Source organism: Erinaceus europaeus, chromosome 3 (genome assembly GCF_950295315.1).
Source record: "Erinaceus europaeus chromosome 3, mEriEur2.1, whole genome shotgun sequence".
NCBI lineage: Eukaryota > Metazoa > Chordata > Mammalia > Eulipotyphla > Erinaceidae > Erinaceus > Erinaceus europaeus.
In genome coordinates this window covers 87,372,410-87,516,588 of record NC_080164.1, presented here as the reverse complement: position 1 = coordinate 87,516,588, position 144,179 = coordinate 87,372,410, and the positions used below count along the sequence as shown (strand labels likewise).

The 144,179-nt window shown below is 42.2% G+C and overlaps 4 protein-coding genes across 8 annotated transcripts in view; 2 read left to right on the top strand and 2 right to left on the bottom strand.

The window, feature by feature from the left end:
• Positions 1–7,967, bottom strand: part of CLHC1 (clathrin heavy chain linker domain containing 1) — a 60,406-nt gene extending 52,439 nt beyond the window's left edge. The window contains exon 1 of the mRNA XM_060187632.1: positions 7,847–7,967. The gene's annotated coding sequence lies outside the window, so the exon portion shown is untranslated. The remainder of the gene's footprint in view (positions 1–7,846) is intronic.
• Positions 7,968–8,266: 299 nt separating this feature from the next.
• RPS27A (ribosomal protein S27a) lies at positions 8,267–10,678 on the top strand. Its single transcript, XM_007532155.3, has 6 exons — positions 8,267–8,413; positions 8,516–8,580; positions 8,955–9,009; positions 9,219–9,304; positions 9,698–9,829; positions 10,498–10,678. Exons 2-6 carry the CDS (start codon positions 8,533–8,535, stop codon positions 10,645–10,647), a joined length of 471 nt encoding a protein of 156 aa, XP_007532217.1. The 5' UTR covers positions 8,267–8,413; positions 8,516–8,532; the 3' UTR covers positions 10,648–10,678.
• Positions 10,679–11,566: 888 nt separating this feature from the next.
• On the bottom strand, positions 11,567–57,172 carry MTIF2 (mitochondrial translational initiation factor 2). Of its 5 annotated transcripts, none has more exons than XM_060187636.1 (14): positions 57,054–57,163; positions 52,514–52,736; positions 51,665–51,776; positions 39,618–39,789; positions 35,868–36,028; positions 32,741–32,917; positions 28,440–28,579; positions 24,457–24,581; positions 21,149–21,353; positions 18,709–18,958; positions 16,866–17,006; positions 15,030–15,194; positions 12,825–12,965; positions 11,567–12,238 (listed from the first exon to the last, which is right to left on the bottom strand). In XM_060187636.1, exons 2-14 carry the CDS (start codon positions 52,727–52,729, stop codon positions 12,066–12,068), a joined length of 2,178 nt encoding a protein of 725 aa, XP_060043619.1. In that variant the 5' UTR covers positions 52,730–52,736; positions 57,054–57,163; the 3' UTR covers positions 11,567–12,065. The 5 variants fall into 5 exon arrangements, with proteins under 5 accessions (XP_060043619.1, XP_060043617.1, XP_060043620.1 ...); XM_060187634.1 differs by having other exon boundaries at positions 52,514–52,753; positions 57,054–57,157; XM_060187637.1 differs by lacking the exon at positions 52,514–52,736 and having other exon boundaries at positions 57,054–57,172.
• A 30,885-nt stretch (positions 57,173–88,057) lies between these two features.
• On the top strand, positions 88,058–129,904 carry IL18RAP (interleukin 18 receptor accessory protein). The gene is made up of 11 exons (XM_060188594.1): positions 88,058–88,508; positions 88,651–88,811; positions 88,917–89,172; positions 89,267–89,450; positions 108,472–108,622; positions 111,458–111,523; positions 114,429–114,549; positions 115,552–115,703; positions 120,029–120,166; positions 127,191–127,364; positions 128,926–129,904. Exons 2-11 carry the CDS (start codon positions 88,742–88,744, stop codon positions 129,243–129,245), a joined length of 1,632 nt encoding a protein of 543 aa, XP_060044577.1. The 5' UTR covers positions 88,058–88,508; positions 88,651–88,741; the 3' UTR covers positions 129,246–129,904.
• The last annotated feature ends 14,275 nt before the right edge of the window (positions 129,905–144,179 follow it).

Genomic DNA, 144,179 nt, shown 5'->3' with positions numbered 1-144,179 from the left:
CTCTCTTTAAATTTTATCTATTTATTTATTTATTTATTTATTTCCCTCCAGGGTTATTGCTGGGCTCGGTGCCTGCACCATGAATCCACTGCTCCTGGAGGCCATTTTTCCCCCTTTTTGTTGCCTTTGTCGTTGTAGCCTCGTTGTGGTTATTATTATTGCCATTGTTGATGTTGTTCGCTGTTGGATAGGACAGAGAGAAATGGAGAGAGGAGGGGAAGACAGAGGGGGAGAGAAAGATAGACACCTGCAGACCTGCTTCACCGCCTGTGAAGCGACTCCTCTGCAGGTGGGGAGCCGGGATCTTTACGCCGGTCCCTGTGCTTTGTGCCACATGCGCTTAACCCACTGCGCCACTGCCCGACCCTCTTTATCTATTTATTATTGGATAGAGACAGAGAGAAATTGAGAGTTGAAGAGGAGATAGAGAGGGAGACAGACACCTGCAGCTTTGCTTCACTTGTAAAGCTTTTCCTCTGCAGGTGGGGACTGGAGGCTTTGAACCTTAACCAGGTGCACCACTCCCTGGTCCTTTTCTTTCTCTCTGGTAAATAAGTAAATAAATCTTAAACAAAGAGAGACAAAAAAGTGTTTCAAGAGAGTGACTATGTCAAAGTATGAAATAAGATGAAATAAGCAACTTGGAAGTGACTAGTGATAGGAAAGTTATTCAACCAATGGGAAAGAAACACTGGAGACAGTAAGTATAGACAACTCTTTCAAGTTTTGTTGAGAAGGTAGAAACTAGTTGGCAGAATATGAGATGAAGAATGTCCCAGTCAGGGGCAGGAGTAGAGATAGCTTAATGGTTATGCAAATTGGGTGGCTCCAAATTCCGGGTTCCATCAAGAGCTGAGCAGTGCTCTGGTTAAAAAAAAAAAGGCAGAGCATGAGAGGGTCAAAGTCAGGCACCTCAATTAGCTCAATATTCTTAAAGTGTTGGGCCAGGTGGTGGCACTCCTCGTTATGTTACAGTTATACATGTTACTATGTTACAGTGCGAAAGGACCCAGGTTCAAGCCCCTGGTCCCCAACTGTGGACCACCTGTGCTTAACCCGCTGCACTATCACCTGACTCCCAATAAAAAAAGTATTAAAGTGTCAAAGTAATGGCTTTTGAATTAGACTTAAAAGGAGGCACAGCAGAGTGGAAGCAGCCTAAATGTTCCACAGATGGGCTGGCTGCTGGCTGAAGAAGTTACGGCACATTGAACTGAGCACACATATTAACCTGACCTGGGTTTAAACCCCCACTCCCCACATGCAGAGGGGAAGCTTCACAAGCAGTGAAGAAGCTTGCAGATGTCTTCTTTTTTTATCAGAGCACTGATCAGTTCTGACTTATGGTAGTGCAAAGGATTCAACCTGGGACTTCGGAGACTCAGGTGTGAGAGTCTCTTTGCATAACCATTATGCTATCAATCCCTGCTAGATTTGCAGACTTTTTTTTTTCTCTCTTCCTCTCTGTTTCCCCAATCCCTTCTCAATTTCTCTCTGTCCTATGTAGTAAAATAAAAAGAAAAAAGTGGCTGCTGGGAGAAATGAATTCATAGTGCTAGGACTGAGCCTAAGTGATAAATCTGGTGGCCAAAAAAAAAAAAAAAAGTTATGGGACATATATTCCATGGACCAGTACTCTACAATCAAAAGATGATACTGTGTTCTTTGAGACAAAAAAATGGATGGATTTAGAGGTGGTTATGCTAAGCGAAATAAGTAGAGATAAAAGACAACCTACAAATGGCTTCACTCATATGTGGCCTCCTGAGATCTAATACACTTGAAATTGAAAAAACAAACAGAACCAAGCAAACTGTTTCTAAGACTTTGTGCGAACTCTGGTGGTTATATATATTTGGGAGGTGGGAGGGTGGGGGTATGGAACATTGGTGGTGGGGGATGACACACTGATCCTACAATATTGTAACCTACTGTTAATTACAAATGAAAAAATTTAAAAAATGAAAAAAGTAATGGTGGCACAGGCTGAATGACAGGATGGCATTTAGATCTTACCCTAAAGGTGAAGCAGAACAACATCATAGTTCTTTCTTTCTTTATTTATTTAGCCTCCAGGGTTATCGCTGGGGCTCAGTGCCTGAACCATGAATCCACTGCTCCTGGAGGCCATTTCCCCCACTTTGCTGCCCTTGTTGTTGTAGCATTATTATGGTTATTATTGTTGTTGATGTCGTTCATTGTTGGATAGGACAGAGAGAAATGGAGAGAGGAGGGGAAGACAAAGAGGGGGAGAGAAAGACAGACACCTGCAGACCTGCTTTACCGCCTGTGAAGTGACTCCCCTGCAGGTGGAGAGCCAGGGGATCGAACTGGGATTCTTCCACTGGTCCTACTGACCGAGCCCCTCTTTTTAAAAAATGTTTATTTATTTCCTTTTGTCGCCCTTGTTGTTTTATTGTTGTAGTTATGATTGATGTCATTGTTGGATAGGACAGAGAGAAATGGAGAGAGGAGGGGAAGACAGAGAGGGGGAGAGAAAGATAAGACACCTACAGACCTGCTTCACCGCTTGTGAAACGACTCCCCTGCAGGTGGGGAGCCAGGGGCTCAAACTGGGATCCTTATGCCGGTCCTTGCGCTTTGCACCACCTGTGCTTAACCTGCTGTGCTACCACCCGACTCCCTTTTTTAAAATTTTTTTTTAATTTTTATTTTCTAGGACATCTTGGAGACAATAGTAGGTGCTGGAGAGATAGCTCCATGTATTAGATCACAGGATTTGCATGACTAATGCCCCAAATTCAATCACTGATACCACTGTAAACTAGTTGAGTGGTGATCTGTAGTCTTTCATAAAAAGAAACAAATACCCCTTTGGAGGTCCCCATAGGTCTCTGCCCTCAATGTGGATCAACAATGGTAGAGAATGTTCCATCCTCCAAAGGGGCTGAATAACATACTCTATCTACCGCCTGAGGAAGATGGGTCCTGAAATTAATGCGAATGTTATTAATGAAATTAATGCGGAATGTTCCTACTCATGACCACAGAATGCGAGTTCAGACCTACAGGGATGTAGAATATGGGCCCCAGATCAAATCGACAGGGCTTACAGTCAACAATATTTATATACCTTTCCCATATTTGGGAGCTACTCTCTTCCCTGATCCAGCTTTCTAGCCCTTTTTCTAGCCATGACATCATCATCATCTCCCCAGACAATAACCTGGGTGCACCTGCATATCAGATGTCAGGCTCAGGCAAAAACTAATAAAGTCATGGGCCCTCTGGAATATACCTACTAGCTATTTCCAAAACGGAGACCCCAAATCTTCATCTGCAATATTCCAGCCTTTAAGTTTATGATTAGTCAACAATTTGTATGGATTTATATGTGAACTCCTTTTCAGCCACGAGGTTCCAGATGCTACCATGATACCAACCAGAATTCCCTGGACAGATGACCCCACCAATGCGTCCTGGAGCCCTGCTTCCCCAGAGCCCTGCTCCACTAGGGAAAGAGCCCATGTTCAGCAGGAAAGCAACTGCAGAAGCCAGACCTTCCACCTTCTGCATCCCACAATGACCTTGGGTTCATACTCCCAGAGGGATAAAGAAGAGGAAAGCTATCAGGGGAGGGGCTGGGATACGGAGCTCTGGTGGTGAGAATTGTGTGGAGTTGTACCCCTCCTATCCTATGGTCTCGTCAGTGTTTCCATTTTATAAATAAATTAATTGAAAAGAAACAGGGGCCGGGTAGTGGCACACCTGGTTAAGTGCACATGTCGCAATGTACAGGGACCCAGGTTCGAGCCCCTGGTCCCCACTTGCAAGGGGAAAGCTTTTTGCAAGTGATGAAGTAGGGTTGCAGGTGTCTTTCTGTCTCTTTCCCTCTCTGTCTCCCCTATCCTCTCGATTTCTGACTGTCTCTATTCAATAAATAAAGATAATAAAAAAAAGAAAAGAAACAAATAAATTGGGAGGTGGGGGGTTGATGGGAGGGCACAGGGGTGCTAGAGTAAGATGGTGGAGGAAGCCTTCCATTGGTGGTGGGTGTGGTGTGCAGATACCTCTCATGGGGACAATAAACTATTTGACCACTGTCTTATAAATCATCATTTCTCCCAATACTGTGATTTGAATATTAAAAAAAAGAGGGGGTGGGGGGCCAGGCGGTAGTGCAGCAGGTTAAGTGCACGTGGCGCAAAGCGCAAGGACCTGCGTAAGGATCCTGGTTCGAGCCCCTGCCTCCCCACCTGCACGAGAGTTGCTTCACAGGTGGTGAAGCAGGTCTGCAGTGTCTCTTTCTCTCCCTTTCTCTCTTTTATTTATTTATTTGTTTATTTATTGTTTTTAAGTTTTTATTTATAAAATTGAAACACTGACAATACCGTAAGATAAGAGAGGTATAATTCCACACAATTCCCGCCATTAAAACTCCATCGCCCATCCCTTCCCTGATAGCTTTCCTATTCTTTAACCTTCTGGGAGCATGGGGCCAGGGACATTACGGGGTTCAGAAGGTGGAAGATCTGGCTTCTGTAATTGCTTCCCTGCTGAACATGGATGGGTGTTGACAGGTCGATCCATACTCCCAGCTTGTCTCTCTCTTTCCCTGGGGCGGGGATCTGTGGAAGCAGGGCTCCAGGACACATCGGTGGAGCTGTCTGCCCTGGGAAATCCAGTTGGCATCAAGGTAGCATCTGGAACCTGGTGGTGATGTAGCAGCAAGTCAGTTTACCACCCTTTGCTTTAACTTTCCCATCCGAAAACCAGGGAAAACAATAGTGCCCTCCCCTTCTCTCTTGATTTCTCTCTGTCCTATCCAACAAGGGGGAGACAGAGAGGGAAAGAGACAGAAAGACACCTACAACCCTGCTTCACCACTCGCAAAGCTTTCCCCTTTCAGGTGGGGACCAGGGGCTTGAACCTGGGTCCTTGAGCTTTGTGACATGTGCGCTCAATCAGATGTGCCACCACCCGGCCCGTTTCTTTTCTTTTAATTAACCACAACAAGGTTACAAAAAGAGCAACAAAAGGGGGGGGGGGATGGCCTTCAGGAGCAGCGGATTCATGATGCAGGCACTGAGCCCCAGCAATAATCCTGGAGGCAAAAAAAAAGGGGTGAATTAAAAAAGCAGAAAATCAGGTGTGTGTGTGGGATAGCATAATGATTATGTGCAAGACTCATGCCTGAGCCTCTGATGTCACAGGTTCTTTCCCCTACATGAACTTAGGGCAGACCTGAGCAGTGCTCTGGTCAAACAAAACACAACACTACACTCTGGAGACAGGTTAGGAATTAGATAGATACTAGTGTGTGTGCACAGGAATGTGTATCCCAGGAATGAACCAAGGACTTTGTATAGGGTAAGAGAGTAAGAGGGGTCAGTGAGACAGTTCACATGGAGAGTGTACTGCTTTGCACATAGACCCAGGTTTGAGCCTGGGCCCCACTCCACTGAAGGAAGTCTCAGTGCTATTGTCTTTCAGTCTTTCTTTCTCTAGTTAAAGCAAACAGAGGAGTGGTGGTGTGGGGGCAGGCAGTGGTGGACCTGGTTAATGCACAAGGACCTGGATTTGAGCCCCAACTTCTCACCTATGGGATACTCTGAGTGGTGAAACAGGTCTGTGGGGGTCTATTTTTTTCTTGCTCTATCTCTACCTCCCCCTTTCAATTTTTTTCTGTCCTATCAAAGAAAATGCAAAGAAAGGGGGAAAAAGTGGCTACTGGGAGCAGAAGATGTGTCATGTCTGCAACAAACTACAACTAATCCTGATGGCAATAAAAAGTAGAGGAGTGGGAGTTGAGTGGTAGTGCAGTGGGTTAAGCACAGGTGGCGCGAAGTGCAAGGACTGGCATAAGGGTCCTGGCTCGAGCCCCTGGCTCCCCACCTGCGGGGGGGGGGTCGCTTCACAGGCAATGTAGCAGGTCTGCAAGTGTCTATCTTTTTCTCCCCCTCCTCTCTCCATTTTTCTCTGTCCTATCCAACAATGACATCAATAACAACAATTAATAACTACAGTAATAAAACAAGGGCAACAAAAGGGAATAAATTAATAAATATTTTTAAAAAGTAGGGGTCCAGAAGGTGGCACAGTGGATAAAGCACTGGACTCTCAAATGTGAGGTCCTGAGTTCAACCCCCAGCAGCACATGTACCAGGTGATGTCTGGTTCTTTCTCTCTCTCCTATCATTCTTTAAAAATAAAATCTTTAAAAAAGTAAATAGAGGACCACTCCATCATCCATGGAACTATCCCAGTGCCACTCATGGCGTTCCTATGTAGTTCTGAGGTCTGAACCCCTGGTCTCAGGTATGATAAGAAGTATATTTCCCAGGCTCAACTATCTCAGAGTCCCTAGATACTAAGTTTCTCCAGGATAAAATTAAGGGGAGGTTGGCTGGGGGTATAACTCAGTGGCAGAGCACATGCTTTGCATGCTGAGGTCCTGGGTGCTATCCCTTACAAATAACACATACATTCATTTGGGGGGTGGGCTACAGAGGAACGGTTGTAGAAATTAGAACAGATACTAGGTGGGTACATTAGAAAAGATTCCATGTTTGTACAGGGACAAAAGCCAGGTGAAGGGTGTAACTGTCTTCTAATCGTCTTACTCCACCAAGACTTAATACAGAAATTTCCCCTTAGGACTTTCACCAACACTCCCAAGGCCCCAAATTGGAAATTCTACAAGAACCATTCTCACAGCTGGGAGATGGTACTGTGGCCAGAAGGGTGGACTTGGAAGCAGGAGGTGCTGAGTTTGATCCCCTGTATCAGATGTGTCAGCATGCTGCTCTGGTTCTGGTTTCTCTCCACATCATAAAGAAATCTTTTTATTTATTTATTTATTTATTTAAACCAGGGCACTGCTCAGCTTTGGCATTTGGTAGTGCAGGGGACTGACCAGGCATGAGGCTCTTTACAAGATCATTATGCTAGTCCCCTCCCCATAAATAAATCTTAGCAAGCAAACAATTCAGTCTGCAGTTATTTCCCATATGCCTCCACTAAAACAAAACAAAACACCTCGAAGGGCCTGCAAGATAGCTCACTGGGACAGTATGTTTGCTTTGTCATGAGCACAATCCAGGCTCAAGCTAGGCCCCTTACCACGCTGAGGGAAATTCCTGTACTGTGGTTGGTGTCTTTCACATATATAGTATTGGAGAGAGACAGAAAGATTTTGAAGGGGGAGAGGGAGACAGACACCTGCAGGCCTGCTTCACCACTGGGGAGGCTTCCCTCCTGCAGGTGGGGACCATGGGCTTGAACCCTGGATCTTTGTGCACTGTAGTGTGTGCACTTAACCAGGTGTGCCACCTCCTGACCCCTGGTTGGTGTCTACCTGGGGGGAAAAAAAAATCAAAAACCACGGCAATAAAAACCCTTCTGGAGTGGTGAAACCCTAGTGCCGACCACAAGAGTCAAGAAAATAAAAACTCTTTAGCTGGTGATCCATTTCCAGCGCCTCCACAGTATTCGGATCTGAGGCCTCAAAATTAATAAATCTAATTTGGGGGCCAAGGAGAGGGTGGAGACAGCGTATGATTATGTAAAGAGTCTCTCCTGCCGGAGGCTCCGAAGCTCCAGGTTCAATCCCCTGCAGCACCATCAGCCACAGCTGAATAGTGCTCTGGTAAAAAAAATTAAAAAAAAAAATCCAACACATCAAACAGCTTCACATAAAGGGGGGGGGGGGGACACTGCAGCCCCCGAGTGCTCCCGAGGCCGGGAGAAGCCGGGCAGAGGGCGGAAGGGGCGCGGGGTCCGGAAGCCGGTTTCCCTGGGTGCCCGGAGCGCCCTTGGGTGTGGGGTGGAGCTGGCTGCTGCATCACCCTCCCTCGCCGCCTCTAAGCACCCGTCCTTCCCTCACCTGTCCTTTCACCTTCAGCAATTTCAAAGCCTTCTCGTCCCTGAAGCCCTGTCCCGCTCCCCACTTCTGTCCTCGCCGCCCCCCCCCCCCAACTGCAGGCTACAAAGTTGACGACAGTAACCACGGAGCCCGTGCTTGCGGAACTGCATCTTGGGACAAGTAGTTTTAAGTAAAAGGAAGCAGTGGGGGAACTACAACTCCCAGAAGACACCGCCACTTCCTCCATTTCCCCCCCAAAAGAGTCCCCTCTTAGCCACAACCCTCTTTTAAAGACCCACTTTAGCCACGTCGCCGGCATGTGGAGCGCCTGCTTAAAAGTCTTCAGTTGTTGTTTCAATCTACTACTTCGGGAGCGTTCTCAGGGTTAAGGCGAGGGAAAAGGCCCAGCTGGAGAGAGAGAGAGAAAGACTTGTAAACCACGCGCTGCGCGGGCAGGGGGCGGAGTAAGCGCTGCGAGGCCAGTCTGGCGTTTGTGTAGCCGCCTAAGAGGCGGGGCCTTGGGCGGAGGTCCCCGGGACACCCCGTGCACCGGCGCCGAGCCTCTTCCTTTCCGAGCCGCCATCTGCGGTGAGTGTGTGCTTGGGGGCTGCGCTCCTGCCGGCGGGCCCGTGCGCCTCGCTTTCGCGGTCGCGGCGCTAACCCGTGTCTTCTCTCTTTTCTGCGTCTCAGGTGGAGCCGCCGCCAAGATGCAGATTTTCGTGAAGACCCTCACTGGGAAGACCATCACGCTCGAGGTGCGGCGCGGCGCGGCGCGTGGGGAGGCCGAGGCCTGGGCGGGTGTGCGGAGGGGCTCGAGGGCGGGCACCGCCCGGGATGGGGGGCCAAGCCCCGAGGGGAGGGGGCGAGCACGGACCGACTCCCGGGCGGAAGCACGTGTGGCCGGGTCCCCGCCCGGCTCCGGGTGCCCCATCTGCGCGCGCTGAGCCCCGATTCCGCGACTGTTTTCTCCAACTTTGTTTTATTTACCAGAGCACTGCTCACCTCTAGTTTGTGGTGGTGCTTGGGGGCCTTTGGACCCTCAGGGTCTTCGCATCACCATCATGCTGACTATCCTCCCGTGCCCACCGGGACTGTGTTAACTTGCGTGTCTGCACCCTAAATCCCGCAGGTCGAGCCCTCAGATACTATAGAGAATGTGAAAGCCAAGATCCAGGATAAAGAAGGTAAGTGACTGTTCCCCCGCCTTCCTCGCGGGGCTACACCCGCTGCCAGTGTTAAACACACGGGGTGGGGGGAAGTGGCTGCATGTCGACCGAAGGCCGCACACGCCCGGCTTGTACTGGAGGCTTTCAGGGCACCGCCTGCCCGACTCCAGGCCTCAGATCCCATCCTGTGTGTGCGTGAGGCTCACGAGGATTTCGTTTCCCACCAGGCATTCCTCCTGACCAGCAACGTCTGATTTTTGCTGGCAAGCAGCTGGAAGATGGGCGTACTCTGTCGGACTACAACATCCAAAAGGTTTGTTTGGAAAAATATTAGTGAGTACGAAAGTGGGGAGAGGATGGCCCTGGGTGGCTGCTACACTGGCATCTATAATCTGTGGATTGTGCTCATCACCTCGTATTTGGGAGTCGGATCTCTACCCATACTTGACTTTGGTATTCCTCTAAGGCAACTCCACTTAGAAGGTGCTTCCCCCTTAAAAGATTAATCTTAATTTTATTACTTGTGGGAGTTTCACATGAGGGAGGAGGCAGAATAACCATTCAGGTGCTGGAGCCGGAACAGGGAAACACAGCCACTTGCTCTACAAGTTCATCCCCCCAATTGGCCCAACTGCTGCTGGCCGTCCATTCTCTAATGGAGTACCAGCATTAATGCGATTTTTGTTTAACCTGGTTTACTTTATAGGAGTCCACACTTCATCTTGTTTTGAGACTTCGTGGTGGTGCTAAGAAAAGGAAGAAGAAGTCTTACACCACTCCGAAGAAAAATAAGCATAAGAGGAAGAAGGTTAAACTGGCAGTCCTGAAATACTACAAGGTGAGCTAGCTTGTTTGGGCTGGGATATGCAGTAAATGCATATGGTTTATTTGGAAACTTGATCTAGGAGCTTGCCAACTCTTTGCTGTGAAGTGGTTGAACTGTTGACTCTGTTAGTCTTGCAAGGAGGATTTTTTTTGGTCTTAGTAAGTTAACATGATAGCCCACGTCAAGTTCTCATGCCACAACATAATTTAACTCCTTGTACTTGATTTTTCTGGCCTCTCAAGTTCCGTATGAGGATTTTTTAAAGTTCCATCTACTAACAAACAGCATCACTTAGCTGCTTTGACCACTGCTCCACCTTCCTTGCAGTTCCAGTTTTACTCATTTCCCAAACACAATGTGCATATACATTTGAGCACCACTGAAAGTCAAGCTTTTCTCCTCTCATGCTTGGTAGTAGACTGGGTGTTAGTAAGATTCATTTAACCTTGCTTGTCCCCAACTAAGTTTTTGATAATTGAAGGTCATAACCCTGCCTGTTGGCCATGTATAAGGATGGACTTCTATGAGCAAAGTAGTTTGCTTACACTGAGACCTTCTGCTGTAGTTTGCTTACATTGAAACCTTCTTAAAACTGTTAACTGTTGGTTAACATGTAAGTCACTTAAGTTAGACTTAAGAACATGTTTATCTAACAGAAGGCTTGCTTTTTTTTTTTTTAGGTGGATGAGAATGGCAAAATCAGCCGCCTTCGTCGGGAATGCCCTTCAGATGAGTGCGGTGCTGGAGTTTTTATGGCCAGCCACTTTGACAGACATTATTGTGGCAAATGTTGTCTGACTTACTGTTTCAACAAACCTGAAGACAAGTAATTGTATGAGTTAATAAAAGGCCATGTGCTGATTTTTGAGTGTTGGCTTTTATTTTACTGATTACAGAATTTTTTTTTAAGAGACATCCAGAAAGGGAAAAAGGTAATAGGGAGAGAGACAGCTGCAATGCTACTTAAAGAACTTATGAAACTTTTCCCCCTGCAGGTGTGGACCTCAGACTCAAACCTGGGTCCTTGTACATTGTAAACATGTGCTCAACCAAGTGGCACCCTGTGGTCCTGTACTAGAGTATTACACAGCTCTAACAGGGGACTGAAGATGTTCACATTGACCATTATGCTATCCCCCTCATCCTTTTTTTTTTTTTAATAATTTCTTTCTTTATTGGGGAATTAATGTTTTACATTCAACAGTAAATACAATAGTTTGTACATGCATAACATTCCCCAGATTCCCATTTAACAATACAACCCCCACTATGTCCTTAATGGTTCTAATTATCACATCAATTACAACTTCCTTTGAAACTCCATTGTGTAGGGGTAGATAGCATAATGTTTATGCAAACAGACTCATACCTGAGGCTTAAATCCTAGGTTCAGTCCCATGTACCACCATAAGCTAGAGCTGATCAGTGCTCTGGTAAGAAGGAAAATACATCACCAGAATTATTTCTTGGTCTTTAATTCAGCACGTGCTTTTGGGGTTGTAGGACTTGAAAAAGTATCCCAAGTGGTCCTAGTAGTATGCTATGTATGAAATTAAGTATGCCACTTAATTTCACTAAATATATTGAAAATACATTGCCTTGATTGCAAGGGGTGAAACTAGCCCCCTAGATTTAGAACTTTCTGGTGGGTCTTGCTTAGGATATGATAGAGAATACATAAACCACTTGATACCATAACAGAATGTGTATTCCAGTTTCATGGGATGAATGACTGAAAATGTCAAATGGTTCTAGTTTATTCATTTAGCTCCTTTATTAATTTTCTGTCTCGAGTAAAGTTGAGAGTGGGGTGTTAAAATCCCCTATTACTGTGTTGCTGTTAATACATTGCTGTAGCTTTCCGTAAATGTTTGATTTAGATGATCTCTCATTGGGTACATAGACGTTAATAATTAAGTCCTCTTGATTGATCCTCTGAGCATTAATGTCCACCCCATCTTTAAATATTTATTCTAAGGTCTAGTCAGGAGAACAGATGTTCTAATACCACTCTTCAAATAGGTTTATTAGACTTGAAATTCTCATTCAGTGATAGCATACCCTTTTGTTTTTCTTAAGCTTGGATTTCTTGCTGGAGACAGACTTAAGGTTTGTCATTTCTGTAGTTGCTTGAAATTAAAAGCACTTAGTAGAGTAGCTTTTTTTTTTTAAAAAAGTGAATTATTAAATCTTAATAAAGTAAAACCAGTTGCTTTGCAATAAAGCAAAATATTAGTCATTTGCTACTTTAAAATCCTGGATTCCAAGAAGTTTTGGTTACAACTTTCTTCTCTTCATAACAAATAATTTCATCTCCTATTTTGAATTCTATGTTTTCTTCATCCAAACTGAGACCACAATCCATTCCAGTTCTGATGACTGCAACATCATCTTTATGGTGTTTCAGTGAGGTTAGTGAACCTTAAAAAAGAAATTGGTAATTTAAATACTCATTAGAAACTTTCCAGTCTGTCGTGTTATGTTGGTGGAACTATTTAATAGGAAGACTTAAGGCAGAAACTACAATCTAAAGAATGGAAGTAACTAAGCATTGATGCAACACTAGGCAAGAGGTGGACAGGTAATTAGGGACCACTGGGCTATAGAGAGATGGGGAGGGCACTGGCATTACTATGCATGCAGCCCAGGTTTCAACTCGCCAAAGTAGGAGGTACGATGGCAATGGCTTCTCTTGACAGTAAAGTCTCTTGGGGCCCTTGTTCAAAGAAAAACCACACTAAAATTTTACAATTGGAGATGCCGTTAACACAAGGAAGGAGGGTGGAGGGTAGATAGCATAATGGTTATGCAAACAGACTCTCATGCCTGAGGCTCCAAAGTCCCAGGTTCAATCCCCCACACCACCATAAGCCAGAGCTGAATAGTGCTCTGGTTAAGAAAAATAACACGAAAGAAAGCCAGTTATAATCTAAGTGAATGCAAGTGACATAACATTTCAGAATGATTAGGCTTTGGTGAATAGATGTACTAAGTTAATTCTGCTTACCCTTCCAAATAACATGTCCATTACGAAGTAATTTAAATTTCTTTTGTTTTTCTAGTTGTCCCTTTTGGACTCTGCAGCCAGCCACAGGAAGTTTTTTCTTTCCTTCAGTTACAGAGAAGGTAGCTAGAACAGAGGCCTCACCTTTAGGAAGAAGAGAACATGAAGAATAATGAGAAGTGGAAAAACTGGAGACAGTATTCCTAAAAGTGCAGAGCATAAATGAAAAGTATGAGAAAATTACAAACTTGTAAGTCCTGGTTTTCCTTTACTCCGCAACTATTTTCCTGACAAATGTTAGGAATCAAAACAGATGAAAATCCCTGGGTGGGAGTCGGGCAGTAGCACAGCAGGATAAGCACACGTGGTGTAAAGCATAAGGACCGGCGTAAGGATCCTGGTTCAACCCCCCGGCTCCCCACCTGCAGGGGAATCGCTTCACAGATGGCGAAGCAGGTCTGCAGGTGTCTATCTTTCTCTCCCCCTCTCTGTCTTCCCCTCTCTCCATTTCTCTGTCCTATCCAACAACGACATCAATAACAACAATAATAACTACAACAACAATAAAAAAAAAAGGGCAAAAGGGAAAATAAATTAAAAAAAAAGAAAATCCCTGGGTATGCTTAGAAAACAAAACAATTACAAAATATACATGTACTCTCTTCTTGAAAAGGGAAAAAATGTGTGGCCTTAGGAAGGAGGTAGCTAATTGGATAGGGTTCAGGATCTACATACGAGAATTCCTGGGTCTGATTTGCAGCACCATGTTTGCAAAATCAGTGCTGTCTTGTCTCTTCTCATAAAATAAATAAATATGAACATATATATATATATGAAATAGCATAATGGTTATGCAAAAGACTTTCATGCCTGAGGCTCTGCTCCAAGGTCTTAGGTTCAGCAGAGCTGTAAAGTGTTTTTGATAAAAACAAAATTTAAAAGAATTAACAGAGAAATATAACTCTTTTTTGGACTGAATAGCAACAGATAGGGTTGACAGTTGATAAGATTGGTATGATTCCTCTCTCCATGAAAATATAGTTTTGAATTATTCCAACAAAATATGTTCTGGGTTAATCATCTGTTGCTACTTGATCTATTAAAATCACCTCTACAAAAGTAAAAAAAAATATGAACTAGCACAAAATATAATACTAATTCTATGACTCAATTTTTTTCACTGAACTAGAAATTAAATTACAGGCCACTGATGAGAAAGCTCACTTGGACACATGACCTAGGTTTGAGTCTGGCCCCCACCACACTGGGAGAAGTGTGTGTGCTCTCTCCCTGCCACCATCCCCCTAAAAAACAAACAAACAAACAAAAAACCATAGCAGTTAACCTGCAGTAAGAAAAACATTCCAGGGAGTCGGGCGGTAGCGCAGTGGGTTAAGCACACGCCACGCAAAGCTACAAGGACCGGCATAAGGATACCAGTTCGAGCCCCAGCTCCTCACATGCAGGGGAGTCGCTTCACAGGTGGTGAGGCAGGTCTGCAGGTGTCTATCTTTCTCTCCCCCCTCTCTGTCTTTCCCTCCTCTTCACTTCTCTCTGTCCTATCCAGCAACAACATCAATAACAGCAATAACTACAACAATAAAACAACAAGGGCAACAAAAGGAAATAAATATTTAAAAAAATTATTAAAAAAAAAGAAAAACATTCCAGTAATACAGTGGCATCACACATAACGTATTAAGTTTTACTTTGTTACTTGACTAGCTGCTTAGCCCTAGAAAACACAAAAAGCTTTGCAGTTTTCTAAATTAGCACAGGAACATACAAATCTCTGAACAATCATATTTAACACATCCGGAATGTATAAAAGATGAAAATCCATGGCTCAAAAAACCACAAGACTAGTAAACTCTATGCCTTCTACCCCATTCAAATCTGCATTGCAATTCACTGTGTCTAAACTTGAAGGCAAATTCTTACTGTTTTATACCTTTGAAGTCTTGGCCTAAGCACAATTTATTTCAGAGGGCAGGTGTTTAGAAGACATATTAAGTAGGCTAGGGAAAGAGCATAGTGGATATGCAAACAACCTGAGGTTCTGAGCTCCTAGGTTCAATTCCCAGCACCGCCATAGAGCTCTGGTAAAACCAAACGAGACATAGATAGGAAGTTACACTAAGGTCTTCTCTATAAGACATCGTTTTTAGAATATTGTACGTATTGGAGTAACATTCATTGTGAAGTCACCTATTGGGTATTCGTCCACAGAGCACGGCAATTTGCTGCTTATTTCCTCTTGCAAGTCTTCCACAAGACGGTAAATGATCTTGTGCAGTTTAATTTTCACTCCTCTTTTTGTAGCTGACTGCTGGATAACTTTGCCTACATTCACATTGAAGCCATATATAAGACCTGGAAAGCAGGAATTCAGTCAGGAAGGCAGCACAAATATTTAACAGTTTCTTTTTCAAGCAGAAATTCAGGTCTAAACAGCACTAAGGTGGAGAAAAATAGCATTAAGTTGGAGAAAAAGCCCACCAGGCAGGGTGCATGCCTTGCCATGTGCATATATGGCAAAGGAGGAAGCTCCAGTGCCATAGGGTGTCTCCCTCTTTTACTATCTCTTTCTTTCTCAGAATGAACCCCAGTGATAACTCTGGTAGTAATAATTACATAACAATGAAATAAAATGGCCACAAGGAATGCTGCAGTAGTACAGACACAGTGGCAGCAATAACCCTCATGAAGTCGGGTGGTAGTACAGTGGGTTAAGCGCACATGGCGCAAAGCGCAAGGACTGGCATAAGGATCTCGGTTCCAGCCCCCGGCTCCCCACCTGCAGGGGAGTCGCTTCACAGGTGGTGAAGCAGGTCTGCAGGTGTCTTATCTTTCTCTTCCCCTCTCTGTCTTCCCTTCCTCTCTCCATTTCTCTCTGTCCTATCTGACAATTGACTACAACAATAAAAAACAAGGGCAATAAAAGAGAATAAATAAATAAACATTTTAAAAAAGGGTGCTAAAAAAAGCATCAAAATATAGAAAATGTCCTTTTAATCAAAAATAAAATAGGCCCAGTGAGACAACTCACTTGCCATGTACATAAGGTCCAGGTTTGATCCCTGATTCACCACGCACATGGAGTACAACAATCCTGGGGGAAGTTCTGGTGCTGTGGTATCTTTTCCCTTTCTTTGAAAAAGTTGCTTAGGAGCAGTGAAAGGTGCACATACAAGGAAGGCCCTGAGAATACCAAAAAGAACGTAAGGAGAATCACTGGGCTGAGCTGAGAATTGGGAGGGAAGTGAAGGGCCAATAAAGTTATCTTAAGAAACAATGCCAGAAGGGGTCAGGCGGTGGCGCAGTGGGTTAAGCGCACGTGGCGCAAAGCGCAGGGACCGGCTAAGGATCCCGGTTCGAGCCCCCGGCTCCCCACCTGCAGGGGAGTCGCTTCACGGGCGGTGAAGCAGGTCTGCAGGTGTCTATCTTTCTCTCCCCCTCTCTCTCTGTCTTCCCCTCCTCTCTCCATTTCTCTCTGTCCTATCCAAGAACAACAACAATAACTACAACAATAAAAAAAAACAGCAAGGGCAACAAAAGGGAATAAATAAAATAAATATTAAAAAAAAAGAAACAATGCCAGAGGGAGTCGGGCGGCAGTGCAGTGGGTTAAGCGCACTTGGCGCAAAGCGCAAGGACTGGCGTTAAGGATCCCGGTTCGAGCCCCTGGCTCCCCACCTTCAGAGGAGTTGCTTCACAGGCGGTAAAAGTGTCTGTCTTCCCTTCCTCTCTCCATTTCTCTCTGTCCTATCTGACAACTATGACATAAATAACTACAACAATAAAACAACAAGGTCAACAAAAAGGAATAAATATTTAAAATAAAAAAAAAAGAAACAATGTCGGAGCTTGTAGTCAAGGAGCAGTGTTATGACTGCAATCATGAGAGTTCACTGCCTTGTACAAGAAGGGAGGCAGGACCTGGGTAAGTGACAGGTGGTGCTCAAGCAACAAACCATGGAGGCAAATGGCTCATGGTGTGTTTTAGGGGACAAGAGCTAAACAAACAGGACATGGAATCCTTACCATGGAAGGTTTCAGCAAGGCTCACATCATTTTCACTAATATCACCCACACCAAAATGCACTAATTCTAGTTCGCACTCATGTGACGCATCGTAGGTGTCCATAATATCCAGAATGGCCTCAACAGAACCGTCCACATCACCTAGAGGCAGCAAACATTCAAAATGACTGATGTAAAGAGCCAAGTGTTAACAGATGCAAACATGACGATGTATTTAAAGCTATAATGGGAAAGACACATCACTAAATTCACTTTTATTTGGTTTAGTATTATTAGTTTTTTAAAAAATTTAATTTAATTTAATTTATTCCCTTTTGTTGCCCTTGTTTTATTGTTGTAGTTATTATTGTTGTCGTTGTTGGATAGGACAGAGAGAAATGGAGAGAGGAGGGGAAGACAGAGGGGGAGAGAAAGATAGACACCTGCAGACCTGCTTCACCACTTGTGAAGTGACTCCCCTACAGGTGGGGAGACAGGGGCTTGAACCGGGATCCTTATGCCGGTCCTTGTGCTTTGCGCCACCTGTGCTTAACCTGCTGTGCTACCGCCTGACTCCCAGTATTATTAGTTTTTTAAAAGAAATTTTATTTTATTTCATAGGACAGAGAGAAATCGAGAGGAAAGGGCAAGACAGAGAAGGAAGGAGACAGAGAGACATCCGCAGCCCTGCTTCACTGCCTGTGGTGGGGCATCTGGTTTAGCAATATTGCTCTCACTTAAAAGTCTTAGTGACTGCAACATAACTAGCAACAAAAAGGTTCCAAAGTAGTGACACCAATTTTTGGCTTTAATAGCCCAAGTTAAATGTGAGAGTGAAGAAACATATATATTACAAAATCACATTATAGAGTAAAACCTTTTTTATTTTTTAGTTTTTTTTTTTGCCTCCAAGTTTATCGCTGGGGCTCAGTGCTTGCACCACGAATCCACTGCTCCATTTTCCCATTTTATTGCCCTTGTTGTTATTGTTGCCATTGCTGTTGTTGTTGAATAGGATAGAGAGAAACCAAGAGAGGAGGAGAAGACAGAGGGGGAGAGAAGACAACCACCTGCAGACCTGTTGCACTGCCTGTGAGGTGACCCCCTGTAGGTAGGGGGTTGGGGGCTTGAACCCAGATCCTTGAGCTGGTCCTTGTGCTTTATGCCATGTGCACTTAACCTGCTGAGCTACTGTCTGACCCCCTATAGAGTAAAATCTTTAACAGGTCACCTCAGGTGGCATAGTGGATAAAGCATTGGACTCTCAGGCATGAGGTCCATTCCCCTCCCCACTTTCCCTCACTTCAGGTACATATGTCAGAGTGATGCTCTGGTTCTCTTTCCCTTTCCTTCTCAATTTTTTTAAAAAGATTTTATTTATTTATTAATGAGAAAGATAGGAGGAGAGAGAGAAAGAACCAGACATCACTCTAGTATATGTGTTGCCGGGGATTAAACTCAGGACCTCATACTTGAGAGTCCGATGCTTTATCCATTGCGCCACCTCCCAGACCACTCTTTTTTTTAAGAGAGGTAATTTTTAGAAATATTTATTTATTCCCTTTTGTTGCCCTTTTTTTTTTATTGTTGTAGTTATTATTGTTGTTATTGATGTCATCGTTGTTGGATAGGACAGAGAGAAATGGAGAGAGGGGAAGACAGAGGGGGGAGAGAAAGAGAGACACCTGCAGACCTGCTTCACCATCTGTGAAGCGAACCCACTGCAGGTGGGGAGCCGGGGGCTCGAAGTGGGATCCTTACACTGGTACTTGCACTTTGCGCCACCTGCGCTTAACCCGCTGTGCTACAGTCTGTCTCCCCCTTCTCAATCTTATAAATAAATAAATGTTAAAAAAAAAGTCACCTTTAATAATTACAGGTAGTACGTTTGACTCTCCTCCTTTTCCTTCTGGCTGTAGGAGCTGCTGCTTTTTCCATTCTCTGTGCTTTACAAGCGCCCTCTGCTTCCAGGACAGATTGCTAAGCTTCTCACGGTCTTTCTGATATGCCTCCTGGTGCTCCTTTCGCTTTTCTTCTATGATTTTCAGATCCTCTTTGCTTCTCTCCTGCCCTTGTTCATATTTCCGCCATTCAACAATTTCTCGTGCTCTAGACTTTATGTGGAGGAAAAGACAGGGTACTATTTAGCTAGTTAGAATCTGATGTCTGTTGAATTAAGAGCTTTGTTTTTTTCTTTTCTAATTATTTATTTTCCCTTTTGTTGCCCTTATTTTTTTATTGTTGTAGTTATTATTGTTGTTGTTATTGATGTCATAGTTGTCAGATAGGACAGAGAGAAATGGAGAGAGGAGGGGAAGACAGAGAGGGGGAGAGAAAGACAGACACCTGCAGACCTCCTTCACCACCTGTGAAGCGACTCCCCTGCAGGTGGGGAGCCGGGGGCTCGAACCAGGATCCTTTCGCTGGTCTTTGTGCCATGTGTGCTTAACCCGCTGGGCTACCACCTGACTCCCAAGAGCTTTGTTTTTTCTTCACTGTGGAAGTTCCTTAATTATGTATAAAATGCTTAATTTTAGAAGCTCGAAGAAACTTGATTTGGGAATTTTTTTTTTCTGTGTATAACTGAATTATTTTACATTTTTTCTCTTTGGGGCTGGGAAGTAGCTCACCTAGTCCAGCACACTCTTTACTGTTCACAGTCCATAGGCTTGACCCCTGCACCATGTAGGAGCACTGAGGGAAGCCCCAAGAATGGTGGGATAATACTGTGTTCTCTTCCTCACTCCCAATCCCCCATCTGAAGTTTAAAAAATGAGTCAGTTAGTAGCGCTGTGGGTTCAGTGGACATGGCGCAAAGCACAAGGACTGGCATGGCGTTAAGGATTCCGGTTTGAGCCCCCGGCTCCTTACCTATAGACAGTGAAGCAGGTCTGCAGGTGTCTATCTTTCTCTCCCCCTCTGTCTTCCCCTCCTCTCTCCATTTCTGTCTGTTCTATTCAACAACAATAATAACTACAACAATAAAATAACCAGGGCAACAAAAGGAAACAAATAAATATTAAAAAAAAAAAGAAAAAGTCAGGGGGGCCTAGGTGGTGGCTAACCTGGTTAAGCACACACATTACAGTGAGCAAGGACCCAGGTTCAAGCCCCAGGTCCCCACCTGCAGGGAGAAAGATTCATGAGTGGTGAAGCAGGGCTGCAGGTGTCTTTGTCTCTTTCCCTTTTCTTTCTGCTTCTCCCCTCTCAATTTCTTTCTGTATCTAATAAATAAAATGAGATCTTTAAAAAGTGAAAATGTTAGGGAGGAGTGGGACTCACATGTGTAAGGAATTGGTGCCATATTATAAGTAAAATTATTTTTAAAAACATACTCTTTCCTTTCTTTTGATAGAAACAGTGAGAATCTGAGGAGAAAGGGGGAAATGCCTGCAGCACAGGTCCGCTGCTCACTCCTGAAGTTTCACCCTGCGGGGGGGGGGGGGTGGGGTGGGGTGGAGTGGGGGGTGGGGGACCTGAGGATTGAGCCTGGGTCTTGGTACACTCTACTGGGTGCGCCATTGCCTTGAACAACATTTTTTTTTTTTTTAATTTACTTCCTAATTTCCTTTTTGTTGCTCTTGTTGTTTTATGGTTGTAGTTATTATTGTTGTTGTTGGATAGGACAGAGAAAAATGGAGAGAGGAGGGGAAGACAGAGGGGGAGAGAAAGAGACACCTGCAGACCTGCTTCACTGCCTGTAAAATGACTCCCCTGCAGGTGGGGAGCCAGGGGCTCAAACCCCGGTCCTTACTCTAGTCCTTGCGCTTTGCGCCACGTGTGCTTAACCTGCTGCGCTACCACTCGACTCCCATGAACAACATTTTTATCTCTATTTTTTTTTATTTTTGTAGTGCTAGGGGCTCCTGCACATATGATTGTATCACTGCTAAGTTAACCATTTTCACTTTTGTTTTAAAATTGTGATTTAATTTTATTTCCCCCCCTTGACTGGGATCACTTTCACTTTTAGTTTCAGGTATAGTGAGAGAAACAGCACTGGAGCTTCCTCTGGTGCAGTGGCACTCCCATATGGTGCTGGGTAGGGACTGAATCCAAGTTGTGAGTATGTTCCAAGCCATGAGAACACCTGTTTAGCAGGTGAGACAGTTTTCAGGCCCCTTTATCTCAGTTTAAGAAAATGCTACAGCCAAATTAAAAATGGGACCATTGCCCCCCAAGAAGCCCTTGTAGTCCAGAATTATTTGTTAATATTTAATGTGTTAACTTTTGGTGTGATATTGTAGACTGATATTGTAGATTATCATGCTTTATCAAATATGTAGGAATTAAGTTTGCTATACCTCAGATTCTACTTCAAGAATTTCATCTCCTGCAGAAGGGAGATCTCGCCAGCCTATGATTCCCACTGGCATGCTAGGGCCGGCCTCACTGATTGTTTTCCCATTTTCATCAAACATCAGTCGTACTTTTGCCCAACTCTTTCCAGCAACCAGAATTGAACCTTTCCTCAAAGTTCCTCTTTGAATTATCGCTGTTGTAATAGGCCTAATAATAATAAAAAAAATGTTGTCATAATCATGAGTCATAATCATTGTCTTAAGTCAAGCCTACAAAGATATCCTTATGAGGTTTAAATATACACTTTAGACACAGAGCGGAATATTATGAAGCTTTAAAAAACATTTATTCTGGGATTGGCAAAATAGCTCCCTTGGGTGTATGATGTTTAGTCATTCATGTGACCCAGGCTTGAGACTGGTCCCCAGCGCCCTGGAGGAGGGTTCAGTGCTGTAGTCTCTGTATGTATTCACGCATTCATTTATTAATGAGACAGGGCAAGAGAAACAACATTACTTTGCACATGCAATGCAGGGGATAGGACTCAGGACCACATGCCCTATAGTCCAATACACCATCCACTGTATCACCTGCTGGGCTACTCTCTCTCTCTCTCTCTCTCTATCTGAAAAAGAGCCTGGAGTGGTAAAGTCTTGATCCTAAAAAAAATTTTTTTTAACTTAATTTCTTTTAAACTTTGCTTTATCCACTGCGCCACCTCCCGGACCACTAAACTTATTTTCATGAAAGAGAACAGAACATGGCTCAATTTTGGCAATACAGTGGTACTGGGGATTAAATTTGGGGCCTCAGGCATACAAATCCAGTGCTCCTCACTGCACTATCTTCCTGGCCACATATTACACAATCTCAAAAAACAAGGAAATGTGGGGGAGATAGCATAATGCTAATGCAGAAAGACTTTTATGCCTAAAGTTCCAAGATTCCAGGTTCAGTCTCCCTGCACCACCATAAGCCAGAGCTGAGCAGAGCTCTTGCCTTTTTCTCTGTATCTCTCAATAAATTAAAATGATTAAAACAAAACAAGAAAGACAACAAGGACATCCGGTTATGTGCTACAACATGGATGAGCCGCAAAGACATTATAATTGTGGTATAAGTGCCAGGTAAGTAAAATGAGTCAGTTAAAGAGGGCAAATATTGTACGATTACAGTAATCTGAAGTACCTACAGTAGTCCAAATCCCAAAAGCAGAATATAGAAGCAGCAGTGGTCCAGTGGGTAAAATGCAGGACTTGCATGTGTGTGGGGGGTCCTGGGTTTCGACTCTGGCACAGACCAGAGCAGAGTGGTGCTCCATTCTCTCTCTCTTTTTTAAATTTTTTATATTTATTTATTTCCCCTTTTGTTGCCTTTTTAAAAATATTTTATTTATTTATTAATGAGAGGGATAAGAAAGAGAGAAAGAACCAGATATTACTCTGGTACATGTGCTGCCAGGGATTGAACTCAGGACCTCATGCTTGAGAGACCAAGGTTTTATCCATTGCACCACCTCCCGGACCACCCAATTCTCTCTTTGATTAAATAAATAAATCAATAAATAAATAGTTGCCAAGGTCTGAGCAGAGGAGGGAAGCAAAATGAATGGGTATAATTTCTATTACGCAAGATGAAAATATTTTAGAGACCTGTTGCACAATGTGAAAATACTTAATACTACTACTGAACTATACACTTAAAAATGATTAAGGGCAGGGGTAGTTAGCATAATGGCTACGCAAAGAGACTCTCATGCCTGAGGCTTCAAAGTCCCAGGTTCAATATCCTGTACCACCACAAGCCAGAGCCAAGCAGTGCTCTGGTAAAAAAAAATCAACATAGCAAGTTTAATGTTATACTTCTTTTTTTTTTTTTTAAACATTGCTTTGAACTTTTTTTTTTTAAATTTATTTATTCATTCCCTTTTGTTGCCCTTGCTGTTTTATTGTTGTAGTTATTGTTGTTGTCGTTGTTGGATAGGACAGAGAGAAATGGAGAGAGGAGGGGAAGACAGAGGGGGAGAGAAAGATAGATACCTGAAGATCTGCTTCACCGCCTGTGAAATAACTCCCCTGCAGGTGGGGAGCCGGGGTCTCGAACCGGGATCCTTACACCGGTCCTTGTGCTTTGCGCCACCTGCGCTTAACCCACTGCGCTACTGCCCGACTCCCAATGTTATACTTCTTCTACCATAACGGAAAAAAAAAAAAAGACAAAAATAATTTCTTTCAGGATTATGGTAGTGGTAGTGGCAGAGAGATAGGTGTCCCACAAACTCATAATCCCTTTAAAAAAATTTAAAAAATACTTTATAAATTTATTTATTAATGAAAGGGATAGTAGGGAAGAGAGAGAAAGAAAGAAAAAGAATCAGGGAGTCAGGTGGTAGCGCAGCAGGTTAAGCGCAGATGGCGCAAAGTGCAAGCACCAGCGTAAGGATTCCACTTCGAGCCCCCGGCTCCCCACCTGTAGGGGAATGGCTTCACAGGCGGTGAAGCAGGTCTGCAGGTGTCTCTCTTTCTCTCCCCCTTTCTGTCTTTCCCTCCTCTCTCCATTTCTCTCTGTCCTGTCTAACAACAACGACATCAATCAATAATAACTGCAGCAATAAAACAACAATGGCAACAAAAGGGAATAAATAATAATAAATAAATATTTAAAAAGAAAAAAAAAGAAAGAAAAAGTATCAGACATCACTCTGGTACATGTGCTACCGGGGATCAAACTCAGGATCTTATGCTTGAGAGTCCAATGCTTTATCTACTGCACCACCTCTGAGACTCTAACCCCTTTTCTATTACTAATTTGTTAATCAGACACAAAAATTTTTATGCTGATAAGAAAAAAATCATTATAAACAACCATTTCAAAGACCTTTCTACATATTATGTTTAGTATGGACATAAAAGAACATAGAAACCATGACAACAATCCTGTATATCAACATTTCCTTGATAAAGTGACATAGTAACGCGAATTTAGAAACCCTCTAATGCAACCACTGCTACTTCATGACAATTCATGTTCGTTCACAAGACTTTTAGCTAAGTCAGTGAGAAATAAAATCAAGTGGGACTGTGCAAGCCACTGAAGTACACCCGCGTGTATACGATTGCTAGGGTCCACCGGTCACTCCATGTTTGTGCTCTGTGTGCAAGTCAATAAAAGGTTTTTTAAAACAAATGCTTTGAAGATCCTGTTCATCACAAACAAGAGCAATACAGTAAAAAATAATACATTTTAGATAACCAAGTCACAAAAACCATGGAACAAAATTACTGAAAATCAAAAACTTGAACATTCCTACCCTTTTCCTTTGTCTGTGGAAGATTCTATTACTGTTCCTTCCACGAGACCAGTGGGATCTGCTTTCAACTCTAAGATTTCTGCAAGAGCAATTACAGCCTCTGCCAAAGCCATCAGATTGTCACCCTTTAACAACAAACAAACAATTAACACACACTTGTAAATATTATCTGTAAAGATATCACAGCCAGGAGGCCAAATAGTCTTTGACATACTTTTTTCTTTGAGCATTAAACACATGAATTATCTAACAGGAAGGAAGGAAGAGAAGCAGGAAGGAAGGGAAAGGGGGAATCTTACAGTGGTTATAGATTTTTAAAGGATGGTTCATGTTACTATCATTTCACAAACCTAACATTCATTCTTGCCTACCTCCATAGCTATGCTTTCTTCCTTTCACTTTCTTTACAGTGCTATTTTACATATGAAGCTCCAGCCCACTGAACAAGCTGTCATATTAATTACTTCATTTGATTCACTCCCAAATCCTGTAAAATAAGTAAATCAGGTATTACTTGTTCTTAAGGAGAGAGCACTAACTAAACCCAGGTTCCCTTTTTTTATTATTAATTTAACTAGAGCCTTACTCAGCTCTGGAAGATGGTGGTGGTCGGCGGTCAGGATTGAGCCTGGGACCTCAGAGCCTCAGGCATGAGTATCTTTTGCAGAAACACTGTGTGTGTGTGTGTGTGTGTCCGTGGCCCTCCCCCCACCCCCAAAAACCCAGCTATACTTTGTAACTACATTGCTGTGAAACCTTAAAAATATTTTATCTTCCTGGTGTTTCTCTCCTCAATCCTAAAATGAAGGAGCAAGACTGGATGAATCTTCTACTTCTTCTCCACCACTTATTTTTGTTTGTTTTCTTTTTACCAGAGCACTGATCAGTTCTGGTTTATGGTGGTGCAGGGGACTGAACCAGGGATTTCTGAGGCTCAGGCATGACAGTCTGTTTGCATATCTATCATGCTATCTAACCCTGCTGTGAATCTTCTACTTCTAATGATCTGTGCTAACTATGCTTTCCAAGGCTTCATGATCACACAGCTAAGAAACTGGTAATGGAACTGGAGCTAAGGGGCACAGGGTTTTCCTATTCTCCATGTCAGCAAAGAGATTGCTTGTATTTGTTACTGTATGTAAAGTAACAGAGGCAACTGTAAACAAAAGCCTAAATATTTGGCTTACCTACCTACTTACCCTTTTTTAGTTCCTTTCAGTGCAGTGGGGTCTAGGCTCAAACTTGGGTCCCATATATGGCAAAGCAGCACACAATACAAGTGAGCTGTTTCGCTGGCCCTGCTGATCTCTATTATTTATTCCTATGTACAAAATGCTGCTCTGAGGGGAGTTGGGTGATAGAGCCGTGGGTTAAGCACATGTGACACAGCAAAGTGCAAGAACTGGCATAAGGATTCCAGTTAGAGGCCCCGGCTCCCTACCTGCAGGGGAGTCGCTTCACAAGCGGTGAAACAGGTCTGCAGGTGTCTATCTTTCTCTCCCCCTCTGTCTTCCACTCCTCTCTCCATTTCTCTCTATCTTATCCAATAACGACATCAATAACAACTATAATAACCACAACAATAAAAAACAAGGGCAACAAAAGGGAATAAATAAATATAAAAAAATTTTAAAAAGGAGGCTGGGCGGTAGTGCAGCGGGTTAAGCGCACGTGGTGCAAAGTGCAAGGACTGGCGCTAAGACCCGGTTAGAGCCCCCAGCTCCCCACCTGCAGTGGAGTCGCTTGACAGGCAGTGAAGCAGGTCTGCAGCTGTCTTTCTCTCCCCGTCTTCCCCTCCTCTCTCCATTTCTTTCTGTCCTATCCAACAACGAATGACATCAACAACAACGATAACCACAACAAGGCTACAACAAGGACAACAAAAGGGGAAAAAAAAAATAAAATAAAAAAAATGCTGCTCTGAGAAGCAGTGCATGCAGTTCTCTACCTTTACCTTGGAAAAGAAGCTCTCACCTTTACTTTCTTGTCTACTCTCTCCCAGTTACTTGCATTCCTCAGGAGCCCTCTTAAAAATTTTTTTAAATAATTTTTATTTTAAAGACTTATTTATCTATTAATGAAAGAGAGAAAAGGAGAGGAATATATATATATGTAAATACGAACCAGAACATTACTCTGGCATGTGCAATGCTGGGGATTGAACATAGGACCTCATATTTGAGACTGTAAGGCTTTACCCACTGTGCTACCTCCTGGGCAGCTTCTCAGGAATCTTGTCTGCCATGAGTCTAGATCTTCACATCTACCTATTCATGTCGTGCTGAGTATAAGATGGGGTCATGGGTCATGTCTTCAAATGTCTTACTTCTGTCATATGACTTTCATAGTGTAAGGGCAGCTGGGATATCGTGGAAAACTAAAGAAAAGATAAAGTGAGTGTGGTCCAGGAGGTGGCACAGTGGATAAAGCACTGGATTCTCAACCATGAGATCCGAGTTCGATCCCCGGCAGCACATGCACCAGAATGATGTCTGGTTCTTTCTCTCCTCCTATCTTTCTCATGAATAATAATAATAAAAAAAGATAAAGTGAGACTTTACTGGAAGAGAAGATGGCCAATGAATGAGCAGGGAAGAAAGTCCTTACTCTCAATACAGCATGGACTAGGATAAGAATGGGACTGGGGAGATAGAGTGGTTGTTATGCAAAAGTCTTTTAGGCCTGAGGCCCAGAAGTCCCAAATTCAATCCCTAGACCACCATAAGCCAGAGCTGAGCAGTGCTTTGATGTGTCTCTCTCTACATGTATAAATAATAAATTTATTGAAAAGGGTAAGAATAGACAAATAGTAGTAACGCATCTGTATAAGAGAGTTGGAAAATGCTATCACAAATCATTTACTGAGCTTCTTTAATGTTTTCCAATGGAGGGGGGGATATAGTAGCCTGGGAGGCAGGGCAGCGCAGTTGATAAAGCACTGAACTGCCTCTCACGTGAGAGGTCTCAAATTTAAGCCTCAGTACTGGATATGCCAGAGAGGTACCCTGGTTTTATAACCAGATCCCTTCTCAGGAATAAATAAATCTTTTTTTTTTTTTTTTTTTAAATGACACGAAGGAAAATGAAATTAAGCAAAAAGAAGAATATAAAATTACAAAAATCTGGGGCCAAGTGGTGGCACACCTGGTTGAATGCACATATTACAATGTGCAAGGACCCAGGTTTGAGGCCCCAGTCCCTACCTGCAAGGGGAAAGCTTTGTGACTGGTGGATCAGTGTTGCAGATATCTTTCTCCCTCTGTATCTCCTCCTTCCCTTTTGATTTCTGGCTGTCTCTATCTAGTAAATAAATAAATATAATAAAAAAATAAAATGACAAAAACCGATTTCACACAAATATTTAGTCAATAACGAACTTAAGTCTAAATGTTTCTTCTCTGTACAGTTTGCTTAAATCTCTCTGAAACTAACTCTAAAATCTACTCTGTAGTTTTTCAAAATTTTCCAATTCAAGCATTTGGAACATGAGCAATTTTTGTTACTGGTTGGATTCCATTCCTGCATAAGAATCTATATCTTACTATGGCCCTCTCCCCCGCATCATTCAGAGTTTATCTAAGGATCTCATAACAAAAGGTAAGGTTTAGGGGCGGGGGAGATAGCATAATGGTTATGCAAACAGACTCTCATGCCTGAGACTCCAAAGTCCCAGGTTCAATCCCCCATACCACCATAAGCCAGAGATGAGCAGTGCTCTGGTGTTTCTCTGTCTCTTGCTCTCTCTCCCTCTACATCTCTCTCAAAAATAAAATAAAGAAAAAATAATAAAAAGATTGGTTTAGACTCTTCCTATGAGCTATATGTAAGACTGGTCTGAAGTTAACTTCTAGCCTGCCAAACCAGGATAATCGGGTGAGTGAACAGCAGCTGAAACTATGTATGAAAAGCGTTCCTCAGGCACAATGCACTGTGTGCCACACACTGCCACCTGGATGCACCCATCTTGGAGATGCTGCACTTACCTTGAGTGCAGAGATGTGAACTGCTTGAACTTCGCCTCCGTAATCCTCACAGACCACATCATACGCTAGCAGTTCATTCTTGACTCTTTCAGGATCAGCTTCAGCTTTGTCACATTTGTTTATGGCCAGGACAATAGGAACTGAAAGACAGAGTCAGAAAGAATGCAGAAGATGAGCAGCAACAAATGCTGGAGAGGATGTGGGGACAGAGGAACCCTTTTACATTGCTGGTGGGAATGTAAATTGGTACAGCCTCTGTGGAGAGCAGTCTGGAAAACTCTCAGAAGGCTAGACATGGACCTTCCATATGACCCAATAATTCCTCTCCTGGGGTTATACCCCAAGGACTCCATAACACCCAACCAAAAAGAGGTGTGTACTCCTATGTTCATAGCAGCACAATTCATAATAGCTAAAACCTGGAAGCAACCCAGGTGCCCAACACCAGATGAGTGGCTGAGAAAGCTGTGGTATATATACACAATGGAATACTATGCAGTTATGAAGAACAATGAACCCACCTTCTCTGACCCATCTTAGACAGAGCTAGAAGGAATTATGTTAAGTGAACTAAGTCAGAAAGATAAAGATGAGTATGGGATGATCCCACTCATCAACAGAAGCTGACTTAGAAGATCTGAAAGGGAAACTAAAAGCAGGACCTGATCAAATTGTAAGTAGGGCACCAAAGTAAAAACCCAGTGGTGAGGGGTAGACATGTAGCTTCCTGGGCCAGTGGGGGGTGGGAGTGGGCGGGAGGGATGGGTCACAGTCCTTTGGTGGTGGGAATGGTGTTTATGTACACTCCTAGCAAAATGTAGACATATAAAACAGTAGTTAATTAATATGAGAGGGGGAAATCAATTGTATGTCTCAAAGTTTCTCAAAACACAAACTGAATCTTTTTAATATATAGGCTATGTATTTGATATACGGACTCTCTCAAAAGCCTAGACCAAGTAGATTAGAAGCTTCCAATAGCACAGCTATATACAAGATACTGGGTACTGTACAGCAAACCATAACAAAGGGACTTTTCAAAGTTAACCCAATTAACAAATAATGTGATGATAATATTAACTATTGATTGTCTTTTTGAACCCTAAGACAGCAGGAACCTCACATCTTCACTATAGAGCCCCTACTTCCCCCAGTCCTGGAACCCTTGGATAGGGCCCACTTTCCCATATACATCTCCCAATCCAAACCAAATAATATTGCATCCGCCGATCACAACCTAACCAAAGCAACGATTGCCATCTCAACATGCTTCACCTCAGACTGTATCCAGAGACTTCATGTGTGGAATGACAACCCTTCAGCTTCATTACTCGGGTGAGACCTTTCCTTTAATAGTACACTCTAATTTCATCTCAGGTAGTTCACTTTCTAACAAAGTCCCATAACCTAGATATACACCAGTTTCTGTGAGAGAGAGCTTATGTGCACACGTATCCATAAACTACTGCAAAATATATACCTGAAAGCAGGATTACACTAGAGTTTGCAGTGAGTACCTCCCTAACACTTCCTCTCCACTATTCCAAGCTTGGGATCCATGATTGCTCAACAAATTGTTTGGCTTCATATGTTAACTCTCTTTTCAATCACCAGGTTCCAGATGCCACCAGGATGCTGGCTAGGCTTCCCTGGATTGAAGACCCTACCAATGTGTCCTGGAGCTCAGCTTCCCCAGAGACACACCCTACTAGGGAAAGAGAGAGGCAGACTGGGGGTATGGACCGACCAGTCAACGCCCATGTTCAGCGGGGAAGCAACTAGAGAAGCCAGACCTTCTACCTTCTGCAACCCTCAACGACCCTGGGTCCATGCTCCCAGAGGGAGAATGGGAAAGCTACCATGGGAGGGAGTGGGTTATGGGGATCGGGTGGTGGGAATTGTGTGGAGTTGTACCCCTCCTACCTTATGCTTTTGTTCACTAATCCTTTCTTAAATAAAAAATTAAAAAAAAAAAAAAAAAAAAGAACGTGAGCTCAGATCTACAGGAATGCAGTGGTCACATGGGATCCTAAGCTGAATATGAGCCCCAGACTGAATCAAATAGATAGGGCTTTCAGTCAACAATATTTATACTTTTTTTTTCCATATTATGGGACTACTCTCTTCCCTGATCCAGCTTTCTGGTCCTTTTCCAGCCATGACATCATCTCCCCAAACAATAACTTGGATCCACCTGCATATCATATTTCAGGCTCAGGGGAAAAACAAGAAAAAGAAAAAAAAAAAAAACTAGTATAGCCATAGACACTTTGCAATATAACTAAAATATGCCTACTAGCTATCTACAAAATGGAGAACACCCCCAACTCTTCATTGGCACTATTCCAGCCTTTAAGTTCATGACTGGTCAACAATTTCTTTGGCTTTGTATGTAAACTCTCTTTTTCAGCTACCAGGTTCCAGATGCTAGCATGATGTCAACCAGACTTCCCTGGAGAGACAACCCCACCAATGTGTTTTGGAGCTCTGCTTCCCCAGAGCCTCATCCTACTAAGGAAAGAGAGAGACAGGCTGGTAGTATGGATGGAACTGTCAACACCCATGTTCAGCACGGAAGCAATTATAGAAGCCAGACCTTCAATGTATCCCACAATGACATTGGGTCCATATTCCCACAGGGTTAAAGAATAGGAAAGCTATCAGGGGTGGGGATGTGATATAGATATATGTTGGTGGGAATTGTGTGAATATGTACCCCTCTTATCCTATGATTTTGTCAAATTTTCCTTTTTATAAATAAAATAATAATAATAATAATAAAAAAAAGAATGCAGAAGATGAGCCGTCAATTCCAAGTGTTCACAGTGAATGAGGCCTTGAGCCCTCACTTTACTCAGTGGATGTTACAGATCTAACAGAAGACCTAAAAACCCCACTTCAGTTCACCCTACCATGCTCTCTACAAGTAAACAAAACAAGACAAACAAAGCTGTGTTTATAAGCAAACTACGCATGAAGAACAGACAGCTAAGATGGCAAATCAGAATAGTATTTTGGGGTCGGGAAAGAGTACCACCATAAATAAGGCGAATAGACTTTCGTGTTTGAAGTATCAGAGGCCCCAGGTTCAATCCCCATAAACCAGACCTGAGCAGTGCTCTGCTCCCTTTTAAAAAAAAAGTATTTTGGGAAGAGGTAAACCTGTTCAAGAACAAGAACAGCAACTACACTGAAGATAATCTCCATAAAATAATCCTCAAGAGAAGATTCTGGGCTGGGGAAACAACACGATGGTGATGCCTATGGTTTCATGCCTGAGGTTCTATGTTCCCAAGTTCAATCCTCAGCACCACCATAACACCGTAACCCAGAGCTAAGCAATGCACTGATAAAGGGGGGATGGGAAAAGTAGCTAACACAGTTCTATTTATTTATAAAAGAAGAAATGCAGAACACATCTCTAATATATGCTGTGCTGGGGACCCAATTCAGGATAATTTACATGCCAAGTCCAATGTAATGCCTGCTGTACCATCTCCCTGCCAAAGACAGTGTTCTCCCCCCCCCCCCCCCCCCACCTCCAGGGTTATTGCTGGGGTTTGGTGCCAGCACTATGAATCCACTGCTCCTGGAGGCTATTTTTTTCCATTTTGTTGCCCTTGTTGTGGTTATTATTGTTATAGTTGTTGTTTCTCTCTTAACAGAGAGAAATTGAGAGAGGAGGGGAAGACAGAGAGGAGGAGAGAAAGACACCTGCAGACCTGCTTCACCACTTGTGAAGCGCCCCCCTCGCAGGTGGGGAGCTGGGGGGCTCAAACCTGGATCCTTACGCTGGCCCGAGTTTTGCAACATGTGCGCTTAACCCACTGTGCTACCACCCAGCCCCCTTCTCTCTCTTTTTTTAAAATGAGAGGGAGATGAGGGAGGGAGAGAGACACTAAAGCACTATATACGATGCTGGGGCTTTAAGCTTAGAATCCTGTGTTCAACCACTGTGCTGTCTCCATGGCCTCTAATGAATTCTGATACCTTCTCTTTCTAGGAAGCTATTAACTCTTTGGAAAAAAAACATTTTAAAAGGATAAGGAGAGAATACATCACCAAAACCCCTATCCCACACACATCCCAGTCCCTAAATATCTCTAAGTTGTGTATGTGGGCAAACAATTCAACTGAGTTTGAGCCTTATCTGGAAAACAGGTGTAATAAGCCTGTATTACTATGAAGATGAAGTGAAGTGAGCTATATGAAAATGGCCCCAGAACAGAGATTCTATGTAGTGGTCCTTAAGAACTTAAAGCAATTTCCTTTCTGACACATGGAAGTCAGGCGCACAGTACCTTGGGCATCTTTAGCATGCTGAATAGATTCCATGGTTTGCTTCATTACTCCATCATCTGCAGCCACAACCAATACGACAATGTCAGTCACCTGGGCCCCTCTGGCTCTCATTGCTGAGAAAGCAGCATGTCCGGGAGTATCAAGAAAGGTGATCTTTTCCCCAGAAGGCAGAGAGACTGTGGAAACAGAAAGCCAAAAAATGCACAGGGCTCAACCAAGTGCTTTCTTAGTATGCAGAGATATATGTGACACTAATTCAACTGGATCAGCAACGCTTTATTTTTAAAAAAATTTCTTTATTGGGGAATTAATGTTTTACATTCCCCAGTAAATATAATAGTTTGTACATGCATAACATTTCTCAGTTTTCTACATAACAATACAACCCCCACTTGGTCCTCTGTCATTCTTTTTGGATCTGTATTCTACCCACTTCCTCCCTCCCCAACCCCCGGCTTTTACTTTGATGCAATACACCAACTCCAGTTCAGGTTCTACTTGTGTTTTCTCTTCTGATGATCAGTAACTCTTTAAATTGATTTATTTCCTCCCATTAACCTTAATCAGGTGACCTGTGAGGTGGTGCAGTGGAGAAAGTGTTCGGACTCCCTAGCATGAGGTCCTGAGTTCAATCCCCAGCATCATATGTGCCCAAATGATGCTCTGATTCTCATTAATACAATCTTTTTTTTTTTTTTTTTTTTTTTTTTTAGTCAGTCAGTCAGTCAGTCAGTCATTTATTTCCAGAGCACTACTCAGCTTTGGTTTATGGTGATGCTGTGGATTGAACATGGGGCCTTTGGTGCCTGAGACATGAAAGTGTTTTTGTGTAACCATTATGCGACCTTCCCAGCCTCCTTTTTTTTTTTTTTTTTTTAAAAAAAGAGTTTATTTATTCATTCATGAGAAAGAGGAGGAGAGAGAGAAAGAACCAGACATCATTCTGGCACATGTGCTGCCAGGGATTGAACTGGGGACCTCACACTTGAGAGTCCAATGCTTTATCCACTGCGCCATCTACCTCCTGGATCACTCACTAATAAAATCTTTTTTTTTTTTTTTTAAGATTTTATTTATTTATGAGAAAGATAGGAGGAGAAAGAATCAGACATCACTCTGGCACATGTGCTCCCGGGCATCGAACTTGCGATCTCATGTCCAAAGCTTTACCACTGCGCCACCTCCTGGACCACTCATTAATACAATCTTTAAAGAAAAAACACTTAATCAAAACAATTCAGCCAAGCATTTCATTGTCCCACTAGGGAAAAAAGAGAGATATAGGCTGAGAGAATGGACCGACCTGCCAACGCCCATGTTCAGCGGGGAAGCAATTACAAAAGCCAGACCTTCCACCTCTGCACCCCACAATAATCCTAGGTCCCTACTCCCAAAGGGATAAAGAATAGGAAAGCTATGGGGGGGGGGGATGAGATAGTGTTCTGGTGGTGGGAACTGTACCCGCCCCCTTATCCTATGGTCTTGTCAATATCTCCATTTTATAAATAAAATAAAAATAAAAAATAAAGTTATATCAGTGAGATCTTTAGAGCTTTTTTCCATGTAGTAATTTCAAACTCTTAACTTTAAAATAATTTAATAAAAGTAATTTAAAACTCTTAATATTTCTAGGTTATAAGTACTATTATAAATGTATCAACTGTACATATCTATGTATTTATATGTATGAGTCTATGTATTCTGGAGAGAGGATAGACTGATTACCACATAGCCTACATTAACAAAAATTAGCAACACAACTCTTCTGAGCAATAAAAGCTCAAGACTATGTAGTTAGTAGCTGAGGATGAGTCCAAAAGCCTTGAGTAAGTTACTTCACCTAAAGAAGCTTCAACCTCCTGGTGTGTAAGGAGGGATATGAATACCTACCTCATGGTGCTGTTGTGCATCTAAAAAAGGCAAAGCACCTAAGGTGCTCAGTAAACAGCAATTACTCAATGATGATTTGATCCTAGTTTGAGCCCCCGGCTCCACACCTACAGGGGGGTGTCGCTTCACAAGCAGTGAAGCAGGTCTGCAGGTGTCTATCTCTCCCCCTCCTCTCTCAGTTTCTCTGCCCTAGCCAATAAAAATGAAAAATGGCCTCCAGGAACAGTGGTTTCATAGTACAGGCACTGAGCCCCACATCTAGCACTGAAGAGTTGACTCATTAGGGGTCAGGTGGTGGCACACCTGGTTGAACGCACATATTACAATGGTCAAGGACCCAGGTTTAAGCCCCCAGCCCCCACCTGGGGAGGAGCTTTGTGAGTGGTGAAGCAGTGCTGCAGGTGTCTCTGTCTCTCTCCCTCTATCTCTGACTGTCTCTATCCAATACATAAATACAGATAATAAGAAAGTGGTGGTCCGAGAGGTGGCACAGTGATAAAGTTTTTGGACTCTCAAGCATGAGGTCCTGAGTTCGATCCCCAGCAGCACATGTGCCAGAGTGATGTCTGGTTCTTTCTCTCTCCTCCTATCTTTCTCATAAATAAATAAAATCTTAAAAAAAAAAGACTTAAAAAATAATAATAAAAAAGTGGTCCAGGAGGTGGCATAGTAGATAAAGCATTGGACTCTCAAGCAAGTTCAATCCCTGGCAGCACATGTACCAAAGTGATGTCTGCTTCTTTCTCTCCCTCAGCCTATCTTTCTCATTAGTAAACAAATATAATATTAAAAAAAAAAGTTGACTCAAAAAACTGAGAATGGGGTAGAATTAGAAGTAATACAGAAGCCAGGAGGTAGCTCACCCAACACACACTTTACCATGTACAGGGACCTCTAGGTTTGAGTCCTTGACCATCCCATGGGAGCATGAATACAGGGAAACTTCTTGAACAGTGGAGCAGTGCTGCCATGCCCCTTCTTTTCTCCCTGTCTCTCTATCTGGGAGGAGAGGGGGTGGGTGGGGGTCTACTAGTAGCAGTAGAATGATGCAGGCCTGGAGCCCCAGGAATAGCTACTGTGTCAGGAAAAAAAAAAGTAATAGTTTTCTTTTATCAAATCCATGTCTTTATGTGTTGGCCTTCACTACTACTTTGAATTTACATATTTCACACTATATTTGCTTTAAGAAAAGTTTGTGGGGTTCCCAAGCACTTGCAAGGCAATTTGTGTCCATACCAAGAAAGGCACCAATGTGCTGAGTGATGCCTCCAGCTTCCATTGCTGCCACTTGAGTTTTTCGCAGTTTGTCAAGTAATGTTGTTTTCCCATGATCAACATGGCCCATTATAGTAACAACTGGGAACCTCGGGGTTGATAAGGCTGGATCTGCCTGGGGCCTACAATCAACAGCAAAGGAGTTTAATTTGTTAAATAGCATAAACACTTTAGACCCAGTGAATTGGTTAGCAGTTGTCTCTGTGAGCTTCAGCAGGAAAACTGAACATTCAGCTTTAATTAGAGCTACGTTTCCCTTCTGCACAATGAACATATAACAAGACATAGAATGATTGCTCCCCTACAAACTGGCACTTCCTAATAGCAATCTGAACTGAATCACATTTTAAAATCCAAGATCAAGGTTAAGGAGATAGCTTAATGTGTAGCATAGGATCTGTACCTCTGGTTCGATCCTTGGTACCACCATGATCAAGAGTTGAACTGGGGTTGGTGTATTGCACCAAAGTAAAAGACTGTGTGTGTGTGTGTGTGTGTGTGTGTATGTGTGTGTGGTGGGGGTGGGGGTGGGGTGGGTAAAAGTATAGGTCCTGGAAAAGGATGACAGAGGACCTAGTGGGGGTTGTATTGTTATGTGGAAAACTGAGAAATGTTATGTATGTACAAACTATTGTATTTACTGGGGAATATAAATCACTAATCCCCCAATAAAGAAATTAAAAAAAAAAGAGTTGAGCAGTGCTCTGGTCTCTTTCTCTCTTATAATAAATAAAATTAAAGATCGATACACATACTCAGCAAACTAAGAATAAGTCTTAGTTGGCCCAGGAGACGGTACACTGGATAGAGTGCCTGACGTTTAAGTATGAGGTACTGAATTCTATCCCTGGCATAACATATGCCAGAGTGATGCTCTGATTCTTTCTCTTGTTAATAAGTCAATCAATCTGAAAATAAAAAAAAAAGAGTAGGAGAGAGTATAATGGTTATGTAAAAGACTCATGACTGAGGCTCCAAGGTCCCAGCTTCAATTCCCAACACCACCATAAACTAGAGCTGAGTAGTGCACTGGTAAGAATAAAAGATAAGGTAAAAGACAAAAGAATAACCCCTACAGCTTTATAGTAACTTTTAGAGAACATCTGTTTATTTACTTACTGGATAGAAACATGAAGAAATAGAGGGAAGGGGGAGACAAAGAAACAGAAACATCTGCAGCAGTGCTTCACCACTCTGAAAGCTTCCCCCCCATAGGGGAACCTGGGTCCTTGCACATGATAACGTGTGGCCAACCAGGTGTACCACTACCTGGTCCCACAGTTTAATAATAACTTATACTTTCTGGTTCTTTTTTCAAATATCTTTATTTATTACTGGATAGAGACAGAGAAATTGAGAGGGGAGACAGAGAGCAAAAGAGACAGAGAGACACCTGTAGCCCTGCTTCACCACTTGTCAAGCTTTCCCCCTGCAGGTGAGGACCAGGGGTTTGAACCTGGGTCCTTGTACACTATAATGTATGTGCCACCGTCTGACCCCTACTTTCTGATTCTTTAAGTGCTTCAAGAGTGAGATTTAATCTATACTCACATATTGCTTTATTTAGTTTAAAAAGATTTAAAAAATATTTTTTTAAGTAGATTTACTATTGGATAGAGACAGAGAAACTGAGAAGGGAAGAAGGGTAGAGAGGGAAAGAGACAGAGTGACACCTGCAGCTCTACTTACCACTCATGAAGTTTCTCCCCTACAGACAGGCCTAGGGGCTTTAACCCAGGTCTTTTTAAAATTTTTAAAAATTTACTTATTTATTTTCCTTCTTGTTTTTTATTGTTGTTGTAGTTATTGTTGCTATTATTGATGTCGTCACTGTTAGACAGGACAGAAAGAAATGGAGAGGAGGGGAAGACAGAGAGGGGGAGAGAAAGATAGACACCTGCAGACCTGCTTCACTGCCTGTGAAGTGACACCCCTGCAGGTGGGGAGCCGGGGCTCAAACCGGGATCCTTAAGGAGGTCCTTGCACTTCGTGCCATGTGTGCTTAATCCACTGTGCTACGCCCGACTCCCTTAACCCAGGTCTTGTGCACTGTAATGTGTATGCTTAACCAGGTGAGTGCCACTGCCTGGCCTCTAAAAGATTTTTTTTCTCTTTTATTGCCCTTGTTATTTAATGTTGTTGTAGTTATTATTATTATTGTTGTTACTGATGTCGTTTGATAGGATAGAGCGAAAATGGAGAGAGGAGGGAAGACAGAGAGGAAAGAAAGATAGGCACCTGCAGACTTGTTTCACCACCTGTGAAGCTACCCACCTGAGCTCGAACCGGGATCCTTATGCTGGTCCTTGCACTTTGTGCCATGTGCGAACTACTGCACTACCACCCGACACCCAGTTTTATTTTTTCCAGTAAGTCAAACAGATCAAGAGACACAAATACTGCTCATCTCTGTCATATGATGGCATTAGGGGTTCATCCTGAGACTTCAGGAGCCTCAGGTATGATGTACTACTTCTTTATTATCTTCCCGGTCCCATACCGTTTTTTTTCAAAAAGATACATATCATTTTTTAAAAAAAAAATTCTTATATTTTATTTATTTATTTTCCCTTTTGTTGCCCTTGTTGTTTTTTTATTGTTGTTGTAGTTATTACTGTTATTGTTATTGATTTCATCATTGTAGATCGGACACAGAGAAATGGAGAGAGATGGGGAAGGCAGGGCGGGAGAGAAAGATAGACACCTGCTGACCTGTTTCACCGCCTGTGAAGTGACTCTCCTGCAGGTGGGGAGCCAGGGTCTTGAACCGGGATCCTTACACCAGTCCTTGTGCTTTGTGCCATGTGCGCTTAACCCGATGCGCTACCGCCCGACTCCCGATACATATCATTTTTTTAAAAAAAGACATATATTTAAATGGAAGGGGAAGGGAGGAGGAAGGAAAAGAGAGAACCAGAGCATTACTCCGGCATATGTGATGCTAGGGATGGAACTCAGGAACTCATACTTGAGTCCAAGGCTTTATCCACAATACCACCTCCTGGGTCATCCACACATCATTTTAGTGAGGGAAAAAAAATTCCAAGTTAAATCTTTCCCCTAAAACTCCTGAACAAGGGTTTGGGAGATGACTTAGCAGATCAAACACATGCCTCGCTATGTGGAGGCCTTGGGGGCTCCATCCCTAGCACCATTTGGGGGCAGCCCGGAAGCATCTAGGGATCTTCATGGATGGTGGAGCAGTGCTTTGCCGTATCTCCCACTTTAAAAATACAGAATAAAAATTGAGCCAAAGAAGCAGCTCGGCAATTTACCATGCACGTATAAGAAACGGGTTTGTGCAGCTAAGGAGGTAGCAGAGCAGCGACACACAGAATATGTATGTGAGAGGCTCCAGGTTTGACTCCTGAACCACCAATAGCTAGAGCTGACCAGTGGTCTGGTAGAAATAACAGCAATGGAGAAGCAACAGAAGCCAGACCTCCCACCTTCTGTTCCCCATAATGATTCTGGGTCCATGCTCCCAGAGGGATAAAGAACAGGAAAGCTTCCAATGGAAGGGATGGGATATGCAACTCGGGTGATGGGAATTACGTGGAATTGTACCCTTCTTATCCTATGGTCTTGTTGATCATTATTAAATCAATTAAAAAAAAAAAAAGAAAAGAAGAAAGAAAAGAAACAAACAGAAAACCAAAAAATGGGAATACAATTAGGTTCCCACTCCTAATATATGTGGTTAAATTTTACCTTCTTACAGCATCTTTATTTTCTTTAACCTTGTCCTGTTTTAATTTGTTCCATTTTAATTTCATGCCTGCTTTCTTTATGACTTCTTTAATCCAGATTTCATCTAATCGTGAGCCTTCTTTGAGAGAATCTAAGTCCACTGCTGTGTTCATTAAAGCTTCAAAAATATAATCTGTTTGGAATAAGATAAAAACTTTTAGGTTCATGAACTAAATGTTCAAGAAAGCAACTTTTAAAAAATAATTTCTTTTTTGTTTTTTAAATATTTATTTATTTATTCCCTTTTGTTGCCTTTGTTTTATTGTTATAGTTATTATTGTTGTTGTTATTGATGTCTTTGTTGGATAGGACAGAAAGAAATGGAGAGAGGAGAAGACAGAGGCGGAGAGAAAGACAGACACCTGCAGACTTGCATTACCGCTTGTGAAGCAATTCCCCTGAAGGTGGGGAGCTGGGGGGCTCGAGCTGGGGTCCTTACGCTGGTCTTTGCGCTTTGCACCATGTGGACTTAACCTGCTGCGCTACCGCCCGACTCCCAAAAGCAACTTTTTTAAAAAGTAAAAGTATGAATAGTACACACAATGAAAGGATTAACTATAAGTTGTTTATCTATTATTAATAAATCAAAAAGAAGTTGAACAGAAACATAATCTTTTCAATATGACACATTTACATCAAATGACATTTTTGTACATTTATATTTAAGTATTCCTGTACTTCCTGAATCATCAGAACCACCAAAAAAGCATTAAGCCACATGCTGAACATATGTAGCACTGAGCAATGACATATGTCAAGCACCTCAACTGCCATTAATTGTGGAAACTGTAATTTATAAACTCACCAGGAGCCCTGAACTAAACACAAAACCGCTGTTCTGAGGGAAAACATAGGATCAGGCTCTTTGAGTGTCTGGTTACACTTCATCAACTAGCAATATATACTTTGCTTAAATACACTTTACAGAATATATCCTGTTCATTTACTGAACTCTTGACCAACAGTACTATGACTAATGTCTGAATAGAGCTTAACATGTTTTTTTTTTAATTTTTAATTATCCTTATTTATTTGATGGAGCCAGAAATTGAGAAGTGGGGGGATAGATACAGAGAGACAGACACCTGCAGCCCTGCTTCACCACTTGTGAAACTTCCCCCTGCAGGTGGGGAGCAAGGGATTGAACTAAGGTCCTTGGGCTTGGGCATTATGACGTGTGCTCAACCAGGTGCACCACCACCTGCCCTCCTCTCAACGTGTAAGATTTCTATAAGGCATATTTAAAGCTCCCCCCCTTTCTTAAATAGCTGGCAATATTGCACTACACTCACCATTAGACATAAGGGTCATTTTGAAATAGCAAAATAACCAACAAAAGACACAAAATTACAATAAATAAACCAAACAAATGACACCTGCTTATGATACAAGAAGCATTCCCATCACCCTCAGTCAAAAAATATCTGCATTGGGTAACTTCAATTTTTAGAAAAATATTTACTTGTTGAGAGGGGGAGACAGAGCACCAGAGCATCACTCTGGCACATGCGATGCCAGGGACTGAACTCACGACCTCATGCTTGAGAGTCTAATGCTTTACCCACTGCATCCCTCCCAAGCCATATTAAATTCATTTACTGTGAGGCATGGGAGGTTGCACAGTGGCTACAGCACTGGGCTTACAAGCATGAGGCTGAGAGTTCAATCCTCAGCTTCCAAAATGTTGCAGAAATCATCCCCAAATAAGAGACCAGAACCAGGTGTGATAGAGAGGAGTTTAGTAGACTGTTGGGGAGAGATTTCAATCTCTCCAGGAACTTCTCTCCTCTGCCTCTCCTGTCTCTGGTCTGAATCTCTCTCTGGTCTGTCTCTCCTATCTCTGGTCTGTCTCTCCTCTGCATCACATGAGCCATAGTGATGTCTTGATTCTTTATCATTAATAAGTAAACCTTACTTTTTTTTTTTTTAACCACCCTGCATATAGGAGCTGTGAGAAACTACACTAAATAAAAAAGACACAGAAAACTGAGAAATGTTATACATGTACCAACAACTTTATTTACTGTAAACCATTAATCCCCCAATTAAAAAAAGCCAAACAAACCATCTAAATGTCTGGGGTGACTACAAACAGCACTGTGTGTATTCATTTTGAGGCTACAAATATATTTTACATAACAGGCAAATTTGACAATGAAGAATATCTGAATGAAGGGGTAGAGGTAGATAGCATAATGGCTATGCAAAGAGACTCTCATACTGAGGCTCCCAAAGTCCCAGGTTTAATCCTCTGAACCACTATAAGCCAGAGCTGAGCAGGGCTCTGGTAATAAAAATATTTACTTTTCTTTTTTAATTTTTTTTTTTTATGTAACACTTTATTTTCTTTAATAGGATAGAGAAAAATCAACAGAGAAGGGAGTAGAGGGGGCAAGACATCTACAGCACTGTTTCACAACTTGATAATCAAAATTAGATACCAGGAACAAGGACATGGGTAAAAGCCCCCAGTGTCCACATCCAGGGCAAAAGCTTTCACAAACTGGGAGTCAGTGCTGAAGGTGGCTCTCTTTCCATTACTACCACCTCCCAGTCAATTTCTCTGTCTTACCAAATAAAATAAACGTATTTTAAATACAAAGTATAAAAAGAGAAATTTAGAGAGAATATGTGCTTTTCAACTAGACAGATACAAGCTAGAGCTGAGCACTTCAACAATGCTTAGGTATACTCAAATCGATAATAGTTTTTGTACATATAAAATCACTGGCATTAGAAAAACAATCCTTATCAGTGTATACACTGTAGAATGACTTTCCAGACCTAGAAAGGAACTTGTACTGGAGAGCCCAGTGAATGTAAAACAGTGGAATAACAACGGATGCTACAATATGTGGTTATTTTTTTGCTCCACCCCCTTTCCTAGCCATTTCCGTTTCTGACTTGCCACTTCCTGTTTTTACCCTATAAATCCCACTGCTGTCCCAGTTTTGCTCTCTTTCTCTTCTGCATCCCGACCTGGAGAAGGGCTGGCGTGTATAGCAGGAGGTGGCCATTTTGCTAGCTCCATGTGGCCTAAACTGCTGTGCTGACACCCAACTCTGGGGCGTCCACATGAATAAAGATTTGCATTCCTGCTCCGCCATGAATTCTTGGTCTCTTCTCTTTCCCCTGCGACACAACCCAATGTCTTTTTAATTTTTTATTTAAGAAAGGATTAATTAACAAAACCATAGGGTAGGAGGGGTACAATTCCACACAATTCCCACCACCCAATGTCTTATGCCTTAACAGGGACTACTGGCTCCACACAAGTGGCAGACATACGAAGGCACCCCAGATAAGTATACGGCCACTTGGCTCTCTGTAGCCTCGTGTTTAACGAAGGCACTGCAGTTCCTTTTCTCCCTCTTCTTATTTCTCTGAGACCCCTCTGCCATGCGACCTTCCTCCTTATGAAGAGGTTTCCCAAGCTCTCTACTCATTTTTCTCTAGACAGTTTTTATATCTCTGGGACATTTTGCTCGGGGCCGCACCTTGGATCCTCTTGACTGTGGTCACAGCTTTCAGGGGATATGTAGGGAACCCTCCCAAAAGGCTAAGGGACCTTGAGGCTGCGATCCAAGAGTTAAAGGAGATGGTCATTCCACTTACCCAGCACCAAACATGCTTTCTAGAGAAAGCAAAGCCTGCTCCGATCCTGATCCACCCTAAGCCATCTGCATTTTGCCCAGAGGCTCCTGTTTTGGCAGACACGTGTCCAGCTGCTGCTGCCGCTTCTGCAGCCCTTCCACCACAGCTATGCCGCTATCGGACACAGAATACCTTTGCCAGCTTCACAACGGAGCTTTTACTCTGGAGCAAGTCCACACATTCCTGGTAAACGTTACCCCCAATAGACAGAAACCTCAGGTGTAGTACCCGTATTCCTCCATAGATCTTAAAAAAGTTCTCCAGGCAATTAAGGAGGACGGAGTTCATACTCCATGGACCAGGTCCATTTTACAAGGCCTTCGGCATAAGACTAGAGGGACGTAGCTCACGCTATGCTCCCAGGCCTGCTCTTCCTTCAATGGGAGGCAGTTTTTAAGAGATGAATGTTTACAGCAATCCTGGAGAAATAGCCAGAATCAGCCCGAGTGGGATTCTGAGGCTCTATTTGGAACGGGTCATTTGGGAACCGGAATTCAACAGGCAGAGGCCAAGTTTCCACCTGGTTATTTTGATCAGGTCCACCTCTGTGCATTACAAGCATGGGAGAGGTTAACACCATTGACGGGAGCAGTCTCAGCCCTCATTCTCTCCCTTAGCCAAGAATCTGATGAATCCCTAGCTAAATTCATTACTAGGGTCCAATCAGGTTTGGAGAGAAAGATTTATGATCCTGACACCCATTTTCTCCTCCTGCACTCTACTGTCTGGTATGGCATGCTTCCGGACTTCTGTCAGGCATGCCTCAGTCTTAAAAACGAACACCCAGAGACACAGGAGCTTAGATCAAGCTCTTATCAGGCACCCATTATGACACAAGCCTTTGCAGCTACCCTACATAAGTGAAAGGGGGCTTGCTTTCAGTGCGGTTGCCAAGGGCATTGGTGTAACCAATGTTCAGAAAATAAACCACGACCCCACTTCCAGTCAGGGAGCCAGAGTCCCCGAACAACTTGTCCTAGCTGCCAGAAAGGTTTTCACTGGAGGAGAAATTGTTGGTCTAAGTTTCATTGAAATGGCACGCCCCTGCCGAATGTAGATTTAAACAGGGACTTAAACTAGGTGTGGGGCATCTCTCAGCCCCGCCTTCTAGAGGGAGTCAAGTGGGTCGTCCACTAGGCGTCCTGCCTTTCTTCCATAAATAAAAGCCCATCCCGGGATCCAATCCATTGCTCCGCCCACTATGCCATGTAACAATAGCAGAGGGTGAGCAGGAAGAGGAGCACGTGGCGTATGGGAACTCCCAGCGTAAAAATAGCCGGCTGGAGCAAGCAAACGGCGCAGATTCAGAGCCTGAGATTTTGTGGACCACCCCTGTTTTAGAAAGGGGTCACCCTACTATGACAGTAAGGATTGGTAACATTCCTTTTAAGTATTTGATTGATACTAGAGCAGACAAGACAATTTAAAGGCAAGCAGAGGTTCCCCAGAGTTGGGAACTCCTTCCAGGACCACGTTTACATGGCGTTGGAGGGTTGACACAAGTTTCCTCACATGAGATTCACTTGTGTGGGAAGACCCGGAAGGGAATACTGGACACTTTCATCCTCTGATAGCTGATATTAGCACCAATTTATTGGGCAGAGACTTGCTGGAATCTCTTGATGTGCTAATATCCTCAGATGCCTCTGCAAGGCGCCACACTACTCCTGTGAGACTTCTATATTCGACCAGCACCCTCAATACTGTCACTGTTCGTAACAGAACTCCCCGCTTAGATTTGGCTTTCTAATAAGCCTGTCTGGGTGGAGCAGTGGCCCTTGGGACACATTCACCATTCCCGAAGCCCATGGAATACTCCTGTCTTTGTGATTAAAAAGCGCTCGGGAAAATGGTGCCTCCTCCAAATCTCCATGCAGTTAATATAACCATGCGGGTTTGGGTTCGCCTCTTGCTTCTGCGATTCCCACGGGAATTCCAATCATAGCTATTGATATACAGGATTGTTTTTTCTCTATTCCCTTGCACCCACAAGATTGTAAACGTTTTGCCTACTCTGTTCCTTCTATTAATAATTAATTTTTTTGCCTCCAGTGTTATCTCTGGGACTCAGTGCCTGCACTATGAATCCATTGCTCCTGGAGGCCATTTTTTCCATTTTTGTTGCCCTTGTTGTTGTTGTTATTGCTGCTGTTGTTGTTGGATAGGACAGAGAGAAATTTAGAGAGGAGGGGAAGAGAGAAAGATAGACACCTGCAGACCTGTTTCACCGCTTCTGAAGTCACCCCTCTGCGTGTGGGCAGCCAGGGGCTCGAACTGGGACCTTTCCACCACCAGTCCTTGTGCTCTGTGTCATGTGTATTTAACCCACTGTGCTACTGCTGGGCTCCCTATTAATTTATTATTTAATGAAAGAGAGATACAGAGAGAATGACACAGAGAGAGAGATCAGAGCACACTGCTCAGCCTTGGCTTTATGTTGGTGCTGGAGATCGAACCTGGAACCTCAGGCAGGAAAGTCTTTTGCAGAAACATTATGCTGTCTCCCCAGTCATGTGCTAGTAACTCTTTACTTACAAGTTTCTAAAATAAATAAATAATAAATAAAAATTAAAACCATGAAACTTAAAACATTTCTCAATTTCCATGGTGCAAATTCTCCCCCCTTATTTTATTTCATGTTGTCAGCATAAAGTCACTGAAAAGAGATGGGAAGGAGTGAAAACTAGTACCCTGCAATATGGAATTTCTGCCACGTAAGTACAGTGAATCTAAAGAAGCTCAGGGACATAGGCAGAGTTAGGAAGGGAGAAGTTCTGATGAGTATTAGTTATAATTTAATTAACAGAACCAGAAACTGTTGGAGGTCATTAAGATAGCTCACCTGGGAGCACCCCATGCTTGAGCTCCTGGCGCACCACAGGGGAGCATCATGACACCAGAGGAAGCTCTGGTACTGTGGCATCTCTCCCTCTCTCTAAAATAAAAGGCTGGCCCACAGTGGTGAAGCCCTGGCAACAACAAAAGGAGAAAAAAAAATGGCTGTGTTCACATTCATTCTTCACGATTTAGTAATGGGTTCACAGGTGAAGCGAGTCAGCCCTAGCACACTACTATTGTTTCTTCCAAGTAATGAAGACAATAGGTGTTCTGAATGAGAAGAAGCCAGGGAGATGGCTCAGTGGTAGAGTGCATGCCTTATATGCCTGAGGCCCTGGGTTCTATTTGACATCACAAAACAATAATAATAATAAAAAGATAAAAATATCAGAAATTGAGCAATGCTCTGATTTTTTTTTCTCTCTCATACAAACACTAAAATAATTAAAAAAAAATGCTAAAAGACTCTAATGAGGAAAAGGTGGAAAGAGGAGGAAATGGGGATGGAGACTCAGTGTCCCATGTGGAGGAAAAGGATAATTGATGGAGGGTGTGGTGTGCAAACACTTTTTTCAGGGAGATATGACACTGTATACCTGTGACAACAGTCCCCAATAAAATGATCTATATAAAAAAAGAGAAAACAGGGAGTCGAGCGGTAGCACAGCAATTTAAGTGCACGTGGGCGCAAAGCACAAGGACCAGCGTAAGGATCCCGGTTTGAGCCCCGGCTCCTCACCTGCAGGGGAGTCGCTTCACAGGCGGTGAAGCAGGTCTGCAGGTGTCTATCTTTCTCTCCCTCTCTCTGTCTTCCCCTCCTCTCTCCATTTCTCTCTGTCCTAGCCAACAATGACGACATCAATAATAACTACAACAATAAAACAAGGACAACAAAGGGGAATAAATATTAATAAAAAAAGAGAAAACACTTTTTCCCCTGTAAGAACAGGTTAGCAGAGGACAATAAACACTTTGGAAGTATAAATCCTGGGGACCAGGTGGTGGTGCACCTGCACCTGGTCAAGCACATACATCACTCCAGGCGAGGACCCAGCCCCAGCTCCCCACCTGCAGAGGGGAAACTTCATGAGTGGTGAAGCAAGGCTGCAGGTGTCTTTGTCTCTCTCCTTCTCTACCTCTCCTTGTCCTTTCTTTCAATTTTTCTCTGTCCTATCAGAAATAAATGTCTCTCATAATGTTCAAAATCCTAATAATGCAATAACTAGTTTTCCCATTATCCTAAACTTTTGAGGCTTTTACACATAAGGATAGTCTCTCCCTGTCTTAAATGCACATAGTACTGACATTATTTGATTTCTACCTATGATTTAAATATTTACATGTAGAAAAAGTGCCCTAAAATATTTCACCCAGATGTATTATATCAAGTTATTTTACTACACTGACGGAAAAATAAATGTACCAATGCTGTTAATAATGTAGTTAAGAATAATTATCAGGAGTCGGGCGGTAGTGCAGTGGGTTAATCACACGTGGTGCAAAGTGCAAGGACCGGTGTAAAGATCCTGGTTCGAGCCCCCGGCTCCCCACCTGCAGGGGTCGCTTCACAAGTGGTGAAGCAGGTCTGCAGGTGTCTCTCTTTCTCTCCCCCTGTCTTCCCCTCCTCTCTCCATTTCTCTCTGTCCTGTCTAACAACTACGACATCAATAATAATTACAACAACAATAATAAAAAAAAAGGCTGCAAAAGGGAAAATGGAAAAAAAAGAATAATTGTCTTTATAAAAACTACCTTTAACTGAGAACACATGTGACTACAATATTAAATAAACTTCAAAGAAACACTTTTTAGTTAAGTCACAGAAAATCAGTTGCGGAGCCAGTAGAGAACTCACTGTACCTGAGGCCCTGGGTTTAAGGGCCATAATATAGGGAGTGCTTCACACACCATACAGCAGTGCTGTGGTGTCTACTTTCTCTCTCCTCGGTAACTTCCCAATACCCCACACCCAATCTGATATAAAAAGAATGAAAAAAGTTTGACCAAGAGTGGTAGATCATGTATTTGTGAGGCCCCAGCATCTCAAAACAAACAGAAAATAGCAAACTAGTTTTGGGCTCAGAGAACTGATTTATAAAATTAAATTCAGATTTTTTAATCTGAATATGGGCCCCAGATCAGATCAAATCGATGGGGTTTACAGCCAACAATATTTATACACCTTTCCCATATTTGGGAGCTACTCTCTTCCCTGAGCCAGCTTTCTGGTCCTTTTTTTTCCAGCCATGACATCATCTCCCCAGACAATAACTTGGATCCACCTGCATCTCAGATTTCAGGCTCAGGGAACAAAACAAAACAAACAAAAAACTAGCATAGTCATGGGCCCTTTGGAATATAACTAAAATAGGCCTACTAGCTATCTACAAAATGGAGACCCCCCAACTCTTCATCTGCACTATTCCAGCCTTTAGGTTCATGATTAGTCAACAACTTGTTTGGCTTTATGTATTAACTTTCTTTTCAGCCACCAGGTTCCAGATGCTACCATGATGCCAACCAGACTTTACTGGGCAGACGACCCCACCAATGTGTCCTGGAGCCCCGCTTCCCCAGAGCCCTGCAACACTAGGGAAAGAGAGGCAGGCTGGGAGTATGGATCGACCTGTGAATGTCCATGTTCAGCGGGGAAGCAAATCCAGAAGCCAGACCTCCCACCTTCTGCATCCCATAATGATCCTGGTCCATACTCCTAGGGGGATAAAGAATAGGAAAGCTATCAGGGGAGGGGATGGGATACAGAGTTCTGGTGGTGGGAATTGTGTGGAGTTGTGCCCCTCTTATCCTATGTTTTTTTTTTAAAATATATTTATTTATTCCCTTTTTGTCGTCATTGTTGTTTTTATTGTTGTAGTTACTGTTGTTCTTATCGATGTTGTTGTTGGATAGGACAGAGAGAAATGGAGAGAGGAGGGAAAGACAGAAATGAGGAGAGAAAGACAAGACACCTGCCAACCTGCTTCACCGCCTGTGAAGCGACTCCTCTGCAAGTGGGGACGGGGGGCTTGAACCCGGGTCCTTGCGCATTGTAACATATGTGCTCACCAGTTTCCGTAGTGTAGTGGTTATCACGTTTGCCACACATATGTGCTCAACCAGGTGTGCCACCACCCAGCTCCTAAATTTAGATTTTAATTATTTAATTTGATGATACACAAAATTATGATGGTTATCAGCGTGTATGGTATAAATGGTAACCTTAAATAATCCTTAACTTTTAGGGACACAGAAAGATTAAACACATTTCGAAGATTTATTCAGTAATAAAAAAGACAGAGAGCTAGAGTATCAGTCTGTTGGGGACTGAACTCAGGACCTCAGGCCTGAGAGTCCAGTGTTTTATCTATTGTGCCACCTTCTGTGCTGTGCAACATTGCAAGATTTATGGGTTAAATGATACAGTCAGAATTATCAGTCTGGGGAGTAACTCACCCTGTAGAATGCACAAGCACCCAGATTCGAGTTCCTGGCACCACACAGGAGCTGCACACTCTATGCCAGAGGAAACTTCATGAATAGTGGAGTGGTGCTGTGGTGTCTCCCCTCTCTCTCCTTCTAGGACTGTCTGAGATTAGTGGAAAAATGTAGGAATCCATCAGGATGCAGGGAAGAAGCCCTGATGCCAGGGGGAAAAAAAAATCACTGCCTTTTGGTTGTATTCAGCTTGCTCTACTTATCATTATTATTTGACAATGATAAAATTCCAAAAATCACATGTATTGCATACAAATTATAAAAACTTATCAGTACAGAATTTTCCTTGGGGAAAGTCCTAAATTATATGATCATATTCATTTGCTCACTTTCATTATTATTTCATATATTCATTATTATTTCATTATTATTATATGAGAGTCAGACAGTAGCACAGTGGGTTAAGTGCACATGGCGCAAAGCACGAGGAATGGAGTAAGGATCCTGGTTCGAGCCTCTGGCTTTCTACCTGCAAGGAGGTCACTTCATAGGTGGTGAAGCAGGTCTGCAGGTGTTTATCATTCTTTCCTCTCTCTCTTCCCTTCCTCTCTCGATTTCTCTCTGTTCTATCCAACAACAGCAATGACAACAATAATAATGATATCAACAACAAGGAGAACAAAATTGGAAAAATAGCCTCCAGGAGAAGTGGATTCTTAGTGCAGGCAATGAGCCCCAGGAATAACCCTGGAGGCAAAAAATAAAAAAGAATTATTATCTTTGTTTATTAGATAGAGAAAGCTAGAAATTGAGAGGGAAGAGAGTAATAGAGAGGGAGAGAGAGACACCTGCAGCCCTGCTTCACCACTTGTGAAACTTTCCCCCATAGGTGGGGATGGGGCTTGAACCCGGGTCCTTGTGCACTGTAACATGTATGCTCAAACAGGTGTGCTACCACCTCTTAAAGTTTTTTTAAGTAACTGGAAAAGTTACATAGGAAAAAACAATGGGCTAATTTCTATTTCCTTTAAGTGTGTGTGCAGACAAAACTGATGATACATTCAGGCAGGAAGCATATTTGAGTCTGGCTCTGATGCAATTTACAAAATAGTTCTTTTTTTTTTCTTGCCACCAGGGTCTTCACTAGAACTGTGGGCCTGTGTAATTCCACTGCTGTGGCAGACTCTATTATTTTTTTTCATTAGAGGGTGAGTGACAGAAAGAATATGAGAGCTACCACAGTACTACCCACTGCTCTTGTATACCCTTTGCATGAGGCTCCCATGTGAGCTCCAACCTAATTCTCCACATACAGCAAAGGATTCCACAAATATCAGGTTTTTTAGAAAATTTATATTTATTTTCCCTTTTGTTGCCCTTGTTGTTTAACATTGTTGTGGTTATTGATGTCATTGTTACTGGATAGGACAGAGGGAAATGGAAAGGGAAAGACAGAGAAGGGGAGAGAAAGACATCTGCAGACCTGCTTCACTGCCTGTGAAGCAACTCCCCTGCAGGTGGGGAGCCGGGGGCTTGAACTGGGATCCTTACGCTGGTCCTTCCGCTTTGTGCCACATGCGCTTAACCCGCTGCACCACCGCCTGACTCCCCAAATATCAGTTTTTGAGACATAATTTGGTCTATAAATAATAGTGTAGGTTCAGGAACCAAACTCTCTTGGTTCAAATCCTGTATCCAAACACCAGTGAAATTAAAGACTTTATTTACTTATTTATTCCCTTTTGTTGCCCTTGTTATTTTATTGTAGTTATTACTGTTGTTGTTATTGATGTTGCCGTTGTTGGCTAGGACAGAGAGAAATGGAGAGAGGAAGGGAAGACAGAGAGGGGGAGAGAAAGATGGACACCTGCAGACCTGATTCACTGCTTGTGAAGTGATTCCTCTGTAGGTGGGGAGCCGGGGGCTCGAACTGGGATCCTTACATCAGTCCTTGCACTTTACACCATGTGGGCTTAACTTGCTGCACTACCGCCCGACTCCCAACTTTTAGTTTTACTGCAAATAATATACCCTGTATCCAGGTTCCCATATTTTTTTCCTTATAAACTTAGCCGGCTCACCTATGTCTTTTTTCATTGCTCTGGCCAGCTCGTTGACCGTCATTCCAATCCATACCTCTACCTCCTTTTTAGACTTTGTGGAAGATGGCTGAGGTTTCTGTGGTCTTCCTTCCTATTAAAAATTCAGAATGTATAAAACAGAAAAAAAAAGTCTTTTTAGTTTCTAATTCATACTTATTCTGGGATATCCATTATTAGCACAACTCCTATTAATGTCAACTAGCACTCTCATAAGCAGTTAAAATCTGGACTAAAATGTGAAATTCCGTATCCTTCACAAACTGATTTCTGTATAGTCAAATTTATCAGCACTACTGAAAAGTGACTACCCTTCCTCACAAGGAACTACTGCCTGAGGGGGCTGGCAGTGGCACATCTAGCTGAGTGAGAACATTACCATCTGCCAAGACCTGGCTTTGAGCCCCTGCTCCCCACCTGTGTGTGTGTGTGTGGGGGGGGGGCAGAGAAGGGTATGCTTCATGAGAGGTGAAGCAGGTCTGCAGGTGGCTATCTCTTTCTCCCTATCTCCCCTTTCCCCCATATTTTCTATTATCTTTATTTGCTTTCCCCCCTGCAGGTGGGGACTGGGTGCTCAAACCCGGGGTCCTTGCACATTGTAACAGATGAGCTCAACCAAATGTGCCACTACCCAGCCCCCCTCCCCTCTCAATTTCTCTATCTCTATCCAACAATAAAACAAACAAATAAAAGGATCTACTGCCTGGAACACAGCATTCAGAAATAATGACTCAATAAAGGACAAAATACTCCGAATGGATTTTGATTCACAGCTCTAGGCATTCTCACCTACATGGTCTAGAATGATAACAGACAGAAATCTGCAACTACCTGTTTTGTTACTATCAGCCTATACTGAGATAAAGCAGCTCTGAGGACAGTGTCTGTCTGCCAGGGCCAGGCATTTGGCCGAGCTGTCCATGCCGGGCACGAAGCTGAAAACACATGTCTCCGCTCTGCTAGTGTTCGTCTACCCAGGCTGTGTAGTTGTCTATAAAGGGCATGAACTCGCAGCAAGTGCTCCAGCTTCATTATCTTCTGGTTCATCCTTCTCCTAGGGGGAAAAAAATTCTGAAAATAATGTTTCAGTTAAGATTGAAACCAAGTTAGCAAACATTGATAGGCTGTCTATTACATGCAGAGCACCGTGCTAGAGTTACAATAAACTAAAACTGGGCAGAGAAATGGGATTCCATATAAGCATTCTCTTTCTTTGCCTCCAGATTTGTCACTGGGGCTCGGTGCTGGCACTACAAATCCACTGCTCCTGGTAGTTATTTTCCCCCCATTTTATTGGAGAGGACAGAGAGAAATTGAGAGAGGAGGAGAGGAAGAGAAGACACTTGCATACCTGCTTCACCGCTTGTGAAACATACCCCTGCAGATGGGGAGCTGGGGGCTCGAAAATGGATCCTTGCCTTATTACTATGTGTGTTTAAATGGGTGTGCTACTGCCCCAGCTTCTTATACTAAGCATTTTCAAGATATTAACTGTTATTACTTTTAATTTCTCCCTGTAATAGAAATGAAGCACAATAGCCAACCTGTAAAGGGCTCTTCTTTTCATTCTTATTTTTTTTAATAATTAAATTAAAAAAAAATTATTTATTTTCCCTTTTGTTGCCCTTGTCTTTTTTTTTTAGACATCAGTTTCTTTATTCTCCTTAAAGAAATCACATCAGTTGGAGTGTCTTCAAACAGCGTCTTTTTTTTTTTATTGTCGTTGTAATTGTTACTGATGTCGTCATTGTTAGATAGGACAGAGAGAAATGGAGAGAGAAGGGGAAGACAGAGAAGGTGAGAGAAAGACAGACACCTGCAGACCTGCTTCACCGCCTGTAGAGCAACTCCCCAGCAAGTGGGGAGCCAGGGCTCCAATCGGGATTCTTATGCCGGTCCTTGCGCTTTGCACCACCGTTTTTAAAAAATATTTATTTATTCCCTTTTGTTGCCCTTGTTTTTTATTTTTATTGTTGTAGTTATTGTTGTTGTTGATGTTGTCATTATTGGGTAGGACAGAGAGAAATGGAGAGGGGAAGACAGAGAGGGGAAGAGAAAAACAGACACCTGCAGACCTGCTTCACCGGGATCCTTATGCCGGTTCTCCTGCTTTGCACCACCTCTGCTTAACCCGCTGCACTACTGCCCGACTCCCTTCTTTTCATTCTTAAAACAGCTAACCAGATCATAGTTACAGTGAAGTTTCTAAAATGCAGGCACAAGTTAATTACCCTATTTAAAAAAATATTTTAATTTTTAATAGCTATGAGAGAATTTCACCAGACAGAGATGTGTAGAGAGAGAGGAAAAAAAAAGAGAAGTGAGAGAACCTCTCTGGCACAAGCTGTGGCAAGACTGAATAGGGGGTGTCAGGTGTGCGAGGCTAATGTTCGCTCACTTGAGCAATTCTGCCAGCATCTCAGCACCTCTTATTAAATGCCTCCCAGCACCGCTCCCCCCCCCCCCCCCATACACCCTCCGGTTTAACATACATCTTCTAAATATGTGATCTAAAAACCTTGTGCCTGCCTGCTCCCTGCTAGCTTTCACTTTTTCCTTTTAACCCAAGCACTGCTTAGCTCTGGTTTATGTTGGTGTGGGGGATTGAACCTGGGACACTAGAGGTTTAGGCTTTAAAGCCTCTTTGCATCACCACTATGCTATTTCACCAGCCCTCATTTCCATGATCTCGTCACACTTAGCTCCCCATCTTTTGTGATTCTGACATACCTATAATCTCCAGCAGCTTGTCGGCTAATCTTTGAATTTTGCATATGTTCCCTGTATTTGGTAATGTCCTTTTAATACAACAGTTGTTTCTTTTCCTATCTCCCCAAGTGCTTTAGAGTGGAAATATCTGCTAAATCATGAGTATCACTTATGGAATGAAAAAGAATTTGAGAAAGAATTACAATGAAACTCAATAGTTAAGATTAGAAATCAGCAGTATCGTTTTTGTCCTCTGAATCTTCTATTTCCTCTACTCTCAAGACTTCATATCTATAGCTTTGCTTTTCAGGGTTTTTGCTTGTTTTTTCAGTTTTTTTAAAAAACAACTAAAATAATGTAAGAAGTGTATGTTCCTTTTTTCATTATTATTATCATTATTATTTTTACCAGAGTACTGCTCAGCTCTGGCTGATGGCGGTGCTGGGGAATGAGCCCGGATGCTTCTTCCCCAGTAAACATGTCTAGAGCACCCTATTTCAAGAATTGTGTTTGGTGTTTTTGAATCAAAGTTTAACAAACCAGAGTTTCTCTCCTCAAAGCTAATTGTCTTTATTTTTTTAAATTTTATTTTTATTTGTAATTTAAAGTGGTTATGTTATAAAATTGTAAAAGCACAATGCCTGTGGACTAGACTTTTATGACTTAGCCCCGAAGTCTCACATTCAACATAAAAGTACCACCATTTGCTGGAGTTGAGCATTGTTTTGGTGTCTCTGCACTGTGTGTCTCTCTTTCACTAAAATAGATAAACCTTTAAAAAAATTTTTTTTAAAGTCCCATATAATGATGCTCATATACATTGAGAAACTCATCTACCAAGTCAACCCAGTATCCAAACTTTGTGAAATTCATGGTGGTTTTTAGAGGGGGTAAGGAGACAGGGAGTGGGGTCACACACACACACACACACACACACACACACACACTGGGGAGTGTGGACACACACACACACACACACACACACACCTGAAATCTGATAATTCTGTAAATCACTGCCCAATCACTAATAAAACAAATCACAGGAAAAAAAAAAAAAGGCTGAGAGGTGAAGAGTGATCATGAAGCTCCCAGAATTTCCTTTAGGAATTATTTATTATTTTTATTGTTATTTTTTATTGTGACTGGATCTTACCACTCCAAGCTTTCTTTTCTTTTTAAGATTTTATTTACTTACTAATGAGAAAGATAAGAGGAGAGAGAGAGAAAGAAACAGCCATCATTCTGGTATAAGTGCCATTGGGGAGTGAACTCAGGACCTCATACCTGAGAGTCCAATGTTTTTTGTTTTTTTTTTAACTTTTTTTCCTTATCTTTATTTATTTATTGGATAGAGACAGCTAGGAATCGAGAGGGAAGGATGGGATAGGAGGAAGAGAGACAGAGAGACACCTGCAACATTGCTTCACCACTTGTGAAGCTTTCCCACTGCAGATGGGGACCGGGGATTCGAACCTGAGTCCTTGCACATTGTAACATGTGCACTCAACCTGGTGCGCCACCACCCGGCCCCAAGAGTCCAATGTCTTACCCACTGAGCCACCTCCCAGACCATGGCTTTCTTTTTTGCTTCCTTCCTTCTTTTCTTTCTCTCCCTCCATTTCCCCCCACAGAGAAGACAGAGACAGAAAAACCCTGAACCTTTGCGGAAAATGAGCAGAAAACCAGAAGGACATCAGTGAAGCAAGTAAGGAGGTGACGGTCGGCTCCAGAATAGTTTCATCATATGTGGAACATAGACAACTGAACATACAAATGTAGAAAAAACAATGGCAACTCATTTTCAAGACTGTGGGAGAACCATAGTGGTTACCGATGGGGGTGGGGACACAGACCTTTGGTGACGGGAGTGGTGAAATAAATACATAAACAAGAAAACCAGAAGGACAAAGAGCACAGATGAACAGAGTGGGTTCAAGAGCCTTTTGTAGGGCGGAGGTAAATAGCATAATGGTTATGCAAAGAGACTCAAGCCTGAGGCTCCAGAGTCCCAAGTTCAATCCCCCCCTCCCCACCGTAAGTCAGAACTGAGCAGTTCTCTGGTTAAAAACAAAACAAAACAAGAGAAGCCTTACGTGGAGATGGACTACAACAGACAGGTAATGGACCAGAAAAACGAACGGTGGGGGGTGGGATGGAGGGCGGATAATGGAGCAGAGCCCCAAGGGAGCCTGCGTTTGTCTGAAGTCCTTTGTTCTACAGAAAGAATACAAAAATTAAAAAAAAAAAAGAGGAACTGGATTGTCCATATCATCCCACCCCCGAGGGCAGCTTCCAGCTCCCGTGTTCCTTCAATTCCTGTAAGCGGGATCGGAAGTCACAGAAACACAGGAGGGGCTGGAGCCCCAGAAATGTTAGTTGCATTACTGGCAACCTTTGTGTGCAAGAATCAGATGCTCTCAACTGCTTTGAAAGATATATATATATATATATATACCACTGTAGATAAATGACGCCTTCGGGAGTTTGCTCCTCGAACCCGAGCCCGGAAATAGAGCGGCAGCCCACATTCGCCTTCATTGTGTCCGCGTGGGGCCGCGCCAGGAGACGTCCGAGCGCACAGTGTTGGTGACCTGCGCCGCCGAGCATTGGGCCACACAACAGCCGCCCACCCGGAAAGACCCGGATAAGAGGCCCCACTCACTCAGCTCCTACGGAAGACCCGCGGCGTCCGTATTCTGGGGCCAAGGAGACAGCATATTTTGCAGCCCCAAGAACAGAGTTGGGTCCGTCACCTGGGTGGTCCCCCCTCACAAATTCCGGTGTCTCGGAAGCGGTTCGTCAGGAAATTCATTCCGAAGGGAATCGTTTCCCATGATCACCAGGGCCGGTGCCCTGAGGGAAGACGCTTGCCCAATCTGAGACCATGAAGGCTCAGCCTGTCAGTAATGGCACCCGGGCTGGATAAGATAACACAAGATAACACAAGATAAGATGATGAGATGAGATGAGATGAGATGAGATGAGATGAGATGAGATGAGATGAGATGAGATGAGATGAGATGAGATGAGATGAGATGAGATGAGATGAGATGAGATGAGATGAGATGAGATGAGATGAGATATTATATTGCCCTAAGTCCTTCCCTTTTGTACAAAGGCAATTATTGGGGGCCTGGGAGTGGTGCACCTGGTTGAGTGCACATGTTACACTGCACAAGGACCCGGGTTCAAGAACCCGTTCCCCCACTTGCAGGAGGAAAGCTTCACGAGTGTTGAAGCAGGGCTGCAAGTGTCTCTGTTTCTCCCCCTACTCACCCACCCCTCTCAATTTCTCTGTCTCTATTAAATAAATGAATATAATAGTAAAAAAAAAAAAAAAGAAGAAAGCCTATCTCCCCCCACCCCCCCACCCCCCCCATTAAAAAGAAAGTCCCTTACTGCTCCTCTGGCAAGGAGAGGGACCTTGGTTGGTGACTATACTCAAAGGAAAGTTACTCAAGACTTTTAGGAGAAATAGACCCTTAAAATGTATATAGCCTAGGTGGGGTGTGTGTGTCTAGATTTTTATTTGGAAAACAGAAATGTCACACATGTACAAACTATTATTGACTGTAAACCATTAATCCTATCACTAAAGAAAAAAAGGGCACAAACCAGTTGTTAAATCATAGAGTGTCTTTTTTTTTTTTTTTTTGTATCCAAACCAGTCTTGGATTTATGGGGTTTGGCCTCAATTTGGGGAGGGAGTAGACCTAGGGTTTAAGTGGGATCTAAGTTAACCGTAAGTTTTACTGCGTTTTATTTTTTTGATCATTATAATAGAGTTTGTCATAGGGGACAATAATTGTCCTTTAGTTGATATATATATATATTTAAATTCATGTTTTCATTTTATTTATTTATTTATTTATTTATTATTTTGCCAGGTTATCACTGGGGCTGGGTGCCTGCATTACAAATCCACTGCTCCTGGAGGCTATTTTCTTTTACTTTTTATTTATTTAAGAAAGGAGACGTTAACGAAACTGTAGGATAGGAGGGGTACAACTCCACACAATTCCCACCACCCGATCTCCATATCCCATCCCCTCCCCTGAGAGCTTTCCTATTCTCTATCCCTCTGGGAGTATGAACCCAGGGTCGTTGTGGACTGGAGGCTATTTTCTTCCCTTTTGTCGTCCTTGTTTATCGTTGTTGTTATTATTATTGTTGTTGTTATTGCTGTCATTGTTATTGGTTAGGACAGAGAGAAATTGAGAGAGGAGGGGAAGATAGAGAGGGGGAAGAGAAAGATAGACACCTGAAGACCTGCTTCACCAACTGTGAAACTACCTCCATGCAGGTGGGGAGCCTTGTGCTCGAACTGGGATCCTTACGCCACTCCTTGTGCTTTGTGCCATGTGCGCTTAACTATACATATCCAGCATATCTCTTAGCCAATTATACTGGGAGAAAATCTAAGCTTGCCAGATAAATAAAGGACTACAAAAGCTGGGTAAGGATAAGAGACTGGCTCACTTAATGGCCAATCTGGGCCACCCCACCCCAGATGATGATCTGGGGCATTAGTCAGGGAATCCTTGGATTCTCACATAGATATGATGGACCTAGATCTCTAATAGATCCCTCTCTATACCATCACTGGTCACTTCCATCAGGAACATCATCATCTCATGGTCCCTCTTGTGGGCCTCTCCAGGACCTTGCCCTCACTATAAAGTAGCAACGGTAGGGATTGCTTCAAAGGGAGGCTCGGTCAACCTACTCTTCCCCTTGAAGAAAACTTGTCCTGAAATGAGTGCAGCCTAGAATGTTCCCAGCTGTGACTATGGACTATGAGCTCAGATTGACAGGGACTCAGAGGTTACACAGACTCCTGTGCTAAATATGAATATATATGGACCCTAGGTCTGATTGATGAGGTTAGCATTTAACAGTTAATGATATTTATATATCATTATATTCCTCACGTTTGGGAGCTACTTTCTACCCTAATCCAGCTTTCTAGTCCTATTCTCAATTCTGTCACCATCTTCCCAGACAATATTTTTAGTCCACCTGTATGTTAGCTGTCAGGCTTAGGCAAAAACTGCTAGTCTTGGCCCCCTTGGAACATACCTGAAATAGACTTTCTAGCTGCTTTTCATATGAAGAGCCCCAATTTCATCTGCTCCATTCCTACTTTTGGGTTCCTGATTATTAAACAATTTGTCCTGCTTTGTATCTTACCACCTATCAGCCACCAAGTTGCCGATACTACTATGAGTCCATCCTGACTTCCCTGGACAACCTCATCAATGTGTCCTGATTCTCTACTATTTGTGTTATCTTTCAGCAACTTAAAAATTTTTTAATATTTATTTAGTTATTTATTTTCCCTTTTGTTGCCCTTGGTGTTTTTTTATTGTTGTTGTAGTTATTATTGTTGTTATTGATGTCATCATTGTTAAATAAGACAGAGAGAAATGTAGAGAGGAGGAGAAGATAGAGAGGAGGAAAGAAAGATAGACACCTGCAGACCTCCTTCACCGCCTGTGAAGGGACTCCCCTGCAGGCAGGGAGCCAGGGCTCAAACTGGGACTCGAACCTTAGCTGGTTCTTTTTTTTTTTATTGTTGTTGTAGTTATTGTTGTTATTGATGTCATCATTGTCAGATAGGACAGAGAGAAATGTAGAGAGGAGGAGAAGATAGAGAGGGGGAAAGAAAGATAGACACCTGCAGAACTGCTTCACCGCCTGTGAAGGGACTCCCCTGTAGGCAGGGAGCCAGGGCTCGAACTGGGACTCGAACCGTAGCTGGTTCTTGCACTTTGCACCACATGTGCTTCACACCCTACTCCCCTCAGCAACTTTTTTATAATTTAAATTATTCCTTATGCAGGGATACCTGAACACTCCAGCCCCACCCTACATCTGTGAATGCTTACCAATGACTTTAGGACTGAATCACTGAGAACTCTATTTAAAAGCAAGTGCTGGTTGTTTCAGTAAAATAAGTGTTATAAAAATGCCAATCAGGGGCCAGGCAGTGGCGCACGTGGTTAAGAACACTCAATACTATGTGCAAGGCCCTGGGTTCAAGGCCCTGGTTACACCTGCAGGGGAAAGCTTCACGAGTAGTCAAACAGGGCTGCAAGCCTCTCTCTCTCTCTCTCTCTCTCTCTCTCTCTCTATCTATCTCCTCCATTCCTCTCAATTTATGTCTATATCTAATAATAAATAAATGATTTTCATATGAACAACAACAAAAAAACTTAAAAAGTATCTAATAAAATATTGAATGTAATTGTAGAAATGTGAAGTCAATGTTATGATAAGTGGCCACTAGGTGGTGGTAGTAGTGTATCCTAATTATTGAATAGCCAAGGAGCTAGCTGGGGCCTGGAAATAGCTTACCCAGTAGAGAACACAGTTTGCCACGTGCATCTCTCTTTTTATTCCCCCCAAAGATTTTATTGATTCATGAGGAAGATATGAGGAGAGAGAGAGAACCAGACATCATTCTGGTACATGTGCTGCCAGGGACTGAACTCATGCTTGAGAGTCCTATGCTTTATCCACTGCACCACCTCCCAGACTATCACATTTCCTTTCTCAGGAAAACAAAGCCACTGGGAGCAGTGGAGTTGTGCATGTGTGAAGCCCCAGTGAAAACCCTAGATATTAAGAAAGAAAGAAAGATAATTAAATAAATAAACATTAGCTAGAGAGGAGGATGCTATTCATCACATCTTCACCATATTCTACTTAGAGGCACCTTGTGCTGTTAAGGAAAACTGTGATCTGGAACCCTCCCATGAAAATGGATACAAGCATTGCTCCAATGAATGTGTTTGGAAAGACTGGGAGGCGAGGAAAAGACAAAGTCCAGCACACATGATCCCCTTCATTCTATCCCAGTGAGCAGGATGGTCCCCAAAGCACTTTTTTTTCTTTTCTTTTTTTTTCTCTCTCACTCTCTCCTTTTTTTCCTCCAGGGTTATTGCTGGGGCTCGGTGCCACGAATCCACTGCTCCTGGAGGCTTCCCCCCTTTTGTTGCCCTTGTTGTTTTATCATTGCTGTGGCTATTATTATTATTATTGATGTCATTGTTGTTGGATAAGACAAAGAGAAATTGAGATAGAAGAGGAAGACAGAGAGGGGGAGAGAAAGACACCTGCAGACCTGCTTCACCACCTGTGAAGTGACTCCCCTGAAGGTGGGGAGCTGGGGCTCGAACCGGAATTCTTACACAGCAGGTCCTTGCACTTTGCGCCATGTGCACTTAACCCACTGCACTCCCACTCTACACCCCCAAAAGCACTTCTTAGCAACTCTAGGATCCCCAATCTGCAATATGAAAGTCTGGTTTGTTTGGTTTTTTTTTTTTTTTTTGCTTCCAGGGTTATCACTGGGTCTCAGTGCCTGCAGTGTGAATCCACTGCTCCTGGAGGCCATCCTTTTCCCATTGTTGCTGTTATTATTGTTGTTGCTGTTATTATTGTTGGATAGGACAGAGAGGAAATTTAGAGAGAAGGGGAGGATAATGAGGGGGAGAGAAAGATCGATACCTGAAGACCTGCTTCACCACAAAAGAAGCCATTTCCCTGCAGGTGGGGATCTGAGGGCTCAAACAGGCTTCGTTGGGTCAATCCTTGTATTATGCACCATGTGCACTTAACCCAGTGTGCCACTGTCTGGCCCCCTGAAAGTCTGTTTTTAATGTGGTTGTCATTAATTGTTAAATATGTGCATCAGGTTATAGCTACTGAATAAATGGGGTGGTGTGTCTCTTGGGTGCTTATGAGCGACCACAAGATTAACCACAATGGGCTAAAAAGCTGGTTTCACAGTCTTCACACAGAAATAAAGGTGTTGGTCTTAGAAACTCCTACCTGGCTGTGATCATTATCAGTAGTGTGACATTCAGACAGGGCTAAAAATCCTGATGCAGTTCACACACAGATAGTTTCCTACCAGGTTGTGGCTTGGCCATGCTTTGAAGAGTTGTCTGTTGCTGGCTGCCTGACCTCGAAAGAGCAACTTCTTTTCAGAACAGTGTCTTTCCCCAGAATTGCAGGGTGGTAGGTGATTTCTTCTGAGAATTTAGAGCTATGTTCAGCTCAGACTTGTGAAGCCCACAAGCTTAGGTGGTTTGTGGTGTGACCTGTGCTCCCTCTGCAAATGTGGCTCTTAAGAGGAACTTAAGCAGCTCCTCCTCTCTGTACCCTGGGACAGCCTGAGTCACTAACATCTGTCCAGGGTCTATATACCTATATCTTGGCAGATGACACAGTGGACATGCTCCAGCTATGTGTACATCTTCACCCTGTGGAGGATTTGACTAATAAATATTTCTACCTTTCAGCTCCATTCTAAAATCCTAGAAAGAGGCCTACAGATCTGTTGGGACTTTTTCTTCTTCTCTAAGTTGGTCCTAAGCAGCCGTGCTTCCTCTCCAGGATTTTACCCCAAATTTTCATGGAATGAAGTGTCTTTACAAAAAGTTCCTTGTAGTTACCAGGGACTCACCTTAAGTCTCACTCTTGGAGGTTTCTGGGCTTAGGGGTGTGTGTGTGTGTGTGTGTGTGTGTGTGTGTGTGTAGGTTTTAAGAGACAAATAATTTTTCTTATTTTTAAATATTTTAATTAATTTATTATTGGATAGAGACAGAGAGAATTTGAGGGGGGGGGAGATAGAGAGGGAGAGAGACAGAGAGACACCTGCAGCCTTGCTTTGCCTCTTGTGAAGCTTTTCTCCTGCAGGTGGGGGCCCTGGGTCCTTATGTACTATAATGTGTGTGCTTCACTGTTGTTAAAGTTCATGGCGCCAACAGGCCGGGCTAGCTTCGCGGCGGTAGACAGAGACTCTGGGACACACGGCTGGGCAGAGAACGCAGTTTAATCTTTATTCACAAGCAGGCAGATCACCACACCATGTACTTCTCCATCTTTCTCCTCCTGCGGCTCCGGCGGGGGACTCTGGAAGTCTGTAGGGGTTCAGGGGCGGGGACAAGGGGGCCTGCGAAACTAGCAGGGCTAAACCACAATCTCCCAGAGGCGGGGGGAAGGGGGAGGAATGAGACTAAACCAATATGAAGCATACCAACAATTCCCCCTTTTCTTTTTAACTAAATGACCATAGTATCAGGGGTGTGGGGTGAACAGAAACTTATATCGTACAGGCATTTTTTTTTTTTTTTAAAAGAAACTGGCACAAACATGGATGAACATGTAAGCGAGCAACAAGAAGCAGTGTGCTGCCAAGGGAAGGCCTGAGGGGGACCCTTTTTGCCTCTGGGGGGCGTTAGTTGCCTCGACGGGCATTTTCTAGCATGGGGGCAGGGTAAGGCCTAGAGTCTCAAGGCAGCTGGCTGCAGTCAGTCTTTGAGAAACCCAGCAGCATAAAGGGAAGCTGCTGGTTTTGTGCAAAGTGTCCAAGAGGTGTACCAGTGAGTCTGATAAGAGTGCCAGTCCAAAGCAGATGTCCACGGAAGAATGCCAGGGGGTAGAACGTTGTATGAGGAAGGTCAGTTGTTGGAATTCCGCTTTTCTGTAGAGAACTTGACAGCTGCAATTCACTTACTTATGAAACAAAACTTGTAGCAGGTTAGAAGTTTACCACAATTGATAACTCTATTACAATTGGAAGTCCTTTTTAGTATGATTTTACGGTTGTTTAAAGTTTAAACAATAGAATGTGGAGAGGTACATAAGAACCATGGAAAAAAAAAGTCTCAGGCATGAGAATCATTAGCATAACCATAGCACAATCTAACGTTTCTAATTGAGAAGGAATTTGAGAGTTTTACATATCAACAAGCCTATTTAACCTTTTGTTACACCCATTCAAGATGGAGACACACCCTAGGTGTGCACAGGTTTTTTTTTTTTTTTTTTTAGATCAACTCAGTTAAAATATATTGATTTTTAACTAATTTTTACCTCAGACTTTAAATGTAAGTTAATTTTATCTTTATGAGAATTACATTGAAAACCTTTTTCATTTAACTTTGTCTGGTAAGAATATAGCCTTAAAGTTATATTGTTAACCTTAAAGTTAATGTTTACCAAACTTTAAACACACACATAAACATGGTCTTTAATACACAAGGAGAGAAACCTTTGTTACGAAGACATGTCATTTTAAACATGAATTTAGATCTATACTGTCTTAGTTGTTGGGGGGGTCACCATCCGGAGGTGGCCTCCCGCGCAGCTCCACTTCTAGGAATTGTAGGTTGTGATCTCTGGACGAGTCTCTGCATATTCTAGCTCGTCTGCCTTCAGACCCAAGTTTGGGATCTCTGCCAGGGGGCCCAGTTTTGGCAGGGAGCCTGCGGTCTCCGGGTGGTCCAGGATCTGCCCAGACTTCATAGCAGGAGGACTGGTGGGCCAGCAGTGCAGAAGGCACGGGCCGAGGTGCCCCAGGGTGGCGGCTAGGATAGGCTGCCGCGGCCCTGTCCGCCATGTCTGCTGCCCTGTTCCTGGCAGCCGAGCAGCATGGAGGGAGCCTGCGCCCAATGCCCCGTGCCACGCAGCGGCAAGCTGATTCATATGGGTGGGCGGCAGGCAGAAACCAGAGAGAAATGTTCCAGAAACACAGAAACAGTCTTGTGAAGAAAGGGCAGAGGCCTTTGGAAACCTCTTCACAAGCAGAAAAGCAGCCCATAATAGATAGCCAAATTGTCTTCACTTATCTGAGGGGATGCGCAGGTCAGGTCCATGTGGGCGCCATTTGTCGTTAAAGTTCGGGGGCTCCAGTTGGCCGGGCTAGCTTTGCGGTGGTAGACAGAGACTCTGGGACACACGGCTGGGCAGAGAACGCAGTTTAATCTTTATTCATGAGCGGGCAAATCACCACACCATGTGCTTCTCCATCTTCCTCCTCCCCGGTGGGGGACTCTAGAAGTCCGTAGGGGTTCAGGGGCGGGGACAAGGGGGCCTGTGAAACTAGCAGGGTTAAACCACAATCTCCCAGAGGTGGGGGGGAGGGGGGGAATGAGACTAAACCAATATGAAGCATACCAACACTTCACCAGGTGTGCCACCATCTGGCCACCCTCCTGGTTTTTATATGATATACTCTTGAGGGGACAAGTGGTGGTGACCTAGTGGAGTGCACATGTTACAATACACAAGGGCCCTAGTTCAAGCTCCCAGTCCCTACCTGCAGAGGGAAAGCTTTTCGAGTGGTGAAGCGGTGCTGCAGGTGTCTCTCTGTCTGTCTCTTTCTCTCTACCTTCCCCTCTCCTCTCAAATTCTGTCTCTATCCAATAAATAAATAAATATAATAAAACATTTTATAATATACTTTTGTATTTTTCATAATAGTTTTATTTGGCTTTGACATAACTTTGATTTCCAAGATTATGAAAGTGTCCCAAGTGTAATTTTTCACCTCTTCAAAATGTGTTACCACACCTTACCCTCAGCTCTCCACCAGAGTCCTTTCGACACACTTCTACCTTTGCAATCATTCTAACTTCTCTGCCAATGTCTAACTGTCAATATTTTGTATACTAAAAACAGTACAAGAGGGGCCAGGTGATGGTGCACTAAGTAGAGTGCATATGTCACCATGCACAAGGACTCAGGTTCAAGCCCCTGCTCCCCACTTGCTGAGGGGGAGTTTCACAAGTGGTGAGGCAGGGCTTCAGTTGTCTGTCTTCCTCTCTCCCCCTCGATCTTCTCTTCCCTTTCAATTTCTTTCTGTCCTATTAAGTAAAAAGAAAAGAAAAATAAACACAAACAGTTCAAGATCTTTTTCTGAGTGGCACTATTTTCTCCCTTCAGAATGTCCCATTAGAATGTAAAGTTGAAAAAAAAAGGAATATAAAATTGTATTCTGAAGTCAAAATTATTCGTCTTGATGTCATTTTGTCATCTCAGTATATACTTAGGTTTACTTTTTTCTCTCCCCTTTTCTTTCCATCTTTTTCTCTTTTTAAATTTTATTTTATTAATGATTTCATAATGATCAAGAATATTGTGGGATAAGAGGGGTACAATTCCATATAACTCCCACACCAGAGTTCTGCATCTCATCCCCTCCATTGGAAGCTTCACTATTCTTTACCCCTCTCTGAGAGTATGGACCAAAATTCTTTATGGGGTGCAGAAGGCGGAAGGTCTGGCTTCTATAATTGTTTCTCCATTGGACATGGGCATTGACAGGATGATACACACTCCCAGCCTGTTTCTGTCTTTCCCTAGTGGGGTAGGATTCTGGAGAGGTGAGGTTTCAGGACACATTGGTGATGTTGTATACCCAGGGAAGTCAGGTTGGTGTCATGGTAGCATCTGCAACTTGGTAGCTGAAAAGCATTAAGATGTAAAGCAGAACAAATTGCTTAATCAGAAAACTATATAGCAGATGACACTGTCAATTGTAAATCATTAATCCCCCAGAAAAGAAATAAAAAATAAAAAAAATGAATACAGCAGATGAGATTTTGGGTCTTTCTTTCATAAAAACAGGCAGGAAGCTATAGCATTTAAGATTCTTTCATTGTTGTGGAGGCTGGCTTGAACCTGAGTCTGTGCAGGGCACTTCATCAGACTATCCAAATAAACTATTTCTATAACCCTTAGATTTGTTTCTTTTATTTATTTATTATTTATTTATTACCAGAGCACTGCTTAGCTCTGGCTTATGGTGGTTCAGGGGATTTGAGCTGGGGCTTTGGAGCCTCAGGCATGAAACTCTCTTTGTATGACCACTATGCTCATATCCTGCTCTATTTCTGTTATTTTGATTTACATTCTATAGAATAGGACGAGATATTTTCCTGCTATACTTCAGACAGATGGATAATAACTGAAATATTAAAAAATTCACAAAATTCAGCATTATCAACAACAACAGAAAAACAAACAACCTCATTGAAAAATGGGGGAGGAGACCAGATTTTAGTGCACCTAATTAACTGCACACATCACAGTTCACAAGGACCCAGTTCAAGCCCCTGGTCCCCACTTGCAGGGGGAAAGCTTCATGAATGGTCCGCAGTTGTCTCTCTGTCTCTGTCCCTCTCTGTCTTCCCCTACCTTCTTGATTTCTCTGTCTCTACCCCCAAAATAAACTAATTAAAAATAAATATTTGGGAGGGTTGAATTGTTATGTGGAAAACTGGGAAATGTTATGCATGTACAAACAATTTTTTTTATTTTTAAAATTTATTTTATTTATTTATTCCCTTTTGTTGCCCTTGTTTTATTGTTGTAGTTATTATTGTTGTCATTGTTGTTGGATAGGATAGAGAGAAATGGAGAGAGGAGGGGGAACATGGGGGGGGGGAGAAAGATAGACAACTGCAGACCTGCTTCATCGCCTGTGAAGCGACTCCCCTGCAGGTGGGGAGCCAGGGGCTCAAACCTGGATCCTTACGCCGATCCTTGTGCTTTGCGCCACCTGCGCTTAAGCCACTGCGCTACCGCCCGACTCCCCCAAACAACTGTTTTTTTACTGTCAACTGTAAACCATTAATGCTCCAATAAATAAAGTGAAAAATAAAAAAGAAAAGAAGAATGGGCGAAAGACTTTTCACTGAAGAAGATACTTAGATGGTCAACAGACACATGAAAAAAATGCTCAAAGTTATGACTATGAGAGAAACGCAAGTCAAGACAACAATGAGATACCACCTCCCCCCTGTGAAAGTGGCCTCCAACAGTAAGGACAGAAATAACAAATGCAGATGAAGATACAGAAAGATAGGAACTCTTTTCACACTGTTGGTGGGAGTTTAAATTGGTGCAGTCATTGTTAAAAACAGTCTGGAGATACCTCAAAAACATTAAAAATAGACATACCATATGGTCAGTAGTTCCTCTCTTAGGCATCTATCTACAGAACACAAAATGCCTATTCAAAGAGATCTATATCAATGCTCATGGCAACACTATTACAATAATATTCAGAATTTGGAAACCCAAGTATCCAACAAAACTTGAGTTGCTCGGCTAACATCATTCTCAATGGGGAAAAGCCTATATATATGATGGAATATTACTCTGCAATCAAAAAGATGATATTGTGTCCTTTGGGACAAAATGGATGCAACTGGAGGTGATTATGTTTAGCAAAGTAAGTAGAGAGTAAAGACAACTGCTGGACAGTTTCACTAATATCTAGATCATATCTTGGGATATGATTTTTTTTTTTTTTTTTTTTTGTCTGGTTTAGTTTTTTGTTTTTGACATTATGTATTGTCATACTTCAAAAAGAGTTTGGGTTTTTTTTTTTCTTTTTTCTTTTTTTAATTATTTTATTTATTTATTTTTTTTTATTTAAGAAAGGATTAATTAACAAAACCATAGGGTAGGAGGGGTACAACTCCACACAATTCCCACCGCCCAATCTCCATATCCCACCCCCTCCCCCGATAGCTTTCCCATTCTCTATCCCTCTGGGAGCATGGACCCAGGGTCATTGAGGGTTGCAGAAGGTAGAAGGTCTGGCTTCTGTAATTGCTTCCTCGCTGAACATGGGCGTTGACTGGTCGGTCCACACTCCCAGTCTGCCTCTCTCTTTCCCTAGTAGGATGGGTCTCTGGGGAAGCTGAGCTCCAGGACACATTGGTGGTGTCTTCAATCCAGGGAAGTCTGGCTGGCATCCTGATGACACCTGGAACCTGGTGACTGAAAAGAGAGTTAACATACAAAGCCAAACAAATTGTTGAGCAATCATGGACCCAAAGCTTGGAAGAGTGGAGAGGAAGTATTAGGGAGGTACTCGCTGCAAACTCTAGTATACTTCTGCTTTCTTACTTTGGTGCCATACTCCAAACTCAGTCAATTTCTGCTTTGCGTTTCTACTTCTTCTTCCTTTTTTTTTTTTTTTTTTTTTTACATGCATAACATTCCCCAGATTCCCATTTAGCAATACAACCCCCACTATTTCATTCATCATTTTTCATGGACCTGTATTCTCCCCACCCACCCACCCACCCCAGAGTCTTTTACTTAGGTGTAATACTCCAATTCCATTTTAGGTTCGACTTGTGTTTTCTTTTCTAATCTTGTTTTTCAACTTCGGCCTGAGAGTGAGATCATCCCATATTCATCCTTCTGTTTCTGACTTATTTCAGACTTGGGATATGATTTACATGAACTATCCAAAAAAAATCCAAATAAAACAGAAGCAAGAAAACTGTAAGATTTTGAGAACTTTGGTGGTTATCTTGTGAGGTGGAAAGGTGGGGATATAGAACTTTGGTGGTAGGTGTGATGTGGAACTATACATTGTACTCTTATAATCTTGGAACAGACTGTTAGTAACAAAAATTTATTAAAAAGAAAAACAATGTTGAGTGGGTGAGGAAGTTGTGGTATATATACACAATGGATTACTACTCGGCTATACAAAAAGATAGGATCTCTTTTGCTACAACATGGATAGAACTGGAAGGGATCAGGTTGATTGGAATTAAGTCAGAAGTAAAAAGACAAATACTGTATGGTCTCACTCATCAGTGAGACCTTAGAAACAAAGCAAAGGATGATACAGGGTGAAACCTTAATGAACTGTGGTCTATTCCTGCAGATCTGGGGACTCAGAAGGGGGATGGAAAGAACAAGGGAAGATTGAGATTCTAAGTCTCAATGGTGGAACAGTATGACAGTCTGTTGCAGCTGATGGGGTGGCCTGATAGTGACTAAAGAGTCATCCTTAAAGTATGCCAGTCTCTTGCTTTGATAAGGTTAGCTTTGGAGTAAGGCAAGTATAATAGGAAGTAGTTGAGGAAGGTATCTAAGTCTAAGTAGACACTATTTCATTAGGAACTTTATACTGACTCACTGCAGACTTTGTACTTTTGCTTTCAGGTATATATATTTTGCCCTAATTTATGGATACATGTAAACATATGCTGTATCTTACGGGACCTGGTCTATATCTAGGTTTTGGGACTTTGTTAGGAAGTGAACCATCTGGAATGGAATTAGAGAATCCTATGAAAGGAAACATTTCACCTGAGTAAGGAGGCTGAAGGGTTGACATTCCATGACTGACATCTCTGGACACAGTCTGAAGTGAAGCATGCTGAGGTGGTACTCTTTGCGTTGATTAGGTTGGGATTGGTGGATACAATAGCATTTGGCATGAACTGAGAGAAGCATGCAGGAAAGTGAGCCCCACCCTAGAGGTTCCAGGACTGGGGGAAATATAGGCTCTATAGAGGAAGTAGGAGGTTCCTGCTGTCTTAGGGTTTAAGAAGGCAATAGATAATTATTGCTATAATCATATTATTTGGCAATTGGGTTAACTGTGAAATATCCCTTTGTTAGAATTTGCTGTATCATACACAACATCACCATAATTTATGTCCTTTGACATTATTTGTATATAGCTGTGCCCAGTTGCTTCTGTTCTCCCTGGTCTAAGCTTTTAGGAAAGCCAACATATCAAAGGCTCAGCCTTAAAAAGTTTGAGACATTCAATCAATTTATCCCCTCTCATATTAATTAAATAGTGATTTAAATGACTACAAATTAGTAGGATTGTACATAAACACCATTCCCACCACCAAAAGATTCAGATCAAATCGATGGGGTTTACAGTCAACAATATCTACACACCTTTCCCATATTTAGGAGCTACTGTCTTCCCTGATCCATCTTTCTGGTCCTTTTTCCAGCCATGACATCATCTCCCCAGACAATAACTTCGATCCACCTGCATATCAGATTTCAGACTCAGGAAAAAAAAAAAACTAGTATAGTCATGGGCCCTTTGAAATATAACTAAAATAGGGCTACTAGCTATCTGCAAAACGGAGACCCCCCCCAACTCTTCATCTGTACTATTCCAGACTTTAGGTTCACGATTAGTCAACAACTTGTTTGGCTTTATATATTAACTTTATTTTCAGCCACCAGGTTCCAGATGCTAGCATGATGCCAATCAGACTTCCCTGGACAGATGACCCTACCAATGTGTCTTAGAGCCCCACTTTCCCAGAGCCCTGCAACACTAGGTAAAGAGAGAGGCAGGCTGGGGGTATGGATTGACCTGTCAATGCCCATGTTCATTGGGGAAGCAATTACAGAAGCCAGACCCTTCCACCTTCTGCATCCCATAATGACCCTGGTCCATACTCCCAGAGGGTTAAAGAATTGGAAAGCTATCAGGGGAGGGGATGGGATACGGAGTTCTGATGGTGGGAATTGTGTGGAGTTGTACCACTCTTATCCTATTGTTTTGTCAGTGTTTCCTTTTCATAAAAAAAAAAACACAAGAAGAATCAGCTTCAAGATCAACACCAGAATCTCTGCAACACTGGCTCACTTAAATCCAGAGCAAGCCAACGGTTACTGAATACCTGTTGTACATAGCACCATATGCTTGATCTTTTCCTTATATCCTAATAACTTATCTCCCAAAGCCAGTTGTCTGCTGCCTTTATTCTCTATATTGCATTGCTTCCCTGTGACATTGTGTCTTTCACATTCCAGTATATTCTTTTTTTTTTTCCTATTCTTTATTTTTTCAATTTCTTTATTGGGAAATTGATGTTTTACATTCAACAGTAAATACAATAGTTTGTACATGCATAACATTTCCCAGTTTTCCATATAACAATACAACCCCCACTAGGTCCTCTGAATCCTTCTTGGATCTGTATTCTCCCCACCCACCCACCCCAGAGTCTTTTACTTTGGTGCAATACGCCAATTCCAGTTCAGGTTCTACTTGTGTTTTCTCTTCTGATCTTGTTTTTCAACTTCTGCCTGAAAGTGTTATCAACCCATATTCATCCTTCTGTTTCTGACTTATTTCACTCAACATGATTTTTTCAAGGTCCATCCAAAATCGGTTGAAAACAGTGACGTCACCATTTTTTATAGCTGAGTAAATATTCCATTGTATATATATACCACAACTTGCTCAGCCACTCATCTGTTGTTGGACACCTGGGTTGCTTCCAGGTTTTGGCTATTACAACTTGTGCTGCCAAGAACATATGGGTACACAGATCTTTTTGGATGGATGTGTTGGGTTCCTTAGGATATATCCCCAGGAGAGGAATTGCAGGGTCATAGGGTAGGTCCATTTCTAGCCTTCTGAGAGTTCTCCAGATTGTTCTCCACAGAGGTTGAACCAATTGACATTCCCACCAGTAGTGTAGGAGGGCTCATTTGACCTCACACCCTCTCCAGCATTTGCTGCTGTTACCTTTTCTGATGTATGACATTCTCACAGGAGTGAAGTGGTATCTCATTGTTGTCTTTATTTGCATTTCTCTGACAATCAGAGGCTTGGAGCATTTTTTCATGTGTTTCTCGGCCTTTTGGCTCTCTTCTGTGGTGAATCTCTTCTGTCCATGTCCTCCTTCCATTTTTGGATGGGTTTATTTGTTGTCTTGTTGTTGAGTTTGGCAAGCTCTTTATATATGTTGGTTATTAAACTCTTGTCTAATGTATGGCATGTGAAGATCTTCTCCCATTCTGTGAGGGGTCTCTTGGTTTGGGTAGTGGTTTCTTTTGCTGTGAAGAAGCTTTTTAATTTTATGTAGTCCCATAGGTTTATACTTTCCTTAGTCTTCTTTGTAATTGGATTCATTTCATTGAAGATGTCTTTAAAATGTATGCGGAAAAGAGTTCTGCCAATATTTTCTTCTAAGTATCTGATAGTTTGTGGTCTAACATCCAAGTCCTTGATCCACTTGGAATTTACTTTTGTATTTGGTGAAATACAGTGGTTCAGTTTCATTCTTCTGCATGTTTCAACCCATTGTTTCCAACACCATTTGTTGAAGAGACTCTGCTTTCCCCATTGAATAGTCTGGGCCCCTTTGTCAAAGATTAGATGTCCATACGTGTGGGGCCTCACTTCTGGCCTCTCAATTCTATTCCACTGGTCAGTGTGTCTATTCATGTTCCAGTACCAAGCAGTTTTGATGACAATGGCCCTATAATACGATTTGAGATCTGGGAGTATGATGCCTCTGGTTCTGTTCTTTTTTCTCAAGATTGTTTTGGAAATTCTAGGTCTTTTCTGGTTCCAGATAAACATTTGTAGCATTTATTCTATTCTCCTAAAAAATGTGGTTGGGATCTTGATGGGGATAGCATTAAATTTGTATATGGCTCTGGGTACTATATTCATTTTAATGATGTTAATTCTACCCACCCATGAACATGGAATATCTTTCCACTTCTTTGTGTCTTTTTCAATTTCCTTGAGTAGTGACTCATAATTTTCAGTAGACAAGTCTTTCACTTCTTTGGTTAGGTTTACTCCTAGATATTTTATTGTTTTTGTTGCTATAGAAAAAGGAACTGATTTCTGGATTTCAATTTCTTCTAACTTAGTGTTTGCATAGAGGAATGCCACTGACTTTTGAATGTTAATTTTGTAGCTTGACACCTTACTGTATTGCCTGATGATTTCCAAAAGCTTCTTGCTGGATTCCTTAGGTTTTTCTGTGTATACTATTGTGTCATCTGCAAATAGAGAGAGTTTGACTTCTTCTCTTCCAATCTGTATCCCTTTAATTCCTTGCTCCTGCCTGATTGCTATGGCAAGAACTTCCAACACTATGTTGAATAGGAATGGTGATAGTGGGCAGCCCTGTCTAGTGCCTGATCTGAGTGGAAATGCTTCTACTTTTTCACCATTGAGTATGATATTGGCTGTAGGTTTGTTATATATAGACTCCACTATCTTCAGGAATTTTCCATCTATTCCCATTTTTTGTAGTGTTTTGATCATAAAGGGATGTTGTATTTTGTCAAAGGCTTTTTCTGCATCTATTGATATGACCATGTGTTGGTATGTTTCATATTGGTTTGCTCCCCTTTCCCCCCCCCCCCCCCCAACCTCTGAGAGAATTGGTTTGGCCCTTGCTAGTTTCACGCCCGCTTTCTCCCCGCCTCCTATGCTAAGGACATCCAGAGTCCCAGGAGCAGCTGCAGAGGAAGAATGATGGAGAAGCACATGGTGTGGTGATTTGCCCATTTGTGAATAAAGATTAAACTGCAGCTTCTTGGCCCAGCCGTGTGTCCCCGAGTCTCTGTCTCTGTCAACCGCTGCGAAGTTAGCCCGGCCTGCTGGAGCCTCTGAACTTTAACAACAACCATGTAGTTTTTTGTCTTGCTTTTGTTGATGTGGTGGATCACATTGATTGATTTACATATATTAAACCAACCTTGAATGCCTGTGATAAACCCCACTTGGTCATGATGAACAATCTTTTTAATATACTGCTGTATCCAGTTGGCTAGAATTTTGTTCAGTATTTTAGCATCTATGTTCATCAGAGATTTTGGTCTGTAGTTTTCTTTTTTGGTTGTGTCCCTGTCTGCTTTTGGTATCAGAGTGATGTTAGCTTCATAGAAGCTGGCAGGGAGTCTTCCAGTGTCTTCAATCTTCTGGAAGACTTTTAAAAGTAGAGGTATTAGTTCTTCTTTGAAGGTTTTGTAGAATTCATTTGTAAAACCATCTGGTCCAGGACTTTTATTTTGGGGAGATTTTTGATAACTGTTTCAATTTCATTAGCTGTGATGGGCCTGTTCATGTTATCCACTTCCTCTTTACTTAGTTTTGGAAGTTGGTAGGTATCTAGGAAATTGTCCATTTCTTCCAGGTTCTCTAGCTTGGTGGCATATAGTTGTTCATAGAAGCCTCGCATGATATGTTGAATTTCTGTGGTGTCTGTTGTGATATCTCCTCTTTCATTTACTATCCGATTTATTTGGGTCTTCTCCCTTTTTTGTTTTGTGAGTCTGGCTAAAGGTTTGTCGATTTTGTTCACTCTTTCAAAGAACCAACATTTACTTTTGTTGATCTTTTGTATGGTTTTCTTATTCTCAATGTTATTTATTTCTGCCCTAACTTTAGTGATTTCTGTCCTTCTGGTTGCTTTAGGGTTCCTTTGTTGTTCTTTTTCTAGGTCTTTAAGATGTGCAATCAGGCTGTTTATTTGTGATTTTTCTTGTTTCCTAATGTGTGCTTGTATAGCTATGAACTTCCCTCTCAGTACTGCCTTAGCTGTGTCCCAAATATTTTGATAGCTTGTGTCTTCATTTTCATTGAAGTTTTGAAACATTTTGATTTCTTCCTTGATTTCCTCTTTGACCCAGAGGTTGTTAAGAAGTGTACTGTTATTGTTAAATGGGAATCTGGGGAATGTTATGTATGTACAAACTATTGTATTTACTGTTGAATGTAAAACATTAATTCCCCAATAAAGAAATAAATTATTAAAAACAATAGTGGATGTCACGATTGTAAGATAACAGTGCATAGTTCCACAAAAAAAAAAAGTGTACTGTTGAGCTTCCACATTTTGGGACTGTTACTAATCTTTTGTTGATTGTTGAGTGTTAGTTTAATTCCACCGTGGTCTGAGAAGTTTCTTGGTATGATTTCAATGCTCCTGAATTTGCTAATGCTGTCTTTGTGGCCTAACATATGGTATATCCTTGAGAATGACCCATGTGGACTTGAGTAAAATATGTATTCCAGTTTCTTGGGATGAATGACTCTAAAAATGTCAAATAGTTCTAGTTTATCTATCTCCTCATTTAGCTCCCTTATGTCTTTATTGATTTTCTGCCTGGATGATCTGTCAAGTTGACAGAGTGGGGTGTTGAAGCCCCCTACTATGACTGTGTTGCTGTTAATATATTGCTATAGGTCTTTCAGTAGACATTTGATGTATTTAGATGGCTTCTCATTGGGTGCATAGATGTTAATAATTGTTAAATCCTCTTGACTGACTGATCCTCTGAGCATTAAGTAGTGCCCATTCCTATCTTTTTTAATCTTATCTACTTTAAAGTCTATCATGTCAGATATAAGAATAGCTGTTCCTGTCCTTTTTGTGGGCCATTGTCCTGTATGATAGTTTTCCATCCTTTCACTTTAAGTCTGTGTTTGTTTTGTTGAGTTAGGTGGGTTTCATGTAGACAGCATATTGTTGGGTTGTATTTTCTGATCCATATTCCTACTCTGTGACTTTTCATAGGTAAATTCAGGCCATTGACATTTATTGATATCAAAAATTGAAGATATTTTAACACCATTCTTGTAGAGTTTTAGAGTGTTCTGCTATATGGCCATTTATGGTGGTATGACTGTTTATAGGAGCCCTTTCAGAACTTCTTTCAGGGCAGTCTTGGTGATAGTTGATTCCTTCAACTGTTGCTTGTCTGAGAAGGTTTTGATGCCTCTATCTAGTCTGAATGACAGTCTAGCAGGATACAGTAGTCTTGGTTGAAAGCCTTTCTTATTGAGCACTTGATAGATACCTTGCCGTTCTCTTTGGGCCTGTAGTGTTTGTGTGCAGAAGTCTGCTGCTAATCTTCAGGGTTTTCCTCTGTAGGTGACTCTGTTTTTCTCTTGCAACCTTCAAGATCCTTTCTTTATCCTTATTCCTTTCCATTCTAAATAGGATGTGTCTTTAAGTCTGGGTTAATTCTGTTTGGGATTCTCTTGGCTTCTTGAATCTTTATGTCTTTGATGTTGTCTAGACTAGAGAAGTTTTCAGCTATTATGGCCTGAAGAATCCTTTCTTCCTCTCCCTCTCTTTCTTCCTCTGGTAAGCCAATAATGCATATATTGTTTCTTTTGAAGTCATCCCATAGGTCTCTTTTGTTGTTTTCATAATCTATTAATCTCTTTTTGAGATCTCTTACTTCTTTTTTAGTTGTCTCTAATTCATCCTCGATCTTGCTAATTCTGTCTTCAGTCTCATTGATTCTATTCTCTCTACCTTCTACTGTTTTCTGGAGTTCATCTATTTTGTTACCCTGTTCTGATACTGTTTTAGCTTGTTCAGCTAGTTGTGTTCTTAGCTCAACTATTTCAGCTTTCAGCTCTCTAATAACCTTGAGATAGTGTTTTATTTCAGAGTCTCATTTGTTGTTTCTGTATTTCTGATGACAATTCTTTCAAACTCTTTACTCACTCCTTTGATTATTTCTTTAGCTAGTACTTGGATGTTGACCTCATTATTTTGTGCTTCACCTTTGGGGGGCTTTTAGCTGGACTGTGTCCTGGTTCATTTCTCCAATATTTCTTCTTGTTGATTTACCCATTTTATATATTATGTTATGAGTTCCCTCTCTCAATACTTTTCAAATTACTGATAACTATTGTATGAATTGACTTGTGTCTAAGTAAGATAATTAAAGGGTTCACAGCTGTGGAAATTGACAGCTGTTTCAACAGTATTTTAATCCCTGATTTGGAGCTCAGTGGCTTAAAAGCCTCTTTTGTGCTTTTTCTTCCCTATATGCTATGGGAGCCTGAGGGCTTTTAAACTATAAATAGCTTAATCACTGCCTCCTGACTACGAGATAAAGCATGGTGTAGCAGAGACAATTCAGTGGTTATGCAAAGAGAGTTTTGCAGCCCCACCGGTATGACACCGAGGTATAGGTCTTCTCCTGAGTTTCTTGATTAGATCTCTGTCCCCTGGTGTCAGCCCAGGGCCTCCCTGCCGCTGCTCTAGATTCTGATGGCAGCAGCACTGGAGACTCAGAGTTGCACTTGGTGAGTCTCAGGGGAGTCTTCTCCTCCCTTCAGCTGTCCTCTTGTTGGTGGAATAGACTGGAGGTGGTGTCTCAACTGATAAACTGCCGGACTGTTACCAGCCACTTAATCTCTCCCTAGGTTCCTCGCAGTCCACCAGCCACATGTGTTTGCACTCACCGGTGATTTGAAGTCTTTCTATTCCCATCTTGTTTTGGTCCCAGGTGGTCTCCTTTGATATTCCTAGTTGATCAGAGTAGGAGAGGAGAGGAGAGAAACAGATCTGCTGCTGCTCGTAGCCCCTCCCACCTGTATATTCTTGTAGCTGTTCTCTATGATCTCTTTGAGAATTGACCTAAAAAAAAAAAAAAAACTCATATCCTCTTGGAATTTTAGGCATATTTATGAGCAAATATATTTGGTGGCTCATTCCTAACTATAATGTCTAATTCCCTCTTCTCTTCTCCCACTCTCTGACTAGGGTGTCTTTATAACAATGTCAACTGGATCTCCAAGTTATATTTTATGTTCTGGTTATTCATAGAAATGGCCCTGGAGCTTTGAGCTCAGATGATTCAGTTGTAATAGATGTTTGAGGGAGGGTGGTGTCCAGGCTTAACCCAGATGGTTTTTAGACAAAGCTCTTTCTTTAATTAATTAATTAAATAAATTTATTTTTATTTTATCTATAAAAAGGAAACACTGACAAAACCAGAGGATAAGTGGGGTACAACTCCACACAATTCCCACCACCAGAACTCTGTATCCCGTCCCCTCCCTTGATAGCTTTCCTGTTCTTTAACCCTCTGGGAGTATGGACCCAAGGTCATTGTGGGATGCAGAAGATGGAAGGTCTGGGACAAAGCCCTTTCTTATCCCTGTGGTCTCAGATGGTTCTAAGGGCCTTATTAACCTATATTAGTTATTCTATCAAAGGGAGGTGGCTTGGAGGAGTGTTCTTAATGGTTATATTCTATTTTGAAACTGTCTCATAACAAATAGACACCCCTAAAATTTGGTGATGCTAGACTTTAAATTTATTTTCCTCTGGGGTCAGAGATAGCATTCTTGGTGTGGAGAGCATAATGGCTATGCAGAGAGACTCTCATGCCTGAGACTCTGAAGTTGGAGGCTCAGTCCTCTGCACTACTATAAGCCAGAGCTGAGTAGTGCTCTGGTAAAAAAAAAAAAAAAAAAAATTCCCGGAGTTGGGTGGTAGTGCAGTGAGTTAAGGGCACGTGGCGCAAAGCGCAAGGACTGGCATAAGGATCCCAGCTCGAGCCCCCGGCTCCCCACCTGCAGGGGAGTCACTTCACAAGCAGTGAAGCAGGTCTGCAGGTGTCTATCATTCTCTCCCCCACTCTGTCTTCCCTTCCTCTCTCCATTTCTCTCTGTCCTATCCAACAATGATGACATCAACAACAATAACTACACCAATAAAAAACAAGGGCAACAAAAGGGAATAAATAAATAAATATTTTTAAAAACTTCCTCCACCAGGTTCCAGATGCCATCAGGATGCCGGCCAGGCTTCCCTAGACTGAAGAGCCCACCAATGTATCCTGGAGCTTCGCTTCCCCAGAGACCCATCCTACTAGGGAAAGAGAGAGGCAGACTGGGAGTATGGACCAACCAGTCAACGTCCATGTTCAGCGGGGAAGCAATTATAGAAGCCAGACCTTCTACCTTCTGCAACCCACAATGACCCTGGGTCCATGCTCCCAGACGGATAGAGAATGGGAAAGCTATCAGGGGAGGGGGTGGGATATGGAGATTGGGTGGTGGGAATTGTGTGGAGTTGTACCCCTTCTACCCTATGGTTTTGTTAATTTATCCTTTCTTAAATAAAAAATAAATTAAAAAAATTTCCTCTGTGTGTCAAAAATATTGTTTTATATAAGTGAAGCTAGATTTATTTTCCAGAAATAAAAAGTCGGGAGAGAGCTTATATCTTACAGGTCACACTTTTGTGGGGTTGTGCTACAAGACAAAGATAAGAAAAACGACTATAGTTGAGAAATTGAGTTGGTTGCTAATATTTGTGACAGGAAATCCCTGTAAAGGAAACAGGCTTACTCATTCTTTCAACAAAGCTTTACCACAGACTTAATCTAGTTGAGGAAGGTGTCAGAGAAGAGTTCCAAATGCTTCATTTTCAGGACATTTCCTCTCACTGACAGAGGCTGTCGCTTAGATTTTTCCTTCATGTGATCATTGCGCTGACAGTATTAATGGTCATTATAAAAGACTAAAGGTTTTTCTTTCAGTCCAGCTGTACTTATTATTTTTAAACTTGGGTGAATTCAGTGGATCTTCTCCAGGTAATTCCCTGGCAAGGAAGAGTTAAAGCAGACCTCTTCAAAAGGGTCTAACATGTTCTTTTCTTTTCCTATATTTTCTTTTTAGGCATAAAAGACAGCAGTTTCTGAAATAAGAACTTGAAATTCTCTCTTCTTTTTTTATGTCTGAACAAGAAGAAATAAAGGTAAGATAAAAATCCATTTTCTGCTAAATTTCTCAATCAGAAAATATAAACTGAGAAAAAGGCTTAAGTAGTTTTCCAAGTGAATTGTGAGCAAAACTCTTCTTTAATGAAATGTTTTGTAATAACAGATGTGTTTTCTTTCTTTTTTAAAATTTCTTTATTGGGAAATTAATGTTTTACATTCAACAGTAAATACAGTAGTTTGTACGTGCATAAAGTTTCTCAGTTTTCCATATAACAGTACAACCCACACTATGCCCTCTGTCATCCTTCTTGGACCTGTATTCTCCCACCCCCACCCACCCCAGAGTCTTTTACTTTGGTGCAGTACGCCAATTCCTGTTCAGGTTCTACTTGTGTTTTCTTTTCTGATCTTGTTTTTCAAGATCTGATCTTGTTTTTCTGATCTTGTTTTTCAACTTCTGCCTGAAAGTGAGATCATTCCATGTGTGTTTTCTGATAATATTTAGAGTATATGAATTCTTCACTTAAAATAATTGGTGAAATTATAAAACAAACCTACTTACAAACAAACCTTACTTACTTTGAGTATTTTGTTGGAAAGGTGAAGAGTCAAGTGTGTTCAGATGTCTGCTTGACTCGAACGGTTCCTCTTGGCTGGATGTAATATCTCTGGGTGGTGCTGGGTGGTCACTCTTGGGTTGGTGTGCACATATTACTAAGCATGAGTACCTAGGTTTGGCCACTACTCTCTACCTGTGGGATGGGGGTGTGTCTCTTTCTGTCTCTGACCCTCTATCCAAAAGGGATCAGAAATAGTGTAGTTACAAAGGCACCAAACTCCATAATTACCATGGTGACAAAAACAGAAAATTCTTGATACACAGTCACTATATATTTGATTTTGTATAATTTCCAAACAGTGACATCTGGAGCTACTTTGTAAAAAGCAGAACAACAATGAACTGAATAGTTCTGGTTATCCCAGACTATGTCTCCGTGCGTGCCATGCTCTCCCTCTGTAGATACGGCTTGTCCTGTTGCAAATCATCTAGTCTTTAAGAATCATCTGTCTTTAAGAATGAGATTTCCCTTCCTGTGCCTCAGAATCTGCTGATATCTTCCTCTTCTAGTGTTATTCAGATTCTCAGGTAGAGAGGAAGCAGGGCTTATTATGCTAGCCAACCCAGATGGACTTGTGTCCCTGTAAGAGTGGCCGCTGAGCTTAACGACATTAGTCCTTTTATATAGTTAAAGCAACAAGCGCAAAGGGTCTCCTCCTCTTTCTTCTTCCTTTATAGAGTACAAATTGTTTGGGTTATCAGCAGACTTTTGGACAGAAATAACAGATTATTATTATTATTATTATTGCCTTCAGTGTTATTGCTGGGGCTTGGTGCCTGCACTACAAATCCGCTGCTCCTAGAGGCTTTCCCTCATTCTATTTTTGTTGACCCTGTTATTGTTATTTTTATTGTTGTCATTGCTGGGCAGGACTGAGAGAAATCAAGAGAGAAGGGGAAGAGAGAGGGGGGGAGAGAAAGATAGACACCTGCAGACCTTGCTTTACTGCTTGTGAAGTGACCTCCCTGCAGGTGGGGAGCCAGGTGCTCAAACTGGGATCCTTACTCGGTTCTTGTGCTTCGCCCCACATACGCTTAACTCTCTGTAGCAGAATCTGTAGCAGATTCTAAGGTGACTGACTAAGGTCACTTTGATTACAGCAGTAGAAAGCTCTGTTTATGCTGAGATGAGGGGGAAGATGGTTGCCAACTGCATTTTCTTCTACTGAGAAGTTAACCTTTGTTTGCCTCACGAGCATTTCCACACTCTTTCCCCCTCTCCCCTCAAGAACTTATCATCATCATCATCAACAACCACAACAAAAACTTAGTTCATTACCAACCAAGAAGAGTTGACGATATAGTCTTGTCTGACTAAGCAGGTGAGAGGGGTGGGTATTTTCAATGTGTGAAATGAAGATAGCTCTTAAAATGAAGATAAGAGTTCGAGCCCCCAACTCCCCACCTGTAGGGGGACTGCTTCAAAAGCAGTGAAGCAGGTCTGCAGGTGTCTATCTTTCTCTACCCCTCTCTATCTTCCACTCTAAATTTCTCTTTGTCCTACCCAATAATAATAATAACAATAATAACAGCAACAACAAAAATGGAAAAAAGATAGTCTCCAGGAGCAGTGGATTCATAGTGCAGGCACTGAGCCCCAGAATAATCCTGGAGGCAAAAAAATATTGGGGGAGACAACATGGTTCTGCAAAAAGACTTACATGCTAGAGGCTCCAAAGTCCCAGGTTCAAATCCCCATACTATACTTCCTTCTCTCTTTTAATTTTTTATTATCTTTATTTATTTATTGGATAGAAACAGTGAGAAATCGACAGGGTAGGGGATATAGAGAGGGAGAGAGACAGAGAGATACCTGCAACACTGCTTCACCACTAGCAAAACTTTTCCCTTGCAGGTGGGGACAGGGGCTTGAACCTGGGTCCTTGTGCATTGTAATGTGCTCAACCAGGTACGCCACTGCACTACCCCTTTTATATCTCTCTGTCTCATTAAAATGAAACAATAAAATATACTTTAAATAAGAAGGTCGGAAAAAGGGAGAAGAGACTTTTCAAATACTTGAAATTAACTTATTGGGCTATCTCTTCCTCTGAGGGTCATATGTTGACAGGAAATCAGGGACTTTGGGACCCTCTACTATGGGATGTGAATTTCTCTTCTATTTATCAAACATATGATGGTTACTAGTAGTGGAGACCTCTATTTTAAGGAGTGTGAACCTTGCTTTTTCTATCAGTAAAATGAGAACAACTACCTTATTCCCAAGTATGAACACAAAGTGAATAAATGAACAGTTTCTTATATTCAGTACCACTGGTCCATTCTCCTCCTCCTCTCTCTCCTCCTTTCTTCTTCTTTTTCATCTTATTGGATAGGACAGAGAGAAATTGAGAGGTGAGGAGGGAGATAGAGAGGGAGAGAGAAAGACACCTGCAGACTTGCTTCACTCTTTGAAGCATCCCTGCTGTATGTGGAGAGCAGGAGTTCAAACCTGGGTCCTTGTGCATAGTCCAAAGTGCACTTAACAGGGTGCACAACCATCTGGCTCCCTTGATTCAGGAACACATCTCCTGCAGCCTCTCCTGGGTAAAATTACCCAGTTCTATGAATCTGTATAATTCAAAGAAACAGTTTGGTGACGGAGGCATGGAAGGCATACCATAATAACATTTAATAGTCTTTTCCTTTTTTCATCTCTTATATCTTTTTTTTATTTATAAAATGGAAACACTGACAGGAACATAGGATAAGAGGGGTACAATTCCTACCACCAGAATTCTGTATCCCATCCCTGCCCTTGATAGCTTTCCTGTTCTTTGACCCTCTGGAAGTATGGACCCAGGGCTATTATGGGGAGCAGAAGGTGGAAGGTCTGGCTTCTGTAATTGCTTCCCCGCTGAACATAGATATTGACAGGTCGATCCATACTCCCAGCCTGTCTCTCTCTTTCCCTAGTGTTGCAGGGCTCTGGGGAAGCAGGGGTCCAGGACACATTGGTGGGGTCATCTCTCCAGGGAATTCAGGTTGGTATCATGGTAGCATCTGGAACCTGGTGGCTGAAAAAGAATTCACATATAAAGCCATACAAATTGTTGACTAATCATGAACCAAAAACTGGAATATTGCAGATGAAGATTTGGGGTCTCCATTTTAGAAATAGCTAGTAGGTCTATTTTAGTTATATTCCAAGGCGCCCATGACCTCTGCCAGAGATTTTTCTTTATAGAGGTTTTGTGGATAAAGAAAATGAACAAAAGGGTAGTGGTGCATGCAGTTAAGCACACCTAGTACTAAGCACAGGGACCTGGGTTCAAGCCCCTGGCTTCCCACCAGGAGGGACACTTCACAAGTGGCAAGCAAATCTGTAGATGTCTCTCTCTCTCCCTCTCTATCTCTCCCTTCTCTCTCAATTTCTGTCTATCCTATCCAATAAAATGAAAAAATGGCCTCCAGGAACAGAGGATTCATTGTGCCAGCACTGAGCCCCTGTGATAACCCTGGAGGCCAAAAAAAAAGGTATGGTCCTGGAGTCCACAAGCATGAGATCTGCAGTTCAGTCCCTGGTATCACATTTGCCAGAGTGATGCTATGGTTGGTCTCCTCTCCATCTCTCTCTCTATCTCTCTCTCCTGCTTCATTCCATCTGTTACCAGTGACTCTCATGCTGTCCCTCGTCCTCCTCAAAGTCCTCCATCATCTCACCAAATCCCATTTCTTTTCTGTCCACACTCTCCTTTCAGACAGAGGCCAACAGACAGGTGGTAGCATCCTGTCCTAGGCCCCTACCTGCACAAACTATGATTAGGAGACACCTCCCTGGGGTGTTTCCTGATTTGGCTTTATTTTCATCGTGGTTTTTGAGGTTCCCTCTCTTCCTGCCTCTTAGGAGAAACTGGTTTTATGCACTCTTCTCACACTTGCCAACATGACCTGCTACCCCCACCTCCAAATGGAGTTGCGTCAGAGCACTCACGTATCAGCTCAGGAACTTGCACTGCTTCTTCCTCCCTTGCACCCTAAGGGCTATGGAGGTGCGGTTTCCACATCTGTCTCCTTCTTCCTGTATAATCTCAGTCCTTGGCACAGACTAATCCCACCATTAATGGCCAGACCACTGCATAGGCCATTTGCCAGCCCTTTTTCTCCTTTAATTTTTTTTTTTCTTTTTTGCCTCCAGGGTTATTGCTGGGACTCGGTGCCTGCACTATGAATCCACGGCTCCTGCTGGCCATTTTTTTTTCCAGTTTGTTACCCTTGCTGTTGTTATTGTTGCCATTGCTGTTGTTGCTGGATAGGACAGAGAGAAATCGAGAAGGGAGGGGAAGACAGAGAGGGGGAGAGAAAGATAAACACCTGCAGACCTGCTTCATCCCCAGTGAAGCAACCCTCCCTGCAGGTGGGGATCTGAGGGCTCAAACCGGGATCCTGAGCTGGTCCTTGCACTTCATACCATGTGTGCTTAACCCACTGCACTACGGACCGCCACCCCCCACAATTTTTTATATGTGTATTTTACTGAATATAAATATTTCACTTGTAATATTTTAAATATTTATTATTGGATAGACAGAAATTGAGAGAGGAAAGGGAGATAGAGAGGGAAAGAGACAAAGATACCTGCAGCCTTGCTTCACCACTCATGTAGTTTCTTCCCCCTACAGAGACTTGAACCTGGGAACCTGGGTCCTTTACACTGCACTGTGTGCACTTAACCAGGTGTGCCAATGCCTGGCTCTTGACAGTTCTTTCCACATCTAGTACCTCTGTAGTTTCTGACATTTACATTTATCAATAGAATTTACTCTTTCTCTGGACATTGTGGTAGAATGGTCTCCACGCTATCTCTCTCTCTCTCTTTTGTTTTTTTTTCCACCAGGGTTATTGCTGGGCTCGGTGCCTGCACCATGAATCCACAGCTCCTGGAGGCCATTTTTTCACCCTTTTGTTGCCTTTGTTGTTGTAGCCTCACTGTAGTTATTATTATTGCCATTGTTGATGTTGTTCATTGTTGGATAGGACAGAGAGAAATGGAGAGAGGAGGGGAAGACAGAGAGGGGGAGAGAAAGATAGACATCTGCAAACCTGCTTCACCGCCTGTGAAGCGACTCCCCTGCAAGTGGGGAGCTGGGGGCTCGAACCCGGATCCTTGTACCAGTCCTTGCGCTTTGCACCACATGTACTCAACCCACTGCGCCACCGCCCGACCCCCATCCATGCTATGTCTTATTTCCTTCTGGGTTCATCTTTTTCGTTACTCTCAAGGCCCTCTCCATTCCTAGCTGATGGCCCTCAGGGAAGGCTATTTGCTTCTCCTATAACTGGCAGACTCCTCTGGTTTTAACTCTACTTCTGCCCTCGCTGAGTCACATACCCAGCTGCTCTTAGAATCTTCTAACTGGGTCTCCAGAGGTCCTTCAAGCTAAATGATTTTGTTAGAGAAAACTTGCTTCTTAACTAATTATAACTATTACTATTAAAACAACTCCTTCAGGACTGGGAAGTGGTGTACAGGTTGAGCACACAAGTTACCATCTGCAAGGATCCAGGTTCAAGACTTTGGTTCATCCCTATCTGCAAAGGGAAGCTTCATGAGCCATGAAGTGGTGCTGCTGTCTCTCTCTCTCTCTCTCTCTCTTCTTTCCTCCCAGTTTCTCTGTGTCCTATGAAAATAAATGGAAAAGGAAAAAGAAGAAAGGGAAAAGTGGCCATGAGGAGTAATGGATTTGTCATGCAGGCATCAAGCTCCATTTATAACCCTGGTGGCAAACAAATGAATAAATAAAACCATTCTCTTCTAGCAGCTGAAGATACTGGAGGTGTGTGTGTGTGTGTGTGTGTGTGTGTGTGTGTTGGAAAATGGTTGTAAATGAATGATTTTATAAGATGAAGAAAACTTAGTATTTCTTTTTTATTTTTTTATTATCTTTACTTTTTTAAATAAAAGAATTTATTTATTCATGAGAAAGACAGGAGGAGAGAGAGAAAGAGCTAGACATCACTCTGGTACATGTGCTGCAGGGGATTGAACTTGGGACCTCATGCTTCAGAGTCCAATGCTGTATCCACTGTGCCACCTCCTGGACCACATATCTTTACTTTTTTACTGGATAGAGACAATCAGAAATTGAGAAGGAAGGGGATGACAGAGAGGGAGAAAGACAGAGAGCTACCTGCAGACCTGCTTAACCACTTGTGAAACTTCCCCCGTGCAGGTGGGGAGTGGGGGCTTGATCCTGGGTCCTTGTGCACTATAACATGTGCATTCAACCAGGTGCACCACCACCCAAGTCCCTGAAACCTTAGCATTTCTTTTTGCAACGAAGCTAGAGATACCTGGAAAGAAAGTTCCTGGAAAGAAAGTTCCTGCAGGTGGAGTGGTTAAGTTGCAGGAATAGCCAGTGAAATCAAGGAACAGTTAGGGCAAGAATTTGCATGGCTGGATAGACATGGAGAGGGAGAAGCAGGGAGGGGAGAGGGGGAAGTGTTCAACTTTGCTGCCTAAAAAAACAGGGTAGATAGTGTAATGGTTATGCAAAGGGACTCTCATGCCTGAGGCTTCAAAGTTCCAAGTACAATCCCCCATACCACCATAAGCCAGAGCTGAGCAGTGCTCTGATAAAAACAGAAACAAACAAACAAACAAAAACCAGGAATGTTGTGTAGAATAGACTTATATTATTATTTATTTTTGTGAAACTGGGGCCTTACACATGTATGATTTCACCTCAGGGTCACTTGTTATTTAGCATGAGAGAGAGAGAGAGAGAGATTTGTATCTATATATCTATATATGCTAATATCTATCTATCTATCTAGGGACACCATAGTATCAGAGCTTCTTCCCATGGGTTAAATGACTTCCTCTTTTTTTTTTTTTTTTAAGATTCTGTTTATTTATTAATAAGAGAAAAAGAGAGAACCAGACATGACTGTAGTACATGGGCTGCCAGGAATGGAACTTAGGACCTCATACTTAAGAGTCCAATGCTTTATCTACTGTGCCACCTCTTCAACGACTTAAATCACTTTATAATTATAACCAGATAGTGACACATAGGTTTTTTTTCTGGTTAATTAAAAAATTTTAAAAATTATCCTTATTTATATATTGAATAGACACAGTTAAAAATTGAGAGGGAAGGGGAAATTCATTCAGCTAGAGAGAGAGAGCTATTTCTATCTAGAGAAGAAGAGAGACAGAGAGACACCTGCAGCACTGCTTTTCCACTCACAAAGCTTTCCCCCTGCAGATGGGGACCTGGGGCTCAAACCTGGGTCCTTGAGCATTGTAACATGTGAGCTCAATCAGGTGTGCCACTACCTGGCCCTTGGGTAATTTTTTTTTTTTTTTAGTGATAATAGTTCAGGACTTTAAGAGACTATTCAATAGCAAAGTTACTTTTTAATTTCTGCTAAAGCAAAATTAAGTAATAATAATGCTTACCTCTGTGGTCTGAAGGCTGTTTTCCTTCCAAACTCACACATTGAAATTCTATGCCCTAATGATGATAATCTTCATGATTTTATTAGGAGGTGGCTCTTTGGATGGTATTTAGGGGATAACAGCGAAGTATTCATGAATGGGAATAGTGCTGTTGTAAAATAAATACTGGAGAGATCTCTAGTACTTTCTACCATCTGAGGACAGAGCCTCAGGGTACCAGGTATGAGCTAGGAAGAAGTACCATATGAGAGGACACATATGGGTTGGGTCTACCCTTTCACTGTTTCCTGTATGACTTAATGTTGTGACCACTGGTTCTAATTTTTCCATTTCCCATTTTTTAAAAATTTACTGAAATAAAGAGAATTCTCAGGATGGATCTCTGAAGCACAAAGTACTCCATTCTGTGGATGGAACAAATTCATTGCAGTCAGGACAGGACTAGAGAGAACCATGCTCTCTTTGAGCTGGATGTTTCTTTGGATTGCCTCAGGGGAGAAGATTACAGCATTTAATCTTTCTGGTAGGGATTTTTCACTTTTCACTTTCATATCATGAATCTTGTGGTCAAAGTTTATAGTGACAATGCATTTATTTCTGTGGTGTTTTGTTTACTGTGGTTTTTCAGATTGTGCTACAAAAAATATTATTTGGACATACTCTGCAAGCAGAGAGGAAACGTTTATTTTATTCTGTGATTTAAGTAACTACATTGATAGTAAGAAACTATCTGATGTGCAATGGTATCGACAATCTCAAATGGGAGAATCGTTAGGTGAAATTATCGACAACTACCCTCACATCAGCAAACACAACAGAGACCTTCATTTTACAACCATAGGAGTAAATGATTCTGGGTCTTATATTTGTAGACCCAGGATTAGGTATGTCTCAAAAGCATTCCTATCTGAAAAAGTCCCCCAAGCCTGTCATCTAAATATAATATCTATTGTAACAAGGCTTTGCTAACACTTCTAGGACGTCCCAGGATGAGGCCTTTTGTGCTAAGACAGTCTTAGAAGTGAAACTCAAGACAAATTCATCCTGCAAGAACCATGAATCACACAAGATAAGTCTTCTTCTTGCAACCACTGACTACATTTATTGCCCTTGTCTCAGCCCCCATGGGGACGTTTCAAATCCAAAGGTGACCTGGTATCAAGTAAGACTAACTTCTCTGAAACTGACGTGAAAGCATTATTTCTATGATTCTCTCTCTCTCTCTCTCTCTTTATTATTTTTATTTATTGGATAAGACAGCCAGCAATCAAGAGGGTAGGGGAGACAGAGAGGGAGAAAGAGAGACACCTGCAACCCTGCTTCACCACTTGCAAAGCTTTCCCCCCCAGGTGTGGATGGGGGCTTGAACCTGGATCCTTGAGCACTGTAACATGTGCACTCAACCAGGTCACCACCACCCGTTTTCTCTCTCTCTCTCTCTCTTCGGTGCCAGTGCTATGAATCCACCACTCCTGGCAGCCAATTTCCCTCCCCCCTCCATTTTATTCGATAGGATAGAGAGAAATTGAGAGAGGAGGGGGAAATAGAGAGGGAGAGAGGAAGAGAGACACCTGCAGACCTGCTTTACTGCTTGTGAAGTATCCCTGCTGCAAGTGAGGAGTGGGGTCTCCAACCCAAGTCCTTGCTCATAGTACTATGTGTGCTTAACTGGTTGTACTACTGCCCAACCCTCTTATGGTGATTATCTCCAGAAGTACTCTGTAGAAAGCTGGACTTAAGGATCTGTGGTCTAAAACTTTTTAGTGGTGGACCTAGTGCTTACAGAGAAGGTCTGATTTTCTTTCTTTTTTAAAAAATGATCTTTAAAATTTTTTAAAAAATTATCTTTATTTATGGATAGAGACAGTCAGAAATTGAGGGGTAATGGTGTGTGTATATGAGAGAGAGAGAGAGAGAGAGAGAGAAAGGGAGAGAGAGAGAAGGGAGAGAGAGAGAAGAGAGAGAGAGAGAGACCTGTAACACTGCTTCACCACTTGAGAAGCTTTCCCACTGCAGGTGGGGACTGGGGCCTCAAACCTGGGTCCTTGAGCATTGTAACATGTGCGCTCAACCAAGTGCGCCACCACCCGGCCCCTGAAGTTCTGATTTTCTAAATCTGTCTTTCCCTTTGGGGGGGGGTGTCACAGAACCTAGTCATTAAATTGTTAGAACCAACCTTTTGGTCAGTGCCAGAATACTTTCTAAAATGTAGTATATTACACATGAAGTAAGATAGACACTTAGGAGCATTAATTGGCTCAAGTAGAAGATCAGATAAGCTCTTTTTTTCCCTCTCTCTTTCTTTGGAAGCCATGAGCATTGCTAAAGAGAAAGGCATGTTCAGCAAACAAAAGTCTTAAAGGATTTCTGAAAGAAATAGAGGAGTGGGCTGGGGAGATAGTTCAGCACATTAGGTCACAGTACCTGAGGATCCAGGGTCAGTCTCTGGCATCACACATGGTAGGTGTCTATCACAGGTTAGGAGAGCAGTGCTAAGAGAAAAAAAGGGAACAGGACTAGGGAAAGGACAAACTGCATAAGGATTTTGAGTAGTGAGTCACCTTAATTAGCTTCCATAACACAACACTTCTCATTTTCACTCTGTTTTATAGTTTTTTTTTTCTAGGTGCAAACTGATACAGAAATAATACACAAACAGCTCTGATAACCCTATGTTAGTTGTCACCTGGGGGTGGGGAGGAGATGGGAATCTAAGAAGTGAATCTAAATCGCCTCTTCTACTCACAGTAATTAGTTTCAAGTTCAGTTACTTAAGCTGAAAAGAAATCACACTTTTTTTTTTTTTTTATTAATTTTTTTTTTTTTTTTTTGAGAGAGAGATGCAGAGAGAGAGAGAGAGAGAAACACCAGAGCACTGCTCAGCTCAGGCTTATGGTGGTGCGGGGGATTGAACCTGGGACTTAGGAGCCTCAGGCATGAGAGTCTGTTTGCATAACCATTATGCTGTCTCCCCCGCCCTAGAAATCACACTTTTGATTTAACTTCACAGTTTATCTGTGGATGAAAAATACCATTTTAAGGCACCTCTATTCCAAATCATTTATCTGAAGAGACAACTCAAAATGATTGATCTCGTGACTATAGTTTGAAACTCTTCATATAAAAATGTCATTGTTATTTATAAAGTTTATATTTAGAGGCTTACATATTTTTAAATTGTATATTGTATTAAATATGGTGCTTTATATATTATACATTTATGTGGTGGAGATCCCACCATCAGAAACTCCTGGCTGTACAATTACTGTGGTGTGAGATGACAATTCATTGCTTGATTCTCTTAAGGCTTGGTGACAGTAAGTAGACAGGTGTTCTTATATCCATTGTAGAAATAAATACAGGGGACCAGGGCTGTGATTGATTTGGCTATATATATATATATATAACTTATTTATTTAAAAATGGAGACATTAACAAAACCATAGGATAAGAGGGGTACAACTCCACACAATTCCCACCACCAGATCTCCGTATCCCATCCCCTTCCCTGATAGCTTCCCTACTCTTTATCCCTCTGGGAGTATGGACCCAAGGTCATTGTGGGATGCAGAAGGTGGAAGGTCTGGCTTCTGTAATTGCTTCCCCGCTGAACATGGGCGTGGCTTTATACTTTAAAGTGACACTGGAAACATGTTGGCCTCAATAAAGTCCTAATTTAAGGAAAATTTAAGTTCCATGACATGTAAACTTTAGAGTTAGTAAAAGGAGCCAATGTTCATTCTTTCTAGTTCTTTCTTAAAACAAACAAACCAAACCAAACCAAACCAACCAATCAGCCAAACAAACAAAAAACCCCAACCATTTGGTTCAAAAGTACCTGTAATCTGGGCTGACAGATGTCTTGCCTTTGCAAAGTAGATGGTTCCTAGGCCTCTAAAGCTGACTTATGTCCATTTATTTCAGGTGGAAATGAGTTGTTTTTTTTTTTGCCTCCAGGGTTATTGCTGGAGCTCAGTGCTGGGACTACTAATCCACTGCTCCTGATGGCCATTTTTTCCATTTTATTGGATAGGACAGAGAGAAATTGAGAGGGGAGGGGAAGAAAGAGAGGGAGAGAAAGATAGATACCTGCAGACCTGCTTTACCACTTGTGAAGCGACCCCTCTGCAGGTGGGGAGCTGGGGGCTCTAACTGGGATCCTTGCTCTGGTTCTTGCCACCTCACCCCAGAATTTGAGTTTTTAATGGTAAAAACTTCCTGAAGTGGAAGTGTTTTAAGTTACTTGCATGTTGGGACACTCCACAACATGCAGCTCTCTGCATAATTAAATCGCAAGGCTGTATGGCATTCACAAGAGAAAGTTGTATTTCATTTCTTTGGGGCCTTGACCACAAATGAAGAACCATTAATGATGATGATTTGTCTTAAAAGGAGACAAACATCCCTTTTTCCTGAACGTGCTTAGATTGTGAGCCAGTTGCCTCTCGTCAAAGGGAAAGAGGACAGGTTGTTCCCATGTCCAGTAATATATAAAAAAAGCTCTGAAGATTGCCTTTGCTGGTTTATACCCTTATACACACACACACACACACACACACACACACACACACACACACACACACACACACACACACACACACACATATGTAAAACTTTTGATTTGCTCATGACTAAGTTCTCAGTCCTTGTTTTGAGGCATAGAAACAGAATTGCAACTTCAGGTGAAAATTTGGATAGGCCACGACTCAGTATAAGTTTTAGGACTTGCTCGTGTGTATGTACTTGCAGTAGACTGGGAACCCTCATGGTTCAGTGTATCTCTAAAGGACGATATTAGACAGGAGATGATACCTAGTTCACTTTTTCCTTCACGCTGAATCTCAGGCACATGAATGGTGGGTGTGTTACACCTACGGCATCTCAGAAGAGGCCAAACTATCACGGCAGAGAGAATGGAAACACGGTGTTGCTGAATTCAGATGTAAGTCCTAACCCAGATATACCTGTGAGAGATAGAGACTGTCTGACTGAAACAGATTCGTAGGATGGAGTCTCTGGGTGATTCCAAAAATATTTTTAGTGGACACACCAGAAAACTCAGACTTGGAAAATCTTCACTAGAAGTATTTAATGCTCGAGAAATCAAAGTGGGTTATTGGCTATTTATCCTAATAACATTTTCTATTATTTTATTATCTCTAAAAGCATAATAGGAAAAAATGACCTTAGCCTAAACAGATCTCATTTTATTTATTTATTATTGTATAGAGACAGAAAGAAATTGAGAGGGAAGGGGAAGACAGAGAGGGAAAGAGATGGAGAGGCACCTGCAGCACTGCTTCACCACTTGCAAAGCCTTCCCCCTGCAGGTGGGTTCCAGGGGCTTGAACCTGGGTCCTTGTGCACTGTGATGTATGTGCATAACCAGGTGCATCACTGCCTGGCCCCGATTTCATCTTAAATGAAAGATAATTTCATTTAATGAGAGAACATTTTCTTTCATTAAGAACATTTCTCTTAAAAATATTGATGAAGCAGGCCTGGGAAGTGACACATTTGGTTAATTGCACATAGCACCATGTGTAAGGACCTGGGTGTGAGTCCCCACTTCCCAACTGCAGAAAGGACTCTTTGTGAGTGGTGAAGAAGTCCTGTAGGCATTTATTTCTCTCTCGCTCCCTTTCTATCTCCTCTTCCCCTTTCAGTTTCTCTCTGTCCTGTCAAATAAAAATAGAAAGAAAAAACAATAAAAGGTCACCAGAAGTGGTGGATTCATAGTGCAGGTGCCAAGCCCTAGCCATAACCCTGCAGGCAAAATAAAAGAAAGAAAAATTAATGAGGTGGGTAGAAAAACTGAGAACCTTCTTAGGCAGACAACCTCACCAATGTGTCCTAGAGCCCCACCTCTCCAGATCCCCACCCCACTAGGGAAAGATAGGGACAGGCTGGGAATATGGTTCAATGGAGAAGCAATTACAGGACCCAGACCTTCCGTCTACTGCACCCCATAATGATCCTGAGTCCATGCTTCCAGAGGGATAAAGAATAGGAAAACTTTCAGTGAAGGGGATGGGATGCGGAACTCTGGTGGTGGGAATTGTATCGAAAAGTACCCCTTTTATCCTATAGTCTTGTTGACATTTTAGTTTTTAATAAACAATAAAAAGAGCAGACATCTATCATGGAAGGATGAGAAATTGTGCCCATGTGACATCTGCTTCTAAATCATTACTTCCTTAATAAAATAAAGAACATGTTCAAGAGAAGAAGAAGTAGGAGGAGGAGGAGGAGGAGGAGAAGAAGAAGGAGAAGTAGTAGTAGTAGAAGAAGAAGAATAAGAATAAGAAGGAGAAGGAGAAGGAGAAGGAGGAGAAGGAGAAGGAGAAGGAGGAGAAGGAGAAGGAGAAGGAGAAGAAGGAGATGGAGAAGGAGAAGAAGAAGGAGATGGAGAAGGAGGAGAAGGAGAAGAAGAAGGAGGAGGAGAAGGAGAAGAAGAAGGAGGAGGAGAAGGAGGAGGAGGAGAAAAAGGAGAAGGAGAAGGAGAAGGAGAAGGAGAAGGAGAAGGAGAAGGAGGAGGAGGAGAAGGAAAACAGAACCAGGGCATCACCTGGTAAATGAAATGTTAGAGGTCAGACTTGGGACCACATACTTGTTGGTATGCTTCTAATTCTGCTTCTAAAACCCCTTCTGTTTCATTGGTTTAATCCTCCTGTTTAACACTTTATTCTATTTACATAACCACTGTTAACTAAGCACCGCCCTGCCTGCAGGGCATTGGTTTAATCCCGCTGGTTCATACTCCCTTTTTGCTCCACCCCCTCTCCTTGTCACACCCTGATTTCCACCAATCTCTTTTTGCTCCACCCTCTCTATGTCACATCCTGTTTCCACCCTACTTGGCGAGTATATATACAGCTGCTCTGTCACCAGAATCATCAGAAGCACTTCACCAGGACTTCCGTCTCTAATAGGCTCTGGAGAGAACCTATAAATTGATCTGCACTGGCAGCCCCAGGATATATAAGGACAAGATTGTGATTAGAGATAGCTTAGATTGCGCTGAGTTCCACATGAATAAAGACTGAACTGTGTCGTGTCTCTCTCTCCTGCCAACGAAGCTAGCCCGGCACATACTTGAGAGTTTCTTTTTCTTTCTGATAGACCCATGGAAAGAGAGAGAGGGAGAATAAAAAAGAGAGATACCTGCAACTGTGCTTTACCACTTGTGAAACTTTCCCCTCTGCAGGTGGGGGTCGGGGGCTTGGACATAATAATATGTGTACGATACCAGATGCACCAATGCCTGTCCCTGAGAGTCCAATGTTTTATCCACTATGCCATCTCCCAGGTCACAGCTAAATACATCTCTCACATAAGACAACATAGTAACAAGTGGTGGTGCAAGAGGGTCTTCTGCCCTGGCCTGGCATACTGAGATGTGGTGTCAGTGACACTCTATGATCTTCTGTCAGTAGGCTTTGTGCTCACCTCGAGTAACTTTTCCATTGGTGCTTTACGATAATTTCATTCTAGAACTCTGGTGGTTATCTTTGGGAAGTGGGGGGTCACAGAACTCTGATGGTGGGTGTGGTGTGGAACTATACACTGTAATCTTACAATCTTGTAACTCTATTAGTCAAAAATAAAACTTTAAAAAAAAAGACAATTTCACTCTGGGGCCAGGTGGTGGCTTACCTGGTAGAGCAGTTACCATGTGTGTGGACCCGGGTTCAAGATCCTGGCCGCTGCATGGGAAATGTTTCATGAGCCGTGGAGCAGTGCTTTAGTGTCTCTCTTCTCTCATTAGCTCTCTCTCTCTCTCTCACCTTTATAAAAAATAAATAAAAGAAAAGAGGAAAAAAATTGCCTCTGGGAATGGTGGATCCATGTAATCACCAGTCCCCAGTGATGACCCTGATGGTAAAATCAAACAAATAAACTAGCAAACAAAAAATAATTTCACTCCTCGGCCACATTCTCTGGCCACAGTGTTGACATGGCTGTTCCACTGTCTATGAGTGCCATGTTCCATGGAGTCTTCACACGTAGACCTACCACTTCTCTTCACACTTCCTTTTGATCTTCTTCTAGCAATTGATAAGTGTTAGTGTCCTGTGAGCTGAATGATACGGAGAGCTTGTGAGGATGGTGAGATTGATTAAGACCCAAATTTTATCTGATTTTAAGAAGGGAAAAGTAAAGATGATTTAGATTTGACATTTGAAAACTGTTCCACTGGATGAGACACTGACACATTCATTTGTTCAATGTTATAACCCACACTGTTTAAGTGATACTGAAAACAGAAATTTTCCTTCCTTTTACTGAACACTCTGCTGATGCAGTCTGTAATTGCATTAGGTTTGGAACTGCTCCATCAGTGACTGATTTTCTCTCTCTCTTCCTCTCTTTCTCTTTCTCTCTCTGTCTCTCTCTCTCTGCCTCCAGGGTTATTGCTGGGGCTTGGTGCCTGCACTACAAATCCACTGTTCCTGGTGGTCATTTTTTTTTGTTGTTGTTATTGTTATAGCAGTTGTTGTTGGATAGAACAGAGAGAAATTGAGAAAGAAGGGAAGACAGAAAGGAGGAGAGAAAGATAGAGACCTGCAAACCTGCTTCACCACTTATGTGTTGACCTCCTTGCAGGTTGGGAGTCTGGGCCTGAACCGGGACCCTTGAGCCGGTTCTTGTGCTTCTTGCCATGTGTGCTTAATATGGTGCTCCACCTCCTGACCCCTTCTCTCTTTTTAAAATATTTTTATTTATTATTGGATAAATACAGAGAGAAATTGAGGGGGGAAGAGAGAGAGAGAGAGAGAGGGAGAGATACCAGCAGCCCTGCTTCACCACTCATGAAGCTTTCCCCCTGCAGGTGGGGACCAGGGGCTTCAACCTGGGTCCTTGTGCACTGTAATGTGTGTGCTTAACCAGGTGCACCATTTCCTGACCTCTCTGATTTTCTCTAAGTTGTCAGAAAAGTTTTTTTTTTTTTTCACAAGAACTAAAGGCTGGGAACTAAGGGCTCAGTGGTAGAATTCTTGCCTTAAAAGTTTGTGGTCCTGAGTTTGATCCCTGACGTTGCAGAGTGATGTTCTGGTCTATTTGTCTATCTGCTTATTTATCTTAAAAATCAAAATGAGAACACAGAATTGTGACTCTACTGGTTCTATTTTATGCTTACTAGAGTAGGATTTTGACACATGCTCGTGATTTTACATTTTTTCCTACTAAATTCTAATATGTTGACTTTTTAAAAGTATTTTTCTCTTTCTTTCTAAGATTTTATTTATTTATTAATGAGAAAGATAGGAGGAAAGAAATAACTAGATATCACTCTGGTACATGTGCTACTAGGGATTGAATTTGGGACCTCATACTTGAGAGTCCAATGCTTTATCCACTGTGACACCTCTTGGACCACACATGTTGACTTTAATTGCATAATTCTACCTGTCAGAAGATTGGAATTCAATTGTTTTTGTTTTGCCTCCAGGGTTGTTGCTGAGGTTTGGTGCCTGCACTATCAATCCACTGCTTCTGGAAGCATTTTTCCCATTTTGTTGTCCTTGTTGTTGTTATTGTTGCCATTGCTGTTGTTGTTGCTGGATAGGACAGAGAGAAATCAAAAGAGATGGGGAATACAGAGAGGGGGAGAGAAAGACAGACACATGAAGACCTGCTTCACTGCCTGTGAAGTGACCCTACTGCAGGTGGGGAGCTGGGGGCTCGAACCAGTATCCTTGAGTCAGTCCTGTGCTTTGTGCCATGTGCGCTTAACTCGCTGTGTTACTGTCTGGCCCTCAGAATTCCATTTTTAAAGCCAACATATTATCCATTGCTTCCACATTTATGAATATTTGGAGAGGACATGCACAAATGTCTTCACTTAATCACTTACTAAAAATATTGACCAGCCTGGTAGTGGTCTCTCTCTGCCCTTTTATCTCTCTCATCTTTCTGGTCTCATCTCTCATCTTTCTGGTCTCTCTCTGCCCTTTTATCTCTCTCATCTTTCTGGTCTCTCTCATCTTTCTGGTCTCTCTCTGCCCTTTTATTTCTCTCATCTTTCTCAACTTCTTTCTATCTCTATCCAAATAATTAAATACTTAAAAATAAAAAAAAATTAACCCTCTGGGAGTATGGGCTACGGAGTTCTGGTGGTGGGAATTGTGTGGAGTTGTACCCCTCTTATCCTATGTTTTTTTTCAGTGTTGCCTTTTTATAAATACAAATTAAAATTTTTAAAAAACGGATACATACTCTTATTTTAGATGCCAGTAACTATACTATAAACTATTAAATCACCAATAAAATGAAGGAAAAATAAATAAATTAATACTCTCCTTCTAAAAAAATAAATAAAATATTTTTTAAAAAGGACCCTTGGTATTGCAATCACATGTAACCATGTCTCTCCCTCCACCCATGCAACCTTGTTTTACTTCCCGTCTGCAACTGGCTTTCTTAGCCTAGTTCCTACCCTTCCCTTTGACCCCTTGCAAATCTACTGGAAACTTCTCCTTGGGCCACGGAAACCACCCCAGCCATTCAGAGTAGTGGGGGAATCCCTGTTTCTATACGCCAGCAGACAAGGCAGAAGGGAAAATCCTCAATCAGAAGTGAAACTCACTGAGGTGTGAATGTAGCCTGTGAAGATATTGAACTTTGTAAACCAATGGTAGATAAATTAGCCAGAAAGAGCATGAAACTCAAAGTCAGGAAAAGCAAACTGCCCCTTGACATTCCCTGAAGGTGGAGAGCCAGGGGCTTGAACTGGGGTCCTATGCTTTGTACTGTGAGCGCTTAACCCAGTGCACCACTGCCTGAGCCCAGTCCTGTTACTTATTTTTTTTATTGGATAGAGACAAAGAAAAATTGAGAGGGGAGGGAGAGATAGAGTGAGAGAGACAGAGAGACACCTGCAGCACAGCTTCATCATTTGTGAAGCTTTTCCCCTGTACCAGGGGCTTTGAACTTGGGTCCTTGAGCATTGTAGTATGTGCTCTTAACCAGGTACACACTGCCTGGTCTGCTCCTGTTACTTTTAATAGAAAAACTGGGAGACCTCAATTACACAGAGATACGACACTGCAGTGAGATTCATTCAACAGATATTTCTAGATCCTTTCTATGCTCTGGCCCCTAGTGCTATAAAGGCAAATATATGAATTTTGTTTCAATTTATGAGAACGTCCACACTTAGTTTTCAGTCACTTTTCTTTTTAAGAACATTTACATTATCTTAATTTATTGGATAGAAACAGCCAGAAATTTAGAGGGAAGGGGGAGATAGAACAGGAGGGAGACAGAGAGACACCCACAGCATTGCTTCACCACTTGTGAAGCTTTTCCCCTGCAGATGGGGACTGGAGACTTGAACCTGGGTCCTTGCACATTGTAATATGTAATATGTGTGCTCAATCAGGTGTGCCACCACCCAGTCCCAGTCGCTTTTATTTTTAAAAAAACATTTTATGAGAGAGAGAGAGAGAGAAGATACAGAGAGATGGAGAGAAAGGCTAGAAAGCTTCTCAGCTCTGGTTTATGGTGATGTTGGGGATTGAACCTGGAACCTCAGGACCTTAGTCATTAAAGTCTTTTGTGTAACCATTATGCTGTCTCTAGCCCTTTATTCACTTTTCTAAAACTGTCTGAGTGTATGACCCATGCATCAACCCTTTTTTAAAATTTTATTTTTATTAGTGATTTACAAAATTACAAAATAACAGGGGTATAATTCCACACTGTTTCTGTGTTCTCATTCCCTCCAATGGAAATTTCAGTGGTTCTCTCAAGGTCACAGATATGGGTTGGCTATTATTTCTATTACTATTTGTCTATCTATCTATCTATCTAACTATCTATCTATATTTCCCCCCATTTTTTCCTATGGTTCTGCCCTCTCTTCCATTTTAAGTCACAGCTACACCTATTACTACTTCTGAATGTCTTTTTTTCCTCTTCTCTTTCTGGGTCCTGATGGAATTGGAGTTCACAGCCCTCTAGTCATCTTTTCATAACATTATTCTCCCTCTCAGATTATGGACCAAAATTCTTTTTAGGGTGCAGAAGGTAGGATGTTTGCCTTCTGTAATTACTTCTTTGTTGGACGTGGGCATTGACAGGATTATATATACCCCCAGCCTGTTTCTATCTTTCCCTAGTGGGGTAGAGCTCTGGAGAAGTGAGGTTCCAGGAAATATTGGTGAGGTTGTTTGCTCAGGGAAGTCAGGATGGATCATAGTAGCGTCTGCAACTTGGTGGCTGAAAGGCAGTAAGTTATGAGGCAGGATAAAATGTTTAGTAAATAGGAATTTATTATGAATACATGGATAAAAAAACACCTCTCTCATCTTGATAGATACCTATTATTTTGTTATTTTTGTTCATATCCCTTTTCTCTTGATGGGTGAGGTGACAATTATGCTCCTGTTACTTTTACTTACTTTTACTTATTTATTTATTTTATCTCAGGATTATCACTGGAGCTTGGTGCCTGCACTCTGAATCCACTTTTTCTATTTTTTATTGGATAAGACAGAGAGAAAAATTGAGAGGGGAGAGATAAAGAGGGGGAGAGAAAGATAAATACCTGCAGACCTGCTTCACCTCTTGTGAAGTGACTCCCTTGTAGGTGGAGAGCCAGGGGCTTGAACTGGGGTCCTTGTGCTTTGTACTTTGTACCAGAAAGTAGGAATAGAGCGGGTGAGAATAGGCATTTTAGGGTGATAAGACACTAAGAATTCTATTTTAGAAATGTTCCTTGAGGCCCATGGTTTTTTTCCCCTGAACTTGATAGTTAACATTCAGGCATGTTGAAAGTATTGTCTGGGAAGATGTAGTCAGAGCTGAGAACAGAGTTAGAAAGCTGGATTAGGGCAGAGTGTAGCTCCCAAACTTGAAGGAAATATATAAACACAGTTAACTGATTACCACATTAATCTGACCCTGGGCCCATATATATTTGTATTTAGCCCAAAAGCCTGTGAAACCTCTGAGTCCCTGTAAGTCTGAGCTCACAGTCCATGGGCACAGCTGGGAACATTCTAGGCTGCATTCATTTCAAGACCAGTCTTCCTCAAGTGCCAGAGTAGGTTGACCCAGCCTCCCTTCGAAAAAGTGAGGTAGTCCCTACCATGGCTACTTTATAGTGAGGGCAAAGTCCTGGAGAGGCCTTTAAAGGGCTTATCAATCCATCTTTTTATAAATTAGACATGTAATTTATTCACTCATCTTTTACTTACTATTGCTGGTTTGCTTGGCAAATACTGGAGACACACAGATCCAACACAGGTACATGCACTAGTCCTTTTACCTTGTTCTTATTTTCTATATACATGCTTTGTTTTTGATGTTTCTAAAATGTTACCTACCTTTTAATTTTTTGTCACCAGAATTACTGCTAGGGTTCCATGCCTGTATGGTTCCACTGTTCCTGGTGGCCATGTCTTCCCTTTTTCTTTCTTTTTTTTTTTTTAAGTGCAGCTTTTTAAAATTATTATTATTTTTATTTTTTTGTTTAAGAAAGGATAAGTTAACAAAACCATAGGGTAGGAGGGGTGCAACTCCACACAATTCCCATCACCCAATCTCCATATCCCACCCCCTCCCCTGATAGCTTTCCCATTCTCTATCCCTCTGGGAGCATGGACCCAGGGTCATTGTGGGTTGTAGAAGGTGGGAGGTCTGGCTTCTGTAATTGCTTCCCCGCTGAACATGGCTGTTGACTGGTTGGTCCATACTCCCAGTCTGCCTCTCTCTTTCCCTAGTAGGGTGGGTCTCTGGGGAAGCGGAGCTCCAGGACACATTGGTGGGGTCTTCAGTCCAGGGAAGCCTGGCCGGCATCCTGATGACATCTGGAACCTGGTGACTGAAAAGAGAGTTAGCATATGAAGCCAAACAAATTGTTGAGCAATCATGGACCCAAAGCTTGGAATAGTGGAGAGGAAGTGTTAGGGAGGTACTCACTGCAAACTCTAGTGTACTTCTGCTTTCAGATATATATTTTGCAGTAGTTTATGGATACGTGTGAACATAATGCTCTGTCTCACAGAAACTGGTGTATATTTAGGTTTTGGGACTTTATTAGAAAGTGAACCACCTGAGATGGAATTAGAGTATACTATGAAAGGAAAGGTCTCACCCAAGTAATGAAGCTGAAAGGTTGTCATTCCACACGTGGAGTCTCTGGACACAGTCTAAAGTGAAGCATGTTTAGGTGGCAATCGTTGTGTTGGTTAGGTTGTGATCGGCAGATGCAATATTATTTGATATGGATTGGGAGAGGCATACGGGAAAGTGGGCCCTATCCAGGGGTTCCAGGACTGGGGGAAGTAGAGGCTCTATAGTGGAGATGTGAGGTTCCTGCTGTCTTAGGGTTCAAAAAGATAGTCGATAATTAATGTTATCATCACATTATTTGGTAATTGGGTTAACTTTGAAAGGTCCTTTTGTTATGGTTTGCTGTACAGTACCCAGTATCTTGTATATAGCTGTGCTATTGGTTGCTTCTGATAAGTGCAACTTTAAAAAAATATTTATTTATTCCCTTTTGTTGTTCTTGTTTTTTGTTAATGTTATTGATGTTGTCATTGTTGGATAGGACAGAGAGAAATGGAGAAAGGAGGTGAAGACAGAGAGGGGGAGAGAAATATAGATACCTGCAGACCTGCTTCACCGTTTGTGAAGCGACCCCCTGCAGGTGGGGAGCCGGGGGCTCGAACTGGGATCCTTGAGCAAGTCCTTGTGCTTTGTGCCACATGTGCTTAACCCGCTGTGCTACTGCCCGACTCCCCCCTTTTTCTTTCTGATAGAGTGAGAAACAGAATGATACAGAGTTAGAGAGATAGAGATAGATAAATAGATAGATAAGTGGTCCAGGAGGTGGCGCAGTGGCTAAGGCAATAGACTCTCAAGCATGAGGTCCTCAGTTCGATCCCGGGCAGCACATGTACCAGAGTGATGGCTGGTTCTTTCTCTCCTATCTTTCTCATGAATAAATAAATAAATATTTAAAAAAATAAATAGATAAATAGATTAGACAGACAGACAGATAGACAGATCTGTAGCACTATTCCATTGCTTGTATAGCTTCTTCCCTGCACGTGAGGCCCAATGGCATGAAGCCAGATCTTCACTTGTGGTAACATGTGCACTCTGCCAGGTGAGCCACCACATGGCCCCTGTAACTTCCCTCCTATTGACTGACTTCTGCCTATTAATCAAAGCTCTGATTCGACTGGAAAGAGAAGCCCTCCTGTGTGTGAGCTGTGGCAGAGCCGCCGGCTGAATACATCCTACTGTAGTCTGCAGCCTTTATCTAAGAGTTTCCCGAGAGGAAGTAATTCTGGTTATTCCTCACAGTGTTCCCAGGTCTGGCTGTGTGTCTTGGTTTTCAGCAGTCACAGACGAACTGGTACCATAAAAGAGCTGCGTGCAGTAAAGAAGGAGCCCGAAGTATCGACTCTGCTTTGCTGACACCCTGTTTCCATGGCAGCTGCCTCTTAAGCTGGCATTGCAGACTGAGCAGCAGTCCACCCCATAGCAGAAAGTGGTAGAAGACATATACATGCACAGATTGAGAGAGGACACATTTATTTGGGGGGGGGGTGGCAAGTGGGGAGAGGGAGAAAAGCAGAAAAAGACTGGGAAGGAATGGCAAGGTCAGTTTGTGAATAATTTTAGATCTATCCTCAAAGCAAAAGAGAATCATGATAGATTCCAGACAAGTGAAAGAAATATTCCTAAGTGTATTTTAGTTGTCTTTGCCTTTGGGTTCACTGTGAGCCAAACAAGTGTTTCTTAAGCACCAGCCATTACTTGTCTTTATAGATACATATACATATATTTGTACACCTGTTAATTTACTTAGTATTATCAATTAAAAAAATTTACTCCCTTCATTAGTTAAATTTAGAGATGAGATTTTTAAAATTTTATATTTATTTATTTTCCCTTTTGTTGCCCTTTTTATTGTTATTGTGGTTATTATTGTTACTGATGTTGTCATTGTTAGATAGGACAGAGAGAAATGGAGAGAGGAGGGGAAGACAGAGAGGGGGAGAGAAAGACAGACACCTGCAGACCTGCTTCACCGCCTGTGAAGTGACTTCTCTGCAGGTGGGGAGCCGGGGGCTTGAACCAGGATCCTTAAGCCAGTCCTTGCACTTTGCTTTATTATTGGACAGAGACAGCCAGAAATTGAGAGGGGAGGGGGAGATAAAGAGGGAGAGAGGGAGAAAGACAAAGAGACACCTGCAGACCTGCTTCACCACCTGTGAAGTGACTCCCCTGCAGGTAGGGAGCCAGGGGCTTGAACCGGGATCCTTACACTGGTCCTTGTGCTTTGAGCCACATGCACTTAACCCACTGCACTACCACCCGACTTCCTAGAGATGAACTTTTTTTTTTTTAATTTAAGAAAGAAGACATTAACAAAACCATAGAATAAGAGGGGTACAATGAAATTTTTATTGAACCCATCAATGCATGGGAAGGCTACCCCATTTCCAGAAATGGTTAAAAACGTATGCTGGGGCCGCGGGCAGCGGGTTAAGTGCACATGGTGTGAAGTGCAAGGATCCCAGTTTGAGCCCTTAGCTCCCCACCTGCAGGGAGGTCGCTTCACAAGCTGTGAATCAGGTCTGCAGGTGTCTTTCTTCCTCTCTCCCTCTCTCTTTTTTTTGAAAAGATTTAAAAAATTTATTTATGAGAAACATAGGAGAGACCAGACATCACTCTAGTACATATGCTGCCAGGGATTAAACTCAGGACCTCATGCTTGAGAGTCCAATTCTTTATCCACTGTGCCACCACCCAGAGCATTCCCTTTTTTTTTTTTTTTAATTTATAAAAAGGAAGCATTGACAAAACCATAGTATGAGGGGTACAACTTTGCATAGTTCCCACCACCAGAACTCCGTATTCTATCCCTCCCTATTAGCTTTCCTATTCTTTAACCCTCTGGGAGTATGGACCCAAGGTCATTGTGGGATGCTGAAGGTGGAAGGTCTGACTTCTGTTAATTGCTTCCTCACGGAACATGGGCGTTGACAGGTCAATCCATACTCCCAGCCTGTCTTTCTCTTTCTCTAGTGGGGAAGAGCTTTGGGGAAGCGGAGCTCCAGGACACATTGGTGGGGTTGTCTGTCCAGGGAAGTCTAGTTGGCATCATGCTAGCATCTGGAACCTGGTGGTTGAAAAGAGAGTTAACGTACAAAACCAAACAAATTGTTGAACAATCATGGACCTAAAGGCTGGAATAGTGCAGATGAAGTGTTGGGGGGGAGTCCTCCATTTTGTAGATAGCTAGTAGGCATATTTTAGTTATATTCTAAAGGGCCTATACTATTTTTTCCTATTTCTTTTTTCCCCTGAGCCTGAAATCTGATATGCATGTGGATCCAAGTTATTGTCTGAGGAGATGATGTCATGGCTGCAAAAAGGACCAGAAAGCTGGAACAGGGAAGAGAGTACCTCCTAGTATAGGGAAGGGGTATAAGTATTGTTGACTGTAAACCCCATCGATTTGATGTTATCTGGGGCTCATATTCAGCTTAAGAGCTGATATGACCTCTGCATCCCTGTAGATCTGAGCTCACATTCTGTGGTCATAAGTAGGAACATTCCAAGCTGCCCCAATATCGACCCATCTTCCTCAGGTATAGCATAAAGTATGTAGTCCATCCTCCCTTCGGAGGATGGAACATTCTCTACCATTGTTGGTCCACGTTGAGGGCAAGGTCATATGGGGGCCCACAAAGGGGTCTGTTGTGTTGTTCCTGATAAAAATGACCGGTAACAATAGAGAGAGGGATTTATTTGAGGTCTAGGCCCATCATGTCTGTTTGGGAATCTCAGGACTCCTGGATTAGGCCCCCAGCTGATGGGGTGGCCTGATAGTGACTAAAGAGTCATCATTAAAGTATGCCAGTCTCTTGCACTTATTCAGCTTTTGCAGCCCTTGCTTGATAAGGTTAACTTTGGAGTGACTGAGGAAAGTGTAATAGAAAGTAGGTGAGTGGAGGGTATCTAAATCTAAGTAGACACTATTTCATTAGGAACTTTATACTGACTCACTGCAGGCTTTTGTGTATTTTTGCTTTCAGGTATATATTTTGCCCTAATTTATGGATACAGGTGAACATATGCTGTATCTTACGGGACCTGGTCTATATCTAGGTTTTGGGATTTTGTTAGGAAGTAAGCCTCCTGGAATGGAATTAGAGAATACTATGAAAGGAAAGGTCTTACCTAAGTAACGAGGATGAAGGGTTGACATTCCATGCCTGACATCTCTGGACACAGTCTGAAGTGAAGCATGCTGAGGTGGTACTCTTTGTGTTGATTAGGTTGGGATAAGTGGATGCAATATCTTTTGTTATGAATTGAGAGAAGCATGCAGGAAAGTGAGCCCCACCCTAGAGGTTCCAGGACTGGGGGAAATATAGGCTCTATAGAGGAAGTAGGAGGTTCCTGCTGTCTTAGGGTTTAAGAAGACAATAGATAGTTATTGCTATAATCACATTATTTGGTAATTTGGTTAACTTTGAAATATCCCTTTGTTAGGATTTGCTGTATCATACACAGCATCACCATAATTTATGTCCTTTGACATTATTTGTATATAGCTGTGCCCAGTTGCTTCTGTTCTCCCTGGTCTAAGCTTTTTTTTTTTTTTTTCCTCCAGGGTTATTTGCTGGGCTCGGTGCCTGCACCATGAATCCACCGCTCCTGGAGGCCATTTTTCCCCCTTTTTGTTGCCCTAGTTGTTGCAGCCTCGTTGCAGTTATTATTGCCATTGTTGACGTTGCTTTGTTGTTGGATAGGACAGAGAGAAATGGAGAGAGGAGGGGAAGACAGAGAGAGAGGGGGAGAGAAAGATAGACACCTGCAGACCTGCTCCACCGCCTGTGAAGCGACTCCCCTGCAGGTGGGGAGCCAGGGGCTCCAACCGGGATCCCTACGCTGGTGCCTGTGCTCTGCGCCACGTGTGCTTAACCCACTGCGCCACCGACCGACCCCCTCGTCTAAGCTTTTAAGAAACCTATCAAAGACTCAGCCTACATATTAAAAAGATTTAGTCTGTGCTTTAAAAAGTTTGAGACATTCAATCAATTTTTCCCCTCTGGAGCACTCTCTTTTTCCTCTGTCTTCCCCTCCTCTCTTGATTTCTCCAACAACAACGACAGCAATAACAACAATAGGCTCCTATGCTGAATATGGGCCCCAGATCAAATTGATGGGGTTTAGAGTCAACAATATTTGTACACGTTTCCCATATTTGGGAGCTACTCTCTTCCTTGATCCAGCTTTATACTCTCTTCCTTGATCCAGCTTTTTTTCCAGTCATGACATCATCTCCCCAGACAATAACCTTTTCTCTATTCTATCACATAAAAAAGAAAGAAAAAGGGAGTCCAGCGGTGGCACAGCGGGTTAAGCGCATGTGGCGCAAAGTGCAAGGACAGGTGTAAGGATCTCGGTTAGAGCCCCTAGCTGCCCACCTCGGTTCCAGCCCCTGGCTCCCCAGGGGAGTCACTTCACAGGCAGTGAAGCAGGTCTGCAGGTGTCTATCTTTCTCTCCCCTCTCTTTCTCTTCCCCTCCTCTCTCCATTTCTCTCTGTCCTATCCACCAACAACGACATCAATAACCACAACAATGTTAAACAACAAAGGCAACAAAAGTGAAAATAAATAAATAAATGTAAAAAAAAAGAAAGATAAAAATGGCTGTTAGGAGCAATGGATTCATTGTGTAGGCACTGAGCCCCACTGATAGCCCTGTTGGCAAAATAAGGGGTGGGGGAAAAGAGAGAGACAGAGAGAAGAAGAAGTAAAAGAAAAGGAGGAGGAGGAGGGAGAGAAGGAGGGAGGAGGAGAAGTGCATTTTATAGAATAATTCTCAGGGGCCTAAGTCACATTTTAGGAAATGCTGGGTTAAATAGTTCTTATGGTCTGATTAGGTTTAGTGCTTTGATCTCCACATTAAATACTTGTGTTAGAAAATGCCTCTCATTTCCAATTAGAATCTTACAGAGACTTTTTCTTCCCCCCAACAGATTGTATTTATAGTTTGTGGGCGTTATTGTGATACTCTTATCTCTGACCTTCTCTTTACCTAGTTTAATTCCATGAAGTTTTTCTGTAGGTTTAATTGATACTATTCTAATAACACTTCTTTGGTTAAAGAGTTATTTAATTTTTTTTTGTCTCTCAATTAGGATGGAAAACTAATATCTAAAGGAAGGAAGAACTCATTCTTAATTAATGATGTATACACAGAACATACAGGTACATACAGATGTGACTATACTCAGTCAGATAATTCAAGCTCATGGATTGTCAGAGCTTTCATTCAAGTGATGACCTATGGTAAGTGAGGTTTTCATTTCAAGATTTCAGATATGAACTCCACTCACTCAATTGAAGTTATCTTCCATATATATGTATGTATATATATAGTCTTTTAGGTATTTATAAACTGGGAGTCATGAATAGTCTTGCACTACACAAACATCCATTTCTCACTAGCATACATTCTGTCGTCCAAGGAAGGTCTAGTTCTGGATGGATCATATTCAAGTTGTTATCACTTGAGTTTTTCAAGTGCTTACCGCTATTTTGCTTTTGTAGGGAACTAAAAAAAATGACACTAAATATTTCACATGCAGAAATGAATGGTACACATGTATTTATCATTGGCTTTAAGTGATGTCAGTATTTCCACATGCTTAACCTCTCACTTTTAAAAAACTCTCAAGTTTTTTTTCTCTCTATGTTTTATTAGTGACTTAATTTTGATTTACAAAATTATAAGATAATGGGGGTATAATTCCACATCATTCTCACCACCAGAGTTCTGTATCCCCATTTCCTCCATTGGAAGCTATAGTTGTTCTTCCAAGGTCACAGATATGGGTTAACTACTATTCCTATAACTGTCTATATTTGTTTATTTTTGCCCATTTTTTCCTATGGTTCTTCTTCTAGTACTAAGTCATACATACTGCTATTTATACTTCCAAATTTCCTTCCTTTTTTCCTTTTCTCTGGGTCCTGACTGAGTTGGGGTTCAGAACCCTTTTGTCCTCTTCCTCCTATCATTTCTCCTTCTTTAGGAGTATAAGCCAAAATTCTTTTTGGGGTACAGAAGGTGGAAGTTCTGGCTTCTGTAATTTCTTCTTTGCTGGACATGGACATTGGCAGGTGGATCCATATCTCCAGCCTGTTTCTATCTATCTTTTCTTTTTTTCTTTTTACCAGAGCACTGATCAGCTCTGGATTATGGTAGTACAGGCGACTGAACCTTGGGTTTTGGAGCTACAGGCATGAGAGTCTCTTAACATAACCATTATTCTATCTACTTCCATTCTTGCTTCTATCTTTCCCTAATGAAGTAGGGTTCTGGGGAGGTGAGATTCAGGGATACATTGGTGAGGTCATCTGCCCAGGGAAGTTAGGATGGAATCATGTTAACATATGCAAAACGTGGTGGCTCAAAGGTGGTAAGATGTAAAGCAGGACAAAATGATTAATGAACAGAAGCCAAAAGTAGCAGTAGAACAGATGAGAATAAGGATCTTAGGGTGGAAAGAAGTGAGGAAGTCTATTTTAGGTATGTTCCTAGGGGGCTGTGACTTTTGTAGTTAAAATCTCTCTGTCTGTTTGTCTGTCTCGTACTCTCTTTTTATCTTTCTCTCCTTTTATTGGAGGGTGGAGGCAAAGAGACACCAGAGCTCTGCATATAGCTCTGGCAATATGGCCAGGAATTGAACCTGAAATTTCTGGGACTTCAGACAAAAACATGTGGTGTACTACTGCTTCACTATATCCCTTTTGTTTTACAATTGATTAATTTTTGTATATGAGATATACAGAAAGGGAGCAAGAGAAAGGGAAAAAAACAGAAGAGGAGAGACCAGAGCTTTGCCTTGCCCTTTTCTATAATGGTTCTGGGGTTTGAACCTGGCACCTTAAGGCTCAGGCTTGAAAGTCTGGTGCACAAGCACTGTGCATCTGTCTACATGACCCAACAATGCTTTCATTTATTTATTTATTTATTTATATTTATTTTCCCTTTTGTTGCCCTTGTTGTTTTTATTGTTGTTGTAGTTATTATTGTCATTGTTGTTAGGACAGAGAGAAATGGAGAGAGGAGAGGAATACAGAGAGGGGGAGAGAAAGATAGATACCTGCAGATTTGCTTTACCGCCTGTGAAGTAACTCCCCTGCAGGTAGGGAGCTGGGGGCTCGAACCAGGATCCTTACAGCGGTCCTTATGCTTTGTGCCACATGTGCTTAACCCACTGCATTACCACCCAACTCCTCCAACAATGCTTTTATTCTCTTCCCATTATCCCCCTTCCCAGATATAATGCAAATTGCCATTTATATCCTTTCCATTTTTGTTTTTATTCTTTTTCTATATGTGTATGCACTAACTCATAAAACAGAATGTTGTTCTATGTTTTTTTGTGCTTTAAACATATGATATCATCCTGATGTATCTTTTTGTTGACTATAACTCCATCAGCAATAAACAGATACCCATTATTCCTAATTGGGATATCAGATTATTTGGTATCAAGAAACTTTTCTTTTTAATTTTAATTTTATTCAGTACAGTGAAATTGAGCATTTTGTCATCTGCTTATTGGCTTGCTAGCTTTATTCTGTGAGTTGTATATATTTGACCCAGTTTCCTTTAAGTCTTACAGTAGTTGCAAGTATCAGTATGAATACATGATACATTTATGATTACATTATTATTTTTATTGGGTTGTAGTATTACTTACAGTATTAAACCACATAACTCTATAAAGTAATTAATTCAAGCAAAGTCTATGTCAAAACAGTAATTCATTCAAGCTTTGTATTAAAGAACTACAGAATGGTTGACTTAGCTCTTGCTAAATAATTCAGTTTTTTTTTTTCCAGTTTTGCTGCCTCTTTTTTCTTGCAAGGTACTATAAGAAGTACCCTAAGACTGAGTTAACATGCCTACTTCCTAGTCCTTGCACACTCTACTCCTTACATCACAGCAATTTAAGTTTATTTCAAACAGCTCCTTGGAAGATAAATTATAATGAAAATATCTTACTTGCATTATTTCCCCCTAACTGATGTATCAACAAGTACCCAGACCTTTGGCTAACAGAATTCCAGGTTTACCATTAAAAATAATGATTTTTCATTTTCCTCTTCTAGAGAGAGACACTGATCTTAGACCAGATATTCTGGATCCCATCAGTGACACATTGGAGGTGGAGCTAGGTAAGATATGCTATGTTTTCACTCTGGTATAGCACTGTCATCTGGGAGCTGGTATAAATGTGATATGAAGAATAGAGTCTGGGGTGGGTCAGTGGTATGCCAAGTAGAGCACACATGTTATTCTGCACATGGACATGGGTTCAAACCCCCTGGTCCTCACCTGCAGCTGGGAAGCTTCACAAGCAGTGGAACACTGCAGTTGTCTATTTCTCTTCCTTTCTATCTATCCCCAACATCAATTTCTCTCTGCCTCTATTAAGAAAACAAATAAATAAATAAATAAAGATAAAGAAAATGACTGCTGGGAATGGTGGATTTGTAGTGCTGGTTTTGAGTCCCAGCAATAACCCCAGTGGCAGGAAAACAAAAAAGCAAAAAACAAAAAAGCAAATGTAAACAAGCAAATCAGAGAAAGAGAGAGAATGTTAAACGGGTGGGGGGGCACAGCATCTGTCCCCTATTCTGAGAGTTCACCATGCCTTTTCCCAACAAAGAATTGATAAGAGAGTATAATTATCCAGGTAACTTTAACCTTTATTGGATACAAAAACATGTTAGGTTATATATATGGAGAGAGAGAGAGAGAGAGTGAGAGAGAAATAGATAGATAGGTAGAGAGAGAGAGAGATATGAAAGGAAGAAAGCAAGGAGACTGAAAACTGACTTACATATAGCTCACATGGTGGTCCTGGGAGAGAGAGTGCACCCACAAAGGGCAAGTCTTTTTAAAGCCAAAGGCCCCACCTACACCTGCAACCACTCCCATTTCTGGGTGGTCCTTCTCTCCCTCAACAAGAAGAACCACCAGATTTCAAGTTTAATGGAATTGGATGGGAATCTGACTTACTTTGTGATTTTACAGAGTTATTTAATCTTTCTGAGCCTCAGATTTTAAGCCTGTACGTAGCCAAAAATAACACTGCCCTTACCAGCTTGTACAGAGAAATGAAGAACAGTGCTTGCTAGGTGGTCAGTGCATTGAACATGAGCAATACATTTAAAATCCTTCCTTACTCCCACCAGAATGAGGTGCACTGATAAAGCCTGTACATTTAACGGTTTATCAACTGGAGTAGCTTTAACCTTCATGGATACCATGCTTGGATTAACCTTTAAGAGAGTTATAGGAGAGGGTCAGGGAGTTAGTATAATGGTTCCACATAAAGTGGGACCTTTCGTGGTCCCAGGCTCTCAGATCCCAGGTTCAAGCCTCAGCACCACTGTAAGTCACAAGATGATCAGTGCTCTGGCTTAGAGATAAAATCAGTTATAGGGGAGGACTAGATTTTCTGTTCAAATAGTTTATATTCCAAAGTAGTATTTCCTTTTGAGTGTGTGTGTGTAGGGTGTGGGGGGTGACTTCCTGTGGTCTCTTCATTTTTTGTAACGTCTACATCTTCCCACACAATAAAGCAAGAACTCTAAAACCAAATGCTGACTGTTTCAACAAAACAAGTGGTTTTTAAAGATGCTAATTAGGGCTGTAGCAACAGACAGCATAACAGCTATGCAAATGACCTTCTTGCCTGAGGCTTTGAGTTTTCAGGTTCAATCCGCTGCACCACCACAAACCAGAGGTGAGCAGTGCTATGATAAAAAATAAAGATAAATTAAATAAAAACCCTAACAAATAAAGATTCTAATTAAACATAATTTTAGAAATGTGAGTGCTGATTTTATGACAGAAGACCACTAGATGGCAGTAGGAGTGTATCTTGATTCTAGAAATAAAACTAGCACTAAGGACATTAGGGAATGGCAGGTGGAAAAAGAAAGTAAATTAAAAAGTAGTCAGATTTCATGTATCAGTGAACCTTAAAGACTTTCTGGAGGGTTTATTATCCAAAAGCAAAATGTTATTTTATTTATTTTTATTTTTTCTTTATTGGGGGAATAATGTTTTACAGTTGACAATAAACACAATAGTTTGTACATGCATAACATTTCTCAGTTTTCCACACAACAATACAACCCCCACTTGGCCCTCTGCCATTGTGTTCTAGAACCTGAACTCTCTCCACTGATCCCAGTCTTTTACTTTGGCGCAATACACCAACTCCAGTCCGAGTTCTGCTTAGTGTTTTCTCTTCTGATCTTGTCTTTCAACTTCTGCCTATGAATGAGATAATAAACATTTTTAAAAAAATCTTTTTAATTATTTATTATTGGATAGAAATAGAGAGAAATTGAGAGGGGAAAGGGAGATAGAAAGGGAAAGAGACAGAGAGACACCTGCAGCCCTGCTTCACCACTCATGAAGCTTTCTTCCTGCCTATGGGGACCAGGGGCTTGAACCTGAGTCCCTGTGCACTGTAATGTATATGCTTAACTGGTTGCACCACCACCTGGCCCCCTGAAAAATGTACTTTTAGAAGGAATCCCCAGCCAGATCATGGCTCAAAAAATTGCAGAAGAAAACCTTCTGATGACTTATAGAGAAAATGGCTGACAGTGGTATCACATCACCCACATACACACATGATTTATTGAATGCAGAAAGAGTTGAATATCTAAATAACTTCTCCCTCAAAATACTTTCATGCAGTACTTACTTTCATGCAGAAATTGGTCAGTATTTTATTTTTTTTTATACACTTTATACTTCCTCAGTGGCATTGGAAGACCAGACTGGTCACTCAGACTCCCTATTTTCACAGAACTTCAAACCTGTCAGAGTAGGACTATGATCATGTAAACCTTTGTTTCAAAAATACATAGTTACATCTTTGAGAAGTAAGTACACATTAGGGACAAACATACCTGATTTTAGTTATCTCTGAATGAGAGAGAGAGAGACCTTTGTTCCTTTCTACCACATCTGTCTTACCTGAGATTCTTTAGCACTGAGTAGAATTTTTTCACAGACTTGTTCCTTTTCTATTTTCTGTGGCCCCATCACTTCCAGGAAAGCCTCTAACTCTTAACTGTACTGTACAGTTTGGCTTTGAACAGAAACTGAAACCTGTGGTGAGATGGTACCAAGATTTTGGCCAGGGGTGGACAGTCTTGGAATCTGAGGAGAAATGGTAAGAAGGAAGTTTGTGGACTATATTTTCTGCAATTCACACTGATTGTTTGCTCCTTTAGAAGCCTCTAGAATGTGACCACCGGCACCAACTAGTGGAGAAAATGAAAGCACAAATGTGCGAGCTGTGCGTTAGTTAATTTTAAATAAGAGGCCTACATGCAGTTTTTGATAGGGCCGTAGAGTGAAATGTAGATTAAAAAAACATTTATTAGTGATTTAATATTGATTTACAAAATTACATGTCAACACCATTCCTACCACCAGAGTTCTGAATCCATAATCCCTCCATTGCAAGCCACCCCGGTTTTCCTAAGGTTGCAGACATGGGTTAACTATCATCTTTACAACTATCTGTCTACATTTGTACATAATTGACCACTTTTCCTTCTAGGTCCAGCTCTCTTCCCCGCCAAGTCACTTATGTCCCTATTACTATATTCAAATACCTCTCCTTTTTTTCTCCTCTCTCCTGGGTCCTGATGGAGCTAGAGTTCAGAGCCTTCTTATCCTCTTCCTTATTTCTACCCCACTAGGAGTATGGATCAAAATAGTTTTTGGGGTGCAAAATGTAGGAGCTCTGGCTTCTGTAATTGCTTCTCTGCTGGACATGGGCATTGGCAGGTCGATCCATACTCCCAGCTAGAGCTTGTTTTAAAGCTCAATTTATAGCAAGTTTGATGTGGCTGGTAAGTTCAGGGACCCAAATTTTCAGTAATTAACATCCCAGAATGCATCCAGAAGAAATGGCCCAAGAATGAGTCTCAATGTGTGTATGTATGTAGAGATGTAGTGAGAGATGTGGAAGAAGTGTAACGTGGAAAAGGAGATAATAAGCTGAGATGTCTGTTTTGAAGCACTGGGAAACTGTTACCAGAAAGTAGGAGCCTCTCCCCTCGAAAGAAAGAAAGAAAGAAAGAAAGAAAGAAAGAAAGAAAGAAAGAAAGAAAGAAAGAAAGAAAAAAGTTGTTGAATGGGCATGGCATTCTTTCTCCTCTCCTAGCCCTGAATCCACCAGAGAGGAGCTGAGATTCAAATGTGTTGTCAACTTGAAAGAAGTGACTTGGAATGATCTTAATGGGAAGTTCATTTGCTTTGCTCAAAATTCCGTTGGCAATGTTACCCGGTCCATCCAGCTAAGACCTAAGGAAAGAGGTAAGCCTGGAAGGTCGCCATACAATGTAGGCAACAGTCTTTGTCTGAGAGAAGAGTTTTCCTAGAGAAGAGTAAAGGTGATGAATGTTGTCAAGAATTACTAGGTGCCAGGTAACAGGCTGAGATCACTGACATGGTGGTATTAAATAGAGTGGCCCAAAGTCTACTTTCCAAGGTTGACATCCAGACTTTACAGCCCAGCCCCAAAAGTACAAGCTTTTTGAAGGTCATGAGCACTTTGCTTGCACTTAGTACTTTGATCATAGTTGTTTGATTTCTTACCTGTGATTTTGACTAATAATCTCCATATGGGGAATGTTTTGGGAAAGCATGTCATTTATTCATATGTCCACTCACTCACTTACTCATTTTCTATTTAATTCTCTAAATCTCAACCAGATATGGCAGGCATTATACTTTCCCTCCTTCCTTATGCTCCTTTCCTTGCTTCCAAATCTAGGTATGTTACTATGGTATTAGAGAGTTGAGGTGAGGAAAGTCATTGTTCAGAGTGAGATGTGTGTGTATGTTGTCTTTTTTTTTTTCTTTCCCTTCTTTTCTTCTTCCTGGCTAGGACAGAGAAAAATTGAGAGGGGAAGGAAGACAGGAAGAGAGAGAGACTGCTGCAGTATTACTTCTCTCCTGCCGGGGGGCCAGCCCCAGCCAAGTTATTAGGGTACCTTCTGAAGGAAAGGGGAGTCAGTGGATGAATTGATGTGAGCGACACGTCAGCTGCTTCAAGTGCAGGAGAGAAGTGTCTCTGGTTTTCTCTCTGCAGAGATTTATTATTTAAACATTTTTTTACCTGGATACAGTTGACATCATATAAGACTATTCTTATTAACATCAGAACTAACTCCAGACATTATTATCATCTTAGGCATGTTCTCCTTGAAAGTTCCCTTGGTCTGAGACAGCCTGCCCTCCCGTAGGTTTTGACCATCTGTGTGGCCTTGGTATGGCTAAAATAACTTCAAACATTACTTTCTTTGTTTCTGCTGTCTGTGTTGGATTAGCATATGTTTTCTGGAGCTCAATGTAATAGCTCTTCTTTTTAAAAATTTTTTATTAATTATTATTATTAATTAATTATTATTAATTTTAATAATTATTAATTTTTATTATTATTTTTATTTTTATTTATTTTTCCCCTTGTTGTTATAGCCTCGTTGTGGTTATTATTATTGCCATTGTTGATGTTGTTCGTTGTTGGATAGGACAGAGAGAAATGGAGAGAGGAGGAGAAGACAGAGGGGGAGAGAAAGACAGACACCTGTAGACCTGCTTCACCGCCCGTGAAGCGACTCCCCTGCAGGTGGGGATCTGGGGGATCGAACCGGGATCCTTACGCCGGTCCTTGCGCTTTGCGCCACATGCGCTTAACCCACTGCGCCACCGTCCGACCCCACAGCTCTTCTTCTTAACCCATTCTTGGATGCATCTAACTAAGTAACACTCTTCTAATATCTAGCAAACTGTCTACCTAAAGAAATCTTCTGTAGTAAAGTAAGCACACACCATGGGGGGGGGGCTCTCTTCTAGCTAACCTTTGTATATATGAGAGTTTTGGGGAGTCCAGCAGTAGCGCAGTGGATTAAGCACATGTGGTGCAAAGACCAGCATAAGAATCCCATTTCAAGCCCCCAGCTCCCCACCTGCAGGGGAGTTGCTTCACAAGTGGTGAAGCAGATCTGCAGGTGTCTATATTTCTCTCCCCATCTCTGTCTTCCCCTCCTCTCTCCATTTCTCTCTGTCCTATCCAACAACGATGACATCGAGAGTTTTACTAACTTTACCCATATGAAAGTTTACTAACTTCTACCCATTAACCCTTTCAGTAGCTATTTAACTACACAATCTCTCTATATATCATAAATACCTGTAAGTGGAAGGGGGGGGTCTGTGGGTGAGGGTAAGCAATAGGGCCTCTTTATAATTAGGTGGAAACCACAGCCTGTCACTTATACTATAAGCCACCTATAATTCTGGCTTTTGGTCTCAGTCCAGCTAATAGAGAAGCTGGAGTGGTGACAAATAGTTCTTTTTCTGAAAGCCTTTTAATGAGCGCAGCAGCTTTTACTCTCGGACCATTTTTCAGTCTTGTTACACTCACTGCCATAATTGTTGTTACTGTGTACTTCCCCTGGGGATCTCTTTTTATTGTCCCCAGGTAATATTTGTGTATTTTCAGGAGTCGGGCGGTAGCACAGCAGGTTAAGTGTACATGGCACAAAGCGCAAGGACCGATGTGAGGATCCCAGTTCGAGCCCCCCGCTCCCCACCTGCAGGGGAGTCACTTTACAAGCAGTGAAGCAGGTCTGCTTTCTCTTTCTTTCCCCCTCTCTATCTTCCCCTCCTCTCTCCATTTCTCCTTGTCTTATTGAATCACAACAACATCAATAACAACAACAATAACTACAACAATAAAATAACAAGGTCAACTAAAAGGAATAAATAAATAAATATTAAAAAAATATTTGTGTCTTTTCAGCATAGTAAGTCCTCAAATTACCAGTGTAATTGGAAACAAATGATGAATAGCTTCAGTTTAGTTTAGGACTTCCCTCTTTGCAGTTGACCACAGCCTGCTTTCTGTACTTTGTCAGCCAGCAGACTTGACTTCACCTCTACCACTCTCCTCTCCTCATAAAGCTTCCTCCCTACAGGTGGAGACTGGGGACTTGAACCCAGGTCCTTTTGCATGGTAACATGTATGTTCAACTGGGTATGCCACTGCCCAACCTTGTTTTTTTTTTTTTTTTTTAATTTAGGGGGTTGATTCTTTACAATGCAGTCATTGTCACATAAGTATAATTTCAATATACTCCAGGCTCTCAAAGTTCTTTTCCAACCCTCTCTTCTCCCTTTCCCCAGAATTCCTTGCTTTGGTGCAATACACCATGCCCAGTTCACGCTTCACTTTGTTTTTGCCCTCCCCATTCTTACTTATTTATTTTATTTTTCCCCATTTTGTGGCCCTTGTTGTTATTGTTGTTGTTGATAGGACAGAGAGAAATCAAGAGAGGAGGGGAAGACAAAGAAAGGGAGAGAACGATAGACACCTGCAGACCTGCTTCACCACTTGTGAAAGGATCCCCTTGCAGGTGGGGAGCCGGGGGCTCGAAGTGGGGTCCTTACACTGGTTCTTGCGCTGCGTGCACCTTGTGCGCTCAACCCATCCGTCCCCTCCCCCTCTTATTTATTAAGTCCCGCTTAAAAGTGAGATCATTTGGTATTTGTCCTTCTCTTTTTGTCAGCTCTGCTTTTAGTCTTTTAAAACTGGAGTAGAAAATTATTTCTTTTTCATTTTATTTTAGAAGATGCTTAGAGGTAAAGTCAATATCATTCATTTAATTAAATGATAAACACAGAGTGAGAAGTTTATGAAAACTTGTGAGGTTAATTAAGACTAAGCTGGGTCTCAACCCAATGGTCCTGAGAATGGCTTCCCTCAGTAGAGATACACTGAGTTATGTTCCTTCAGAAGTCTCTGTGTGTGGGGAGGCAGTAGTGCACTCATTACCATATACAAGAACCCAAGATCAAGCCCCTGGTCCCCACCTGCAGGGGGAAAACTTAACAAGTAGTGAAGCAGGGCTGCAGGTGTCTCTCTGTCACTTTTCTTCTTTATCTTCCTCTCTCCTCTCAGTTTCTCTCTGTCTCTAGTCAGTAACAAGTAAATAAATAAATAAAACAAAATAAACATTCTGGTCACATTAAGATAAAGAAGAGAGAAGGTAAAGCAGACTCAGCTTCTGGTCTCAGGAAATTTCAACATTAGTTAGGATGGTTAAAACAAAACTATTTTACAATTTGAAGTGAGAGGAATGCAGATGGGCTGTGTAGACATATAGGAGGGATAAGTGAATTAAAAATCAGTTTCCCAGACCGTACAGATCTCCAACTGCCCACTGCCCTGGGTTCTTTCAAGTTCATTGTAGGACTGTTCCCTCAGGATGTGACTGGAGATGTTTCAGAGTCAATGCTCCCAACAACAGTGTTTTGTTTTTTTTTTTTAATAAAATAATTGGACTAAGGACTGGAAGGTGATTCAATGCATACACTGGATGCTGAACTCAGGCATGAGATCCTGAGTTTGATCCCTGGGGTTGCATATGAGTGATGCTCTGACTTTCTCTCATTTGTATATTGGGTTGTCAGAAAAGCCATGAAAAGTCATTTTTAAAGAATGCATCAGGATTTTTCTGAATATATATGCATATCAGGCCCAGTGGGGAAGCTGCGTGGCTCCTCAGCACTGGCTGAAGCTGGTCTTGTCTCAGGAATGCTGCCTCTGTCTACTTCTGGCCATTGTGTTTCCCCAGTGGTGTTGATATACGTCCTCCTCAGCACAGCCGTGACCCTGGCTGGTGTGTTGACGGTGTGCGCTCTCCTCTACACCTACTGGATTGAAATAGTGCTGCTATACCGAACCTACCAGAGCAAGGATGAGACACTTTGGGGTAAGGTGGCCCCCACTTGCCCCTGACTTTTCTTCTCAGAATTGTCTTAGAGGAAGGAACTTGCTCAAGTCATCAGGCCCTGCAGTCAAGAAAGTCTTCTCATCAGTCTAATGGCTTTTCTCCTGGAAGGGCTAAGAGCAGGTGCAGAAGAAATTTCTTTGTTTTATTTTTTACTAGTGATTTAATATTTTTAATTTAATTTATAAAATTTCAAGATAACAGGGGTTCCCACCACCAGAGTTCTGTATCCCTATTCCCTCCATTAGAAGCTACATCAGTTCTCTAAAGGTTGCGGATATGGGCTAACTGATATTTCTACAACTATGTATATTTGTATATATTTTTTCCCTATGGTCTTCTTTTATTTTAAAAAAATTAATTATCTTTATTTATTGGATAGTGACAGCCAGAAATTGAGATGAGAGAGGGAGATAGAGAGGTACAGACAGATAATACCTGCAGCACTGCTTCATCATTTGTGAAGCTTTCCCCCTGCAGATGGGGACCGGGGACTTGAACCTGAGTCCTAATGCACTGTAATATGTGTGCTCAACCAGGTGCACCACACCCGGCCCCTGTCCCATCTTCTTTTCCTTTCCAAGTAGCATATGCACCTATTACTACATCCAAATGTCCCACTGTTTCTCCTATTCTCTCTCCGGGTCCTGAAAAAGTTCAGAGTTTTCTAGTCATCTTCCCCTGATCATTTCTCCCCCACTGGGAGTATGAATCAAAAAAAAAATTTTTTTTTTATTGGAGGGATTAATAGTTTACAGTCAACAGTAAAATAATTAAAAAGACAGTAGTTTGTACGTGTATAACATTTCGAAGTTTTCCACGTAACGATTCAACCCCTTCTAGTTCCTGTTCTGCCATCAAGTTCCAGGACTGGGTTACAGTTTTCTTTGGATCTTGCCAGGTCTGTGGGTTGAGTTCAAAGCTCTCTTGATGAAATCCTAGAGATCAGGAGGTATGTTCACCTGTTTGCAATGCAGATGAGGGGCAGTGTCAGAAAGTGAAGGTCTGAAATGTGCTGTTCTTGTTTTGTTTTAGAAAGGGCAGTATAGGTAATAAACTCACAGTTGCTGTACCTCACTCACTGTTTAAGCAAAGACAAAGGTGAAATCAAATGCGCTACTTTTCCCAGACCTTGATTCAGTCTTGTCTTTTGGATCTAAATTCTTTTTTTAATTTTTCATTTTTTAAATATTTATTTATTTATTCCCTTTTGTTGTCCTTGTTGTTTTATTGTTGTAGTTATTATTGATGTCGTTGTTGTTGGATAGGACAGAGAGCAATGGAGAGAGGAGGGGAAGACAGAGGGGGGAGAGAAAGATAGACATCTGCAGACTTGCTTCGCCACGTGTGAAGCAACTTCTCTGTAGGTGGGGAGCCAGGGGCTCGAACCAGGATCCTTGCGCCTTGTACCAACTGCACTTACCCGCTGTGCTACCGCCTGACTCCCGGATCCAAATTCTTTATGGGGTTCTGGCTTCTGTAATAGTTTCTCCACTGGACATGGGTGTTGGCAGGTCAATCCATACCCCCAGCCTGTCAGAAGCAATTTCTTTTCGCCCTGCTCCCCAAGAATATTTCCAGAGATGCTGTTATTGTAAGGCATACTGGCTTCGAAAAAAAAAAATCTCTCTGCTAACCAAACTAAAGTGCTATGGTAGCTGGCTTAACATCTGCTTGTCACAGTTTCTTGATTGGATTAGCTACTTTAATTGTCACAATAATCCAGCAAGTCAGACAAAGGAAAGTTGAAGCCACATATCATAAGCATAGAAAGTTCTAGGTGTTCGAGCTTTGGATTGGAATCCAGGTGATTTGACTTACAACCCCACTTAGCTATGATCTCAATTAGCCTCACCTGTGTAATGAAGGCCTTGAAGGTAGTGCAAGTGCAAATGTTCCCCAAAGTGTGTGAAGTTTTGTGAAAACAAGCTATTATAACTAACAAAGTACCTACAATTTTTCCCATAGGATAAAATTAATAATGCATTTTATAATTAAGATTTATTTTATTTTTATTTTTATAATTAAAAATTTATTAGTGATTTAATAAATGATTAACAAGATTGTATGATAACAGGGGTATAATTCCATACAGTTCCCACTAACAGAGTTCTGCGTCCCATCCCCTCCATTGGAAACTCCCCTATTCTTTATCCCTCTGGGAGTATGGACCAAAACTCTTTTTGAGGCTCAGAAAGTGAGAGGCCTGGCTTCTGCAATTGCTTCTCTACTGGACATGGTTATTGGCAGGTGGATCCATATCCCCAGCCTGTTTCTATCTTTCTCTAGTTGGGTAGGGCCCTGGGGAGGTGAGGTTCCAGGACACATTAGAGAGGTTGTCTGACCATGGAAGTTAAGATGGCATCATAATAGCCTATGCAGCTTGGTGGCTGAAAGGCAGTAAGATATAAATCAGGTCAAGTTCTTTAATAAGAAGAACTCAACATTTTCATAATTTTTTAACCAGAGCATGTCTGAGCTTTGGCCGATGGTGGTGCCAGGGACTGAACCTGGACATCTGAGTCTCAGGCATGAAAGTGTTTCGGAAGCTGCTGTGCTGTCTCCCAGCTAATACTTATTAATGTTTGTTCCTTTAAAATAGAGTTGCTTCTGTGTTTTTTGACCATAAAAGTTCTCCAAGATTGGAACATTTTCAGTTGTTGCAGTTATTTTGTTGCTTGGGAAGATCAGAAACCCGTCTACCAGATGGGATTCCCAGGATAACTGTCTGTGACTAGGTGCCCTGCCTGTAACAGAACTGCTTCAACATGAGGAACTCAGTGGCAGCTGCTAACTCTGGGGCCAGGGCAAGAAAGGCAGTGTAGTCGTCACACCTTTCTCTCTTAAATCTTTTATTTATTTATTAATGGACAGATGAAAAGAGAAATTTAGAGGGGAGTGTGAAGAGGCTGGGCAGTGGCTCAGAGGGTTCAGTGCACATAGTGCGAAACAAGGACGGGTAAGGATCCCAGTTCGAGCCCCTGGATCCTCACCTGTAGGTGGCTCGCTTTGCAGGTTCGAGCCCCTGGATCCCCACCTGTAGGGGGCTCACTTTGCAGGCGGTGAAGCAGGTCAACAGGTGTCTATCTCTCTCTCTCTCCTCCTCTGTCTTCCTCCTCCTCCTCTCTTGATTTCTCTGTCCTATCCAGCAACAGCAATAGCAACAATAACAGTAACAACAAAAACAAGGACAACAAAAATGTGGAAAAAAGAAGAGACAGAGGGGAGTTTGAGATAGAGAGGGAGAGAGACAGAGAGACACCTACATCCATATTCCACCACTTGCAAAGCTTTCCCCCTGCAGATGGAGATCAGGGGTTTGAACCCATGTCCTTGTGCACTGTAATGTGTACACTTAACCAAGTGCACAACTGCCTGGTCCCACACAGCTTTCACTAGAAGGAGTATTGTGAAAATATACTAGACATCCTTGATCTGGGTACTTTTGAAATTTATTTTAAATTTGTTTGCCTTTTTGAATTGGCCAGATTATCTAGTCAATGATTTGATCTTTTCTCTAGATGATCTTGTGCTTCTTTTGCTAAAATGCTGTTTATTTTTAGATTGTGAAGTTTCTTTTTTGCCTTCAGGGTTATCACTGGGGCTTGTTGCCAGCACTATGAATCCAGGGCTCCTGGCAGACATTTTTATTTTTTACTGGATAGGACAGAAAGAAATTGAGAGAAGAGGGGAGAAAAGAGAGGGAGGGGGAGAGAGAGAGAGAGAGAGAGAGAGAGGAAGGAGGAGGAGGAGACAGAGAGAAGGGGAGAGAGAGACCTGCAGATCTGCTTCACCACTTGGGAAGCATCTCCCTGCAGGTGGGGAGCCAGGGACTTGAACCGGATCCCTGTGCATTGTACTATGTGCACTTAACCCAGTGTGCCACTGCTGGCCCCCAATCCTGAAGTTTTCACAGAAGAGTCAATTAACTGAAACACACCCATATGTCCTTTCTACTTTGTATGGACAATCTTTAGCAGTCTGCTGGGGAGGCAGCCTCTGGTTTCAAATGCAGTGATTCAGTGCCCTCTGTAGCCAGTCTAATATTTTCCATCAAGACAACTTAATTCCTTTGGAGATAATAATATATGTCCAAAAATTTAGAGGGACATCAAGTATTAGGATTGTGCAGGAACTAAGAGATGGTTTAAATCAGTCATGGGGAATGCTTTTTGTTTTGTTTTTTTCTGCCAAGGACCATTTGGATATTTATAACATTCTTTAACACACTCAATTATCAGCTTACTTAAAAATTATTTTATTTATTTATTTTCCCTTTTGTTGCCCTTGTTTTTTTTTTATTGTTGTAGCTATTATTGTTGTAGTTATGGATGTCGTCATTGTTAGATAGGATAGAGAAATGGAGAGAGGAGGGGAAGACAGAGAGAGGGAAGGGAAGACAGAGATAGGGATAGAAAGACACCTGCAGACCTGCTTCATTGCTTGTGAAGCGACTCTCCTGCAGGTTCGATCCCAAGTGTTTGCACTGGGATCCTAACGCAGGTCCTTGCTGCTTCGCACCATGTGTGCTTAAGCCGTTGTGCTATTGCCTGACTCCTTAAAATTTTATTTTATTTTTGTAAAAGGCAGTAGCCTTGAAATTCCCTTTTTATGCAGTTGTTTGTTAAGTGCTTTTAGTATGAGTTGCTGAGTGAAGTAGAAAAATTCCTTGCCCCTTCCCCCTTGAATAAACAGGACCTAATCAGTGAAGGTCACCCATTGTTCGAAGGACCCTGCCTGGGGATAAGCCTTATCAGGACCTTTGAACAGACTTTGTGGTGTGCTGTCTACTGGATGGGTGGTTATAGCCGATGGCAGGAGGATGTGGCGACCCTGCCTGGTTGAATTCTATTGGTTGTGTGATCTTACTATATTTGAAAATAGCCCGCGCTTTGCTTTGAATGGATCATGCTTTTGCTAAGTTTGAAATGATTGGATCTTGTGTTTTCTATAGCCTGTTATTGGATGTAGGTTGATAAGGTGATGTGCTCCCCCTCCCTGAGTGTAGTCTGAATTCCTATAAATTGTATGGTTTGAGCCCTGTTCGGGGTTGAGCTTGGTAGACTAACACCAGTCACCATCTCGGCCCGGATTGCAATTCGTCAATAAACATCTTTGCTTCCTTACAGTGGATGGTGGTTTGATTTATGCTCGCTAACAATTTTATTTTTGTCATCAAGAGTTATCACTGAGTCTCAGTGCCTGCATCAACTTAAAAATAAGTACTTGATGTTGCTATGAAAAAAAGCTGCAGTTGACTCAGCGGGCCGGATCAACTGACATTCCCTGCCCTTGATTTTAATCTGTTTTTTAAAAATTTTGATTATAGGGAGTTGGGCGGTAGCAACGAGTTAAGTGCACGTGGCACAAAGCACAAGAACCGGCATAAGGATCCCGGTTCGAGCCCCGGCTCCCCACCTGCAGGGAGGCGTTTCACAGGCTGTGAAGCAGGTCTACAGGTGTCTATCTTTCTCTCCCCCTCTGTCTTCCCCTCCTCTCTCCATTTCTCTCTGTCCTATCCAACAACGACATCAATAATAACTACAACAATAAAACAACAAGGACAACAAAAGGGATTAAATAAATAAATATTTGAAAAAAAAGAAAGGGAAAGATTTTAATTATATATATTATTATTGGATAGAGACAGAGAGAAATTGAGAGGGGAAATGGAGGTCGAGAGGGAGTGAGAGAGAGAGAGAGAAAGAGAGAGAGAGATACCTGCAGCTCTGCTTTACTACTTGTGAAGCTTTTCCCCTGCAGGTGGGCACCAGAGGCTTGAACTCAGGTCCTTGTGTGCTGTAATATGTGCGTTCAGTCAGGTGCTCCACCCCCCATTTTCATCTCCACTCCCTTTATTGGCAAAGAACTGCAATATGTTCAGAGTGTAGACATATCCTACTTTGCAGGATTTTCACATGGATGTAGAAGGAATCAAGGCAGCCATGTTGTTACACATTTAAACTGCAAGGTACTTGCTCTGCAGGCCATTTCTCATGGGCCTTTTCCTTCTCACTGCTGCAATGAGGAACTTCCTCAGTCTCCCAGGCGTCAGTATGTTGACCTCAGCCTCTTATCTCCTGTTTGAATCTCTTCCATCCCTTCTTCCCGCCATCTCTTCCATCTGCTTAGGGCCTTTTCTCATGCCCATATTGAGCAGATGAGCTGCTAAATTTCATCAATACCCTTCATGGTTGCGGACTATTTTGTAACAATACTCTTTGCCAGGCATTGTACAAAATGCTGGTTTATGAACCAGGTGTGTCTAGTTCCAAAACCTAAGAGTTAACCTTTGTGATTTCTCACTGATTCCTGCTCATTCTTTGGTGTGTCCCAGCAATCAATGTTCATTTGGAATAATTTAGTCAAGAGAGACATATGAGGGATTAAAAATATCGTAAAACAAATCCCATAGATAGCTTTTTTTTTTTTTCACCTGAAAGGGAGAATGAATCTTCCTCTTGTACCTTCTGTGAGCCAGACACCAAGCACTTGTCTCATGCAAAAAAGCATTGGGTTATCTCATTTGGCATCAAGTGATGGAAATCTGAGTACCTGTGTCATCAGCTCTCTTGTCTGCAAGGTGCTGTCTTAGCAGTGCCCTGCTTACTAGATAATATCATGCTCTGATGAAGCACACTCTGCTTTGATGTGTAACTAATGAGTCGCGGCAGATGCAGAGAAAGCTCTGAGGAACTCCTGAGTACACGTGATTTAATCATGGAAGGCCCCAGCTGTTTGATCTGACTTCAGTCAAAGCACAGGGGTGCTGCCTAAAGTCGAATTTGATTCTGGGCGGATAATCAATGCCAGTCAGCAATGTGAGTGAAATGGATGCATGTATTGCTTCTTATTCGAGTAAGGATCAGTTTAATAAAGGATCATTTCAGTCAGGATCCCAGGCCTTACTTCTTATCCCTTTACCATATGGCTTGAACATATGTAGTTATAGCACCAAAATAAAATAGATGTAGGTGGCTTACATTTTTTTTTGGTTCTTCCTCAGATAAAAAGGAATTTGACGCTTTCATCTCCTATGCAAAATGTAACTCTTTTGAGAGGGAGACCACTTTATTTTTGAGTGAGGAAAGCTTGGCTCTGAATCTATTCCCTGAAGTTTTGGAAAACAAATATGGATACACTTTGTGTCTGCTTGAAAGAGATGTGGCCCCAGGAGGAGGTAGGTTCTGAATGCCACAAGAAAATAAAGGAAAATAAATAAATAAATAAGAAAAAAGAAAGAAAGAAAGAGAGAAAGAAAGGAAGACAAGAAGAAAAAGTTCAGGAGCTGGGTGGTGGAAAACCTGTCAGAACATACACATTACCATGCACGAGGACCTGGGATCAAACCCACGGTCCTCACCTATAGCAGGTAAGCTTTGGAAGAGGTGCAACAGTGCTGCCAGGTGACTCTCTTTCTCCCTTTCTATCTCCCACTACCCTCTCAGTTTCTCTCTGTCCTATCAAATAAAGAAAAAAAGGGAAAAACAAGGCTGTCAGGAGTGGTGGACTTGCCATACAAGCACGAAACCCCAGAGATAATAATACCCTAAGGTATCCCTGTGGCTTGGCGCCTGCACTAATGAATCCACTACTCCTGCCAGCCATTTTTAACTTAAAAAGTTTCTTTATTGGGGAATTGATGTTTTACATTTGACACATTTTTAACGTTTTTATTGGATAGGACAGAGAGAAATTAAGAGGGGCAGGGGAGATAGAGAGGGTGAAAGATAGACACCTTCAGACCTGCTTCACTGCTTGTGACGCGACCCCCCTGCAGGTGGGGAACCGGGTCTCGATTTGGGTCCTTGTGCATCGTACTAAGTGCACTTAACCCAGTGCACCACCGCCCAGTCCCCCCCCCCCCAATTTTTTTTTTTAAAAAGGATATTTCAATGCAAGTGCTTTTTAGATTTCTCTTTTATTATTCTTTCTATTGGAATCTATACCTCTGGAAAGTTTGCAGGGTTAAAACATCTTAGCCAACAATGCAGAAAATCACATCTAGACATGTGGAGATATGTTCCACCATCAACCAAATCATTCTAAAAAAGTTTATATATATAAAATTTCTGTCATGCCCCAGGATTGTCTCCCAGCTGCTTTCTGAGGATCTTTTCTTCCTAATTCTCAGCATTAGGTCAAACAAACTGCTCTGGTCTGGGTCTGGCCTGGCTCCCAGTGCACATGTTTATGTCATATGTTTCATTGACCTATTCTGCCTCAGTCACCCCGCAGAGGATTCCGGGACATCCCACACTCTGTTGTCATTTTTCTTTTTCCTTTTAATTTTTTTATTATCTTTATGTATTGGATAGAGACAATCAGAAATTGAGAGGGAAGGAGGATATAGAGAGGTAGAGAGATAGAGACACCTGCAGCCCCACTTCACCACTTGCAAAGCTTTCTGCCTGCAGGAGGGGATTGGGAGCTTGAACCTGGGTCTTTGTGCATTGTAATATGTGCACTCAACCAGTTGCCCCATTGTCATTTTCCCCCCAATGAATTCTGCTCCTGAAGGAATTCAAAAACTGAGGAGACATGCCAAATGAACAGTCACTAAACACTAGAATATCTCTTCCGTGGGCAGTAGTAGAGTCATAGTGGTAAGCCATGTTTCTTTTCCTTCTTTCCTAAGTGTATCCATGGCAAAGAGCCCTGGGTAGATTAGGGAGCTTCAGGGCCTTGTGACTCAAGGTTTAACAGGGATCATGGCAAGTAATTAAATTATTCCTTTCCAGTGTATGCAGAAGATGTTGTGAGCATCATTAAGAAAAGCAGAAGAGGAATATTTATCTTGAGTCCCAGCTATGTGAATGGACCTGGCCTCTTTGAGCTACAGGCAGCAGTCAACCTTGCCCTGGATGATCAGATGCTGAAACTCATTTTAATTAAGTTTTGTCCTTTCCAAGAGCCAGAGGCCTTACCTCCTCTAGTGAAAAAAGCTCTCAAGGTTTTGCCCACAGTCACTTGGAGAGGTTCAAAATCACTTCCTCTTAATTCCAGGTTCTGGAGTCATTTGCATTACTATATGCCTGTGAGAAATACTGTTAAATCCTAATCCAACTTTCTATTTCTATTTTCTATTTTCCCTATTCTCAGCTCTGACACCATCTTTCCAGACAACATTTTTAAGCTATCTGCATGTTAGTTATCAAACTCAGGCAAAAATTACCAAAGTCAAGGGCCCCTTGGCACATACTTAAAATAGACTTCCTAGCTTCTTCCTACCCAGAGACACCTAATTTCATCTGCTATATTCCTATCTTTGGGTTCCTGTTTCTTAAGAAATTTGTCCTGCTTTATATATTACTACCTTTCAGCCACCAAGCTGCAGATAGTACTATGATGCCATCCTAACTTCCCTGGGCAGACAACCTCATCAATATGTCCTGGAACCTCACCTCTTTAGAGCCCTACCCCACTAGGGAAAGATAGGAACAGGCTGGGGGTGTGGCTCCACCTGCCAATATCCATGACCAGTGGAGAAGTAATTACAGAAGCCAGACGTCCCACCTTCTGCACTCTATAAAGAATTTTGGTCCATACTCCCAGAGGGATAAATAATAGGGACGCTTCCAATGGAGGGGATGGGACACAGAACTCTGGTGGTGGAAACTGTCTGGAATGATACCCCTGTTATCTTATAGTTTTGTTAATCACTATTAAATCACTAATAAAAATTAAAAGAAAAAAGAAATGCATTTATAATAAATTGACATAGAAGTAAATTTTGTTTTCTTATTTCTTTACTTTAAAAAAGAAAAGAAAAATGCTGTCAGAGTAATTTTTGAAATATTATCCCCTCATTTATTCTATTCTCTCTCCCCTCTACTGTTTTCTGGAGTTCATCTATTTTGTTACCCTGTTCTGATACTGTTTTAGCTTGTTCAGCTAGTTGTGTTCTTAGCTCAGCTATTTCAGCTTTCAGCTCTCTAATAATCTTGAGATAATTAGTGTTTTCTTCCAGGTCTCATTTGTTGTTTCTGCATTTCTGATGACAATTCTTTCAAACTGTTTACTCACTCCTGTGACTATTTCCTTAACTAGTGTTTGGATGTTGACTTCATTATTTTGTGCTTCACCCTTTGGGGGCCTTTTAGCTGGCTCTTGTCCTGGTTCATTTCTCCAATATTTCTTCTTGTTGGTTTAACCATTCTATATAGTATGTTATGAGGTCCCTCTCTCAGTACTTTTCAAATTACTGATCACTCTTGCCTGGACTGACCTCCAGGCTCAATTCAGCTTTTCTGCCAAGCCAGGCAGCACTGCTGGGCCCTGTGAGTTTCTAAACAAGTCCAATTTATAGTCTGTAGGTTCTGAGGCAACTATTCACTATGCTCTCATCAGGAGAACAACATGGAAAGGCTCCCACCACTAGGTCTCTTGAGTTTCCTGGTCAGTTCTCTGTCCCCCGGTGTCAGCACAGGGCCTCCCCCCTGCTGCTCTAGCCTCTGAGGGCAGTAGCAATGGAGACTCACAGTTGTGTTTGGTGAGTCTTAGGGGAGTCCTCTCCTCCCTTCAGCAGTCTTTTTGTTGGTACAACAGACTGGAGGTGGTGCCTCAACTGGTAAACTGCTGGACTGTTACCAGTCACTTAATCTCTCCCTAGGCTCCTCTCTGTCCACAAGCCACACGTGCTTATACTCACTGGTGATTTGGTGAGTTCCTGAAGTTGTTCTAGTCCTGTCTTGTTTCGGTCCCAGGTGGTCTCCTTTGGTATTCCTAGTTGACCCGGGATAGGAGAGGAGAGAAACACAGCTGCTGCTGCTTCGTAGCCCCACCTCTGGTAGTCCCCCGAAAATTATCTCCTATAGTCAGAATTGCTCCACTCATCCCCCCAACTCTTTGGTGCTGGAAACAGAGACACAGTTGAACAGAAAAACTACTGGGAGGAGCTCCCAGCCTAGGGAATGATGACATGGACCCCGAACCACCTCTTTGTCTCTGACAAGTAGGAATGCAGATGGACAGACACAGTATGAATCGGGCTGAGGCGAAACGTCAAATCCTCTACCAGTCCTAAACAAGCTAGGAAGGTTCTGGAATGGCACTGACACTGTAGTCAGAGGGTCTGATCATTTGAACTGCAGAGGGGCAGTGAACTTTCCAGGTGCAGCACAGAACACTCCTATGATTTCCCTAGCATTCTCAGCAGAATATACAGATACTGCCACTTTTACTTTGTGATCATGGATTATTTTCCTACTATGCATTTTAATTGAAATGTGTGATTTAAAGTTCACCTCAGCTGAGTAGTGGTTGAGCATACATGCTGCTATGCACAAGGAATGAGCTTTAAGCATCCAGTCCTCACCTGCAGTGGGGAAGCTTCACAAATGGTGAAGTAGTGTTGCAGGTAACTCTCTTTCTTTCCCTATATTCCCCTCTCCTCTCTGTTTCTGTCTTTAAGAAAAAATAAAGAGCAAAAAAAAAAAAAAAGGTAGTGGTGAATTTGTTCTTCAGGCAGAGCCTCAGTCATAACCCTGGTGACAAGAAAAAAAAAAAGAAAGAAAGAAGGAAGAAAAGTAAAATTTGCCTCAAATTGCTCCGTAAAGAAAATGGTTCTACATTCACACTGACCCATTACTGAGAGCATAGAAAGCAAGAAAAGAATGCAGAGGTCAGGGGAATGAAGGGCAGTTAGTCTCTGCTATGTCTTTTGGGAAGTTCCCTTTGGCTCCTGTGGCCACTTTTTTTTTTTTAACTTCTTTTCTTTTTCTTTCTTTCTTCTTTTGGATAGGATAGAGAGAAATTGAGAAGGGAGGGGAAGATAGAGAGGGAGAGGAAAAGATAGAACCCCCTGTAGATAGGGAACTGGGAGGTCAAATAGGGATCTTTGCTTGGATCCTTGTGCTTTGTACTATGTGCATTTAACCCAGTGCTCCACTACTTGGCCCTCACATATGTATTCTTTATGGAATGGAATTCAATTTGAGCAAAAGATTAGAGCAATTCTGGACCCATTCATATGCAATACGTCCCCTCCACTGGTATAAATATGATCCCACTTCAAAGTGGTTTAACAGTTATTGTCACCCAGCAACTGTTTGAGGCCTGTGTGAAAGACTTTTGAGCTTTTTTTTTTTTTTTTTTTAAAGATTTTATTTATTTATGAGAAAGACATGAGGAGAGAGAAAGAACCAGACATCACTCTGGTACATGTGCTGCCGGCGATCGAACTCGGGACCTCATGCTTGAGAGTCCAAAGCTTTCTCACTGTGCCACCTCCCGGACCACTTGAGCTCTTTTTTTAAAGAGATTCCCACATCATAAAAACCACTGTGGTTTTTGGCACTAAGCTCCCTCTTTGTTGGGAATGTCAATGATAAAGTTAATGATGAGTTAGAGGGTATAAATTATTCCTGAAGGAAGTTCTTGCGGGAAGGCTCATTGCAGGGTCTCCTCTGGGAAGAGCCCACACTATTGTAATGTCACTGTGCTGTGGTGAGGGCAGGATCCCTAGATATCCTGCCATACTTGCTGAGATCCAGCACTCAAGAAAATTCTTCTGGCCAGCTCTTCTAGGCTTATTTAACTTTAAAATAGATACTGCTGACAGTGGTCTGTTTGGAAGATGGGAGTTAGCGTTAAAGAAATTCAGACTGAGTCTAAGTATTGTACATATACAAAAAAGGGAACTATCCAGTTTGAACTTTTAGTTAGTGGTTGTATCAAAGCTGACAGATTAAGGTTCAAGACAAAAGCCTTTTCCTCCCTGTTTACAAGTCTTTTTGTAAATTTTGTATTTTCTTTCTTTATTTATTTATTGGATAGAGACAGTCAGAAATCGAGAGGGAAGGGGGTGATAGAGAGGGAGAGAGATAGAGAGACACCTGCAGCACTGCTTCACCACTCACAAAGCTTTCCCCTTGCAGGTGGGGACCGGGGGTTTGAACCTGGGTCCTTGTGCATTCTAACACGTGCGCTCAACCAGGTGCATCACTTCCTCCCCCCCTTTAAATTTGTCTTTCCTACTAACCAGTTTATGCTAATCCATCATAGCAGCCCTTGGAACTAAGCTTTTCCTTTCATTTTACTGTCTTTTATCTATAAATAAGTTTGTTTTTATTATTGTTGGTTTTAATCTTGTCTATATGATGTTAGACTTCTTTTATTTATTTATTTATTTATTTATTTATTTATTTATTTATTTTCCTTTTTTGTTGCCCTTATTGTTTTTTATCATTGTTGTGATAATTATTATTGTTGTTCCTGGATAGGACAGAGAGAAATGGAGGAAGGAGTAGAAGGCAGAGATGGGGAGACAAAGATAGACACCTGCAGACCTCCTTCACCACCTGTGAAGTGACTCCCCTGCAGGTGGGGAGCTGGGGGCTTGAACCGGTAGGTATCCTTACTCTGATCCTTGAGTTTCGTGCCACGTGCGCTTAACCCACTGCACTACAGCTCGACCCCCCCTCCCCCGTTTACATATCTTACATGTAAATCATTCATAGCACTGTGGGTAACACAAACCAATTTTCTCTATGTAGGAAACTGATCGTAATTAAATAGCTCAGCTCAGTGGAATGCAATGAGAAAAGAATATTATTTTCCTACTACACCTTCTAAATAAAGTGAACATAACTTTTGGTTCCTAGTTAACACCTTTTGTTTAAGCATAGTTTTTGTAGTGTTCTTTCACCTTGAGAATGTGTCCAAGTATAGATGATCTCCCTAGAAGACATTGTGAACTATGCCTTCCTGTCTCTGGATCTAACCACAGGCTTCATGGTTTAGAATGAACACACACACACACACACACACACACACACACACACACACACACACACACACACACACACACATTTTATTGTTGTTGTTGCTCCCCAAGGTTATCCCCAAAGCACAGTGTTTACATGAATCCAGTGTTGCCAGAAGTCTTTCTTTTTTAAATTATCTTTCTTTTTTATTTATTGGATAAAGACAGATAGATATCTAGAGGGAAGGGGGAGACAGAGCGGGAGAGAGACACCTGCAGTATAACTTCACCACTTGCAAAGCTTTCCTCCTGCAGGTGTGGACAGGGGCTCTAACCCAGGTCCTTACACACTGTAACACGTGCAGTCAACCAGGTGCGCCACCACCCACCCCCCTGCTTTCTTTTTCAGAGACAGATTGACAGGAGAAGAGAGAAAGAGACAGAGCGACACTTGCTCATGAAGCTCCCCCCAACCCCTTGCAGGTGGAGACTGGGAGCTTGAACCAGGGTCCTAGTACATGGTAACATGTGTACTCTACTGAGTGAACTACTGACTGGCCCCTTAATACCTATATTTAATATCTACATTATTTCTAGATCACATTTCTGGGGAAGAGGGAGTAAGTGTACACTATCCTGCCTGCCCCAATCATTGCAGCTGCATTTTTTGGGGGTGGAGGGTGGGGTAGGAGCAGTGCTGAGGTCATGTATATGAGCAATTTCATCACTCCTGGTCTGACTTCCATATTTTCTATTTCAGCAAGAGGAAAAGTGAGAGAGAAAGCCACACACACACACACACACACACACACACACACACACACACACCACAGCATCAAAACTTTCCCTGGTGTCATGGCACTCCCATGGAGTGTTGGGACTTGAATCCAGACTGAGTGTATAGTATGACATATGCACATAATTAATTAATTTTTTGATGAAGACAGAGATAATTTTTAAAATTTATTAATAAAATGGAAAATTTGACAAGACCATAGGATAAGAGAGGTACAATTCCACACTATTTCCACTATCAGAGTTCCATATCCCATCCCCTCCATTGGAAACTTTCCTATTCTTTAACATTCTGGGAGCATGGACCCAGAATCATTATGGGGTGCAGAAGGTGGAAGGTCTGCCTTCTATAATAGCTTCTCTGTTGAACATGGACATTGGTAGGTTAGTCCATGCTCCCAGCCTGTCTTTCTCTTTCCCTAGTGGGACAGGGCTCTGGAGAGGTGGGGTTCCAGGGCACATTGGTAAGATCATCCATCCAGTGAAGTCAGGTTGGCATCATGATAGCATCTGCAACTTGATAGCTGAAAAAGCATTAAGATATAAAGCAGAACAAATAATTTAATAGTCAGGAATCAAAAGTAAGAATATAGCAGATGAAACTTGGGGTCTCCATTTTGGAAAAAGCTAGTAGGTCTATTTTAGGTATATTCTTTTTTTTTTTTTTTTTTACTTTTTAAAAAAAATATTTATTCCCTTTTGTTGCCCTTGTTTTTTTATTATTATACTTATTCTTTTTCTTTTTTTTTATTTAAGAAAGGATTAGTGAACAAAAGCATAAGGTAGGAGGGGTACAACTCCACACAATTCCCAACACCCAATCCCCATAACCCACCCCCTCCCCTGATAGCTTTCCCATTCTCTATCCCTCTGGGAGCATGGACCCAGGGTCGTTGAGGGATGCAGAAGGTAGAAGGTCTGGCTTCTGTAATTGCTTCCCCGCTGAACATGGGCATTGACTGGTCGGTCCATACCCCCAGTCTGCCTCTCTCTTTCCCTAGTAAGGTGTGACTCTGGGGAAGCTGAGCTCCAGGACACATTGGTGGGGTCTTCAATCCAGGGAAGCCTAGTCAGCATCCTGGTGGCATCTGGAACCCGAGTAATGAAGCTGAAGGGTTGTCATTCCACACGTGAAGTCTCTGGATACATTCTGAGGTGAAGCATGTTGAGGTAGCCATCGTTGCTTTGGTTCACATGCCAGACATCAGACAAGAAACTAATCACCAAAATATATAAAGAGCTCAGCAAACTTAGCCGCAAAAAAGCAAATGACCCCATCCAAAAATGGGCAGAGGAAATGAACAAAACATTCACCACAGAGGAGATCCAAAAGGCTAACAAACATATGAAAAACTGCTCTAGGTCACTGATTATCAGAGAAATGCAAATCAAGACAACACTAAGATACCACCTCACTCCTGTAAGAATGGCATACATCAAAAAGGACAGCAGCAACAAATGCTGGAGAGGATGTGGGGACAGAGGAACCCTTTTACATTGCTGGTGGGAATGTAAATTGGTACAGCCTCTGTGGAGAGCAGTCTGGAAAACTCTCAGAAGGCTAGACATGGACCTTCCATATGACCCAATAATTCCTCTCCTGGGGTTATACCCCAAGGACTCCATAACACCCAACCAAAAAGAGGTGTGTACTCCTATGTTCATAGCAGCACAATTCATAATAGCTAAAACCTGGAAGCAACCCAGGTGCCCAACACCAGATGAGTGGCTGAGAAAGCTGTGGTATATATACACAATGGAATACTATGCAGCTATCAAGAACAATGAACCCACCTTCTCTGACCCATCTTGGACAGAGCTAGAAGGAATTTAGGTATATTCTAAGGGGCCCATTACTTTACTAATTTTTGCCTGAGCCTGACAGCTAACATGCAGGTGGGCCAAAAGTCACTGTCTAGGGATATGGTATCAATTGTAATAGGACTAGAAAGTTGGATCAGGGAAGAGAGAGTAGCTCCCAATTATGGAAAAAGTAGCTTTCTCTCTCTCTGTCTCCTTCCTTCCCTCTCAATTTCTCTCTGTCTCTATCAGAAGGAAAAAAAGAAAGAAAGAAAGAAAGAAAGAAAGAAAGAAAGAAAGAAAGAAAGAAAGAGAGAAAGAGAAAAAATGACTGCCACGAGGAGTGGATTGTTTATGAAGGCTCCAGCCATAACCCTGATGGCAAAACAAACAAACAAACACACAAACAACAATAAAAACACGCTCCCAAGTCACTCACCTTCACATTTCTCCCCGTCCCCTGTCCCCCCACAACAAAATCCCTCTTGTAAGATTCATAAGCTGACAGCATCCACGGCCCATTTCAAAGCTCCTATTCATGCCCCCACTGTACCAGCTACCTAGCCTCTTCCCATGTTTTGTTTTGAGGTTCTTCTGATTATTTTTCTCTTCTCTTCTTTTTTCTTTTCTTTTCTTTTCTTTATTCCTTCCCTCCTTCCTTTCTTTTTTTCTTTCTTTTTTTTTCTTCCGGGGTTATTTATTGCTGGGGCTTGGTGCTGGCACTAGGAATCCACTGCTCCTGGCGGCCATTTTTTTTTCTGCAAATAGGGAGTAGGGTATCAAACCCAGATCCTTGCACAGGTCCTCTTATGTGCACTTAACTGGGTGCACCCCCCCTCCCAATTCCCCTCTTCTGATTCTTTAACTGGCAGGAGGTTGATTTTGGGGAGCACAGATAGAGCTCAGCTGTTCTGTCCTGAGAGCAGGGTCAAAGCTCTTGACTTTACTCCAACTCAGGATGTAGGCTTTCAATTTAGGGCAAGGAGGTGCCCGGACTTTATTCAAGGCCATCCAGCTTAATTGCTAGCTGTGAGCTTGGAAAGCAGTCAGGTTTCTGGAGAGTACTGACCACTTTGCCATCACTGCATTGGTTTTTCTCCTTTTTCCTAAAAATAATAATCAAAGACATAATAGACTTAATAGAGTTCTGGCAGAGTGACTAATGCTCAGGTACAAGTAACAGATATTTCTGTCCTAGGAACTCTGCATAAATAGCTTCTGATGAAATCAGTTACCACCACACCTCATGGAAGAAAAAAAGAAAGAAAGCTGTGCCTATCATTTTGCTTAACGTGGTTCTTGGGGCGGGGGAGCTTTCTAACTCGTGTTCAAGTATAGACTGGATTGGTTTTGCTCTTGTTTCTTTTGGAGCTCTTCTAAGATAAAATTTTCTTTAGAAAAGGAAAGTAAAAGGGGGAGAAAAAAATCACCCCCTCAAAAAAATATATACTTCCAGCTGTGCATAGCTGAACTCTGACTGATGGGAGATCCCTCTTCTTGGGCACACCACCCTCAATTAGTCTTCTGAGGGTGAACCAGATACGGTGACTTAAATTACAAGGGATTCACTGGGGAGAGGATATTGTCTTCCCCACCACAGACTCTCCAACTAAGCAAATTTCCAAGAGCAGATGATAGGATCCCAAGGATTCTTGGGACCTGGCTTCAAAGAGACATACAGCTTGCCAGGTTTTCTATTGCTGCTACAATTATCTGGATCTAAAGCTCAAATGACTCAGTAGCTCATTGTTGAGCCAAAGTCCCAGAATAATTCCATTAATTCCCTGCCTTGCAAAAGAAAGCTATTTTCCCACCCCATCTATGGACAACCAGAGGCAGAAAAAGCGCAGCACTCTGTGGTAACTTCAGCCCTCATATCAATCTTTCCCAAGGAAATGAGTTCATTATGAATGTTTATTTGGGGGGGGGGAGTGGGCAGTAGTGCAGTGGGTTAAGCGCACATGGTGCAAAGCAACCGGCCTAAGGATCCCAGTTTGAGCTCCCCACTCCCCCCTCCCCGGAGAGGGGGTTGCTTCAGGGTGGTGAAGCAGGTCTGCACATGTCTATCTTTCTCTCCCCCTCTCTGTCTTCCCCTCCTCTCTCCATTTCTCTCTGTCCTATATAACAACAACAATAATAACCACAACAATGATACAACAACAAGGGCAACGAAAGGGAAAAAATGGCTTCCAGGAGCAGTGGATTCTTAATGCAGGCACTGAGCTCCAGTAATAACCCTGGAGGCAAAAAAAAAAAAAGATGTTTATTTTGGGAGTTAGGTGGTGGTGCACTCGCTTAAGCGCACAAGTTACAATGTACAAGGACCCGGGTTTGAACCCCTGGCCCCCTCCTGCAGGGGGAAAACACTGTGAGTGATGAAGCAGTGTTGTAGGTGTCTCTGTCTTTCTTCCTATTTCCCCTTCCCTTTCAATTTCTGGCTGTCTTTATCCAATAAATAAATAAATGAATAATGATAATTAAAAAATAATGTTCATTTTGATTTTATTGCAATTTTGAAAAATCAAGAAGGATTTGCTTTAATTGCCTTATGCAAATCCAGCTGTTTACCTTCTTAAATGTCTACTTTTCTTTGGTCTAGTTAGGGAAACTTCACAACATAAATCCACTCCTGAAACATTATAGTCTCTCCTTGAGGCATTTCTCTGCTTCCTGTTACTTTTTTTCCCCAGAGGCACTCCTCAACTCTGGTTTATGGGGGATTGTACCTGGGACTTCTGAGCCTCAGGCATGAGAGTCTCTCTGCATAACCATTATGCTATCTACCCCACCCTGCTTCCTGTTACCCTGTTGGGGTAAAGCAATTCAAAAAATGCCACTAAAGAATTAACCTGAGAGTTGAATTTTGACAATCCCAAACTTGTCATCTCTAGCCTTCAGAATATACTTCTCAAAAGCTTTTCCAAGGAGTAGCAGAGTGTTATGGTGTATGACGTTTTGCTGAGACTATTTGAGTCACGTATATTACTAAATGCAGTTAAAATAATTATTAATGATGGTGGAAAAGACTTAAGTTGGGGGCTATTTTGCAGACACCCACTACAGGGGGATGACAAATTGTACTCAGGGGCCAATAACTGTACTGTGAACCAAATGTACATTAACCCCCCCAATAAAGAAATAAAAACAAACAACAACAACAAAAAGCCTATATCAAACTTTAAGATTTGTTGAGGGTCAGGTGGAAAACAGGCTCCCAAGACGAAGCTTTTTTTTTTTTAAAGCAAATTCTTTTTTTTAATATTTATTTATTCATTCCCTTTTGTTGCCCTTATTGTTTTATTGTTGTAGTTATAGATGTCGTCGTTGTTGGATAGGACAGAGAGAAATGGAGAGAGGAGGGGAAGACAGAGAGGGGGAGAGAAAGATAGACACCTGCAGACCTGCTTCACCGCCTGTGAAGCGACTCCCCTGCAGGTGGGGAGCCGGGGGCTGGAACTAGGATCCTTACTCCGGTTGGTCGTTGCACTTTTGCGCCATGTGTGCTTAACCTGCTGCACTACTGCCCGACTCCCGACAAAGCTTTTTAAGTGCCCTTACCTTTTAGAGGTGCTGTTTCTCAACCTGGAGTATCCTGACACTTTCTTTGGTCTCTCCCTGCTCTCTTCCATGGAGGCCAATTTTTACATTACACATTACATACACCTGGGTTAATCCCCATCCCACACCCCACCCCATCTCTGGGATTTAAATCATATATCCTTTATGCTTGTTGAATAAATTGGTCCTACCTTCTCCCTCTCTTTGTAAACAAACACACATACCCTCTTACCCCTAGAAACTTTGGGGTCTACACATCATTGTAACTGCCTTCATGCCTGTTATTATTAATTATTTCCCTTTATTGACTTGTGTACAGTTTGAATAGTTAAGTCCAGTCTGCAAAGAGGGATGGGAAACTCACCCCCAGGAGCCCAACACTGTTTAGCTCCTATATGCAGTCTGTGATACATTTTGAATTAATTTTGCATGTTGTGTAAGGAAGTGGTGCATATTCATTCTGTTGTATGTGGCTATTCCAAATTTTCCTGCATCATTTGTTGGAAAAGTTACTTCTGCCCATTGAATTAATTGCCTGGCAACACTTGTCAGAAATCAACTGACAATAAATGTAAAGATTTATTTTTGGATTCTCAATTTGTATGTCTTAATCTTAATTCTTAATTCTTAATGTCTTAATTCTTAATCTGTATATCTATCCTGAAGCCCATAGTACGATGTTTTGAATTTCTCTAGCTTGATGATTAGTTTTGAAATTAAGAAATGTGAATCTTCCAATTTTCTTCTTGTTTCAAGATTTTTGGGGCCTTTGGGGCATATTTATTCCAAGTGAATTTTAGAACTAAGTTGTCACTTTCCAAAAGGAGAAAAGACACAAGCTTTTGATAAATAATGTGTTGAATCTGTTTTATTTTGGCAAGTATCACCATCTTAAAATACCATATTTTTGATCCCAATATGCCCTTTTATTAATTTATTAATTTACAGCTTCTTCACTGATTTTCAGCACTGTATTTTCCATAATTCAGAAGTTACATTTCTTTTTTTTAATTTATTTTTTATTTAAGAAAGGATAAATTAACAAAACCATAGCGTAGAAGGGGTACAACTCCACACAATTCCCACCACCCAATCTCCATATCCCATCCCATCCCCTGATAGCTTTCCCATTCTCTATCCCTCTGGGAGCATGGACCCAGGGTCCTGGGTTGCAGAAGGTGGAAGGTCTGCCTTCTGTAATTGCTTCCCCGCTGAACATGGACCTTGACTGGTCGGTCCATACTCCCAGTTTGCCTCTCTCTTTCCCTAGTAGGGTGGGTTGTTGTTAAAATTCGGAGGCTCTAGCTGGCCAGGCTAGCTTCACGGGCGGGTAACAGAGACGACCAGAGACATACGGCTGGGCAGGGAAGCTGTATTTCTTTATTCAGGAACAACGATTAATAAACTAACCCAAACTAATCACCAAACAGAACTCTGTTGCCTCTTTCCCCCGCGACGGCGCCAAGCACTCTTGATCTCTGCAACTCTGGAACTCTCTCGGGGTTCCTTGGGGCGGGGACAAGCGGGCCCACGAAACTAGCAGGACTGAACCAATTTTCTTGGCAGGGGGAGAGCTAGAACAACACAATGTGAAGCATACAACAATTCCCCCTTTTCTTTTTAACTAAATGACCACAGTATCAGGGGTGTGGGGGTGAACAGAAACCTCTATCATACAGGCATTTTTAAAAAAGAAACTGGCACAAACATGGAAAAACATGAACCAGTGTGCTGCCAAGGGAAGGCCTGAGGGGGCCATTTTTTTGCCTCTGTGGGCAAATCTTTATCAGCTTAAAAAAAACATTTCTTGCCTCTGGGGGGCGTACTTGCCTCGACAGGCATTTGCATGGGGGTGGGGAATGGCCTAGAGTCCCAAAGGCAGCTGGCTGCAATTTACTTACTATGAAACAAAACTTGTTATTAGCATAACCATAGCACAATCTAAAATTTCTAATAGAGAAGGAATTTGAGACTTTTACATATCAACAACATCTTTTTAACCTTTTGTTACACCCATTCAAGATGGAGACACACCCTAGGTGTGCACAGGAAAGGAAACCTCAGGCATGAGAATAATTAGCATAGCCATTGTGCGATCTACTATTTCTAATAGAGAAGGTAATCGAGAGTTTTACATATCAACAAGTCTATTTAACCTTTTGTTACACCCATTCAAGATGGAGACACACCCTAGGTGTGCGCAGGTTTTGTTTAGACCAACTTAGTTAAAATATATTGATTGTTAACTAATTTTACCTCAGACTTTAAATGTAAGTTAATTTTATCTTTATGAGAATTATGTTGAAAACCTTTTAAATTTAACTTTTCCTAGTAAGAATTTAGCCTTAAAGTTACTGTTTACCAAACTTTAAACACACACATAAACATGGTCATTAATACACAAGGAGAGAAACCTTTGTTATGAAGACATGTCATTTTAAACACGAATTTAAATCTGTACTGTCTTAGTTGTTGGGGGGGGTCACCATCCGGAGGTGGCCTCCCGCGCAGCTCCACTTCAAGGAATTGCAGGTTGCGATCTCTGCATGAATCTCTGCGTATTCCAGCTTGTCTGCCTTCAGAGCGGAGCAGAGGATCTTGGCCAGTGTGCCCAGTTTCGGCAGGGAGCCCGGGGGTCCAGGAGGTCCAGGATAGTTCCAGAATTCATAGCACGAGGGCGGGCGGGCCAGCCTTGTAGAAGGCGCGGGCCGAAGTGCCCAGGGGTGGCGGCCATGATAGGCCGCCGCGGCCCTGCTCTATGGCCCTGCCATGTCTGCAGTCCTGCTCGCAGTGGCCGAGCAGCGTGGAGGGATCACGTGTCCAGTGCCCTGCGCCACACAGTGGAGATACGGCTCTTGTGGGCTGGCCTCGGGCTCCTGCGTGTTGGCATCAGGCTCCTGTATGTTGGCATCGGGCTCTAGCGTGTTGGCATTGGGCTCCTGTGTGGTGGCATCGGGCTCCTGTGTGCTGGCGTTGGGCTCCTGTGTGCTGGCGTCGGCCTCCTGCGGGCTGCGGGGCTGCGGGGCTGCGGGCACAGTGTGCGGGGTTGTCTGGGCACAGCCGGCTGGCTGGCTGCTCCACCAGGTGGAAAAGGCAGCTCCACGCCTTGCCTCTTGCCTGCTGGCTCTTCCCGACTCCGCTGGCTGTTCTGAGTGCGCCCGAGCAAGTGGAAACCACAGAGTGGTCCAGAGATAAATGTTCCAGAAACAGAAAAACAGTCTCATGAAGAAAGAGCAGAGGCCTTTGGAGATCTCTTCACAAGCAGAAGAGAAGGCCATAGTACATAGGTAGCCAAATTGTCTTCACTTATCTGAGAGATTCGCAGGTCAGGTCCACGTGGGCGCCATTTGTTGTTAAAATTCTGAGGCTCTAGCTGGCCGGGCTAGCTTCACGGGCGGGTAACAGAGACGACCAGAGACATACGGCTGGGCAGGGAAGCTGTATTTCTTTATTCAGGAACAACGATTAATAAACTAACCCAAACTAATCACCAAACAGAACTCTGTTGCCTCTTTCCCCCACGGCAGCGCCAAGCACTCTCGAACTCTGCAACTCTGGAACTCTCTCGGGGTTCCTTGGGGCGGGACAAGCAGCCCACAAAACTAGCAGGACTGAACCAATTTTCTTGGCAGGGGGAGAGCTAGAACAACCCAATGTAAAGAGCATACAACAGAGGGTCTCTGGGGAAGCTGAGCTCCAGGACACATTGGTGGGGTCTTCAGTCCAGGGAAGCCTGGCCAGCATCCTGATGGCATCTGGAACCAGTTGGCTGAAAAGAGAGTTAACATACAAAGCCAAATTGTTGAGCAATCATGGACCCAAAGGTTGGAACAGTGGAGAGGAAGTGTTGGGGGGGTACTCACTGCAAACTCTAGTGTACTTCTGCTTTCAGGTATATATTTTGCACTAAGTTTATGGATATGTGTGAACATATGCTCTCTCTCACAGAACCTGGTGTATATCTAGGTTTTGGGACTTTGTTAGAAAGTGATCCACCTGGGATGGAATTAGAGAATGCTATGAAAGGAAAGGTCTCACCCGAGTAATGAAGCTGAAGGGTTGTCATTCCACTCGTGAAGTCTCTGGACATAGTCTGAGCTGAAGCATTTTGAGGTGGCAATCGTTGCGTTGATTAGG

What these genes read in the sequence shown, in the direction of transcription:
- RPS27A (XM_007532155.3), top strand. Translation starts at nt 8,533, where the DNA reads ATGCAGATTTTCGTGAAGACCCTCACTGGGAAGACCATCACGCTCGAG. An exon ending in CGGACTACAACATCCAAAAG is followed by an intron (nt 9,305 to 9,697) that starts GTTTGTTTGGAA and finishes TTTACTTTATAG; the next exon opens with GAGTCCACACTTCATCTTGT. An exon ending in CAGTCCTGAAATACTACAAG is followed by an intron (nt 9,830 to 10,497) that starts GTGAGCTAGCTT and finishes TTTTTTTTTTAG; the next exon opens with GTGGATGAGAATGGCAAAAT.
- MTIF2 (XM_060187636.1), bottom strand. Translation starts at nt 52,729, where the DNA reads ATGAACCAGAAGATAATGAAGCTGGAGCACTTGCTGCGAGTTCATGCC. An exon ending in GCACATTGGTGCCTTTCTTG is followed by an intron (nt 32,918 to 35,867) that starts GTATGGACACAA and finishes CTGTTTCCACAG; the next exon opens with TCTCTCTGCCTTCTGGGGAA. An exon ending in TGTGGACGAATACCCAATAG is followed by an intron (nt 12,966 to 15,029) that starts GTGACTTCACAA and finishes TTCTTCCTAAAG; the next exon opens with GTGAGGCCTCTGTTCTAGCT.
- IL18RAP (XM_060188594.1), top strand. Translation starts at nt 88,742, where the DNA reads ATGCTCTCTTTGAGCTGGATGTTTCTTTGGATTGCCTCAGGGGAGAAG. An exon ending in CAAAGGTGACCTGGTATCAA is followed by an intron (nt 89,451 to 108,471) that starts GTAAGACTAACT and finishes TCTCTCAATTAG; the next exon opens with GATGGAAAACTAATATCTAA. An exon ending in CATTCAAGTGATGACCTATG is followed by an intron (nt 108,623 to 111,457) that starts GTAAGTGAGGTT and finishes TTCCTCTTCTAG; the next exon opens with AGAGAGACACTGATCTTAGA.